The sequence below is a fragment of the Pecten maximus genome, chromosome 2, assembly GCF_902652985.1.
Source record: "Pecten maximus chromosome 2, xPecMax1.1, whole genome shotgun sequence".
In the NCBI taxonomy this organism is placed as follows: Eukaryota; Metazoa; Mollusca; class Bivalvia; order Pectinida; family Pectinidae; genus Pecten; species Pecten maximus.
The window spans coordinates 1,107,450-1,231,985 of NC_047016.1; the positions used below are offsets into that span (position 1 = coordinate 1,107,450).

Sequence of the window (124,536 nt, forward strand, 5' to 3'; positions counted from 1 at the left end):
AGTGGTACAAGTAAGTGGTACAAGTAAGTGGTATAAGTAAGTGGTACAAGTAAGTGGTACAAGTAAGTGGTACAAGTAAGTGGTATAAGTAAGTGGTACACGTAAGTGGTACAAGTTAGTGGTACAAGTAAGTGTTACAAGAAAGTGGTACAAGTAAGTGGTATAAGTAAGTGGTACAAGTAAGTTGTATAAGTTAGTGGTACAGGTAAGTGGTACAAGTAAGTGGTACAGGTAAGTGGTACAAGTAAGTGGTATAAGTAAGTGATACAAGTTAGTGGTACAAGTAAGTGGTACAAGTAAGTGGTACAAGTAAGTGGTATAAGTAAGTGGTACAAATAAATATGTGGTACAGGTAAGTGGTACAAGTAAGTGGTACAAGTTAGTGGTACAAGTTAGTGGTACAAGTAAGTGGTAAAAGTAAGTGGTACAAATAAATATGTGGTACAGGTAAGTGGTACAAGTAAGTGGTACAAGTTAGTGGTACAAGTTAGTGGTACAAGTTAGTGGTACAAGTAAGTGGTACAAATAAGTGATACAAATAAGTGGTACAAGTAAGTGGTACAAGTTAGTGGTACAAGTAAGTGGTACAAATAAGTGGTACAAGTAAGTGGTACAAGTAAGTGGTACAAGTTAGTGGTACAAGTAAGTGGTACAAGTTAGTGGTACAAGTAAGTGGTACAAGTTAGTGGTACAAATAAATATGTGGTACAGGTAAGTGGTACAGGTAAGTGGTACAAATAAGTGGTACAAGTAAGTGGTACAAGTATGTGTTACAAGTAAGTGGTACAAGTTAGTGGTACAGGTAAGTGGTACAAGTAAGTGGTACAAGTTAGAGGTACAAGTAAGTGGTACAAGTTAGTGGTACAAGTAAGTGGTACAAGTAAGTGGTACAAGTAAGTGTTACAGGTAAGTGGTACAAGTTAGTGGTACAAGTAAGTGGTACAAGTTAGTGGTACAAGTAAGTGGTACAAGTAAGTGGTATAAGTTAGTGTTACAAGTGAGTGGTACAAGTAAGTGGTACAAGTTAGTGGTACAAGTAAGTGGTACGAGTAAGTGGTACAAGTTAGTGGTACAAGTAAGTGGTACAAGTAAGTGGTACAAATAAGTGGTACAAGTTAGTGTTACAAGTAAGTACAAATAAGTGGTACAAGTAAGTGGTACAAGTAAGTGGTACAAGTAAGTGGTACAAGTTAGTGGTACAAGTAAGTTGTACAAATAAGTGGTACAAGTAAGTGGTACAAGTTAGTGATACAAGTACTTGTAAGTACAAGTAAGTGGTACAAGTAAGTGGTACAAGTTAGTGGTACAAGTAAGTGGTACAAGTAAGTGGTACAAGTTAGTGGTACAGGTAAGTGGTACAAGTAAGTGGTACAAGTTAGTGGTACAGGTAAGTGGTACAAGTAAGTGGTACAAGTAAGTGGTACAAGTAAGTACAAAAAAGTGGTAAAAGTAAGTGGTACAAGTAAGTGGTACAAATAAATATGTGGTACAGGTAAGTGGTACAAGTAAGTGGTACAAGTTAGTGGTACAAATAAGTGGTACAAATAAGTGGTACAGGTAAGTGGTATAAGTAAGTGGTACAAGTTAGTGATACAAGTAAGTACAAATAAGTGGTACAAGTAAGTGGTACAAATAATAGGTACAAATAAGTGGTACAAGTAAGTGGTACAAGTAAGTGGTATAAGTTAGTGGTACAAATAAGTGGTACAAGTAAGTGGTACAGGTAAGTGGTATAAGTAAGTGGTACAAGTTAGTGATACAAGTAAGTACAAATAAGTGGTACAAGTAAGTGGTACAAATAAGTGGTACAAATAAGTGGTACAAGTTAGTGGTACAGGTAAGTGGTACAGTTAAGTGGTACAGGTAAGTGGTACAAATAAGTGGTACAAGTAAGTGGTACAAGTTAGTGGTACAAGTTAGTGGTACAAGTTAGTGGTACAGGTAAGTGGTACAAGTAAGTGGTACAAGTAAGTACAAATAAGTGGTACAAGTAAGTGGTACAAGTAAGTGGTACAAGTTAGTGGTACAAGTAAGTGGTACGAGTAAGTGGTACAAGTAAGTGGTACAAGTTAGTGGTACAAGTAAGTGGTACAAGTAAGTGGTACAGGTAAGTGGTACAAGTAAGTGGTACAAGTAAGTGGTACAAGTAAGTACAAATAAGTGGTACAAGTAAGTGGTACAAGTAAGTGGTACAAGTTAGTGGTACAAGTAAGTTGTACAAATAAGTGGTACAAGTAAGTGGTACAAGTAAGTGGTACAAGTTAGTGGTACAAGTTAGTGGTACAAGTAAGTGGTACAAGTAAGTGGTACAAGTAAGTGGTACAAGTTAGTGGTACAGGTAAGTGGTACAAGTAAGTGGTACAAGTTAGTGGTCAGGTAAGTGGTACAAGTAAGTGGTACAAGTAAGTGGTACAAGTAAGAACAAAAAAGTGGTAAAAGTAAGTGGTACAAGTAAGTGGTACAAGTAAGTGGTACAAGTTAGTGGTACAGGTAAGTGGTACAAGTAAATGGTACAAGTAAGTGGTACAAGTAAGTGGTACAAGTAAGTGGTACAAATAAGTGGTACAAATAAGTGGTACAAGTAAGTGGTACAAGTTAGTGATACAAGTAAGTACAAATAAGTGGTACAAGTAAGTGGTACAAGTTAGTGGTACAAGTAAGTGGTACAAGTTAGTGGTACAAGTTAGTGGTACGGGTAAGTCGTACAAGTAAGTGGTACAAGTTAGTGGTACAAGTAAGTGGTACAAGAAAGTGGTACAAGTAAGTGGTACAAGTTAGTGGTACAGGTAAGTGGTATAAGTAAGTACTAGTGGTATAAGTAAGTGGTATAAGTAAGTTGTACAAGTAAGTGTTACAAGTGGTACAAGTAAGTGGTAGAGTATTAAATGAACATTATTAATTACTCAACTTATAACAGCTGTCCTTGAGTAATCCTTTCCTATCTGCCATCTTGAAAATCACATTTTAAACTTCTTCTCCAGATCCACTGGTACCATTAATCTAAAGATTGGTACAAAGGTTAAGAAAAAGGAGCCAGTAAAAGCTGTTAATTTTCAGCCTTGTACATGTAAAAGCTTTTACACGACAGTCGTGGTGGCCATTTATGATATGATTATGGAATCATGGGTTTCCTGAACAACACCTATTTTAAACTTCTTATCAATTAAGGTCCGCCAGTGGTCTTCAACTCAGACTTGACTCTGATGATCCTGAGATGGTCCTAACCAAATGTTATTTTTTTAGTCAGTCCGAAATCCAAGATTGCTGCCATGGCCAACAATCCACTATAATTGCTACTGAGTATGTATACCAGAACAGTACAAGGGTTTATAGAGTCATATGACTGTTAAGGCCCATGGGCCACTTGTTTAAACACATTTTGGGTATTGGAAGAATAGTAAACCTAGCATCCCATGAGGAACTAGGTCAACATCAAATTGATAGTTTTACATTAACTAAAACCTGCAATTACATACTGAGAATTACAAATCATAATACATGTAAAAATCATCTTATTGTATAGGTATGCACTTTAAAGAAGGATTCACAAAAAGCGTCCTCTATACTACAGGAGTTACAATTGTAGCGGAACTGGACCGGGTCGATCATCGGCGACCAGGTAGCTCAATCGGTAGAGCATCCGGCTAGTGTTCGGAGGTCCCGGGTTCGAAATGAGGAATAAGCACAACTGATGATTCATAGGATGACAAAGACTATATGTACAACTGTAATTTACTTGATGATGAGTGGCTTTTCTTTTCCCATTGCTCCATTAACCAATTTGTTAGATCCAGGTTCTAGATCAATCTCCAGATTGCATAAAATCTTAGACACACCTGTAATTTAAGTGACCACACAGATTTTACAAACATCATGTCATCCAATATGAAGAGCATATGAACGGTCATTATAATTAGAACCGAGGAAGACAGGAGGCTCGGGCCTGCATTGATTAAGTATTATGTAACATTGTACATTGTCTTATCATTTCCATATTGTTCTTATTTAGTCATCAAATGATACTTGTAATGATAAAACAGCTACTATTTATGGCAAGGTGTTTATATTTAATGAATTAAACTCAAATATCCTTTGTGTTACAGAAATGTTGATTAACATATATATATATACATGTATGTAAGAGAGTTGTCAAAGCTTATCAAGGCTTTGAGCCATGTGCTCAATGTAAACATAACCTTTAACCTCTCGCGGAAGTGAATCGATCCTATCTTCTGATTGGTTGGTATCGAGGTCTATTTACCACGTGGGAAACAATGCGATAACACACAAAGGCAAGGAAGACAGGGAAAGTGAGTGATCGGTGTACGCGGGCCGAAGGATTGCCCTTTACTGGGACAAGTGCATACCGCGAGAATTTTCTGGGAGGTTACAAACAGCGCCCGACCATGGCGGGCTTCAAGCTCGGGATCGTCCGCCTTGGCAGAACAGCAGGGAAAGTGAGTATATCAGGCTCTTGTCTCATCGTCCACATCAACATGGCGAGCCGGGCAAACCGACCGCCATGCCATTTTTTCGGTCAATAATTCTCTATTTGAAAAGCCCCGTTGTGATGATTGGACTTGTTATATTAGTTTCTAATCTTCTGTAGATAGATATGTATATTGTCTTGGTGTGGTGTTTAAATGGACATGTATTTCCCCGTTTGTCATCGGATGTAAGGGGTGTACAAAGTACCGTTATGGAGCTGTCAAACTCGAAACGTCACGCGCATGTCGTGCTGTCAAACGTCCCCGTCCCCGGGTACTGTTGCGATGTAGGACTCCATACACGTGCGACTCTTTATCACATTACGTATTAGTAGGTCTTATTGTTTATCCAGCTGACTGAAGGTTATTGAAATGTTCTATTTATGGATATATGGTAAATCAATATTACCGTATTTGTTCTCGTAGGCGAACCTCGGTCAGCATCACTATGTTTCATTAATGTATTAGGGCCTATTCTTATTATTTTTCAATCTTCACGCAACTAAGAATTCAATTGGGTTTCCGTTTCTTTAATTGAAGAGAAGGAAAATATAATTTCCATTGTCACATTTATATTGGGGTACATAATCTGCCTGACAAAGAAATGTACTGACTGCAACAGCTGGTAAGTAGGTCTTTGTTCCTAGCTACATTGTTGTATACAGCGACAACATGTGGCCTTGTGGGTCTCATTCACACCTGGTGGTTGTCAAATAAAGCTGTGAAAAAAGTCTGGTCATTCATCAGAACTATCATACTTTATAAACCTTGCAACTCTGATAAAAGTAGTGAAAATTCATGGTTCATTTTCCATTGTAACGATATTACATACTTTTATAACGGTATATATATAGACACAAATTGATACTACGTTTATAACAGTATATAGCTATAGACTCAAATTGTACCCAGTATACCTGTGGATCCTACCTGTGTATCTAGTCTGTCATAATTGAAATATCTGTCCTATGGAAATACAACATGTGCTATATATAGTCTGAAAACATATCTGTGTGCAAGTCAGATGTATACTATTAAAAAATATTTTGATAGTATAAAAGATATTTTGTTAATTATGTCAGATACTATAAAAAACATTTTTCACCTTGGTCAAGGAATTAAAGTTGTCAAGTTATTCAATTGTCCAGGGATATCGGCTTTAATCTGCAATAAACAGCCTTTATTCTTCTTGATTTTACAAGTTACCAATGAGGAGATAATCTATCATGGTGACACAATTGCAATCACTAGGAAGGATCTAGATAAGATAATCTATTATAGGTGGTGACACAATCACTAGGAAGCCAAAACAACTAGAAGGTGGGGCCATTTTTACACTAGCTATATAGATAACATGTAAATTTTCCTGTGGACTTTGTTATTTTACTCGCGGGTCCTCAAGTTCTACCTAACCTAACCTTTGTATATAGATATATATGGTTCATAATTATCAACACATGACTATTTGCAGTATGATGTTCCAAAGCTTCATGACCCCACACTGAAATACAATTACATATCATATTTATCTTTATTCATTTTCTTTGCTTTTAAAGGTGAATTATAAACCAAGATATCAAGGTAAAATTGAAGTAACATAATACTCAAACTTTATATAAATTAAACATGTGGACATATTTGTCCTTTTTCAAAAGATGATTTTTGGTGGTGAACATTACATTTCTCCTTCGAGCTGTGACCCAACAATATGATTGAGGATCAAACAATATGTATATTAAATATATGACAATATGTTTATGTAATATTTAAAAAATAATTACAATGATCACGTTACGTTGATGATTGTTTTGTTGAAATAATCAGAACTTCTTTAGATATTTAAATCAGGGTAAAATTTACAGTACTCTGACACAAACATTCAAGTCTAATGAAATGACAGTCTTCTGGATGCCATATTACAACACTAAGAAGAAATCAACACATCATATTTTTCACATTAATGTATTGCCAACAAATAAACACATTGTGTCAGTTTCCATTTATTTAATAAAAAAAACATTGATATTGATTTGGTTACATTGGTTTAATTTGTGTATGCTTTTATGAGTAGAATGTTTTGATTTCAGCTCTTTATAAATCAAATATTTAAAAAGAGTTTGCATTTTGTTCACAAGTATAAGTTATAGATATTTCAATGACTTGAGTTGGACTATTGGCCGTGGGTTATCTAACAAACTATATATATATAGCTATAATTAGACGTCATCAATGACTTGTATTTCAGTTGTGTACGTTAGAAATTTATGAGTGTCGATTTCTGTGAATGTATATGACCACTTAAACAACTGGTGTTGGTTTCCGTGGTGGGGAAGTATTGTAGTTACTCTCCATTAATGACTTGAGTGTCATGACATTTCGTTTGTCACTGCTATAAAAAATCACCAGTCCCCAAACTGTTAATTACCAAGTCAAAAAAATGGTTTCTCGCTCATGATCAGCTATGGTATTTAAGAGTCCTTTGGACATAATTAAGTCTAAGATGTACTGTGTGTGGACATTGTTAATTCTAAGATGTACTGTCTGGACATTGTTAAGTCTAAGATGTACTGTGTGTGGACATTGTTTAGTCTAAGATGTATACGTACTGTCAGGACATTGTTAAGTCTAAGATGTACTGTGTGTGGACATTGTTTAGTCTAAGATGTACTGTCTGGACATTGTTAAGTCTAAGATGTACTGTGTGTGGACATTGTTTAGTCTAAGATGTACTGTCTGGACATTGTTAAGTCTAAGATGTACTGTGTGTGGACATTGTTTAGTCTAAGATGTACTGTCTGGACATTGTTAAGTCTAAGATGTACTGTGTGTGGACATTGTTTAGTCTAAGATATATACTGTGTGGTATTTTTAGCCCACCATCATCAGATGGTGGGCTATTCAAATCGCCCTGCGTCCGTGGTCCGTCGTCCGTCCGTCCGTCCGTCCCTCCGTCCGTCCGTAAACAATTCTTGTTATCGCTAATCCTCAGAAAGTACTGAAGGGATCTTTCTCAAATTTCATATGTGGGTTCCCCTTGGTGCCTAGTTATGCATATTGCATTTTGAGACCAATCGTAAAACAACATGGCCGACAGGCAGCCATCTTGGATTTTGACAATTGAAGTTTGTTATCGCTATTTCTGAGAAAGTACTCAAGGGATCTTTCTCAAATTTCATCTGTAGATTCCCCTTGGTGCCTAGTTATGCATATTGCATTTTGAGACCAATCGGAAAACAACATGGCCGACAGGCAGCCATCTTGGATTTTGACAATTGAAGTTTGTTATCGCTATTTCTGAGAAAGTACTGAAGGGATCTTTCTCAAATTTCATATGTAGGTTTCCCTTGGTGCCTAGTTATGCATATTGCATTTTGAGACCTATCGGAAAACAACATGGCCGACAGGCAGCCATCTTGGATTTTGACAATTGAAGTTTGTTATCGCTATTTCTGAGGAAGTACTGAAGGGATCTTTCTCAAATTTCATATGTAGATTCCCCTTGGTGCCTAGTTATGCATATTGCATTTTGAGATCAATCGGAAAACAACATGGCCGACAGGCAGCCATCTTGGATTTTGACAATTGAAGTTTGTTATCGCTATTTCTGAGAAAGTACTGAAGGGATCTTTCTCAAATTTCATATGTAGGTTTCCCTTGGTGCTTAGTTATGCATATTGCATTTTGAGACCTATCGGAAAACAACATGGCCGACAGGCAACCATCTTGGATTTTGACAATTGAAGTTTGTTATCGCTATTTCTGAGGAAGTACTGAAGGGATCTTTCTCAAATTTCATATGTAGATTCCCCTTGATGCCTAGTTATGCATATTGCATTTTGAGATCAATCGGAAAACAACATGGCCGACAAGCAGCCATCTTGGATTTTGACAATTGAAGTTTGTTATCGCTACTTCTCAGAAAGTACTGAAGGGATCTTTCTCAAATTTCATATGTAGGTTTCCCTTAGTGCTTAGTTATGCATATTGCATTTTGAGACCAATCGGAAAACAACATGGCCGACAGGTAGCCATCTTGGATTTTGACAATTGAAGTTTGTTATCGCTATTTCTGAGAAAGTAATGAAGGGATCTTTCTCAAATTTCATATATAGGTTCCCCTTGGTGCCTAGTTATGCATATTACATTTTAAGACCTATCAGAAAACAACATGGCCGACAGGCAGCCATCTTAGATTTTGACAATTGAAGTTTGTTATCGCTATTTCTCAGAAAGTAATGAAGGGATCTTTCTCAAATTTCATATTTAGGTTCCCCTCGGTGCCTAGTTATGCATATTGCATTTTGAGACTAATCGTAAAACAACATGGCCGACAGGCAGCCATCTTAGATTTTGACAATTGAAACTTATTATCGCTATTTTTCAGAAAGTACTGAAGGGATCTTTCTCAAACATTTTTATAAGTTCCCCTTGGTCTGTAGTTCTGCATATTGCATCTTGGGACCAATAGGAAAACAACATGGCCGACAGGCAGCCATCTTGTATTTTGACAATTGAAGTTTGTTATCGCTATTTTACAGAAGGTACTGAAGGGATCTTTCTCAAATTTCATATGTAGGTTCCCCTTGGTCCCTGGTGTTGCATTTTGGGACCAATCCAAAAACAACAGACAGCCATTATTGCTAAATCTTAAATTTTATATATAGGTTCCCCTTGTTTGAAAAGTACTAGAGGGCTGTTTCTGAATTTACACAGATTAGTAAGACTTAGAGGAAGGGAAAAGTAGAGAAAAGATCAATCTGACATGGAACCTATAAAGATCATTCAATGGTGGGCGCCAAGATCCCTCTGGGATCTCTTGTTCTAATATTACTATGGTGTTTTAAACTTCGTTCTCAATGGAAGGAGTACTGGGTAGGACAGTAATATTTTTGAGAGAGTTATTGAGAATAAACAGAACTTTCACTCTGTGATTGGGGCACTAGTATCAATATTACATGAGACAATAAAATAGTTTCATTGCTCTATAATTGCAAACTTTGTGCTGGACCAAATTTTAAGATTTTTTATGGCTAGATAAACTGATAACTAGTTGTTGCAAAGTGGTGCTTTTTGGTGCTGGATCTGGTTTCAGTCAAGTTCATGCCAGCAAGACTTTTAATTGTGATTAATATAAGGTACTGATCGCCCCTAATGGCTCCAAACCATGATAGTAAGTTACAACGTAGGATCATTATTACATCTCAAACACAGACTGTTTTTTCGTTGCCTTGGGAACACGGCCCATAGTTTTGACTATGACAAAAAAAACTCTTAAAATTAGGAAAAATAACAAAAAGATATTTGCATTTAATCATAATTACTAGGTTATTTCTCTCCAGTGGAGCTCATACATTTCGGTGTTCAAGCAAATATAACAAAACCAAGATTAATACAATTTGTAGATCTAGACTGCAGTCAGCTGTACATGTGGGCTATGGAATGTTAACCAGCCAGAATTTTTTTACAATTTGTCATTTGAAGGAATGATCAGATTTTGATGAAACTTGCTTGGTAGACTTATTACCTACATCCCTTGCTCAAGTTCGATTATCGTCATATTCTGCACATATTTAATTTGGCTGCTGTCACCTGATTGACCGATTGCTTTCTGTATGATATCTTTTGAAGGAATGATCAGATTTTGATGAAACTTGCTAATGGTACATATTTGTTACTAATCATGTTGATTACTTTCATAGGAACTAAATATAATTAATGACTGAACACAAATACATGTAATGATTCTAAATGTTGTGTGTTTCATGTTTAATGCATGTTAATCACTTTGATTTCTTGTAATACAATATTTGCATGGGTGGGATCTTGACATCTCTGTCCTTGTTATTTTTACATTGATCATATTAATACCAAGATGATGTCAGTGCAGTCTCGAGTTAGTCTGATCATATTAATACCAAAATGATGTCAGTGAGGTCTCCAGTTAGTCTGATCATATTAATACCAAAATAATGCCAGTGAGGTCTCCAGTTAGTCTGATCATATTAATACCAAAATGATGTCAGTGAGGTCTCCAGTTAGTCTGATCATATTAATACCAAAATGATGTCAGTGAGGTCTCCAGTTAGTCTGATCATATTAATACCAAAATGATGTCAGTGAGGTCTCCAGTTAGTCTGATCATATTAATACCAAAATGATGTCAGTGTGGTCTCCAGTTAGTCTGGTCATATTAATACCAAAATGATGTCAGTGTGGTCTCCAGTTAGTCTGATCATATTAATACCAAAATGATGTCAGTGTGGTCTCCAGTTAGCCTGATCATATTAATACCAAAATGATGTCAGTGTGGTCTCCAGTTAGCCTGATCATATTAATACCAAAATGATGTCAGTGAGGTCTCCAGTTAGTCTGATCATATTAATACCAAAATAATGCCAGTGAGGTCTCCAGTTAGTCTGATCATATTAATACCAAAATGATGTCAGTGAGGTCTCCAGTTAGTCTGATCATATTAATACCAAAATGATGTCAGTGTGGTCTCCAGTTAGCCTGATCATATTAATACCAAAATGATGTCAGTGTGGTCTCCAGTTAGTCTGATCATATTAATACCAAAATGATGTCAGTGTGGTCTCCAGTTAGCCTGATCATATTGATACCAAAATGATGTCAGTGTGGTCTCCAGTTAGCCATCTATTTACTCTGGGGGATTACCATCAGGTGATGTAATGTGGTTTCTATGTAATCTCTGTGTCCTTGACCGCCTGATATTCCCCTACATATCTACCTGTAATATAACATGGTTTCTATGTAATCGGTGTGGTCACATGTCTACCTACATATATCCCCTACATATCTATCTGTACCTTGATCTACTCACCTGTAGGACTTTGTGTGAGCTATCCCTGTAGGTCCAGCTGTGGTATGTAACAGATTAATTTGACTGGTAATTAGTGATATCAGTATAGGTAAGTAAACACTGGAATTACTGCGGGATTGACAGCCATTATAAGCCCCATACAATGATTTAGGGCAAGAGATAGCATCCCACACTATCTAAAAATGATGAGGATTATGTTATGGCATTGGACGTCTGTGTTGATATAACTTTTGAAAACAACAACAATTTTCACAAAAGTTATTGCCCTTCATGATCAGGGTTCCAGATATTTTTTTGCAATTGGTTCTAATTTATAATAATCCACAGTTTCAAAAAGTGGAGGAGTACAAATAATGTGATAAGCGTAATAGGAAGTACTGGCTGATGGATATTATATGCCCTTCTAAAAGCACCAGTAGGTTAATTTTAAAATATCGGTCAGTAGCATAGTAGTTTAACAGTATAGAGAAAAAAAACAGAAATATACGATGACATAAACGTTAACACACAAAAAGTCATCAAGAACTCACATGTAGCTGATAAAATTTTGTTTACACATTTTTATCTCACATTAAATCATCATTCAATGGAGAGTGCCAGGATACCTCTAGGATCTACATGTACCTGGTAACTTCACACGTGTAGTGTACGTAGTATATGTATAGTAGTACCCAGGGTAATATATAGTACATTGTATGAAGTAGCTATATATATATATAGTGGAACCCAGAATTTATGTGTGAATTTAATCAGACTTTGTCCAGTTTGCTATGGCATGAAAAATGGTACCTTCGTTTTGGTACGGTACAGACATATATATATATTGTTTTACCCTGTAATAATCTTACTTGTTTCGTTTTGGTACGGTACAGACATATATATATATATTGTTTTACCCTGTAATAATCTTACTTGTTTCGTTTTGGTACGGTACAGACATATATATATATATTGTTTTACCCTGTAGTAATCTTACTTGTTTCGTTTTGGTACGTATACAGACATATATATATTGTTTCACCCTGTAATAATCTTACTTGTTTCGTTTTGGTACGGTACAGACATATATATATATATTGTTTCACCCTGTAATAATCTTACTTGTTTGGAGTAAGCCGACTGTAATAATCTTACTTGTTTGGAGTAAGCCGACTGTAATAATCTTACTTGATTGGAGTAAGCCGACATTACGATAATCTGGGAGAGAACAGATGAGATTATTTTATTAGGAGTTCCTTATAACGATAATGTGATTGTACTGCTTCAACCAAACTTGATCAATACTGCTGTCCTTGGTGCCGTTCTATACTGGGGCATTATCATGATTGATGATCTTGGCCTTTTTTGTTTATGAGATGTTGAATGGCACATCCGGCAGATTTATTTTTTGGTGGGGATACATGATACATTGTGGAGATGTGAATTCTACCCGCTGACAAGAATCTTTCTTAAATTGTCTCTGTGTATATATGTTGTTATAGATATTGGAGACTGGACAGTGTCCCTAGGCCTGTGTATGTTGTTATTATACCCCCGCAATGAAGTTAGAGGGTATACTGGAATCAGGTTGTCTGTCCGTCTGTAGACACATTTTGTCCGGACAACTCCTCCTAAACCAATGGGCCGCTTCCAATGAAACTTTACACAAATATTAATGATCATGTGTAGATGTGTATGCCACTTTTTTTCAAAATTATGGTTGTTATATGGCAACTGGTCACTATAAACAGGTTTTCCGATAAGAACCATAACTTTAAGTTTGTCCAGACAACTAGTACTCCTCCTAAACCGAAGGGCCGATTTCAATGAAACTTCACACAAATATAGAGGACCATGTGTAGATGTGCATGCTTCTTTCTTTTTCTTAAAATTATTGTTGCTATGGCAACTGGTCACTATAAACAGGCTTTCCGATAAGATAAGAACCATAACTTTAAGTTTGTCCGGACAACTCCTCCTAAACTGAACGGCCGATTTCAATGAAACTTCACACAAATATAGAGGACCATGTGTAGATGTGCATGCTACTTTCTTTTTCTAAAAATCATGGTTGCTATATGGCAACTGGTCACAATTAACAGGTTTTTCAATAAGAACCATAACTTTAAGTTTGTCCGGACAACTCCTCCTAAACCGAAGGGCCGATTTCAATGAAACTTCACACAAATATAGAGGACCATGTGTAGATGTGGATGCCACTTTCTTTTTCTCAAAATTATGGTTGCTATGGCAAGGGGGGTATACTGGAATATGTTGGGGGGGGGGGGGGGGGGGTATTAGTCAGCCATCCTGGCGACAATTCTAGTTTAGTTTGTTATGTGGCTGTGTGTATATAAGTAATTGGTTCAGTTTTAGTGTGGTTTCTGTTGTTATCATGCTACACTGAAGTTTATTGAACATCGCGATTCTAAAAGGATGACACAAAAGGTTGTGTAAAATTCATTAATGGTTCGAATTCTGTATACTAAATCTGCTGAGGCAGCTGACTAGTACGTATACTTGTTAACATAAACTAAGCTAACAAGACATGTTAACAGATCATACACCATGTCTAACATAAACTAAGCTAACCAGACATGTTAACAGACCATACACCATATCTAACATAAACTAAGATAAACTTAGCTAACCAGACATGTTAACAGATCATACACCATATCTGACATAAACTAAGCTAACCAGACATGTTAACTGGTCATACACCATATCTAACATAAACTAAGCTAACCAGACATGTTAACAGATCATACACCATATCTAACATAAACTAAGCTAACCAGACATTTTAACAGATCATACACCATATCTAACATAAACTAAGCTAACCAGACATGTTAACAGACCATACACCATATCTAACATAAACTAAGCTAACCAGACATGTTAACAGATCATACACCATATCTAACATAAACTAAGCTAACCAGCAGACTATACACCATATCTAACATAAACTAAGCTAACCAGACATGTTAACAGATCATACACCATATCTAACATAAACTAAGCTAACCAGACATGTTAACAGATCATACACCATATCTAACATAAACTAAGCTAACCAGCAGACCATACACCATATCTAACATAAACTAAGCTAACCAGACATGTTAACAGATCATACACCATATCTAACATAAACTAAGCTAACCAGACATGTTTACAGATCATACACCATATCTAACATAAACTAATTAGCTAACCAGACATGTTAACAGATCTAGATCATACACCATATCTAACATAAACTAAGCTAACCAGACATGTTAACAGACCATACACCATGTCTAACATAAACTAAGCTAACCAGACATGTTAACATATCATACACCATATCTAACATAAACTAAGCTAACCAGACATGTTAACAGATCATACACCATATCTAACATAAACTAAGCTAACCAGACATGTTAACAGATCATACACCATATCTAACATAAACTAAGCTAACCAGACATGTTAACAGACCATACACCATATCTAACATAAACTAAGCTAACAAGACATGTTAACAGATCTTACACCATATCTAACATAAACTAATTAGCTAACCAGACATGTTAACAGATCATACACCATATCTAACATAAACTAAGCTAACCAGACATATTAACAGATCATACACCATATCTAACATAAACTAAGCTAACCAGACAGGTTAACAGACCATACACCATATCCTAACATAAACTAAGCTAACCAGACATGTTAACAGATCACACACCATATCACACATAAACTAAGCTAACCAGACATGTTAACAGATCATACACCATATCTAACATAAACTAAGCTAACCAGACAGGTTAACAGACCATATCTAACATAAACTAAGCTAACCAGACATGTTAACTCCATGATTATATACCTATACCAAACTATCTAGAAATAGCTGGCTATCTGGAACACTGATGGTGTTACTTTTCTAACAAATTGTGACAGCCAATGTTAACTTATTCAGGAAAGAGGTTTTTAAATCATGGCATACATTGAGTTTGCGAAAGGACAACTTGGAAAATGATAAGTTACTCTTAAATACACCGCTTTGGTGTAACGAGAGAAAAAAAATGGAGGAAAATTCCACATCAACAAGTCCAATAAAAGAGTGTATCTCAGCATCAAACCTAAGCTAACCATACTTGTAAGACTGGTGTTATACTAGCTGTACAGCAGGGTGTAAATGAAGACATATGACCAGTTACTAGTCCTCCTTCCTTATTACACATATATTATTCATAGGACTGTGTTCATGATTTACGTCTTGAAATGTAAAATTTCTTAGATTGTCCAGGAGATGTAGAGTTTAAAACAGTAGATAGATCATCAGTGATTTGTGACAATGATTAGATACAGATTATCCTGGTCATGTAGAGTTAAAACAGTAGATAGATATATATTTATCTTCATGCATCAGTGATTTGTGACAATGATTATATATATATAGATACATATTATATCTTCAGTGATTTGTGACAATGATAAGATACAGATTCTCCTGGTCATGTGTCATTACAGCTAGTGTTATATAGATGTAGGAATTTACTAACATCCAGGTTGATAACAGTTCCTAGCATTGTCACACCCTCATGGCAGACAATGGGTTAGAGTATAAAATGGTTTGATATCCTATAACAGGTGGGTTGGGGTAAGGGTTTAGTTTTCACTATACAATATTAATATTAGATGTCAATCATATGATCATGACTAGACTACTATAGTAATTAGAACAGTTAAAATGGCCACGACAGGTTAGGACAGGGTAGAAATTTCTAACAAAACAATGCAAACTTAGTCACCAGCATTTGTTAATTATACAAAAGAGAGTGAGTTTGATATTGATTACAGTGTTGATAATGGCCTATAGCTAGTCCCACTGTTCCCAGCTCGGTCAGACTGACTGTACCACCCGGTTTAAACCTTCCACTGCCTGCCTCCCGGGGTCACGCAGCAGTGAACATATAATCATTATAAGTCAACACAGGTTAGTGGAGAGACATGCTTGTAAAGACCTGTTTTATAGTACTGTTGTAAAACATTGTAATAAACCCAAGGTCTTACAAGCCCAGGCTGATTTTCTTTCGGCCTATTAAGGATGTCGGAGGGCACTGGCTGGGTATTTTTCATTACTCCCATCACTGATGTACATGACGTGGTGTTGTTGACCACTCCAGATGTAAGCTATAGGGAAGTTAGAGAGGTTCCTTGTAGCCAAAGAACCTGGCCATGGGTTATGGGTGTCCACCTTATCAAAGGAAGGAGTAGTATATATTGTATAGTATATATATATGGTCACCTTACCAGCTCAGTCTGTCGTGAATTTTGCATATGATTATATGTAGTAGTAAGATATCTACTCATATTGGAGAGCAGGATATTTTCCATTAAGTTCATTCCAATCAAATTACTGATGTGTGTTGACTCTTGAGGATCAGGAATGTACAGATTTTATGTACTGGTTGGGAGAATTTAAACGTGAACAGATGTACACACATTAGCTCACCTGCCTGTGATGTGGTGTTCATCCTACCATCATCAACTTTTAAACAACTTTTCAATAGCCTTGAGGTATAGAGATCTAGACCTAATAATTGGTCCTGTGTAGCAAGTTTGTTCAAATGAATGACCTTGATCTAAATAAGGTCACATGCTATAGCTAGGGGTCAGATATAGGCTAAAATCTTTTAAACAACATCTTCTCATGATCAATAACCAAGAGGCTCATGATCAGGGACTTGATATTGTGGGCCTGAAGTATGCTTGAATGACCTTGACGTATATGCAAGGTCACAGGGGTTAAATCTTAAAAGATTTCTTGATAGCCTAGAGACCTGAGACTTGATATTAGACCAAAAGGCTGGAATGAAGGATTGGAAAATTTATTGACATTGATATTTGAATAAAGTGATAATCAGCTTAGTATCTGCTGAAAAGACCTAGATCAACGTCAAAATTGTATGTCAATCTCTGTACAGGTGTACACACACACTGTAGCTAGGTCAGTCTCTGTACAGGTGTACACACACAATGTAGGTCAGTCTTTGTACAGGTGTACACACACAGTGTTGGTCAGTCTCTGTACAGGTGTACACACACAGTGTTGGTCAGTCTCTGTACAGGTGTACACACACAATGTAGGTCAGTCTCTGTACAGGTGTACACACACAATGTAGGTCAGTCTCTGTACAGTTGTACACACAATGTAGGTCAATCTCTGTACAGGTGTACACACAAAATGTAGGTCTGTCTCTGTACAGGTGTACACACAGTATTGGTCAGTCTCTGTACAGGTGTACACACACAGTGTTGGTCAGTCTCTGTACAGGTCTACACACACAATGTAGGTCAGTCTCTGTACAGGTGTACACACAATGAAGGTCAGTCTCTGTACAGGTGTACACACACAATGTAGGTCAGTCTCTGTACTGGTGTACACACAATGTAGGTCAGTCTCTGTACAGGTGTACACACACAGTGTTGGTCAGTCTCTGTACAGGTGTACACACACAATGTAGGTCAGTCTCTGTACAGGTGTACACACACAATGTAGGTCAGTCTCTACAGGTGTACACACACAATGTAGGTCAGTCTCAGTACAGGTGTACACACACAATGTAGGTCAGTCTCTGAACAGGTGTACACACACAATGTAGCTTGGTCAGTCTCTGTACAGGTGTACACACACAATGTAGGTCAGTCTTTGTACAGGTGTACACACACAGTGTTGGTCAGTCTCTGTACAGGTGTACACACAGTGTTGGTCAGTCTCTGTACAGGTGTACACACACAATGTAGGTCAGTCTCTGTACAGGTGTACACACACAATGTAGGTCAGTCTCAGTACAGGTGTACACACACAATGTAGGTCAGTCTCTGTACAGGTGTACACACACAATGTAGGTCAGTCTCTGTACAGGTGTACACACACAATGTAGGTCAGTCTCAGTACAGGTGTACACACACAATGTAGGTCAGTCTCTGAACAGGTGTACACACACAATGTAGCTAGGTCAGTCTCTGTACAGGTGTACACACACAATGTAGGTCAGTCTCTGTACAGGTGTACACACACAATGTAGGTCAGTCTCTGTACAGGTGTACACACACAGTGTTGGTCAGTCTCTGTACAGGTGTACACACACACTGTTGGTCAGTCTCTGTATAGGTGTACACACACAATGTTGGTCAGTACTGGTGAAGGTATTAATTGTTTTATAAGTGTACAATATTTAATTAGGTTTAATTGGTTAATTAGCTTACTAAAGGTTCTCTCTATTTCCAGGTAAAATATGCTTTGTTAGATGAGCGAGACATTTCCCTGGTGGAAAACCATGCTTTTGAGGTAATTTTTATTTCTGTTTGAAACATTCATGCTTGTATAGATAATGCATAGATAATTAGTTGTGTGCATGTAATGTACAGAAAGTTAATCTCAACTGATCAGATAAGTTTTGTATCAGCAATAAGTGCTTTTGTTAGTGTATTTTTGTGCTATGATTACCATGATTCAATTTTGCTGTTACTTATAGTCAAAATTATTTTACAATTAATAATGAAACATTAGTTTGAATGTATATTACTGAATGCAGTTAAAAGATATTCCCAGATATCATTTTTCTACAGTTCATATCATAATGGTTTTGAAAACTTCCTGTTTCAGGCGCGCATGGAAGTAGATCCTGATGGCAATGGAGCTACCATTTTTGCCTACACACACAACATCCATCGCAGTAAATCTACTGCTCAACCTCTACACAACTTCCTCTGGTAAGCTATCCCACAGTAGTGTCCCAAACAGCTCCATTGTTAAGGGTTCTACACATCGACCATAGGAAAAATAATCTTGCATAATGTGATATAAGGGTCAATTTCCAAAGATCATCCTAATCAATCAATTCAGAGGTTTATCATCTGACCAATGTTTTGGGGAATCTGGTGAAAGGTCAAGGCTAGATTTAGTGTCTTTTGACTGATAATTAATATATATATATACATATATATGAAAATAAAGTTTGGGTGAATTAGAGCACAATCTACTAATTACAAGAAGTCTTATTAATTGAACTCTTTTGATAAATTCTGCCTTTAACTGTATAAGTAACTCTCAAGTCATGCTCAGTATAAGGGCCCGACACCTACATATGTATAGCAGTGCTGGATACATATAGCAGTGTCCTACACCTATAGCAGGGACCGACACCTATAGCAGTGCTGGATACATATAGCAGGGCCCGACACCTATAGCAGCGCTGGATACATATAGCAGTGTCCTACACCTATAGCGGTGTCCTACACCTACAGCAGGGCCTGACACCTATAGCAGGGCCCGACATCTATAGCATGGCCCGACACCTATAGCAGGGCCTGACATCTATAGCAGGGCCTGACACCTATAGCAGGGCCTGACACCTATAGCAGGGCCTGACACCTATAGCAGGGTCTGACACCTATAGCATGGCCTGAAACCTATAGCAGGGTCCGACACCTATAGCATGGCCCGACATCTATAGCAGGGCCGGACACCTACAGCAGGGTCTGACACCTATAGCAGGGTCTGACACCTACAGCAGGGCCCAACACTATAGCCGTACCCGACACCTATAGCAGGGCCTGACACCTATAGCAGGGCCCGACACCTATAGCAGGGCCTGACACCTATAGCAGGGTCTGACACCTACAGCAGGGCCTGACACCTATAGCAGGGTCTGACACCTATAGCAGGGCCTGACACCTATAGCAGGATCTGACACCTATAGCAGGGCCTGACACCTATAGCAGGGCCCGACACCTATAGCAGGGCCTGACACCTATAGCAGGGCCCGACACCTATAGCAGGGTCTGACACCTATAGCAGGGCCTGACACCTATAGCAGGGCCTGACACCTATAGCAGGGCCGACACCTATAGCATGGCCCGACACCTATAGCATGGCCCGACATCTACAGCAGGGCCTGACACCTATAGCAGGGCCTGACACCTATAGCAGGGTCTGACACCTATAGCAGGGCCGACACCTATAGCATGGCCCGACACCTATAGCATGGCCCGACATCTACAGCAGGGTCTGACACCTATAGCATGGCCCGACATCTACAGCAGGGTCTGACACCTATAGCAGGGCCTGACATCTATAGCAGGGCCCGACACCTATAGCAGGGCCCGACACCTATAGCATGGCCCGACACCTGTAGCAGGGCCTGACACCTATAGCAGGGTCTGACACCTATAGCAGGGTCTGACACCTATAGCAGGGCCCGACACCTATAGCAGGGCCCGACACCTATAGCAGGGCCTGACACCTATAGCAGGGTCTGACACCTATAGCAGGGCCTGACACCTATAGCAGGGCCTGACACCTATAGCAGGGCCTGACACCTATAGCAGGGCCTGACACCTATAGCAGGGCCCGACACCTATAGCAGGGCCCGACACCTATAGCAGGGCCCGACACCTATAGCAGGGCCTGACACCTATAGCAGGGCCTGACACCTATAGCAGGGCCTGACACCTATAGCAGGGCCCAGTTTTAATGACCATGCTATAGTGATTAGCATCAATACCCGTTACTAGATAGTGTGTTATATTTACTGGTCACTACTCAATATATGTGTATTCTTCTGTACAGGGAAAGACATTGTGGGGGAATAGCTCCACGGTGGAAGGTTATACATAAAAATGGTGTAACTGTGGACAACAGAATGGAGAATCTGGCTCTCGTCCCTGAAAACAGTACTCCATACTTTGAAGAGCAGCCATCTACAAAGTCAAACAGAGAGCAAAGTCTATACTGGCTTGCAGTACAGCAACTACAGGAGGAACCACTGGAGTGTGTGAGTATCAATCGAGTGTTTATGAACCAAGTACACCAAGTGTGTATCAACTGAGTACACCAAGTGTGTACCAACCAAGTACACCAAGTGTGTATCAACCGAGTACACCAAGTGTGTATCAACTGAGTGCACCAAGTGTGTACCAACCGAGTACACCAACTGTGTATCAACTGAGTGCACCAAGTGAGTATCAATCGAGTGTTTATGAACCAAGTACACCAAGTGTGTATCAACCGAGTACACCAAGTGTGTATCAACCGAGTACACCAAGTGTGTATCAACCGAGTACACCAAGTGTGTATCAACCGAGTACACCAAGTGTGTATCAACCGAGTACACCAAGTGTGTATCAACCAAGAACACCAAGTGTGTATCAACCAAGTACACCAAGTGTGTATCAACCAAGTACACCAAGTGTGTATCAACCAAGTACACCAAGTGTTTATGAACCAAGTACACCAAGTGTGTATGAACCGAGTACGAGTACACCAAGTGTGTATCAACCGAGTACACCAAGTGTGTATCACCCAAGTACAAGTACACCAAGTGTGTATCAACCTAGTACACCAAGTGTGTATCAGTCGAATACAACAAGTGTGTATCAACCGAGTACACCAAGTGTGTTTCAACCGAGTACACCAAGTGTGTGATAGATACTGACACTGTACGATGGGATAATTACACCAGTGATAAATACTGACACTGTACGATGGGTTAATTACACCAGTGATAAATACTGACACTGTACGATGGGTTAATTACTCCAGTGATAAATACTGACACTGTACGATGTATTAATTACACCAGTGATAAATACTGACACTGTACGATGGATTAATTACTCCAGTGATTATTCATGTTTTATTATTTCAGCCGGCTGAACCAATCTACCACAAGGTCTACAACTGTAACGGAGACAGTGTTAGTGAGGGTATGTATTATTCAGCAACACAAAGCAGGCCAGGGTCATAAAACATAGGGTATGTATTCTTCAGCATCACAAAGTAGGCCAGGGTCATAAAACATAGGGTATGTATTCTTCAGCATCACAAAGTAGGCCAGGGTCATAAAACATAGGGTATGTATTCTTCAACATCACAAAGTAGGCCAGGGTCATAAAACATAGGGTATGTATTCTTCAGCATCACAAAGTAGGCCAGGGTCATAAAACATAGGGTATGTGTACGTATTCTTCAGCATCACAAAGTAGGCCAGGGTCATAAAACATAGGGTATGTATTCTTCAACATCACAAAGTAGGCCAGGGTCGTAAAACATAGGGTATGTATTCTTCAACATCACAAAGAAGGCCAGGGTCATAAAACATAGGGTATGTATTCTTCAGTATCACAAAGTAGGCAAGGTTCATAAAACATAGGGTATGTATTCTTCAACATCACAAAGTAGGCCAGGGTCATAAAACATAGGGTATGTATTCTTCAACATCACAAAGTAGGCCAGAGTCATAAAACATAGGGTATGTATTCTTCAACATCACAAAGTAGGCCAGGGTCATAAAACATAGGGTATGTATTAATCTTTATCATCACAAAGTAGGCCAGGGTCGTAAAACATAGAGTATGTATTCTTCAACATCACAAAGTAGGCCAGGGTCATAAAACATAGGGTATGTATTCTTCAACATCACAAAGTAGGCCAGGGTCGTAAAACATAGGGTATGTATTCTTCAACATCACAAAGTAGGCCAGGGTCATAAAACATAGGGTATGTATTCTTCAACATCACAAAGTAGGCCAGGGTCGTAAAACATAGGGTATGTATTCTTCAACATCACAAAGTAGGCCAGGGTCGTAAAACATAGGGTATGTATTCTTCAACATCACAAAGTAGGCCAGGGTCATAAAACATAGGGTATGTATTAATCTTTATCATCACAAAGTAGGCCAGGGTCATAAAACATAGAGTATGTATTCTTCAACATCACAAAGTAGGCCAGGGTCATAAAACATAGGGTATGTATTCTTCAGCATCACAAAGTAGGCCAGGGTCATAAAACATAGGGTATGTATTCTTCAGCATCACAAAGTAGGCCAGGGTCATAAAACATAGGGTATGTATTCTTCAGCATCACAAAGTAGGCCAGGGTCATAAAACATAGGGTATGTATTCTTCAACATCACAAAGTAGGCCAGAGTCATAAAACATTGGGTATGTATTCTTCAACATCACAAAGATGTCCAGGGTCATAAAACATAGGGTATGTATTCTTCAACATCACAAAGTAGGCCAGAGTCATAAAACATTGGGTATGTATTCTTCAACATCACAAAGATGTCCAGGGTCATAAAACATAGGGTAAAGTCATAAACATATCACATACACTATACTTTACATTTTCCCCGTCACTGTTAAGGCCCACAATGCATTGTTGAATTGATAACATTCATTACTGATGTTGCTGTAATGTGTGTGTATTATTTTTCCTAGATGAAAATTCCATGTACTATGAGTGTCACTATCCACCCTGTACCAACATGGAGAAACAGATTCGTGAGTTCAGCATCTGTGGCCGGTGTCAGGAGGTCAGGTACGTGTACAAGTCCTATCATTAAGTGCACTTTCACAAAACGACTTGTAGTTTGTCCATGACGATACGCCATATTGCTGATTGTTTAGGTGCTGTAGAACACAGCCACCTATAGTTATAATCACCTACTTTCCCTAGAACAAATTCATTCGAAACTCTTTGGAGAATCAAAATATTTTCTTATTTTTATGATAAATCCCAATGAGTTCAAGGCCAGAAATTATTCTTTCCAAGGAAACTCTAACATCACTCTGTCTCCTTCTGCAAAATATTTGTTTGTAATTTAGTAATATTTTTCACACTTTTATGTTTGAAGACATCTGTTTAAGATAAATAGATTATAGAAAAAGAGTTAAAATCATACACAATGACCTGCTTTATCATTGAGTATTCTGAACTATTTTCTGCACAAATTATTACCCTGGCTGCCCATTTTGTGCGAGGGGAGGTAACTCGTACAAACTCCAGTTGATGCGACATTGGAAAGTCACCTCTTGGGTTGATGAAAATGGTCCTCACTTGTCGAATACTGTTTTTAGTCTCGGATTTTCCAATTGGCAATCGATAAGTGAAATATTTGATTGTATCTACATCAATTTGTATTTGATACTTAAAAATGGGTGTACAAGTACTAGTACTTCTGATTGGTTCTGGTGTCATTCGAAGAACATTGGATTATTTGAGCAGTTTTGGTAGTGATGAGGGTTTTTATATGTTACTGTTGATATTTACATGTATGTCATTTTTATGGATTAAATTTTCAAAATTAGGTAAATGCCCAGCAAATATGTGAAAATATTTTCTCCCAATTAACTATTAAGTCCCCATTGATATAAATAGTCTGATAATCTCTAAATGAGGTTGACAGTGGATAATCTGTTTCTTTGTAGGTACTGTGGAATCTACTGTCAGCAGAAGGACTGGCCCACCCATAAACGGTACTGTCGAGAACGGTTACGACCTTCACAGTGTGAACGACCTCCAGACAGATAAGGTCAAGGTCACAGATTTTATTGTCAGTATGACTGTATGAATGAGGAAGAGGGCATGATGAATGGAAGCAATCACAACACCACAGATACCAATATAGGTCAAACCTATACAGCAAAAACTCTGTCAGCCAGCTGTCGACTGATCGAGGATCTCATCCACAACACAGACAAAGCAAAAACTCTGTCAGCAGCTGTCGACTGATTGAGGATCTCATCCACAATACAGACACATCAATGACCCCTGTCAGACAGTACAGACACATCAATGACCCCTGTCAGACAGTAGACACATCAATGACCGCTGTCAGACAGTACAGACACATCAATGACCTCTGTCAGTCAGTACAGACACATCAATGACCCCTGTCAGACAGTACAGACACAACATCAATTACCCCTGTCAGACAGTACAGACACAACATCAATGACCCCTGTCAGTCAGTACAGACACATCAATGACCCCTGTCAGACAGTACAGACACATCAATGACCTCTGTCAGACAGTACAGACACATCAATGACCCCTGTCAGACAGTACAGACACAACATCAATTACCCCTGTCAGACAGTACAGACACAACATCAATGACCCCTGTCAGTCAGTACAGACACATCAATGACCCCTGTCAGACAGTACAGACACATCAATGACCCCTGTCAGACAGTACAGACACATCAATGACCTCTGTCGGACAGTACAGACACATCAATGACCTCTGTCAGTCAGTACAGACACATCAATGACCGCTGTCAGACAGTACAGACACATCAATGACCGCTGTCAGACAGTACAGACACATCAATGACCGCTGTCAGACAGTACAGACACATCAATGACCCCTGTCAGACAGTACAGACACATCAATGACCCCTGTCAGTCAGTACAGACACATCAATGACCCCTGTCAGACAGTACAGACACATCAATGACCCCTGTCAGACAGTACAGACACATCAATGACCCCTGTCAGACAGTACAGACACATCAATGACCCCTGTCAGACAGTACAGACACATCAATGACCCCTGTCAGACAGTACAGACACATCAATGACCCCTGTCAGACAGTAGACACATCAATGACCCCTGTCAGTCAGTACAGACACATCAATGACCTCTGTCAGACAGTACAGACACATCAATGACCCCTGTCAGACAGTACAGACACATCAATGACCCCTGTCAGACAGTACAGACACATCAATGACCCCTGTCAGACAGTACAGACACATCAATGACCTCTGTCAGACAGTACAGACACATCAATGACCCCTGTCAGACAGTACAGACACATCAATGACCCCTGTCAGACAGTACAGACACATCAATGACCTCTGTCAGACAGTACAGACACATCAATGACCCCTGTCAGTCAGTACAGACACATCAATGACCCCTGTCAGACAGTACAGACACATCAATGACCTCTGTCAGTCAGTACAGACACATCAATGACCCCTGTCAGACAGTACAGACACATCAATGACCCCTGTCAGACAGTAGACACATCAATGACCCCTGTCAGACAGTAGACACATCAATGACCCCTGTCAGACAGTACAGACACATCAATGACCCCTGTCAGACAGTACAGACACATCAATGACCCCTGTCAGACAGTACAGACACATCAATGACCCCTGTCAGTCAGTACAGACACATCAATGACCCCTGTCAGTCAGTAGACACATCAATGACCCCTGTCAGTCAGTACAGACACATCAATGACCCCTGTCAGACAGTACAGACACATCAATGACCCCTGTCAGTCAGTACAGACACATCAATGACCCCTGTCAGTCAGTAGACACATCAATGACCCCTGTCAGACAGTACAGACACATCAATGACCCCTGTCAGACAGTACAGACACATCAATGACCCCTGTCAGTCAGTACAGACACATCAATGACCCCTGTCAGTCAGTACAGACACATCAATGACCCCTGTCAGACAGTACAGACACATCAATGACCCCTGTCAGACAGTACAGACACATCAATGACCCCTGTCAGTCAGTACAGACACATCAATGACCCCTGTCAGTCAGTAGACACATCAATGACCCCTGTCAGACAGTACAGACACATCAATGACCCCTGTCAGTCAGTACAGACTGATCCAGGATACTGTCTAGTCTCTAGATGGTATATGTTGATTTTTGGAAACAAAATGAAGATTTTATACCCAATGATAATCAGTACCACTCATTTATTTTTTGTCTTTGATCTGAAAGTGTCGATTCATCAAGCATCCATTTAGAGGACATAGAAATCCAACTATGGGACAATAAGGCAGGGAAATGTTCCTTAGCAAACCTTTTGTCTCAATACACTAATCATATATCATCCAATAGTCTATCATGGTACATGCTAAACACAATTTAATACATCAAAAATGTAAATTAGCAGTGTAAGGGGACTATTTTGTTGTGGTTTCATTTTTGCTTTTTCCAATAAAAGTAGAAAATCGCCCGCACACACAAAACAAAACTTTTAAAAACATATTTATATCGCAACTTATGGATCATTTTATAATTTCTAGAAAAAATTTAATTTTCAATTTTTTATTCAAACCTTCGGTAAAATTGCAAATATCATGATTATAAAAAAAACAAAGACAGTCTCTATTGTCCAACATTTTCAATTTTTTTTTTTAGTTAATTTAATGCAATGTTTATTCAGTAAACCCAGAAATATTCACCACCATTTAATTTGCTTTTTAATTTCAGCCCATTAAGAAGAGGGCAAATTTAACCATGTAGTAAAAGTATTTTGGTCTAGGGTGAAAGTTTCTGGGTATAAAGTACTGGTAAGAGAATGATAGATTATTTAAGTAAGAAAGCTGTGCGAGTGTTTCATGCCCATTCCTATCATCATCGTTCCTAAAGATCTACAAGTCAGTTATGGGGCGGTGAGTTATGGAGGCCCCTATGTTTAGGCTATAGATGTCTGGTAAAGAGGTGACTTCTGTGTTTGGAAAATTTACCAAATATCAAGGCTTTATACTGGTATGGAGATAAGAAACAGGTCCAATTTCTGATAGATGGACTTTTTTGATAGATCTGTATGACACATGACGTGCTGGTGTCCGACAGATCTGTATGACACATGACGTGATAGATCTGTATGACACATGACGTGCTGGTGTCCGACATATCTGTATGACACGTGACATGCTGGTGTCAAATAGATCTGTATGACACATAACCTGCTAGTGTCCAATAGATCTGTATGACACGTGACATTCTGGTGTCCAATAGATCTGTATGACACATGACATGCTGGTGTCCAATAGATCTGTATGACACATGACATGATAGATCTGTATGACACATGACATGCTGGTGTCCGATAGATCTGTATGACACATGACGTGCTGGTGTTGTAGCTAGCTCCTTGTTTTGTTTATTGTCTCCCTTTAATAATGACTCTCTTTAGTATTGTTTAGTCCAGTATTTTATAGCAAGATCCCTGACAACATGAAACAGTTATAGAAGAGTTATCCTGCTAGCAGACACCTTGATTAACTGCCGTAGTTACCCCCTTGATTAACTGCCCCCCCTTTGCGTCCATCCAACTTTTTGTATGTTCAGTATTTTATTGTGTACACACTAGTCCTAACAATGAATATGTGTATTTATTTATAGAATTATTTAGTGATATGTAAGTGGTGAGTGTTCACATGTATAAGGTAGGCCACCAGAATTAATTACAGTTAACCTAATACATATATAAGGTAGGCCATCAGAATTAATTACAGTTAACCTAATACATGTATAAGGTAGGCCATCAGAATTAACTACAGTAAACTTGATACATTTATAAAGTAGGCCACCAGAATTAACTACAGTATACTAATACATGTATAAGGTAGGCCACCAGAATTAACTACAGTTAACCTAATACATGTATAAAGTAGGCCACCAGAATTAACTACAGTTAACCTAATACATATATAAGGTAGGCCACCAGAATTAACTACAGTAAACCTAATACATGTATAAGGTAGGCCACCAGAATTAACTACAGTAAACCTAATACATGTATAAGGTAGGCCACCAGAATTAACTACAGTAAACCTAATACATGTATAAGGTAGGCCACCAGAATTAACTACAGTTAACCTAATACATGTATAAAGTAGGCAACCAGAATTAACTACAGTTAACCTAATACATGTATAAAGTAGGCCACCAGAATTAACTACAGTTAACCTAATACATATATAAGGTAGGCCACCAGAATTAACTACAGTTAACCTAATACATGTATAAGGTAGGCCACCAGAATTAACTACAGTAAACCTAATACATGTATAAGGTAGGCCACCAGAATTAACTACAGTTAACCTAATACATGTATAAAGTAGGCCACCAGAATTAACTACAGTTAACCTAATACATGTATAAAGTAGGCCACCAGAATTAACTACAGTTAACCTAATACATATATAAGGTAGGCCACCAGAATTAACTACAGTAAACCTAATACATGTATAAAGTAGGCCACCAGAATTAACTACAGTTAACCTAATACATGTATAAGGTAGGCCACCAGAATTAACTACAGTAAACAGTTTGGTACTACAACAGGGCCTCGCCCGCAAGTGTCACTCAGCCCATGTATATTTGTGTGTCGTTTAATGTTAAGTTTTTCTTGTTACTGATTAAATCAAGACTGCGAACAGCATGCTGTCAATGCTGATGAGCAGTAGGTAATGGGTATTATACTGCAAACCCAGTATAAGTATCATGTACTGATGGTAATCTACAACATGTTGTCTACAAATGCCATGATTATTTAATTTTGTTAAATTATTTACATGTAAAGTTGTTTATTTAATTTGAACATTCCTATATAGTGTTGATATGTGAACCATTCCATGGTTGGTGAGGAGAAACCACCTCAATGATCACTTCTGTAGACCTGTCCCGGATAGGGAAGGGAGATAACTCCATGTTCACATCTCCAGAGGAGATAACTATCTACTATATATTATGAAGCATTCCAACAAAATAGTGTGGTTAATTTTACTGTTTACCATAAATATATAACCTAACATCACTGACTCTTTATATGTTGTGTCGATTAGGCCCAGGACCTGGGAATGAGTTAACAGTTTCGGCAGGAATGTGAAATATGTAGACAACACATTCCTGGAACTTGCTGATAGAAACTGTGTATTTGTGTGCAATTAGTTATATAATTAATTTATTTAATCAAGGTGTGATCTTTGTGTTCTTTAGTAAATTAGCCCATCTCCAACTTGCATGTTTATGATATAGTTTTGTTGTGTTAACCGCAGGGTGTGGTTTTGATGAGAGATTTTGTATTGACTAGTTATTGAAAATTATCAGCTTTATACTTTACACCACGACCAGGGATTACATTGGCTACAACAGATCATGAACTGTCATATTTCATGATGTTATGAATAAACAGTTAACATCAGAGAATTTATAAAATGTGAGATGTGTTGGTCTGGTGGTAGGCCCCAAGGCTATGTAAGGACTAGTGGTAGGCCCCAAGGCTATGTAAGGACTAGTGGTAGGCCCCAAGGCTATGTAAGGACTAGTGGTAGGCCCCAAGGCTATGTAAGGTCTAGTGGTAGGCCCCAAGGCTATGTAAGGTCTATCGGTAGGCCCCAAGGCTTTGTAAGGACTAGTGGTAGGCCCCAAGGCTATGTAAGGACTAGTGGTAGACCCCAAGGCTTTGTAAGGTCTAGTGGTAGGCCCCAAGGCTATTTAAGGTCTAGTGGAAGGCCCCAAGGCTATGTATGGTCTAGTGGTAGGCCCCAAGGCTATGTAAGGTCTAGTGGTAGGCCCCAAGGCTATGTAAGGTCTAGTGGAAGGCCCCCAAGGCTATGTAAGGTCTAGTGATAGGCCCAAAGGCTATGTAAGGTATATCAGTAGGCCCCAAGGCTATGTAAGGTCTAGTGGTAGGCCCCAAGGCTTTGTAAGGTCTAGTGGTAGGCCCCAAGGCTTTGTAAGGTCTAGTGGTAGACCCCAAGGCTTTGTAAGGTCTAGTGGTAGGCCCAAAGGCTATGTAAGGTCTAGTGGTATTCCCCGAGGCTATGTAAGGTCTAGTGGTATTCCCCGAGGCTATGTAAGGTCTAGTGGTAGGCCCCAAGGCTATGTAAGGTCTAGTGATAGGCCCCAAGGCTATGTAAGGTCTACTGGTAGGCCCCAAGGCTATGTAAGGTCTAGTGGTAGGCCCCAAGGCTATGTAAGGTCTAGTGGCAGGCCCCAAGGCTATGTAAGGTCTAGTGGTAGGTCCCAAGGCTATGTAAGGTCTATCGGTAGGCCCCAAGGCTATGTAAGGTCTAGTGGTAGGCCCCAAAGCTTTGTAAGGTCTAGTGGTAGGCCCCAAGGCTCTGTTGTATCCATTACCCAGTAACCACAGATAATGATTTGTGAGCTACTTTGAGACAGTTATGTTGCTGTGGTATAGCGGTATATAAAACTGCAAATTTATGATTGTTATTATATTTTTTTTAAAACAAGGTCTGATATTATCAGTTCTTTTTTAGATGAAATAATGTAGTATTAAGGGTCTACAAAAGATATCTGATGAAAGTTTTTCTGATTCAAGAAATATGGTTGAATACAAAATGAACGGGATTATATATGATAGACTTGACAATTCACTGCCAAATTTTGCCATTAACACTACGCAACCTGATTTCAGTGGCGACTGTTAGATAGAAGTGTTTCAGTCTGCTAGAAAATTGATGTGTGCCATTAACATTAGATGTTTGTGATTTACATTTTAACAATTAACAGTGCAATATAATTGTGTGTTTTAATGATTTTAGTATAACATTCCATATCTCACCTTTATAACTACTGTATGTCCTGTATGATGTAAAGGACAACAAACCAATCTACATTTCAGAAAAATCGATTATTTCTGAATCCTTTATATAATTCACCTGACTTTCCACGACTTCTTGGTAAACATGTTCTTATTAAAATTAAAACTGAATCCTTCTCCTATAAGTGTTGTTTGTTCATCTTATGCATCTCTTGGAAATTCGGGTCTGAACCTGAAAAAATCTGCTAGGGCCGAATTGTTTTAAAGGTGATTAGCTTAATCACTTTGATTAGTTAAAATATCATTTCTCCTTTACTTCAAAACCTGTGTATGTATATCCCTATAGGAAGAGACTGAGGGAGTGCTATAGTTTCGTAAAATTTTGTTAAAGTAAGTTTTACCAGAAATTATTTTATGGGTATTTTAAGATTGTTGTTAAACTGTTAACCTAATCACCCGTTGAACAACTTGGCCCAGGTGTCCGAATGGTCATCTCCCCTCATCTCTCGCAGTTAGCTGCCTTCTGGATACAACGTACGTTAACTTGGCCCAGGTGTCCGAATGGTCATCTCTCGCGATTAGCTGCCTTCTGGATACAACGTACGTTAACTTGGGCCAGGTGTCCGAATGGTCATCTCTCACGATTTGCTGCCTTATGGATACAAAGTACGTTAACTTGGCCCAGGTGTCCGAATGGTCATCTCTCGCAATTAGCTGCCTTCTGGATACAACGTACGTTAACTTGGCCCAGGTGTCCGAATGGTCATCTCTCGCGATTAGCTGCCTTCTGGATACAACGTACGTTACTTGGATTTGTATTGGTAGCTAGGTTTTAGCAACTAGGTGTGAAATAATGTTTCAAGGATTAAAAATATTGTGGTATTTGCTTTTTCAGTCCCAATGACATTCCAATAAAGACAATGAACTGGTATGTGTTTATGAAGTACAAGATTTTATTAGAGATTCACACAAATTATGGAAGTCTGAAGTTCAGACTATCAATACAACAGTTTTAAACGTTACTTATTATATAAAACTTCATTCTTCTCTGAAAGCATTGAATCAACTTTTAAATTAAAAGTTAAAGACATATGTAAATGACCTATACTGCAGTGCATTTGAAAGAAAGATGACTATCCTCAATTATAATTGATAAAAAAGCGTCTACAAAAATTATTTAAATTTGCAAAATTAATTAGGTGAGAAATTGTTTGCAGTATATACAACTTCCTCTAGATTGTTGATTTAAAAACAACCACTTCAGCTAAGTTGTTGATTAAAAGTCGATACTCACTAATATACATGTTATAGATTTCACCACTGTATATAAGCTAGACAAATACTCGAAAATGAGACATTCTGATGTTGGCGGGATTGTCACTGCTATAGTGACTTCACACCTCACCCAGATAAACGATCTCTAATCAACTGTCAGGAATCAGTTTGAAATAAAACTTTGTCATTTCTTCTAAGTCTACGATCACACCTGAAAGAAAGCAAGAGAGAAAAAGAATTATTGAAGTTTTTACATATATATCCTTTTCCACGTGTGGCCAAATATTCAAAGTTAATCACGGATTCAAATTTCAATGTGTAAAATTATAACTACATTCTAAGTAAAACTTGTACCTGTTAATTACATTCTTAGTAAAACCGTATATCAGTTAATTGCATTTTTAGTTTAACAGATACCAGTTATGATTACATTCTTAGTAAAACGTATACCTGTTAATCAAATTCTTAGTCAAGCGTGTACAAGTTATAATTACATTCTTAGAACGTGCACCAGTTATAATTACATTCTTAGTCAAACGTATACGAGTTATAATTACATTCTTAGTAAAACGTATTCCTGTTAATTACATTCTTAGTAAAACTTGTACCTGTTAATTACATTCTTAGTAAAACTTGTACCTGTGAATTACATTCTTAGAACGTGCACTAGTTATAATTACATTCTTAGAACGTGCACTAGTTATAATTACATTTTTAGTAAAACGTATACCAGTTATGATTACATTCTTAGTAAGACATGTACCTGTAAATTACATTCTTAATAAGAAGTGTACCTGTTAATCAAATTCTTAGTCAAATGTGTACAAGTTATAATTTCGTCCCTAGTCAAACGTGTACAAGTTATAATTAGTATAAAGGATTATTACACTGATTTTAACATCTTTTTGGCGGTTCTTCGGTACATTTGTATGAACATATTAGGCCATGTTGCGCTACGTTTATCTATCATTTGTATTTAAAGGTTCTTATATATTGTATATCGAGCGTATCTTTTGTAAAATCCTCGTTATAACTTTAGTAACACACTACGGATGTACAAGAGTTGTTTAATTAAGAGTTGCTTACATTACATTGCACCCTTGAGTGCGTCTAGTTCATCCACCAACAGTTTGCCATCTCTGCTTTCAGCTTCAGTCTCCTGAACGGCATCCTTTACGCCTTGTTGACCTTCGCCCTTTGACCCGATCTCTTGATTGATTCCGGCATCTGTCGATTTAAGCACACTGACCTCGATATTCTGCTGTGGGGGCTGTAGGTCAAGGTTGATTTTGGGGGCTGGCACCACGAGAGGCGCCTGGCCTTCCTCGACGTTTGGTAGATCCGATTTATTGGACTCTTTACTTGGATCCTGTACATTTGTCTCCGACGATATCCTTGAGTTTATCGCAGACACTGCTGGATCGGGAATCATTATATTAGGCAGCTGTTCATTCAACCACAGACCTTCATTTATGTCATTCTCAGATTTAGGTGGAAGATCTACTTGCTTCACTTGTGTCGGAAAAAGATCTGCTACCTCCTTCACTGGTGTTGGAACAAGATCTGCTACCTCCTTCACTGGTGTTGGAACAAGGTCGTCGGGATATATTTCCGAAATTACTTCAGAGTCTTTGATCACATAGTTTGGTACTTGTGCTGACGCCAACTGCCTGGGTTCAGGGTGCTCCACGAATTTAGGCTCCTGTGCTGGGGAGAGTCTGGGAACTGGGTATCTGGGCTCCATCTGGGCTACTTTCAGACTTGGCTCCAAATTATCCAGAGTTTCAAGCAGACTGGACACAGACCCTGTCAACAAACAATGTTATCGTTAGAGGACAATCACGAATAAATCGAACGTTTGTGTTACTTGATGTTAGGGGGGATGTGGTACATACGTCTACGTCTGGATCCGCACATATTACAGAAGGCAGCGCAGTTAGTGGAGGCCCAGTTCTTGTAGTCCTGGTTGTTACAGATGTCTCCCTGGTACTCGTTACAGCTAACTTTGTCTGTACAGTCTGTAAACATACCAATAAAATAGTCAAAGACAAGTACGATGAAAGTCGCCTGGAGCAGAAATAGAACAAAAGTAGCTACGAAATGATAAACAGGAACGGTCGTCAAGGAGAAAGCCACCGGAGGAAAATCACCAGACCCCAGATTCAACAACGTTCTTTATCTTAAGGAAATTCGTTATATTAAAACTTTCCATAGGAAAAGATTACAGAATTTAGAGAGTTTCCGTATCTAAGATTTGTTTTCAACTCCAATAATGCTTAATCATGGAAATGTGTGAAGAAAAAACAGTTCAACAGAGAAATGGGCAACAGAAGATATGTTAAGGAAAGACACTAAACAGAGAAATGGGCAACAGAGAGATATGTGAAGGAAGGTATTAGAGTAACTATGGCGTCAAATGGAAAAGTCATCAGAAAAAGTAGCTTAAGAAAGACCAATAGCCGTTAAAGAGAACGTCAATGAGAGAACATACCATCAGGACTTTTAAGTCACGCCAGAGTAACGGGGAACAGAGAAATAGATATATAGGGGAAATCAAAATATGGCTACTAGAAAAACCGACAGAATAAGTCGCTGGAAAGACCTATAGAGAATGGAGTGGCATGCAAAATCACAAAGAGTTGTGTGTGGTTTATAAAGAAAATATCACGACAACATCACTGGGGAAATAGAGTAAAGGTCAATGAGGAGTCAGAGAGAGAGACAGACCAAAGAAAACGTCACATATTTATTTTGTAGGTCTGTCTCCTGGTCCTGAGACAGACACGGTAGGACGCTGGGTGAATAGTAGAGTCTTTATCGGATAAATAGGTTTAGTCCAGCTTACCTTCACAGAGATCGCAATGTTTGGCACAGTTCTCCTTGGCCCACGTAGTGTAACTGGGATTGGAACAGATGTCCGCCTGGTAGGAGGAACAATCTGCCAGCTTGTCAACACACCCAGACGACGAAGAAGAAGAGGAAGAGCTAGTTTGACTTCCGCCTGGAATTTCCGTTAATAATTCTTGAATATGCACAACCAATTCATGACATACTCGTGATTTCTCTTAATATGGTTGATGAGTTATATATGGATTAGAATATAGTTAAAACATTTCGAACAAAAAAGATTCATGTTATAAATTTACTCTCTCAAAAACAGGTCGTGTTTATGCATGTCAGAATTTTTTTTCAGAATACATACGATTGGAACGAATAGAAATTATGCAATAGGCAAAGCATAAGAAAGCTCTCGTCACATTAAACGGAGTGTACACGTACTATGTTACAGACACAGATATCTAATAAATACATCAGATAATGATACCTTATACGTTGCGTTAAAAATACATTTGCAACTTTGATTCTCCGTTCCAGATTAATAAAAACGACAAATAACATGGTGATTGTTCATTGGTGGACAGCACAGATTCACAATGTTATGTGATGTCGACCTGCTATATTTAACTGCGAACGGTGTTTACCGAAACATGGACAGTTGGCCACAATAACAGTGTTTACCGAAACATGGACAGTTGACCACAATAACAGTGTTTACTGAAACATGGAGAGTCGGTCACAATAACAGTGTTTACCGAAATATGGACAGTCGGCCTCTAAAACAGTGTTTACCGAAACAAGGACAGTCAGCCACAATAACAGTGTTTACCGAAACATGGACAGTTGGCCACAATAACAGTGTTTACCGAAACATGGACAGTTGGCCATAATAACAGTGTTTACCGAAACATGGACAGTCGGCCTCTAAAACAGTGTTTACCGAAACAAGGACAGTCGGCCTCTAAAACAGTGTTTACCGAAACAAGGACAGTCATCCACAATAACAGTGTTTACCGAAATATGAACAGTCGGCCACAACAACAGTGTTTACCGAAACATGGACAGTCAGCCACAATAGCAGTGTTTACCGAAACATGGACAGTCGGCCTCTAAAACAGTGTTTACCGAAACAAGGACAGTCATCCACAATAACAGTGTTTACCGAAATATGAACAGTCGGCCACAACAACAGTGTTTACCGAAACATGGACAGTCAGCCACAATAGCAGTGTTTACCGAAACATGGACAGTCGGCCTCTAAAACAGTGTTTACCTAAACAAGGACAGTCGGTCACTAAAACAGTGTTTACCGAAACAGGGACGGTCAGCCAATAAAACAGCGTTTACCGAAACATGGACAGTTGGCCACATTAACAGTGTTTACCGAAACATGGACAGTCGGCCACAATAACAATGTTTACCGAAACAAGGACAATCGGTCACAATAACAGTGTTTACCGAAACAGGGACGGTCGGCCAATAAAACAGCGTTTACCGAAATATGAACAGTCGGCCACAACAACAGTGTTTACCGAAACATGGACAGTCAGCCACAATAGCAGTGTTTACCGAAACATGGACAGTCGGCCTCTAAAACAGTGTTTACCGAAACAAGGACAGTCATCCACAATAACAGTGTTTACCGAAATATGAACAGTCGGCCACAACAACAGTGTTTACCGAAACATGGACAGTCAGCCACAATAGCAGTGTTTACCGAAACATGGACAGTCGGCCTCTAAAACAGTGTTTACCTAAACAAGGACAGTCGGTCACTAAAACAGTGTTTACCGAAACAGGGACGGTCAGCCAATAAAACAGCGTTTACTGAAACATGGACAGTTGGCCACATTAACAGTGTTTACCGAAACATGGACAGTCGGCCACAATAACAGTGTTTACCGAAACAAGGACAATCGGCCACAATAACAGTGTTTACCGAAACAGGGACAGTCAGCCACAATAACAGTGTTTACCGAAATATGAACAGTCGGCCACAACAACAGTGTTTACCGAAACATGGACAGTCGGCCACAATAACAGTGTTTACCGAAACATGGATAGTCTGCCTCTAAAACAGTGTTTACCGAAACATGGACAGTCGGCCACTAAAACAGTGTTTACCGAAACAAGGACGATCGGCCACTAAAACAGTGTTTACCGAAACAGGGACAGTCGGCCAATAAAACAGTTTTTACCGAAACATGGACAGTCGGCCTCTAAAACAGTGTTTACCGAAACAAGGACGATCGGCCACTAAAACAGTGTTTACCGAAACAAGGACGGTCGGTCACTAAAACAGTGTTTACCGAAACAGGGACTGTCGGACACTAAAACAGTGTTTACCGAAACAGGGACAGTCGGCGTTCACTTACCACTTCCACAGACATTACAGAATTTGGGACAGTTGGTCTTTGCCCAGGACTTGTACGCTGAGTTCGTACATATGTCTCCCTGGTAGGAGCTACAATCTACTTTATTTGAACAGGAAGCAGAATTTCCAGAAGCAGCATTCGGCTTAGCAGTGGTTGTAACAGCATGGGCGTTTGCACCTGTTGCATAAAAATCATTCATAGTATTAAAGCAAAGCAGTTTGAAGATGCATATCGGTTATCTTGGCCAACTTCTCCTCTATGAACCAACTTTTTATGGAAACTGTAAAGCAAAGAAAAATCAAGTACACATCTCTCCATCTTGTAATATTATCAACGACGTCACATAAAAAGTAAATATTATAATATAATAGTTATGTGGCAGATGTACAGTTCATTCATTATTCTCCTGGCTGAAAAAGGATGTTATTAAATTTTTCATAGTCTTCATGAATCGCAATCACCACAACAACAAGCATAACTGTCTTACCCGCACTACACAGCTTGCAGTGTTTTCTACAGTGAGTAGAGGCCCAGCCCCGAAAGTTAGTGCATACATCGCTTTGGTACGCTGCGCAGTCAACTGTGTCCCTACACTGTTCATAGATTGATGTGGAGGAGCTTGGGGTGGTGTGATGGGAAGCATGCTGTCGCGTGGTGTGATGGGGTGTGATGGGTAACATACTGTCGCGTAGTGTGATGGGTAACATACTGTCGCGTGGTTTGATGGGTAACATACTGTCGCGTGGTGTGATGGGTAACAGTCTGTCGCGTGGTGTGATGGGTAACAGTCTGTCGCGTGGTGTGATGGGTAACAGTCTGTCGCGTAGTGTGATGGGTAACAGTCTGTCGCGTGGTGTGATGGGTAACAGTCTGTCGCGTGGTGTGATGGGTAACAGTCTGTCGCGTGGTGTGATGGGTAACATTCTGTCGTGTGGTGTGATGGGGTGTGATGGGTAACATACTGTCGCGTAGTGTGATGGGTAACATACTGTCGCGTGGTTTGATGGGTAACATACTGTCGCGTGGTGTGATGGGTAACAGTCTGTCGCGTGGTGTGATGGGTAACAGTCTGTCGCGTGGTGTGATGGGTAACAGTCTGTCGCGTAGTGTGATGGGTAACAGTCTGTCGCGTGGTGTGATGGGTAACAGTCTGTCGCGTAGTGTGATGGGTAACATGATGTCGCGTGGTGTGATGGGTAACATACTGTCGCGTAGTGTGATGGGTAACATACTGTCGCGTGGTGTGATGGGTAACATGATGTCGCGTGGTGTGATTGGTAACATACTGTCACGTGGTGTGATGGGTTACAGTCTGTCGCGTGGTGTGATGGGTAACAGTCTGTCGCGTGGTGTGATGGGTTACAGTCTGTCGCGTGGTATAATGGGTAACATGATGTCGCGTGGTGTGATGGGTAACATGATGTCGCGTGGTGTGATTGGTAACATACTGTCACGTGGTGTGATGGGTTACAGTCTGTCGCGTGGTGTGATGGGTAACAGTCTGTCGCGTGGTGTGATGGGTTACAGTCTGTCGCGTGGTATAATGGGTAACATGATGTCGCGTGGTATAATGGGTAACATGATGTCGCGTGGTGTGATGGGTAACATGATGTCGCGTGGTGTGATGGGTAACAGTCTGTCGCGTGGTGTGAGGGGTAACAGTCTGTCGCGTGGTGTGATGGGTAACATGATGTCGCGTCGTGTTATGGGTACCATACTGTCGCGTGGTGTGATGGGTAACATGATGTCGCGTCGTGTTATGGGTACCATACTGTCGCGTGGTGTGATGGGTAACAGTCTGTCGTGTGGTGTGATGGATACCATACTGTCGCGTGGTGTGATGGGTAACATGATGTCGCGTCGTGTTATGGGTACCATACTGTCGCGTGGTGTGATGGGTAACATGATGTCGCGTCGTGTTATGGGTACCATACTGTCGCGTGGTGTGATGGGTAACATGATGTCGCGTGGTGTGATGGGTACCATACTGTCGCGTGGTGTGATGGGTAACATGATGTCGCGTCGTGTTATGGGTAACATGCTGTCGTGTGGTGTGATGGGTAACAGTCTGTCGTGTGGTGTGATGGGTAACAGTCTGTCGTGTGGTGTGATGGGTAACATGCTGTCGTGAGGTGTAATGGGTAACATACTGTCGCGTGGTGTGATGGGTAACATGATGTCGCGTGGTTTGATGGGTAACATACTGTCGTGTGGTGTGATGGGTAACATGCTGTCGTGAGGTGAAATGGGTAACATACTGTCGCGTGGTGTGATGGGTAACATGATGTCGCGTGGTGTGATGGGTAACATGATGTCGCGTAGTGTGATGGGTAACATGATGTCGCGTGGTTTGATGGGTAACATACTGTCGCGTGGTGTGATGGGTAACAGTCTGACGCGTGGTGTGATGGGTAACATGATGTCGCGTGGTATGATGGGTAACATACTGTCGTGTGGTAGATATCCCTGGTAAAGTATAGCAAACCTCCAGTCCATGATATTTCATATCCAACCAGCAGCTAAGACCCACACAGAATCGTACACAACAACGATAACCTCCACCAATCGGGGATCCTTAATACCACTTATGATCTAGTCACATGACTTCCCACCACCAATCAGGGATCCTGAACATCACTTATGATCTAGTCACATGACTTCCCTTCCACCAATCGGGGATTCTTAACACCACTTATCTACATCTTTTGTTTTATGGTTTATTTAGACACATGGATTCTATTTAGTGACATGATTCCCTCTACCAATCAAGAATACCCTTATACGCTACATTTTGTACGTTTTTGTTAAGTATGATAAGGAGAGTCACATGATTTCCCTCCACCAATAAGAAACCCTTACCCGCACTAGTACCGCACCATCCGCAGTGGTTGCGACAGTTGATGTGTGCCCATCCTTGATAGGCAGGCGCTGTGCATATGTTACTCTGATACGCTGCGCAATCCACTGTGTCAACACATGCCATAGAGCCCTGCACTGGCTTGTCGGTGGTGGTCACCGCTGTTGTGGTAACCGGTGTCGTTTTAGGCGAAGTGTGTGTGTGGTAGCACCAGCCGCAATGATCGGGGCAGTTTATGTGTGCCCAGTGGGAGTACCTGGAACTGGTACATATGTCTGACAGGTATGAAGTACAGTCCAGTAGGTCTCTACAGCTGGAGCTCACAGAGGCCACAGGATTTGTTGAGGTCATGCTCACTGTGGCCAGTCAATCACATCATTTAAATATTACCATCACCACCTACGTAACTGGGCTTATTATGTTTGTCATATAGACTGGCTCACAGCTTAGGTTTACAATAATCAAATAAGTACACAAAATGGCTGAATCCAGACTTTTTACTTATTTTATCTCTTCAAAAGAATCGTTAAATTCTAGGGTAGCGATTAAATATCACTACTTTATACCTAACTAATTTTTAATATCATTTTTATTTTAGAATGTTATTTCCCTATCTAAATTCTTACCCCCGGCAGTCGAGCACCAACCACAGTGTTTTTGACAGTTATGGTTCGCCCATTTCCTATATCTAGAGTTAGTACAAATATCGGCGCCATAACTGGCACAGTCTACGAGATTGACACAATTTGTGGCCGTCTGTCCGAGCGCCTCCGTGGTGGTGGGCTGGGTGGTAGGAGGGGAGGTAACTGGAAACAGTCAAAACTTACTTAATACTTCATACTTATACTGTGGAATTACATGTTTTTATTAATGCTGAATAGTTATTGAATTTTGAGCTTTCATCCAAAAATATGTATAAGTTTATTGGAAATCATATAGTACATTTATAGTACGTTACACAAGTGTTGATTGGTGTGGACTAATCGGTTGTTAAATATACAACGCAAACGTTATCGGTATGTGTGATTCTATTTGTCATACATAACATTTTTTTCTATCCTAAACTATCTGCGCATTATTAAAAATACATATATTTATTTATCCTGCAACTGCCACCGCATTGTCGGAATACACCCACCATATATATTTTTGCTGTATACGACAGTGACGGAAAACAGCTGTATTTTAGAATCATAGCACGTGCGTCAGTTCGACTGACCTACTTCAAAGTGAAACTACGATTAAGAGGCCAACATAGTTCGGTCATTTTTGACACAGTTTCACTTCAAAATGCTTACTTTTGATGACTGTTGCAGTATAAATAGAATACATGGCTCGCCATGGCTCGCAACTTTTGTCTTTCTTTACCCTCGCCAAAATACAGCTTATATTTTAAGACACTGACCATATATTCTCTATGTAGTTGCTGCATCCGGTAAAATTCTTACCCCCGACAGTCGAGCACCAACCACAGTGTTTTTGACAGTTATGGTTCGCCCATTTCCTATATCTAGAGTTAGTACAGATATCGGCGCCATAACTGCCACAGTCTACGAGATTGACACAAGTTGTGGCCGCCTGTCCGAGCGCCTCCGTGGTGGTGGGCTGGGTGGTAGGAGGGGAGGTAACTGGAAACAGTCAAAATCTACTCAATACTTCATACTTATACTGTGGAATTACATGTTTTTATTAATACATAATAGTTATTGAATTTTTCAGCTTTCATCCAAAAATATGTATACGTTTATTGGAATTCTAGTTCATTTATAATACGTTACACATGTGTTAATTGGTTTGAACTTTAACTAATCGGTTAAACGTTATCGGTATGCGTGATTCTATTCGCCATACATAATATCTTTTTTCTATCCTAAACTATCTGCGCATTATTAAATATACATATATTTATGTAGTTGCTGCATCCGGTAAAAATCTTACCCCCGACAGTCGAGCACCAACCACAGTGTTTTTGACAGTTATGGTTCGCCCATTTCCTATATCTAGAGTTAGTACAGATATCGGCGCCATAACTGCCACAGTCTACGAGATTGACACAGGTTGTGGCCACCTGTCCGAGCGCCTCCGTGGTGGTTGGCTGGGTGGTAGAAGGGGAGGTAACTGGAAACATTAAACTATTTGTTAGCAAACTGCTAGGTAAATAAAACTCTTTGATGTTATCAGAATCAATGATGTACAAGATACCCATCACCATATGTACCTGACACGTGACACCATATGTACAAGATACCCGTTACCATATGTACCTGACACCCGTCACCATATGTACCAGATACCTGTCACTATATGTACCAGATACCTGTCACTATATGTACGAGATACTAGTCACCATATGCACCAGACACCTGTCACCATATGTACCACATACCCATCACCATATATAACAGATACCCGTCACCATTTGTACCAGACACCTGTCACCATATGTACCAAGTACCCGTCACCATATATACCTGACACCCGCCACCATATGTACCAGACACATGTCACCATATGTACCAGATACCCATCACCATATGTACAAGATACCCGTCACCATATGTACCAGACACCTGTCACCATATGTACCAGATACCCATCACAATATGTACAAGATACCCATCACCATATGTACCAGATCCCTGTCACCATATGTACCAGATACCCGTCACCATATGCACCAGATACCTGTCACCATATGCTCCAGATACCCATCACCACATGTACCAGATACCCATCACCATATGTACCAGATACCCGTCACCATATGTACCAGACACATGTCACCATATGTACCAAATACCCGTCACCATATGTACTTGACACCCGTCACCATATGTACCTGACACTTGTCACCATATGTACCAGATACCCATCACCATATGTACCAGATACCCGTCACCATATGTACCAGACACCTTTCACCATATGTACCAAATACCCGTCACCATATGTACCTGACACCCGTCACCATATGTACCAGACACCTGTCACCATATGTACCAGATACCCATCACCATATGTATAAGATACCAATCACCATATGTACCAAATACCCATCACCATATGTACCAAATACCCATCACCATATGTACCTGACACTCGTCACCATATGTACCAGACACCTGTCACCATATGTATAAGATACCCATCACCATATGTACCAGATACCCGTCACCATATGTACCAGATACCCATCACCATATGTACCAGACACCTGTCACCGTATGTACCTGACACCTGTCACCATATGTACCAGATACCCGTCACCATATGTACCAGATATATATCACAATATGTACTAGATACCCATTACCATGTATATACATTTGCTCCGCATTTCCCCATTGACACAATGCTAAGAGGCAGATGCCATCATACACCTATAACACCCAGTGCCTCAGGCTATAACACCCAGTAGGTCATGTGACAATAAAAAGGCGGGCTTTTTTTATTATTATTATAAAAAAAATTCGAAGTTGACGAAAATAGTAAGACAATGTAAATATAAGTATTGAACAGTGGTATTAATGTTGTTATAGTCGATATGACAGTAAGATGTATGGTGGGCAAATGTAGCATGGGTTTCCATGCCATTTGAAAAACATTAAAACCACTGCGCATTGCTTAAATGTACCAGATTCATCACCATTTGTATCAGATACCTGTCACCATATGTACCAGATACCCGTCACCATTTGTACCAGATACCCGTCACCATATGAATCAGATACCTGTCACCATATGTACCAGACAACCGTCACCATATGTACCAGATACCTGATACCATATGTACCAGACACCCGTCACCATATGTACCAGATACCCGTCACCATATGTATCACATACCTGTCGTCACCATATGTACCAGATACCCGTCACCATATGTACCAGATACCCGTCACCATATGTACCAGATACCCGTCACCATATGTACCAGATACCTGTCACCATATGTAATTGACACCTGTCACCATATGTACCAGATACCTGTCACCATATGTAATTGACACCTGTCACCATATGTACCTGACACCTGTCATCTGTTGATTTACCTGTCCCACAGAGCCCACAGAATTTCCTACAATGTTCCTGGGCCCACCCTCTGTATGCTCCGTTGGTGCAAGCGTCTTTCTGATAAGCAGCGCAGTAAACTTTGTCAACGCAAGGCTCGCTAGTGGTTCTTATATCTGTAACGTTTCCTGGGTATATACATAAGCATCAAATTAACATCTCATTGAACATACACATCTGCATATATTCTGCAGCCATAAAGCACATTGATATATTTGGCGCCAAGACACAATTTAATGTAGCAATCCGCTACAGAAATAAATGGCATTCCGCTCTGAAAATGTCGTAAATAAATATATTACACTTTAAAATATGCTATATTGAAACATACATTTAAATTACAATGTTAGTCCGCGAGCAAACTGTTAAAAAGGCCAGCGTTATAAATAGCAAAATTAAATATAAACTCAGTAGGTAACGCAGGTTAATTAATAAATTAGGTCAAGTAATAGTAGTAATAGAAAACAATATGTATTGAGCCGCCAGTACAAAAACACAAAGGAATCATACAGAATTGCCATAATTGTTCATATTTAACCAGATAGGTATCGTTATAGAGTTGAACTCTTTCCCTTAACTAAGGAAAGTCTTTTCTTCTAAATGATTTTCAAAACAATGTCATATAATGCGCACATCTTACTTTTAAAGCGCTTGTGCAATAAGCAGTTTCTAGCAAACAAGCTTGATATCATTTTGGCACTTGTGTTCACTTATAGCATTGAGCTTGTGGTGACGTCATTGTAAATAAAGCTGTATCTTACCGCGGTCAATGACATGAACTGTACCAGAATAAATACAGACAAGTTTCAGTTTTGAATATTAGTTATACAAGCCAGTGTAATCGCTTTTTGCATTATGTCCTTATTAGACCTTACCTCCACAGAACCCACACGTGCGCTGGCAGTTCGATTCGGACCAGGCCTTGTACTTCTGACAGAATCCTACCTCATAGGTATCGCAGTTAGTCAGCTTATCCTTACAGAGGTACACTGAAATACAAACAACGACAGCCTTGCTGACGATGATGGATTGAGTCGCTCTGCAGACAAATCAACCTGCAGACTTGTCTCCACACAATTCCTCGCTTTATGAGATTGACAAAGCTGAATTTTAATCCTTAAATTTCATTAAGCAGGATTTTTTTAGCCATGTTGTGAGTTCCAGGTCATTATTGATGACTACATGACGGGGTTTTTTTCTGTACAGTAATACAGTCTGCCAGTGAATGACCAATCTTAGCAATCTTAATAAAATCAAATAGTTCATAAAACGAAATTTCTTTTATACAAAAATATAATTAAAATTTTTGTCTTTATTTTAGCTACACCGACAAACAAAACGTCAAAATAAATTCTTTGGATGAACTATAATGGTTAGATGCAAAAGAAAACACACAGGTCATGTGTATTGGCAAATGACAACAGTTAGTAGTGTTAATTAATCCAACTTGAGTGGAATGCGAAACATATCAAAGGACATTAATATATACGAGGGATGACTGATATGTTGTGAGCCTCGTATTGAAGGAGGTACTGAAGGATGCTCTTTTTAAGTCCTACTTTTCTCTGACTATACCGTAGGACTGTCTCATTTAGTTAGTTTATATCGAACAGGTAGCAGTCTAAAGTAAACAAGACAAGCGGATTTTGCAAAAAGAACAAAATTGGTGGAAGTGCAGTGATTCAATATTGTGTTCAAAACCTAATATATCCATAATGATATGGTAGCAACACTAGGGAAGGATGCCCCTTCATATGCTACAGTGAAAAGGTGGGTGGCGGATTTAAAGCGCGGTCGAGCTTGAGGATGACCCCCGTCCTGGAAGGCCTGTCAATGTTGCAACACCAGAACGGCCAAACAAATTCATGATATTGTATATTGTTATGACTGACAGACGAGTCACAGAAAGACATATAACCAGTAGAGTTGTTATTTCACAGGAAAGAGTACATTCCATTCTGACCGAGGATCTTGCAATGAGGGAGCTTTCGGCCCGATGGGTACCATGACTTCTGACAATTGATCAGAAGCACTCCAGGTGCACATTATCGCGTGCTATTCTTAATCTTTTTACGGATGATCCTGCCAACTTTCCTCAGAGATTTGTCACTATGGATGAAACATGGTTCCATCATTTTATCCTAGAGGCCAAACAACAATCGAAACAATGGAAGCACACTGGCTCTCCCGCGCCAAAGAAGGCAAATACTGTACCTTCAGATGGGAAGGTTATGGCCTCGGTTTTCTGGAATGCAGCTGGTATAATATGGGGAAATATTAAACTTAGGCGCCGCGGAGAGCTCACTAAGAGTGTGTTATTCCATTAGGACAATGCTCCTGTTCATAAGTCTGTCATCGCCATGGTTGCCATTCACGATTATGGCTTTTAATTGATTGAGCATCCGCCTTATTCACCTGATCTCGCTCCATCAGACTTTCATCGATTTCCAAAACTGAAAACAGCTATATCAGGCACCCACATGCAGTTGATGACTTTCTGAACAGCCAAGAAATGGAGTTCTATAAAAGTGGCATTGAGGCCCTTAAACACTGCTGGCAAAAGTGCATAGATACTGAAAGGGATTACGTTGAAAAATAATACAATATGCCGGCAAAATTCGAATCCTTCAATATGAGGCTCACAATCAATGGGTGGATACTGAGGCAACTACCTATTTATAGCTACATGTGTATAACCAGGGGAGAGAAATGATTATTATAGTTTAAACAGTCGACATGTTCCCACCTGTTGGATCCTTGGCGCAGATCCCACAGAACTCTATACAGTTGATGCGGACCCAGGACCGGTAACCTTGATCCTCACAGATGTTGTCGGCATACCGAGTACAATCTACCTTGTTTCTGCAATCTTCACCAACTAACGTAAAACAAAGAGATCAGGTACAATTTATGTCATCGAGACCATGGAATTTCTTACCTAGATTTGTATTACAAGGTTTAAGTGTTCTAACGTCATGGTGTTAGTTACAATTGCCATGGTTTCCGAGAATTGTGATATATTCCTCAAGCTTATTTGTATCACAAGGTTCAAGTGTTAGTATTAGTTACGGTTGTCATGGATACTGGGATTTGTGATATACCTTACATACGTTTGTATTACCAGGTTTAATGTTATGACGTCATGGTGTTAGTTACAGATGTTATAATTTCTGTGATTTGCGATATCCCTGACCTATGTTTGTAATACAGGGTTTAAGTGTTCCGACATCATGGTGTTTAGTTGAGGTTGTCATGGTTACCGTGAGTTGCGATATCCCTGACCTATGTTTGTGTTACAAGGTTTACATGTTGTGACGTCATTATGATAAGTTAAATTGCCATTGTTACTGTGAGTTGCGATATCCCTGACCTATGTTTATATTACAAGGATTAAATGGTGTGACGTCACGGTGTTTAGTAAGGTTGTCATGGTTACTGTGAGTTTCGATATCCTAACTTATGTTTGTAATACAGGGTTTAAGTGTTCTGACGACATGGTGTTTGTTATTGATGTCATGGTTACCGATAATTGTGATACTTACGTATGTTTGTATTGCAAGGTTTAAGCATGCAGTGTTTTGACGCAATGGGCTTCTCCTGTCCCGGACATCGACTCGCGGCCACCACTGAGTTAGACTGCTCGGAGGCGTAACAGTCCACATCACGGGTCTCCGTGCCACGCCCACATGTCCTGGAACACTACAACAGACAGTATATCTAAGTTTAATCCGTTAAACTTAATTCAACACATCAAAATATATTGGAATAATAGACTTCTATAGTTAGAGGAATAATAATAAGCCTTGTCAAAATTTAAGTTGCAGAAAATAGTGTACATCCATATATTTTTTTTTCTCCTACGTGCAATGTGATTTTAAAACTAGGTATGACCCTATCGTTAAATTGTCGTTAAAAGATCCCATTTTTATTTTAAGAATATGAGATTGAAATCAAAAGGAAACAAAATAGACAAAAGGTGTTTTTTTTTTCAATTTAATGTTCAGAAAAGGAGAACCGGGTCTGTGTCTACATAACTACCTTGGAGCTATGATATAAACTTTAATACCCTTATATATAATAGTGTAGGTAATACTAACTGTTGACCATGCTCCGGATTTCCAGAAACCCGGACAGGGCTGCGTGCTACACTGCTGGGTGGCAGAGGGTTTGTGAGCGACGTTACAGTGGTTGTCCCCGGCTACTCTGTAGGAGTCACCTTGAATTATAACACAATGGACAACACGGGACTGGGCCCCGCCCCCACACGTCTTAGAGCAGGACGACCAATCTTCCGACTGCCACCTACAACACAACAGCTAGCACATTACTGCCATCTACAACACAACAGCTAGTACATTACTGCCATCTACAACACAACAGCTAGTACATTACTGCCATCTACAACACAACAGCTAGTACATTACTGCCATCTACAACACAACAGCTAGTACATTACTGCCATCTACAACACAACAGCTAGTACATTACTACCATCTACAACACAACAGCTAGTACATTACTGCCATCTACAACACAACAGCTAGTACATTATTGCCATCTACAACACAACAGCTAGTACATTACTGCCATCTACAACACAACAGCTAGTACATTACTTACTTATTTTAAAGAATTTTGTGTAGCGTGGACGATACTACCGATTAGGAAGCTTAAACTGACGGATCTGAATGATGTATTGATGATCTAATAATAAATGATTATCTGGGCTCAACATTGTGGTCGAAGATGGTTCGGCAAAACATAGTGTGTCTGATATGATTGATGATTTAGCTAATCTGATCAAAGGAAATCATGACTGATACGTACTGAGGAGGACAGTCTTTTGTGTTACAGTTTAACAACGTCTCCTGTGGCCTTTTGTAGATATCACAGTGGAAGTCCTCTACACGGGTGTTGCTGGACACCCTCATACACTGCACACTGACCAACGAATGTCCTACAACAAAACCAGTCAGACATTAGGACAGGCGTTACTGGACACTGACCAACGAATGTCCTACAACAAAAACAGTTAGACATTAGGACAGGCGTTCCAGAACATTGACCAACGAATGTCCTACAACAAAACCAGTCAGACATTAGGACAGGCGTTACTGGACACTGACCAACGAATGTCCTACAACAAAAACAGTTAGACATTAGGACAGGCGTTCCAGAACATTGACCAACGAATGTCCTACAACACAAACAGGTAGACATTAGGACATGCGTTACTGGAAACCCACATACACTGAACACTGACCAACGAATGTCCTATAACAGTTTACCATTGGAACTATTTCAGCTTACCTGTACCACACGTCCTATAACAGTTAACCATTTGGACTATTTCAGCTGACCTGTACCACACGTCCTATAACAGGTTATCATTGGGACTATTTCAGCTGACCTGTACCACACGTCCTATAACAGGTTATCATTGGGACTATTTCAGCCTACCTGTACCACACGTCATATAAAAGTTTACTATTGGGACAATTTCAGCCTACCTGTACCACACGTCCTATAACAGTTAACCATTGGGACTATTTCAGCTTACCTGTACCACACGTCCTATAACAGTTAACCATTGGGACTATTTCAGCTTACCTGTATCACACGTCATATAAAAGTTTAACATTGGGACTTATCAGCTTACCTGTACCACACGTCCTATAACAGTTAACCATTGGGACTATTTCAGCTTACCTGTACCACACGTCCTAGCTTACCTGTACCACACGTCCTATAACAGGTTATCATTGGGACTATTTCAGTTTACCTGTACCACACGTCCTACTACATGGGCCCTGGGTTGCTTTCCAGATGTATCCTGAGTATGGTGTCATTGTAGGGGTCGAGTATGTGTAGGAGATATCAGGCTTCGAACCTACGTATCCATCACCATACTCTCTCCATACCTGTTAAAACAGTAAAGGGATACTTCTAGTAAATGGAGATAGCAGGTACAAGATTGAGCTCGGTATCTAAAAGTACTAACGGTAAATAGAGGGGAAATGGCATATACTAGTCTTATTACAAAACCAAGTACAATATACATACAAGGCACAAATATACTACCAAATCAGCCTCACTCACATCGCACAAAGGAGGGGGATATTACTATATTGCTTACATTGACTACTTCTTTTGTAAGCAGTCAACATCCCGATGTACAAGGACGTTTCCAAGTCCGTCAATATTACAACGACTTGTAAATACCTTAAGTGGGGAAGTATGGATACTACTATCAAGAAAAGGAATGTCCACGATCACAAACAAACGTATTGCTTATCATGCAGTGTGCATGTCTAAAAGGGAAACCCTGTCATGTTTAAACATTGGATCTAATCTTGCAAGTATTGGTGACATCTGTAAACATCTGTTGGTCTCCAGGGATACCTGTATCTCCAGTGCTACAGGTGTGGGTCCGCTGATGGTGATTTTCTCTGGTCCAGACCTCCGGTACTCTACGATTACACCACGGGACGTGTATTTTCCTGACAACGAGATGGACGTGCCTTGACTAAACAGGAGGGACCCTTGGATCTTCACACCTACACAAAAATGAAGGCAAAAACAACATGTTTGTAGGAGTCCTGTCATAGCAATACAATATGGTAAATTTGTTAGTGCAATACAAATAATTCAAACATTTAGTAAATGGATTTATATGTCAAATGATGTATTGTATGTATCAGATGTATGTCAAATGATTAGTTATATTATTAACTCAGCAATCCGTGCAAGAAAGCATTAAGTAATGTCTCTCATTTTAAATCTATGTTTCACAGAACGATGACACATATCAGTATTCAAACGAGGAACACTACATTGAAGCCACATGTTTGTTTTTTTTAAACATACAAACTTATACATAAAAAAGGGAAATTAGACACTGTGTGGTAAGCACAGTTTTCTTCATAGATAACAGGTATCCATTATGCACGTTATAGTTATACGTCATACTTACTCATGTGACAGTAACTGTTGCCATTGGTTACCACAACTCTCGTGGCGCCGCGAGGTATCGATACTACAGTCACATATGCTGAAAAAACAATTAACATGTCATTTAATTATGTGGTGGTAGCACCATTTTGTTGTCTTAAGCGTCTTTTAATGTTTTAAAACTATTCACATGATAGAAACTGTAATAATGAAGGAACTGTTTAAAATCCTCTACGTCTCCACAAAAAAAAACCCACACCTAGCTAGAATATGAACGGCGTTAAAGACCTCTACGTCTCCACAAAAAAAAACCACAACTAGCTAGAATATGAACGGCGTAAAAAAATCTCTACGTCTACACAAAATCTCCACACTTAACTAGAATATGAACGGCGTTAAAGACCTCTACGTCTCCATGGAAAACTCCACACTTAACTAGAATATGAAGGGCGTAAATAAATCTCTACCTCTCCACAAAAACTCCACACTTAACTAGAATATGAACGGCGTTTAAGATATCTACGTCCCCACAAAAACTCCACTCTAAACTAGAATATGAACGGCGTTAAAGATATCTACCTCTCCACAAAAACTCCACACTTAACTAGAATATGAACGGCGTTAAAGACCTCTACGTCTCCACAAAAAAAACCCACACCTACCTAGAATATGAACGGCGTAAAAAAAAACTCTACGTCTCCACAAAATCTCCACACTTAACTAGAATATGAACGGCGTTAAAGACCTCTACTTCTCCATGGAGAACTCCACACTTAACTAGAATATGAACGGCGTAAACAAATCTCTACGTCTCCACAAAATCTCCACACTTAACTAGAATATGAACGGCGTTAAAGATATCTACGTCCCCACAAAAACTCCACACTTAACTAGAATATGAACGGCGTAAACAAATCTCTACGTCTCCACAAAATCTCCACACTTAACTAGAATATGAACGGCGTTTAAGATCTCTACGTCTCCACAAAAACTCAACTCTAAACTAGAATATGAACGGCGTTAAAGATATCTACGTCTCCACAAAATCTCCACACTTAACTAGAATATGAACGGCGTTAAAGATATCTACGTCCCCACAAAAACTCCACACTAAACTAGAATATGACGGCGTTAAAGATATCTACGTCCCCACAAAAACTCCACACTTAACTAGAATATTAACGGCGTTAAAGATCTCTACGTCTCCATGGGGAACTCCACACGTAACTAGAATATGAACGGCGTAAACAAATATCTACGTCTCCACAAAAACTCCACTCTAAACTAGAATATGAACGGCGTTAAAGATATCTACCTCTCCACAAAAACTCCATACTTAACTAGAATATGAACGGCGTTAAAGATATCTACGTCCCCACAAAAACTCCACACTTAACTAGAATATTAACGGCGTAAACAAATCTCTACGTCTCCACAACATCTCCACACTTAACTAGAATATGAACGGCATTAAAGATATCTACGTCCCCACAAAAACTCCACACTTAACTAGAATATTAACGGCGTAAACAAATCTCTACGTCTCCACAAAATCTCCACACTTAACTAGAATATGAACGGCGTTAAAGATATCTACGTCCCCACAAAAACTCCACTCTAAACTAGAATATGAACGGCGTAAAAAATCTCTACCTCTCCACAAAAACTCCACACTTAACTAGAATATGAACGGCGTTAAAGACCTCTACGTCCCCACAAAAACTCCACACTAAACTAGAATATGAACGGCGTAAAAAATCTCTACCTCTCCACAAAATCTCCACACTTAACTAGAATATGAACGGCGTAAACAAATCTCTACGTCTCCACAAAAATCTCCACACTAAACTAGAATATGAACGGCGTTAAAAATCTCTACCTTTCCACAAAAACTCCACACTTAACTAGAATATGAACGGCGTTAAAGACCTCTACGTCCCCACAAAAACTCCACACTAAACTAGAATATGAACGGCGTAAAAAATCTCTACCTCTCCACAAAATCTCCACACTTAACTAGAATATGAACGGCGTAAACAAATCTCTACGTCTCCACAAAATCTCCACACTTAACTAGATTATGAACGGCGTTAAAGACCTCTACGTATCCACAAGAATCCACATCTAACTAGAATATGAACGGCGTTAAAGATCTCCACGTCTCGACAAGGTACATGTAATATGAACATACCAAGTGAAAACAACAAACATTTCACCATAAAGCACTAGGATTGCAGTATGAAAACATCATTTTAAGCCTGAGAAATAGTCCCCGTTTCATTTCCATAAAATGTATATTTTCTTTTCCATCTATTCACATAAATTAATGCTAATTAAATAATCAATGATTGTATTTGACGTATTTTCCTTTTGAATAAAAAGCGAAACAAAGAAACAAAAATCGACTGGAGTTTGCGGAGCGGAAGGACACAGTTTACGATCTTTTCGTATATTATTATCGAAAGTTAAAAAATCAAATGATTCTGTTCTTCATGTTCTTTATTTTTCAAATAACCCTAATGTAAATACATGACACGGACCACGCGATATGTAGAGAGCTACTGCTATTCATTGCCGCCATGAAAATGGAAAGGAAAAATCCATTTAATCCCTATACAGTGTTTATATATTTACATTCTGAGCGTTGATTTTTATATGAACATACCAAAGTAAAAACAGCAAACAGTTGACCGTGAAAACATTATTGATACAGTATGAAAACGTCGATTCACGTGCTAATTTTTCACTCATTGCACCAGTTAATTATTAATACTTCTGAAAAATAGTCCCCGTTTCATTTCCGTTAATTCTGTGCAAACAATCCACATCAAATATTCTAATTTAATACGAATCATTGTACATGTGTATTTGATATTAATTGATGTATTTTTTTCTCAATAAATAGCAAAACAAAAAACAAACAAAATTCGACTGGAATTTGTGGAGCGGATGGACACCAGACCCTGACCCTGATCCTGACCCTGATCCTGACCCTGACCCTGACCCTACCTAACCCCTAACGATGCTGTATTAGCGGGATCACCGGCTGTTCCATTAACTCAGCATCTGTTTCAATCAGTTGTACATGTGTTACACAATACTCCATCAGGATACTCACCTTTAACGTGTCCCTGGTTGTAGGTACCTCGATGGGTGGCACAAGTGTTACCCTGCCCCCCACATACTCCACATTTGTCAAAAAGCCTTCCTGAGTTCAAATGTCCGTCACAACCAAATTTCTATCGATAATCAAAAACAAAAATAGAGAGTTTTCCACATTGAATATACTAAATGGAAAACGACTGACAGAAATAAACATAAGAAGTTATTTACCCTCAAACAAGTCGGAACTTAACTATCAAAAATGTACATCCACTTTCGACAATGGCCTGCGCTGCCTGGTGACACAACGGCAGAAAGGGTGGACACCTTAACTCTTTATCACTGAGGCAAAGAGGGAAATATGTGTGCGTTCACCCATAGCTAGGGAGGGAAATGATTTTACCCTTTTTAACTACGAAAAAGGGGGAAAGGTTTTACTATTCACTACCAATCAGCAAAGAGAGAGAGAGGGATGGATTTACTATTCACTACCCGTCAAGACAGGGGCGGATAATTATCCTTAGACTACACACCTACAAATCAGGAGACAGGGGCGGATAATTATCCTTAGACTACCCACCTACAAATCAGGAGACAGGGGTGGATAATTATCATTAGACTACCCACCTACAAATCAGGAGACAGGGGTGGATAATTATCATTAGACTACCCACCTACAAATCAGGAGACAGGGGCGGATAATTATCATTAGACTACCCACCTACAAATCAGGAGACAGGGGTGGATACTTATCATTAGACTACCCACCTACAAATCAGGAGACAGGGGTGGATAATTATCCTTAGACTACCCACCTACAAATCAGGAGACAGGGGCGGATAATTATCATTAGACTACCCACCTACAAATCAGGAGACAGGGGTGGATACTTATCATTATACTACCCACCTACAAATCAGGAGACAGGGGCGGATACTTATCATTAGACTACCCACCTACAAATCAGGAGACAGGGGTGGATAATTATCCTTAGACTACCCACCTACAAATCAGGAGACAGGGGCGGATAATTATCAGTAGACTACCCACCTACAAATCAGGAGACAGGGGTGGATAATTATCATTAGACTACCCACCTACAAAACAAGAGGATGTTGACTTACCTTGCAGTGTCCGCTGATACAGCGGGAGAAAGTACCCGCGATCTTACACTCCGTTCCGTCCTTGTAACTGTCAGCTCGATAATCAACGATATTGGCATAACTGTCATAACACCTCATCGTACATAGGTTATCTGTAAACATCACAGTTAATACTATCTTTATACAAATAATGATTTACTGTAGGATTGGATTGTCGAGTAGATACATTTAGTGTTACTACCTACGAGGGATAACGTAATATATAATGTAACCCTTGGGAAATAAATTGTTAAGTGACTAACCATTGTAGGGTAACCAGTTGTTACTGTGACTCACCATTGTAAGTTAACTAATGGTTACAGTGACTTACCATTGTAAGGTAACCAATGGTTACAGTGACTTACCATTGTAAGGTAACCAATGGTTACAGTGACTTACCATTGTAAGGTAACTAATGGTTACAGTGACTTACCATTGTAAGGTAACCAATGGTTGCAGTGACTTACCATTGTAAGGTAACCAATAGTTACTGTGACTCACCATTGTAAGGTAACCAATGGTTACAGTGATTTACCATTGTAAGATAACCAATGGTTACAGTGACATACCATTGTAAGGTAACCAACGGTTACAGTGACTTACCATTGTAAGGTAACCAATGGTTACAGTGACTTACCATTGTAAGGTAACCAATGGTTACAGTGACTTACCATTGTAAGGTAACTAATGGTTACAGTGACTTACCATTGTAAAGGTAACCTCGGTTACTGTACTTACCATTGTAAGGTAACTTATGGCTACTGTGACTCACCATTGTAAAGTAACCAATGGTTACTGTGACTTACCATTGTAAGGTAACTAATGGTTACAGTGACTTACCATTTTAAAGGTAACCTCGGTTACTGTACTTACCATTGTAAAGTAACTTATGGTTACAGTAATTTACCCTTGTAAGGTAACTAATGGTTACAGTGACTTACCATTGTAAAGGTAACCTCGGTTACAGTACTTACCATTGTAAGGTAACCAGTTGTTACTGTGACTCACCATTGTAAGGTAACCAATGTTCACTGTGACTTACCATTGTAAGGTAACCAATGGTTACTGTGACTCACCATTGTAAGGTAACCTCGGTTACTGTACTTACCATTATAAGGTAACCAATGGTTACTGTGACTCACCATTGTTAGGTAACCAATAGTTACAGTGACTTACCATTGTAAAGGCAACCTCGGTTACAGTACTTACCATTGTAAGGTAACCTCGGTTACAGTACTTACCATTGTAAGGTAACCAGTTGTTACTGTGACTAACCATTGTAAGGTAACCAATGGTTACTATGACTCACCATTGTAAGGTAACCAGTTGTAGGTTTTGCCATCCAACGGGTATCGGTTTGTTGCAGCACACTGCTCTGCTCGGAAGTCCGTGTTTGTAGGGCAACTCTGTAAACGCAATAGATATATCTCAACCATAAAATGAATTGTTTATTTTACACTTAAAAACAACATCAGAAACAACCTTGAAAAATACTGACGTATTAGGAGAACAGTCAAACAGTAAAACCTTTCTAAAATAGCATAAAAAACATAAACAACACAAATTACCACAGATGTTGTGAACCACTGTTGTGTTACCTGTCCTTCCGGACAGTCCGTCTTCCACTTTGTTTATTAGTCTCGACGTCAAGTAGACGTTTGTAAGTAATATAAACCTAGAAGTTTTCTAAAGATCCTGAATTGATGATAGGCGGCGCTAGTTTCAACTTTCGCGGGAGTATAAAAGGCGACGGTCGAAGGGAAGTGATTGCTCAATCGGGCAATGAGTGTTGAAAATCTGTTAACCTTATAGCAATTAAGTAGTTTTATAATGTGATATATTACCCTGAATAAACCCCAGATAGGTAAGGTTGTTGTTGTTTGTTTGTTTTTGTTTTTTTTTTGTAGGTATATTTGTAGTTATACTGTAGGATTACTCGGAGAAACTGAGCAATCATTGTGTTATATTTCAACTGTATAGCTAGTTGGTACTTGATGTATATTACCTAAACACAGCCAGGTCAGCTGTATATTTTTGCACTGAGGACTCTAGTAAAACTAATTATTTGTTAGACAATATGGATCATCCGTAGTGACTGATACAGACCCTGTAAACGTCACACAGAGCTCTGTAGTGAACTAGGAAATAGACAATTTGTATATGTGATGTGTTCAAAGTTACCTAGAGTAAAAAGCCTATGTTTGAATTGCTTCCCTTAGATTAGTAGTCAATTAAGCCGTTTAAGGTTAACGGCCTTCATTCGTTGTCTATGTCAAATAACCAAACGGTAGCACCTGAAAGTCGTTATTAGGTAGCACACGGTCCGTGGGACCAGTGGTCAGTGTCTAGGGCTGTAATTAGAAATGACGTTATGGGGTGTAGATACGCCCATATTTCGGGTAAAAGGTCAGGATTGGTCAATTGACCACATCTTCAATTTATAAATATAAATTAACTCTCAGGGGATATCAAAAGACTTGGGCGTTTTGCATACGCAGTTTTCCAGTAGTTTTTAGACCAAACGGACCCGAGTGCCGTTTGGATGTAAATATGTAGCTTTAGATTTGTTTAAATGTGCGTGAACTGTTAAGTGTGGATGCGCCGGCGATAGTGTGGAAGATGGATGAAACTTCATTGGATTATATTGTACCTTCGGGATTTTCATGTGGATTAATAAATATAAGTTAACTTTATATCCTGTGTTAAATTATGTTGATCGCACCACAACCATCCCAAAAGAACTTCCACGTCCCGTGTTATTGTAGAGCGGACCTTACAACTCTTAGTAAACATAATCAACACAAATCACCATAGAACCCTTAGTAAACAGAATCATGACGAATCATCTTAGAATTCTTAGTAAACATAATCAATACACATCACCATATAACTCTTAGTAAACAAGTGTGTATTAAACTATTAATAACTCACCGACTAAAATTAAACCTTACAAGAATTACTCTCCTTATATATCTTGACTTTTTTAGTTCCACGTTGACTCAGAATTAAATCTTACAAGAATTACTCCCCTTATATATCTTGACTATTTTAAGCTCCACGTTGACTCAGAACTAAATCTTACAAGAATTACTCCCCTTATTTATCTTGACTCAGGTTGACTCAGAATTAAATCTTACAAGAATTACTCTCCTTATATATCTTGACTATTTTTAGTTCCAGGTTGACTCAGAATTAAATCTTACAAGAATTACGCCCCTTATATATCTTGACTATTTTAAGTTCCACGTTGACTCAGAATTAAATCTTACAAGAATTACGCCCCTTATATATCTTGACTATTTTAAGTTCCACGTTGACTCAGAATTAAATCTTACAAGAATTACTCCCCTTATATATCTCCCATCGTTATACTTACCTTCATATTACACATTTTGGCCAGGCTGCTCTCTCCGGCACAGTCTCTACCTCCAAATCGTGGCCTACAACAGGGGAGAGATTTTATAGTTGCTGTTTCATTTTACAAGTCGAGCAAGCAAAGTCATTATAGTGTGTTTGTTTGAACAAGAAGATATATCGTCCACGCACGCTACATGTTTTCTAGCATTACTCAAGGTATCAAAACACAATGAAGCAACGTAGATGTGTTACAACCTCTATAAAGAGGTGAAATAACACTGATATAGTTTGAATGACTTACATTGATTCGACTAATATTCAATAGGCTGCGTCCTTCGCTTGAGAGTGCAATTATCGAAAGGTTATTGGAACAGTCAGACCAAGTCCTCAAATCTCATCTTCACCGGTCCATTCACTTACACTTAAAGCATGATATTGTGAAACGGAATTTCCTAGTTTATTCGGCCACGCTTTGTAATAATTCTTCACTGGTTTCTTACTCTGATATTCGCCCGCGACAATGACACTCGTTTCTGACTCTAACGCTAGGTCGCTACACTGACACTGGCCATTACATTGACACTGGACATTGCACTGACACTTGTTTATTACACTGACACTATCTACACTGACACTGGACATTACACTGACACTCTCCACACTGACACTTGCTTATTACAATGACGCTGTACACTGGCCATTACACTAACACTCTCCACACTGACACTTGCTTATTACAGTGACACTCTCTACAATGATACTGACCATTACACTGACACTGGTCATTACACTGACACTATCTACATTGACACTGGTTTATTACACTGATACTCTCAACACTGACACTGGTCATTACACTGACACTATCTACATTGACACTGGTTTATTACACTGACACTCTCTACACTGATACTGACCATTACACTGACACTGGTCATTACACTGACACTGGTTTATTACACTGACACTCTCTACACTGATACTGACCATTACACTGACACTGGTTTATTACACTGACACTCTCTACACTGATACTGACCATTACACTGACACTGGTCATTACACTGACACTCTCAACACTGACACTGATCATTACAATGATACTGACCATTACACTGACACTGGTTATTACACTCACACTCTCTACACTGACACTTGCTTATTACACTCACACTCTCTACACTGACACTGGTCATTACACTGACACTATCTACACTGACACTCTCTACACTGACACTGGTCATTACACTGACACTCTCTACACTGACACTGGTTTATTACACTGACACTATCTACAATGACACTGGTTTATTACACTGACACTCTCTACACTGACACTGGTCATTACACTGACACTGGTCATTACACTGACACTCTCTACACTGACACTGGTCATTACACTGACACTCTCTACACTGACACTGGTCATTACACTGACACTTTCTACACTGACACTGGTTTATTACAATGACACTTTTGTATTATGCTCACTCTGGTTCGTTACATTTCCTTGTCTTGACTCTGACACCTCCCCCACAGGTCCGGGAACATGGCGTCCAGTCTACACTCCAGGATGACCAGCCGCCATGGACGGGAGTAGGGGCACCGGCTCCCATGTTAACACAACGACCTCCTATACACCACTGTAATGGAGACCGATGTCACTTATACGTATATATTACAACTGTAAAGGATTCGAATTGGTATTGCTCGTCAGCTGAGACAGTGTGACCCAAAGTATTTATAGTAACATATTAATCTTAGGTTATTATAGTAACAGAATAACCCTAGGTCATTAAAGTAACAGAGTAATCCAAGGTCATTATTGTTACATAGTATTCTTAGATCATTATAGTAACATAGCAATCCAAGGTCATTATAGAAACAAAGTAAACCTGAGTCGTTATAGTAACAGAGTAATATTAAGTCATTATAGTAACAACATAGTTATCTTAGGTCGTTATAGTAACAGAGTAATCTTAGATCTTTATAGTAAAAAAGCAAACCTATGCCCTTATAGTAACATAGTAATCCTAGGTCATTATAGTAACAAAGTAATCCTAGGTCATTATAGTAACAAAGTAATCCTATATCATTATAGTAACAGAGTAAGATTAAGTCATTTTGTAACAAAATAATCCTAGGTCATAATAGTAACAGAGAAATCCTAAGTCATTATACTTAAAACGTAAGGTTATGCCCTAATAGTAACAAAGTAATCCTAGGTCATTATAGTAACAAAGTAATCCTATATCATTATAGTAACAGAGTAATATTATGTCATTATAGTAACAGAGCAACCCTAGGTCATTATAGTAACAGAGTAATTCTGGGTCATTGTAGTTAACATATTCAGGTCATTATAGTAACACAGTAATATTAGGTCATTATAGTAACAGAGTAAGATTAGGTCATTATAGTAACCTATTAACCTAGGTTATTATAGTAACAGAGTAATATTAGGTCATTATAGTAACATATTAATCCTAGGTCATGATAGTAACAGAGTAATCTCATGTTATTATAGTAGACATTTTTTCAATAGCAAAAGTATTTATTCTGTGATAAACTTGTAAATATAATCTTGCATTCCCAATTAGCTTTCAAAAAACAAAGAGTACACTGCTCGAAAGTATATTGAAATAAATCACAAGTATTAAATAGTCGCGACTGATCTGTTATTGTTGTGATTGGTCAGCTTTAATCACTCACCACATGGTTTAATGGTTGTGATTGGTCAGTTATTATCACTCAACAACTGTATAATGGTTGTGATTGGTCTGATATAATCACTCTCAAACTGTTTAATGTCTGTGATTGGTCAGTTATAATCACACAACTGTTTAATGGCTGTGATTGGTCAGCTATAATCACTCAACAAGTGCTTGATTGCTCCGAATAGATAGTTATATGTATTCAACAACTATTTAATTGCCATGATTGGTCTGTTATAAGTAAACATCAAGTGTTTGATTGCTGTGATTGGTCTGTTATAAGTAAACATCAAGTGCTTAATTGCTGTGATTGGTCTGTTTTAAGTAATCATCAAGTGTTTGATTGCTGTGATTGGCCAGTTTAACTTAAAAAACAAAATGACTTTTTACTGGTATGATTGTGTGTTTAAAGGATTATAATTTGATCGGTAAGTTTGATATATATAGCTGTACGTATCGGTCGTAAATGTTACGTTAATGTGTCGCTTGGTTTGATTGGTCCATTTTATATTAGATGTAACACGTGATCTATATGGATCTTTGTACGGTTATCGTAAACACATCTTGTGTTTTGATTGGCCAGTTATACATTAGATAGCCTACCTTTCGGTTTCCACACTCTGTACCATCCAGTCTAGTAGGTCCTCCCCGGTAACATGACCGCTGGCGGTTTGGGATGATAGGACCGTAGCATACAAGCATCTTACACTCGTTCTAAATATAAAATGACAACTATACATCATCTCCAAACAAAATAAATTTTATACAATCCTCAACTTTCATCTTCGAATAAAATAACAACTCTACATAATCTAACTCTAAAATCTAAATCATCCCCAATGAAACACCATGATATTAAACACTATTCACTATGCACCACAGTACTTATGGCAGTATTCAGATAGAGAAGATTCATTATCCTGGTCTCTAGGGTTTGGGTTAGGGTTAGGGCTAGGGTTATCCTGGTATGTAGAGGACTCACTGGTTGAGACGAGGTTTACCTAAGAATTCTCCTGGAAAACAGCCAATTAGGAGCAAAGCCAGATCTTTTAACTTACCTTTGTGATCAGAGAGGTCCCCACACAGAGTTTACTATTTGGGTCGTCCTTGACCCCTGAGCTTACCCCTGTGGCCAGAGAAGTTCCACCAGAGTTTACAGTTAGAAATGCCCTTGACCACTCAACCTACCCCTGTGGCCAGAGAAGACCCACCAGAGTTTACAGTTAGAAATGTTCTTGGCCCCTCAACTTACCCCTGTGGTCAGAGTAGTTCCCTAATAAACTTTATTATTGGGATCGTCCACGACCTCTCAACTTACCCCTGTGGTCAAAGAAGTCCCCTCACAGAGTTTACTATTGGTATCCTCCATGGCTAGTCGACACTGTTCATCACCAGAGTATACTAGTCCGGGTTTCTGGGCGACATTTAGCTGAGAGAACGCCCAGGCTGGAGGCTGGTCACTGAGACAGCTGCTTTCAGGAGAGCTGTAAGTCAGAGTTAGTATTATATATTATCAGTGTTAGTGATTACAGGGCTGTTATGGATATCTGTATACGGTTATATCTACATTGAATGGTTATAAATGGGTTTCTGTATTGTAAGGTTGTATCTGTAAAATATGGTTATTTATCACATTTTTACCAGTGAAATATCGACAATTATTCATTCTATAAAAGTGAGAGGGTCAGATTGAGCTATATCGGTATATTTTGCTATGATTAAGCATTGATGTCAATTTATTTTAGCTTCATTGGGGTATGAAACAAATTTTGTTTGCAAGCTGTATGAATCCGCCTACGATTCTTTCAAAATTTTGCAAGCCAAATTTGTTTCATATCCCTATGAAATCAAAAACATAATTGAAATCAAAGCTTATAACTAATTTGACAACTTGACTGATCTGATGAGGGATTCTTTCTAACAAATGAACGTCAATGGCCGTAATGTGACGTCACATTTTTCGCGCCATTTTCGGAATTGTTTACATAGAGGTAAGAAAAAATCTGAACCAATCAGAAAACCGCATTCTGTGTACAAACAAAGGAAAATTGATTATTATGTAATAAACATAATATCTAACAGTACCTTCAGTAGTACCAGATATATTTCACTCGTGTTATAATATTTAATATTATTTAATATTTTGATAAAGTATATGACTATATTTGTGTTGTAGGGTTATTATAGGGTAACAATTTCAATATAGGGTTACATCTTTATTATAGAGTTATATCTATATTGTAGGACTATGTCTGGACGAGTGGGTGCAGTGTTATCACTGAGGAACATATTGATACATGCCTGAGGAATTTGGTGAGGGTGTCCCTGCTACATGTTGACCACTTGGTGCTGAAATGACCGCTGGCTCCCTTACCGGACATGATGTTGACTCCAGGGGTACACGCATCATTGTCACCGTCGTGTCCCATATTCAGCCTGCCAAGGAAACACTGTCGTTAGTTTGTACCGGACACAGTCAAACAATAGAAAATTTGTCCATCAAAAATTTTACTTTTCTAATCGACCTTTCAGAGGAAGAGTTGAGGGGAAAACAGAGCCGTAAAAATAAGTCTATAGTCAAGGAAATGACAGCTGTAGTGCTAGATATAAGTGGTATCATGCAATCCTGTATCACATTTAAGTAAAAGAGTGATGTTATATTACGTTTTTACTGCTCGGCGTTATAACTATGTTTTAGGGTATTTCCGGTAACACTCTGAATATAATAGTTTTATTACTTGTGATACATCTAATTTACCAAGGTTTTCAAACCTTATATGTCTCAACCCATGGAGGCAAACTTTATTCCTCTCTAAATAAACGTTTGTTTACGTGCCAGAGTCTTTGTTTCCCCTCATCTCTGGTACCCACTGCGGCGTATCCAAACGGCTTCTTTTATCTGTAGCTTCAAAATATTGCTCTCCCTGTCCAATACATTGGAGTTTCCCTACTTCTGCTTGGAGATCCCTGGTAACGGGGGTTTTGAATTCAACAAAATTACCATCGAGCAACAAAACGAAAGAAGAACGAAATGCACTTCAAAAGTTAAGCAATGACAAATGTATTATGATACTACCAGCTAAGGGTAAGGCAGTCGTCATGAACACGAAGACTATGAGGCCAATGTCATGACAATGCTACAGAATACCAAGACGTACGAAAAATTACAGACCAACCAAACACAAAAGTTTAAAAGACATCTAGTAGCCATTCTGATAAAAATGAATCAAGACAGCAAGATTTCTGAAGGCTAATACAATAACATGATCCCACAGCAGAGAACGTCCCTAGAAAGGACTGTACACCCAACATCCACAAACAGGGAAACCCCTTGAGACCTATTGTGAACTACACTGGCTCCATCCAATGTTTCCAGGTCATTAGCAGACATTCTTGGACCGCCTGTAGGTAAACCATAACACCATGTGAAAAGTTCAAAGCTTCTTACAGATGCTATGTCTTCTATTATAATCCAGGAAGATGAGGTATTCCTTTCACACGATGATGTCTCTCTTTTCACCAACACATCCTTTCACGATTCAATTAGAGTCCAGAGTCAGGACATCATGGAATTTCTGAAGGCTGTGCTAACAACAACATAGTTTAGTTTCCGAGGCAATATTTACTAGCAAAGTTTCAGCACTGCTATGAGAAGCCCTGTGTAACCTATTGTGGTAGATTTGTTCATGGAACATCTGAAGCAAGAAGCGACAGCCTCAGCACGCATAGACTGCAAGCCGATGCTTATGGAAATGGTACGTTGATAAAATACTTGAAATGATCAAGAAGGGATCACAGAAGGAGCTGATCGCCAACATCAACACCATTAATATCATTAATAACATTAAATTCACTCGTGGAGAAGAAACTAATGGTACTTTGTCTTTCTGAACATTCTACTAGTATACGAAGAAGACGGCACCGTAAAAGTATTTTATATCAAGAAAACTAACCACACAAACCAATACCTAAACTTCAATTCTCATCATCCTTTATATCAGAAACAAGGCGTAGTGCGCACTTTGCTCAATAGATTGAGACTTTAGTCACAGAAGAGCAGGACCACATAGCTAAGCAGTGTAGAGACCACATAGCTAAGCAGTGTAGAGATACGAATATCCGGAATGGGCCCTAAAACGGATACAAACAGTGCCAAAATAAAGAAAAAAACAAAAAAGGGCCAACTGGTCATTCCGAATATCAAAGGTATATCCGAAGCCCTCCGGGGAATATACTGCGGCCATGTCATAACTACAGCTAAGAAGCAACACAAGACAATGATCGTAGTACTTCAAAGGAAAAAGATACCCAAGGAAAACGTTGCAGAATATGCCTAAAAAAATCAGATGCAAAGACCGCTACTCATCGTATATTGGTGAGACGGGACGACGTTGACCCGCCTTCATGAATACCGGAAAGATGCGTAATCCCAGCCAGGAAAGAAATTTACTCGACTAGCAAGAAAGCAATTAATCCGCTGATATAGACCGCGCCACACAGAAAACCATGTGATCGGTGGGAAAACTTCAAAGTATTGGACAGGGAGAGCAATATGTTGAAGTGGTAGACAAAATAAGCCATCTGGATACACCGCAGTGGACCAGTACTAAATCGAGACGAGGGGCCCACATAAACTCTCTCGCATACATCACCAGGTATCAACCAAAGAGCGAAATTACGTTTTACACCTTGCATGTGTTACCCTGGCCATTTGTCTGATGAAGGTGACAGTCATCGAAACGTCATGCATTAACATTCATTGGCTGTATGTCGAAAATCCTTCGACAAACTTACCGATGATCTTATCAAGATTTGAAGGAGGGGATTTTACACTCTTGCAGTGTTAAGATGACATCACTGTTAGATAAGGACACCTCAGAGATCTCTACACCTGTAGTGTTTAGACGACATCTCGGTGAGATAAGGACATCACAGAGATCTCTACACCTGAAGTGTTTAGACGACTTCACTGTTAGATAAGGACACTACAGAGATCTCTACACCTGTAGTGTTTAGACGACTTTACTGTTAGAGAAGGACACTACAGAGATCTCTACACCTGTAGTGTTTAGACGACTTTACTGTTAGAGAAGGACACTACAGAGATCTCTACACCTGCAGTGTTTAGACGACATCACTGTTAGATAAGGACATCACAGAGATCTCTACACCTGTAGTGTTTAGACGACTTCACTGTTAGAGAAGGATATAACAGATCTATACACCTGCAGTGTTTAGACGACATCACTGTTAGATAAGGACATCACGGAGATCTCTACACCTGCAGTGTATTTGATAATAATATACCTGTTTGTTTTTTTTTTTGTTTTTTTGTTGTCACAATCCTGTTTCTTTACTTGGATCTAGAATTTCCATGAAGGGTGACATGAAGAAGGGTCGTCTATTTGACCCATTGATTCTAGTTTTAACTCTTGTTTTAGGATCGGGTTGACTGTCCTTACAAACAATGACTTACATGTGACCTGTTTCATGAGCAATGGTCAGTCCAAGGTCAAGTCCATTGTCTTCGTTAACAGAGCATCTGTAGTTAGCTTTACAGATGCCTCCGATGTGTCCCAGTCCCAGGTTAGACGTATCGCCCTGATACTTAAGGTCCAACCTGAAAATATATTATATACATAACACAAACAAGATTTGGATACAAAACAAATTTACATAGTCAGATACATTACAGTAAAATTGAATTAAATTTCACTATACAGCTGTTTAGTACTACCAGGACTCGGTAGTGATACTAAGGGCTTAAAATGTTGAAACCTAGAGCTGTTTCGTCCTAGTGATGCCAAGAGATGACGGAGAAAGCTCATAACAGGTAAATCCGAAAGAAAATTTGGATGGATACCGTCATTCAGTAAACTTAACAATTTTATTGTTAATGTTGGATTTCAAAAGATTACCCAGCACATTCGTAAATTCTAAACCGTGCCAACATAAAAATGAACGAAAGCGTTGCATATACAGGTCTTAATACACCTTTCAATACAGGAGAGAGCGTTACCCCAGTAAACGCATTAAATTAAACATGCTTACATCGGCACTTTAAGTGATGATAATGACCAAACATGTTCTAGTAAATTAAATTGAAAAGATCTCACTATCAGCGAGCGGATTCGTCTGTACATACTTGGTAATCAGAAGGGCACCGTCAGCATATCTATCGTCAGACTCGGAGGATGGCTGGCGCTTTTCATGCCAGAAGCAGAAATTGTTTAACAGTTGTTCAGAGTTGTCAACCATGGAGAGTCCAGGCTGATCATCCTGTAGCAGTAAAATCTGGACGACTGCTGTTCGTATCTCGTGGCCCAGTGTCGGATCCATGAACGTCTGAGCTGCCTGGAAATATGATCACACATCTTTATATTCTCATTTTAACTGTAGTATACTATATAGAGTTACATTGTGTTGAGGTGTGTGATTGCAGATTATGGCAAATTGTAGCGTGAAGTAGTTACTAAATTATACTTAATATAGTTACAATGTACTGTGTGAATCGTGACATGGTAACGGAATTGAATGATTGTAGGTCACATCCGTTGTTTCTAGTTCATGTTCTCAATAATGATCTGAGTGTAACAAACATATTCTCAGTAATGATCTGTGTGTAACAAACATGTTCTCAATAATAATCTATATGTAACAATGATGTTGTCAGCAATGATCTGTATGTAGCAAACATTTTACAGCTGACTTGCAATGTTGAGTTAAGTGAGAGCGTATTGTTGACTTACAATGTTGAGTTAAGTGAGAGCGTATCGTTGACTTACAATGTTAAGTGAAGTGAGAGCGTATCGCCGAGCGTCAGTTCCATGGTACTTGGTGGCGTCTGGGGCCATGACTACACGTATTTCCATGTAGTGAGCACCTCCAGCTGTTCGCTTTGTCCTTCTGGCAGTGACTGGTTGAAATGGTGTCTCTGTGTTTGGAATCAAAATAATTTTAAATCTATATTCAGTTAATGTAATTATTTGCTTATTTGCGAATACGGATTTACCTTACCTGACGATCCACAGGTGCTGGAGGATGTTCGCCGTCTCCTATAAACCAGATGAGGGATTCCCGCGTGTCCACTCCGCCTTACACGATGAGCATGTTCTTGTTTGATTGGCTGAATGACAAGGTCGTGATCTAGCATCTTTATCATTCCGTGCTGAAATATCAACATAAACCGAAAATAAAGACATCGAAACGTTAGCAATCATCACTAGACTAAATCGTGTTGTACAAACAACTTACCACTCCTGTACATGTGCTGACAGCCACTGCTGAGTTGGTTTGATTGACCACGTGACCATGGTAATAACAATAGCGCTCCCCTTGGTGACATGGGGAAATGTCACTAGTGCCATTTGCCTGCCTTGCCAGTACAAGACAGCCTAAAAACAAGTCGAGAGAGAATATAACATAAAAAAAATAATCGGGAAAAAATAATACATAAAAAACAAGCAATGAGAGAATAAATAATAAAATACGGGAGAAAATATAACATAAAAATCAAACCCCGAGAGATTATAACATAAAATCAAACCGGGAGAGATTATAACATAAAATCAAACCGGGAGAGATTATAACATAAAATCAAACCGGGAGAGATTATAACATAAAATCAAACCGGGAGAGAAAATAACATTAAAATCAAACCGGGAGAGATTATAACATAAATTATCAAACCGGGAGAGAATATAACATAAAAATCAAACCGGGAGAGAAATAAATAAAATCAAACCGGGAGAGAATATAATATAAAAATCAAACCGGGAGAGATTATAACATAAAAATCAAACCGGGAGAGAAATAAATAAAATCAAACCGATAGAGAATATCACATAAAAATCAAACCGGGAGAGAAAATAATATAAAAATCAAACCGGGAGAGAAAATAATATAAAAATCACACCGGGAGAGAAAATAATATAAAAATCAAACCGGGAGAGAAAATAACATAAAAATCAAACCGGGAGAGAAAATAACATAAAAATCAAACCGGGAGAGAATAAAGCATTAAAAACAAATTGGCAGAGAACATCGGATCCTAATCTTACCCGGAGCTATCAGGTGCTCATTTCTCTGGAGAACTATGTGGTAGCTGTTATTGAAGGCTTTTATTGTATACTGAGGTCCGGACGAAGAAGTGGATTGTGACGTCACGTCAGTTGGACTGGTAATCTCATAGTCTGGTACTGAAACACGGGGAACAATGCTATACTAGTATGTCATCATCACTAGTATGTCATCATCACTAGTATGTCATCATCACTAGTACGCCATCACCACTAGTACGTCATCATCACTAGTATGTCATCATTACTAGTATGTCATCATTACGAGTACGTCATCATCATTAGTACGTCATCAACACTAGTATGTCATCATTACTAATATGTCGTCATTACTAGAACGTCATCACCACTAGTACGTCATCATCACTAGTATGTCATCATTACTAGTACGTCATCATCATTAGTACGTCATCAACACTAGTATGTCATCATTACTAATATGTCGTCATTACTAGAACGTCATCACCACTTGTACGTCATCATCACTAGTATGTCATCATTACTAGTACGTCATCATTACTAGTACGTCATCATCACTAGTATGTCATCATTACTAGCACGTCATCATCACTAGTACGTCATCATCATTAGTACGTCATCAACACTAGTATGTCATCATTACTAATATGTCATCATTACTAGTACGTCATCATCACTAGTACGTCATCATTACTTGCACGTCATCATCACTAGCACGTCATCATCACTAGTATGTCATCATAATTAGTATATCATCATCACTAGTACGTCATCATCACTAGAACGTCATCCTTACTAGTATATCATCATTACTAGTTTGTCATCATTACTAGTCATCATCACTAGTATGTCATCATTACTTGCACGTCATCATCACTAGTATGTCATCATTACTAGTATATCACCGTTACTAGTATGTCATCTCTGTAATGGAAGGAGAAATAATCAATATATTTTTTCCGAAACTGGGCTAACGTATAACTTATTGATTAATCTTCTGTATCAATCACCAGTTATTTATTTTAACAATAGTTATATAAATCTCGCTTATATCTACACACAATAACCATCATTACCTTCATGTTTAGTCTTTGCGCCGAAGTAATGTGTTAAATGATCTTCTGAAAGGCCTTCGTGAAACTGAAAGCAAATATCTGATTGTTAGTACACAAAACCCTCAATATCTGTACAAGTTTCTTCTGATCTGATCTGAGGGTCCTCAAAAACAAAAGAGAAAACCAGAATTGAACAAAATACAATAAACAGCTGCACCAGGCTTGTTATCCTAAAACAAATATAGAAAACCGTGATAAAAAAGATCCGTAATTCTAACAAAACGAGACACAAAAAGAATTATAAGGAGACCAGGCATTGTAGAAGACAGGTGTCCTCCTCTTGATCTGGTCAAATTCCTGTTATACCAAATGATAACAATGATGATAACATTGGTGATAACAATGTTGATAACAATGGTGATAACATTGGTGATAACAATGTTGATAACAATGGTGATAACAATGGATATAACAATTGTGATAACAATGATGGTAACAATGATGATAACAATGATGATAACAATGGTGATAACAATGGAGATAACAATGGTGATAACAATGGTTATAACAATGATGATGACAATGGTGATAACCATGGCGATAACAATGGTGATAACAATGGTAATAACAATGGTTATGACAATGGTGATGACAATAGTGATAACAATGGTGATAACAATTGTGATAACAATGGTGATGACCATGGCGATAACAATGGAGATAACAATGGGGATTACAATGGTGATGACAATGGCAATAACAATGGAGATAACAATGGGGATTACAATGGTGATGACAATGGTGATGACAATGGTGATGGTAATGGTGATGACAATGGTGATAACAATGGTGATATCAACGATGATAACAATGATGATAACAATGATGATAACAATGGAGATAACAATGGTGATAACAATGGTGATGACAATAGTGATAACTATGGTGATGACAATGGTGATAACAATGTAAATAACAATGGTGATAACAATGGAGATAATAATTGTGATAACAGTGGTGATAACAATGGAGATAATAATTGTGATAACTATGGTGATAACAATGGTGATGACTATGGTGATGACAATGGTGATGACAATGGTGATGACAATGGTGATGACAATGGTGATGACAATAGTGATAACAATGTTGATAACAATGGTGATAACAATGGAGATAATAATGGTGATGACAATAGTGATAACAATAGGGATAACAATGAAGATAACAATGGTGATAACAATGGAGATAACAATGGTGATAACAATGGAGATAACAATGGTGATAACAATGGTGATAACGATGGTAATAACAATGGAGATAACAATGGTGATAACAATGATGATGACAATGGTGATGACAATGGTGATGACAATAGTGATAACAATGGTGATAACAATGGAGATAATAATGGCGATGACAATAATGATAACAATAGGGATGACAATAAAGATAACAATGGTGATGACAATGGAGATAACAATGGTGATAACAATGGAGATAACAATGGTGATAACAATGGAGATAATAATGGTGATACCAATGGAATCAATAGGCAAATCATTAAGCACCAAACATGTCTGACGTCATATCTAACAAGAACATTATCCCAACGACATGGTAGCCATAACAATTTTTCTTAGTTCACATCAACTTCCCTCCCCGTCAGTAACGTCAGTAAGCACCTCGGATGTCGTCTTCTCTGAGTGTCGAATCAAATGGGACATATTTATATGGTAGGTACGGGAAGCAGAGATGTTACTATTAAGGAATGGAGAATAAACAATAAAGGATTTAAATGATTATTATAATGACTCCTGTTTATAGCTGTCCATGTGAGTAAAGATAAGTGTAGGTAACCGGCTGGTGTCGACAAGCCTGGGGCGTTATCTATATTATATTCGGTAAATCTGATCAATATGGAAACTCGACATAGAAATAAAAGTCCTCTCCATCCTGTCTGATAAACCCTTAAAAATGATCAGGCGTGTTAAAATGAAAAAGGGAGAGGGGCATTGCTATGTACATACTCATGTTAATAGTCAGTTGGAAGGTTGTTACCAACCAGAAATTCAATCATTTTCACGATATCATCCTCGTTATATCTAATTCTGTGTGTTAAGTCGAGTGTTGAACGAAAACTAAACGCTACAGTAAAGGAGGATTGTCAAAGTGAGGTAAATAGAAAAGAGAACGAAGACTAGTTGTTGTCGCGCTTCAAATTAACGTTAAGATATATCGGTGTGTTGTCTCTAGACATCACGTTATTTATCAGACAATTTAATAAGATATACATTTTCTTACATTGAACCAAGACCACTACTACTTCTGCCGTTTACCACGATGTTTACTTACCTGTATTGTCCACACTGAAGGGTTGTTTTTATTGTTTAACGCCATATTAACAGTCATGACCATTTCAAGATAAAAAGAGGAATATCACCTTTATTTGTGATTAATCCAGAGTACGCCATATGATGATTTTAGAAGTGTATTATCTATTTCTAACATTTTTTATTAGTAATCTACCATATACCATTCCCAACTGAAGGATTGTTTTGTGTTTTTTTGTGTTTTTTTGTTTGTTTTTTTTTTTTTATTTCTAGAAAAAGAATTTTTCAATGAAAGTTACAATCCGCGTCCTCTGACAGGCGGACTTACACTATCGATCTTCACGTTTTCAATCTTTCGCAAATTCATTCAAATGCACGTTTTATCAATAATCCATCAGTTTAATCATACATTACTTAGGACACCCCACTAGTTCCCATTAATTTACAATACACTAACCGCAAAAATAAAAACAATGATCAGAAAAAAATAGTCGATGAGATTGGTGTTATTTAGATAACCTTAACCTTACAATAAGTTGTTTAGTTGGTGGTTATGGTAAGTTGTGTAGCTGGTGGTTGTGGTAAGTTGTTTAGTTGGTGGAGGTACATCTGCATGTGCTACAGCTGTTCGGAGAAGCAGATAGAGTGTATTCATTCTCCTGGAAGGTGCGTTTTATTTTTCAAGAAAAGCGAACGGTGTTACTGGTTGCTTAAATGAGGACAAGATATAAACAAACAAAAATGGATTTAGCAGCAAGTGTTTTGGAAGAGTGAAAGTCTTCTGCTGCATCTGACATTGTCATTATCCCACATAGGATGTTTATTCATTAAGGGTCATCTATATAGCAGAATAATGTTGAATTTCAGACACGAATAAATATCTTAAAATTTGCACAAACATAGTCATGTAATACACCAAAATGGTTGTTTGGACATGTAGTGTCTTAAAATCACAAATAATTTGATATAGATGCTAACAATTTCTTTTATAGAGTTACTTTGTGCTAAGTTGTAGCATGGAATAATTCTAAGTCACAAAAATAACCAAACCTGAAAAATAGCCCAGCTGTCATGCTTACAAGTGTCTATAGCACAGGGTAGGAGCATTTGTTTGACCGGATTTGGCTTTATGTAGGTATAAACACATATTTTGTTTTGACCTTGAAATGCAAATGGTGGCTGTGGATGATATTACACAAATATGGCATAAAGGCAGGCATTTCAGCCATTAAAAATGCTCCTATATCATACTTTTAAGACACCTGATTATAGTAAGAATGACCGTTTTAAGACAAATTGTCAAAGTGGTGAGTTTTGGGCCTTTTTCAGAAATATATCTCTTTTACCCCAAACTCAACGGATGAACATTTTTTCCTAAAAACAGTCTTCCTGCCATGCCTAGAGTTCTCTATAGACTATAGTATCTAATATGAGCATTTTTGACGTTTGAAATACCTTTTTATATGCCATAATTGTGTGATATTATTCACAACCGCCATTTGCATTTCAAGGTCTAGATAAAATCAGTGTTAATACATATCATAAAGTCCAATCTAGTCAAACTAATGCTCCTATTTTGTGCTTTAGACCCTTGTTAGCAAAACGACATGACTGTTTTGCACAATAAATGCGATACAAATGAGTTAATTATGTCCCCCTGAAACATGCATTTTTCTCATGTTTTGTTGAAATTTACGAACTACCGAACAAATTAAATGTCAACAGCAAGGCCCACAGTTTGACATGACACATATCAAAATTTTATCAAGTTACTTTTATTAAATTGCACCCTAGTAGGGTTGTATAGCCTTGCAAAATATCAACTGTTTTGGCTGGATTTGCTGTTTATATGCCCCTTAATGACCATGTTTACATCTTGGAGAGTTATAATGAGTGTCGGAACACACAGCACTGTCGATCATTATAAGTACCTTATATACGAGACTAAAAAGTAGGATTTCAAAATGAATCTTCTGTAAATTTGGGTGATTTACTTGTCGTAAAAATGTCGCCTTTGACAGATAAATAGGAACGAGTTGTATAGTGTGTAGTCCGTCTGGTTGCCCACTCCAAAGTCACCCGGGACGGGCTAGGGAACCTGGCAGGGATATACTCATTAGGCCAATATCCACATACTAGTCGTCCCCTTGTCACCACTGTCGACTCAGTGTTGACTTAGCTAGTATAAGTAAACCCGGCTTTCTCTTATTGACTGACTCTGGCTTTTGATGTGTTCTGATTTAATCAGTACGTCTTCGGAGTACTGTGATATATGAACTTAGACGTACGACCGCAGCAATCCTTCCGGGAACGTCTAGGGATGGTCTGGTGACAACACCTCTACAAACCACTCGGGTTTAACACTGTAATTCAGTTGTAGGTTTGTTTTTGTTGTTTTGGGTTTTTTTATACCAATAATCGATTTACAATTAACAATTAAACGCTTTGATTTGATGTTGTTTATTGTCAATGTAAATGCAATCTATAAATAGAATATTTTTCTGTTATCTAAATAGCATTTATATTGACAATTAATACAATCTATACCAATCTTTAATAAACACGTGCTTTATACATGTATTTCCCAGTACGTTCATATGAGAGAATAGCGTCTTTAAAGCAAATTCATTTACATAAGCAGTTTGACAAACAGTGCAAAACCCTGCCGTGACGATGATCAATATCCCGTCATAATGACGTCATAGTAACACAATTATTCTATTCAATCAGAATCCTCGCTGCGTTTGCTTCATCGGTAGAGCATTGCGTAACAATCACGTCATGTGATCTGGGCTGCATTGATTTGAACATATTTTATTTAACAATTAAACACTTGTTAGGATGTATTTATTGTCTGGGTGACAGATAAACAAAATGGCGCCCATTCCGCTTTTAGATCAGTACAAACCCTTGCCGTGACGATGATCAACATAGCGCCAAAATGACGTCATGGTAACGCAATTGTTCGCAATCATTATCCTCGCTGCGCTTGATTCATTCGTAGCGCAAAGCGAAGCATTTACATGACGTTGAACAAAATATATGCTTATCAATGGAAGACTGTGGTACCAAATGTAAATATTGTTTAAACACAATTGGATTGGACATAAGTCTCTTCACAAATGTATATTATAAAAATTGTGATAGCGACACTGTATACTTATAATTCATGAATTTGGTTTGTTTGGTTTGTTTTTGTTTAACGTCCTATTAACAGCCAGGGTCATTTAAGGACGTGCTAGGTTTAGAGGTGGAGGAAAGCCGGAGTACCCGGAGAAAAACCACCGGCCTACAGTCAGTACCTGGCAACTGCCCCACGTAGGTTTCGAACTCGCAACTCAGAGGTGGAGGGCTAGTGATAAAGTGTCGGGACACCTTAACCACTCGGCCACCGCGGCCCCTTATAATTCATGAAGAAAGACGAGCAAGAAGAATGGGAGGAAGAAGAAGAGATCTACGAGTAAGATGAATATTGCTACATTAGGATATACTACAAATCAAGGTCCATAAACAACAATGTATTTTTATCTGGACTTAACCTATCGATTTGAACATATTGTATTGCTTAAACACAAACTAAAGGTTAATTAACGATACACACAGTATATATATTTAGATACGCTTAATTAATTAAAATTAATGTATGGCACATTCTAGCTACACATCCAATACACATCGCTTATGCATTGTCCACAAAACACATTCCTTAAATCCTTCATCGGTTCACTCCTGAATATTATAATGTTATAATTATGATGATGTATATTATTATAATGTTATAATTATGATGATGTATATTATAAAAATATAAGTATGATGATGTACATGTATAAACGAAGAGACAAACCAAAGTCGTATTACAGTACACTACATATCTCCTGATTTATCGTATTTAAACACTAAAACAAATGAATAAAAGACAAATAATGAAAGATATTTACATTCTGTGTGACACTCAATTCTCGCAAATATTTGTTTTGCTGTGAAAATTTAATAAGAAAATACTTTCCAACTGATATTTGTTGAAACATTTAAGCATTGATGTCATTTATTTTAGTTTAATTGGGGTATGAAACAAATTTTGTTTGCAAACTACTGTAAGAATCCGCAGATTCTTACAGAAGTTTGCAAGCAAAATTTGTTTCATACCCCGATGAAACTAAAAAAAATTGACATCAACGCTTATAATTAATTTTTGAAAATGATTTTCTTATATAAAACATGTTTTATGTACAATTTTACTGGTTTTAAAAGGGATTCTTTTTCTCAAATCAATACGCAATGTCAATTGTCGTATTGTGACATCACATTTTTCGCGCCAATCTCGGAATTTCTTTCATAGAAGAATGAAAAGAATTTTTCGACCAATCACATTTGAGTATTTACCATGAAAACAAAGAAAAATTAATTATTCTGTATTAATAAAAAGAAATAGAATAAAATGTACTTAAGTTGTTAGTTGCCTTTGCTATATTCAGTGCACTACATCTTACAACCTCGAGCTTGGCTGTTCCATCTAATGTGGGCGATGAAGTCAAATGCGGGAAATTTTAAATTCGGTTACTTTTTCAAATGATGTAAAAGTGCTTATCCATTTAAAATGTAAATATAACAATTAAAAGCTTGTTGATTGTATTTATTGTCAATATCAATGCAATCTGAGTGACAGATAAATAGAATGACGCCCCAATAAATACAATCTACCAAGCGTTTAATTGTTAAATAAATGCTTAATTAATTTTCAATCATTTATCTAACACAAAAATTGAAGTTGATAATTATAATAATTTATATTAAGGCTATAGTTTCATTAAGAAATCTTCACAATATCATACTAAACTGAATATCTATTCAGACAAATACTCAACATAGTCAAACAAGTAAAAGTACGTACAAGGTGTCAAGCTGACGTGGAGTAACGTCACAAAGATATGACGTCATTACTGATTCCCGCACCTTTTGACACTATCAAAATCGATGCTTTTAATTTTGTTTTTAAGTATATGAAATGCAATAAAAAGATAATTGAATGGTTTCCCGTTAAATATAACATATATTTCACTCGTATGCAGAATGTCATAGTCGTAAAATATATGTTATATTAAATGGGAAACCATTCAATATCCTCTATTGAGTGCATTTTCGGCAGTGAAATATAGAAATTTATCAAACTAATAAAACTTATATTGACCAATCAGAGCGAACTGTTGTATTCACCTCATTGAAACTTGCTAATTTTTCCAATCGAAACGAAGATAGAGAAATTGGTTGTTTTGATGTATTTCTGAAATATTCAGATTAATTTTTGATAAAAAACTCACTTGACGTTAGCATTTCATGCACAGATTCTCCGATAACAGCAGATTACTCTTAATTATGCATTGATCAGTCCTTTCAAAATGGCGCCGTCAAGTTGACGTGAAGTAACGTCACAAAGAGTTGACATCATGAATTATGTTACTGATTCCCGAACTTCTTGACTTGATTCATTTTTAGATGTCTTTAATTTTGTTTTTAAGTATATAAAATGCAATAAAAAGAAAATTGAATGGTTTCCCTTTTAATAGAACATATTTCACTCGTGTGACAGAATATCTTGATATTTTTCACTCGTGCTTCGCACTCGTGAAAATATCGATATTCTGTCATACGAATGAAATATATGTTATAATAAACGGGAACCCATTCAAAATCCTCTATATATACCATACAAACAATATGTAGCATGTATGCCACATATACTATTTATATACAATATATATAATGCATGCCATAGATACCATATACATCGTATATACCATATATACCATATATACCATAGATACCATATACATCGTACAATGTATATACCATATATACCATATATATCATATACACTTTATATACAATATATATAATGTATGCCATAGATACCATATACATCGGACAATGTATATACCATATACATGTATATCATATATACCATATAAACCATATATACCATATATATCATATATACCATATATACCATATATACAATATATACCATATATACTATATATACCATATATACTATATACACTATATATTTCATATATACCATATATATCATATACACTTTATATACAATACTGCACAAAGCGGCCTCCTCTTTCTGACCCTCTAGACCATACGAGGAAGGCAGTAACCGAATGTCTAATACAATTTGGATAATTTTGGATATTTGATGATTTTAGAAGTTTGTGATTTCCTCAAAAAACAATCAAAAGCTGCCGAAAGGCACGCAAAACCTTAATTCTAATTAAACATCGGTAAAACGAGGACAAATGTTACTATGAATTTAAAAGTCACAAAAGGTGAGCACCACCTATAAAACTTGATAGATACAGGCCAGCATAACATAAAACAGAACATACGCCCTTCGAGGTGTTACCATAGTCCAAAGAAAATCCTTTAGATGATTTAGACCAAACCAAATCGCCATCTATAAATTTTGAAGTATATTTCAAATATTAAGTAATTTAAGATGAATAGATATTGGATGAGTGTTTTAAACTCTTGTCCCTAACCGTAACAATTAAACATGGCAAATTTCGACGACTAAAATGTCTATTAGTACATCTTCCAATCCGGCAATCTAGTAGACACCGCCTCGAACAGAAAGGCGATACAGAATTTAATGTCCGGATAACTATACCTTTCATCATTTAAAATGATTTGCATCATGTAAACACATCTAATTAATTCGGTTGTCATGACGATTATCACATGACATCACATGACATACTCTTTTTGAAACAAATAATAACAATACCAAATCACAAATATTTTATGTGAGAGTAAAGTCTCTTTCAATTTATATTCATCTGTTTTCTCATTGTGAATAAGTCCAAGTATTTTCACATGTGAATTTTTGTTATCAAAAGTAACTTTAAACAAATGATATGAAAATTCTCAAAAAGATATTCATGACAGTGGCAACAATTTCCCTATGAATTCTGATGTCATCCCCTAAAATTCCTACCGCATCAGAAATAAATACGCAACGATAAAATGTATGGTGACCACAAAACTTGTCAAAACCATCAACACCATCAACAAGAGGACCATGTACTAAGCTTTTTTGGGAAATAAAACGATATTAGATCAATGAATTGTTAACATACTATAAAATCATCATGATTTATCAGATATAGCTAGATTTCTATATACATCACTAGCGAGACAACTGTGATTTTTCATGGATTCGTGCTGACAAATTTCAAAAATCGCAACTCCCATGGGAAAACAGCGGCAATGATATGCCATTCATGTAAAAATAATAAGGCATTACTTCAACGTTTGTAGTATTACATGAATGATTCAATAGTCCAAACCAAAATGAAAGCCAGACGTATATAGAGACACTTGGCAGAGTGCAAGCAGTTCTGGAAGGGTAGGCATTCTAACAGTGATAAACGGTGTTGGTGATGACAACGAAATCATCGTGTATCCTACCAAACTTTATAACTTAAAGAAATGAAATGTTTCCCAATGAGACTCAATTCGTTCCTAAAACTTTACCATAATCTTATCCACACGGCAGAGTTAAGGGTGTGAATTACCAGACACTAACAAGTTACTATGCGGCTATTGTTTTCTACAAAACAATGACTATTCTTATGTTGATACTCCTTACCTGCTCAGCACCATCCACTAAAAACAGCATCATCACCCCTAACAAATATTGCAAACCCTTCATGTTGGTCCCGAAAACGAAAATCTATAACGGTACTATCCAATGTGCATTCGAACCACTGTAGAACGTTCTTACTCTCTCCTGGTCAGAGAGATGTATCTGGTGATTCTGTGTGGATTAGGCCAATACTCTGCAGTAGAGAGGGGTCTGATGGTCTTATATATATGTAAGACGTTAATTAAAGGCTATAAATTCCTCAACAATGCTCATTGATATCAGTTTGTAAATAATGGGGCAAGATAACGGCCCCTGCGTACCACTGTCACACAGAAGGCTGTCCCTTATATCAAACATACCACTCCTGGCTCTCCATTGGTGCTTCTAGCATGGAAACGCCCACCACATCCTCGTCCATATCACACAACACGTGTTTTGTAATCACGTGATTTTCCCTTCAAAATGTTGTAAAAGGACCTCCTTCACGAACAATAGAATTTTGCAGTAAATCATACCCCTTAGAAAATAAAATCATTAGATCACACAAGATAATCTTTTGATACAGTTTTGGATGTAAAACCTACCCCTGCTGAACACCTCTAGCGGATAACATTATTTTGGCCATAGGTACAGTGTACAGAAAAAATGCCCAATACTGAAAAATATGACACATGTTTTAGATATGTAAACATTGCCAGTTAACCCTACATATTACCTCTAATAAAGTATATATATTTGCAATCTATACAACATTTGGAATTTTAATACAGCTCTGAAGGATAAGTAAACTTAATTTTTCTATGTTTTTTTGAGCTGAGGATACCATGTTAACAACTTGAAAACAGCTTGAAAATTGAAAATAGTATGATATTTGACCCAAAATGACACAATTCTCTACACAATTTTTTTTTCTGAAACCTATTTGAAATTAAATATCTATATCCCAAAGTCAGAATTAATCTTGTTTTGACATATGCTGTACATTGAGTTTTCCCGCTATCTTACCTTGAGTATAAGCCTCCATTTTCCGCTGTAGGCAAAACTAAATTCCCTGTGTAAATAAAAATCCGGAACCAATTTATTCATTTTAGGCTTAACAAATGTGAAGCCTGTATGTACTACTTCATAATGAATATACCAATTATAGTGTACATTTATTTTTTTCATTTTTTATGCAAATCATAATACATGAGTTATTTGCTTAACAAAAAAAACGCCATGGCCAGGCTATCCTACTGTAGTGTTCTACCATAGCACATGCACCTGGGACCTTTTGAATTTTTCAAACCTATTTCAAGTGTTCACTCTAAGGGTGCTACAGATAACATCTGGTTTTGGTCAAACTGGTTCGTGGGTAAAATTACATTGTTCGTGAAAAAGGTCCTTTCATTTAAGGAAAGGTTTACTCTCTTCATTGATATTGGTACCAGTCTGGCACAACTTACCTGACGATAGCAATAGTTTATCCTTGTTGGATAATACAACAAAAATGTGTGACGATGTTTTAAATTATCCTCGCCTGATACTGAAATATCTGTTTATGTGACGATGTTATTATACTGAAACATGTGTTTGATATCATATTTGTTGATGGATGCTGTGATATTGTACCCTATATATTATATTTGTTGATGGATGCTGTGATGCCGTACCCCCATATATCATATTTGTTGATGGATGCTGTGATGCCGTACCCCGATATATTATATTAGTTGATGCGGTGCTGTGATGCTGTACCCCCATATATTATATTTGTTGATGCGATGCTGTGATGTCGTACCCCCATATATTATATTTGATGATGAGATGCTGTGATGCCGTACCCCCATATATTATATTTGTTGATGCGGTGCTGTGATGCTGTATCCGAATATATTATATATTTGTTGATGCGATGCTGTGATGCCGTACCCCCATATATTATATTTGTTGATGAGATGCTGTGATGCCGTACCCCGATATATTATATTTGTTGATGCGACGCTGTGTTGTTGTACCCCCATATATCATATTTGTTGATGGATGCTGTGATGCCGTACCCCGATATATTATATTAGTTGATGCGGTGTTGTGATGCTGAACCCCCATATATTATATTTGTTGATGCGGTGCTGTGATGCCGTACCCCCATATATTATATTTGTTGATGCGGTGCTGTGATATTGTACCCCCATATATGATATATATTGATGCGGTGCTGTGATATTGTACCCCCATATATGATATATATTGATGCGATGCTGTGATGCCGTAACCCCATATATTATATTTGTTGATGCGGTGCTGTAACCCCATATATTATATTTGTTGATGCGATGCTGTACCCCCATATATTATATTTGTTGATGCGATGCTGTGATGCTGTACCCCCATATATTATTTTTGTTGATGAGATGCTGTGATGCCGTACCCCCATATATTATATTTGTTGATGCGATGCTGTACCCCCATATATTATATTTGTTGATGTGATGCTGTGATGCCGTACCCCCATATATTATATTTGTTGATGCGGTGCTGTGATGCCGTACCCCCATATATTATATTTGTTGATGCGGTGCTGTGATGCCGTTCCCCCATATATTATATTTGTTGATGAGATGCTGTGATATTGTACCCCCATATATCATATTTGTTGATGGATGCTGTGATGCCGTACCCCGATATATTATATTAGTTGATGCGGTGCTGTGATGCTGTACCCCCATATATTATATTTGTTGATGCGATGCTGTGATGCCGTACCCCCATATATTATATTTGTTGATGAGATGCTGTGATGCCGTACCCCCATATATTATATTTGTTGATGCGGTGCTGTGGTGCTGTACCCCCATATATTATATATTTGTTGATGCGATGCTGTGATGCCGTACCCCCATATATTATATTTGTTGATGAGATGCTGTGATGCCGTACCCCCATATATTATATTTGTTGATGCGACGCTGTGTTGTTGTACCCCCATATATCATATTTGTTGATGAGATGCTGTGATGCCGTACCCCCATATATTATATTTGTTGATGCGGTGCTGTGGTGCTGTACCCCCATATATTATATATTTGTTGATGCGATGCTGTGATGCCGTACCCCCATATATTATATTTGTTGATGAGATGCTGTGATGCCGTACCCCCATATATTATATTTGTTGATGCGACGCTGTGTTGTTGTACCCCCATATATCATATTTGTTGATGGATGCTGTGATGCCGTACCCCGATATATTATATTAGTTGATGCGGTGTTGTGATGCTGAACCCCCATATATTATATTTGTTGATGCGGTGCTGTGATGCCGTACCCCCATATATTATATTTGTTGATGCGGTGCTGTGATATTGTACCCCCATATATGATATATATTGATGCGGTGCTGTGATATTGTACCCCCATATATGATATATATTGATGCGATGCTGTGATGCCGTAACCCCATATATTATATTTGTTGATGCGGTGCTGTAACCCCATATATTATATTTGTTGATGCGATGCTGTACCCCCATATATTATATTTGTTGATGCGATGCTGTGATGCTGTACCCCCATATATTATTTTTGTTGATGAGATGCTGTGATGCCGTATCCCCATATATTATATTCTGTTACTTCAATGTCTTGCTTATTTGACTTAATGAATTGAACTTGACGTTGCCTGACGTTAAGACATAATATGTATTGATGCGAAACAATGGCGCATTTGGGAACAATTGATTCGCCTCAATATTAAGTAGGAACGACATACCATTGCAAGTCACATGACCTATTTTACTTATATTAGTTATACCTACACTGGACTGTAAATATGGTTGATTCCATGTCGACTTAGACCACTACTCGTTAATGACAACGTGATTCGTTAATTATTTATAAAGAATGCTGGTCTAGAGAGAAATGGCATTAACTGTCTCGTCAATACTACTCCCGTGTGTTCCTTTTGTTATCTATCTTTCTCGTTTGTTTATTAAAACTCTTTTAAGACGCTGCGTTGGATGTTAAGTGACATTTTTGTCTAAAAAGAACCCCGATATTTTACTCTCTAAATCTTTGTGATAGATTAAGTGTAGGTGTGTGGTGTATTTTTTCGTTTGGGTGACGCCGCTGTTTATACCTTGTTTAAGACAATAGGTGTGTGGTGTATTTTTTCGTTTGGGTGACGCCGCTGTTTATACCTTGTTTAAGACAATAGGTGTGTGGTGTATTTTTCGTTTGGGTGACGCCGCTGTTTATACCTTGTTTAAGACAAGCAGGCATTTCTCCTTACTTTATTGGCAGAACGATTACGAAATGTGTTTTTTGAGTCATTGAGGTTAAAGCATATTTTACAGGAAAACAAACAAACAAACGCAGTTTACGAGTATTTGAATGATGCAGGTAGTGCACACACATTTGGGGGATAAACTCGAGGGGGTTGACGATTCTAGATGTCCAGAGTTCTAATCGAGATTTTGGTTTATATGTTTGATCAGGTGCCCAATCTTTAATGTGAAAATAAAAAGATTATGATTGAATAAAGAATTTCAATATATATTCCTATAAAACAATTATCACTCAACGTAAGTGGGATTTTTCAAGTACGAAACAATAAAGGAAGGATCGTGGTGACATTAGTCAAAAGTTTGATATAATAATTATAATCCGATACTACAACTTAATGATATACAGTTACAACAGTATGTATGGTGATATGGTATCAAGTCTTTGGAAGAAAAACAACAGAATTTCAAGATTTGAATGCAGCCATGAACTCAAAATCGATGAGCCAAATTTCCAGAAATATAATAGAAGCCATTCCACGTCCTCAAAATTTGAACCGAAGTAGTAATGAAAAAACACTTAATGAGCATTAAGTGTCAATCAAACACACGAGGATGAATTGTCTTTCAGCGTCTTAAAGTTTAATAATAGTACATTTATCCACCACCTTCTGACATCTATCACCACATAGTCGACAAAACGGAGGCAAAAGCAATAGAGAACACTGACATAATAACTAAACTGTTATTCTAACTCAAAATCGACAAAACGATTAAAAATTATAACGCATAGTGGAAGCAGGGATGATACTTTCAAGAAATGGGAAATTAACTGTTGGAAAATGGATGAATGTAAAGGACATTGCATGGTCTCTTATTCCTTTTATAATAATCTCTTTGATATAATCCGCCAACAAGCATTGAGATGGTCTACTGAGATGTAATGTTGAATTTCATTTTAACTTCAAGAGGTATTAGATCTATTTACTCAATTGATTTCTTGATATTTGAAGATGTAGCCGATATGTCAGAAAGTTATTTGGAGGTTTAGCTAGGTTTTTGTCACTAGGTTGAAGATGTTGTTTCATGTGTGAACGCGTAGAAATTCAATACGATTTCAAAAGTTTCAATTTTATTGAAGGACTACTATATTAATGTGCTGTTATATGTACCTGATGTGTACAACATTTAAAAACAGATTAAGGAACTCTCCATATATCATTGTAACTATCCATATATCATTGTAACTATCCATATATCATTGTAACTATCCATATATCATTGTAACTATCCATATATCATTGTAACTATCCATATATCATTGTAACTATCCATATATCATTGTAACTATCCATATATCATTGTAACTATCCACATATCATTGTAGCTATCCATATATCATTGTAATATCATTGATGCCTATTGTGCAGGGTGGTTATATACGTTAGCGATTCCTGATCAACATGTCCAAAAAGCTAATGTTGTTATGACCTCATGGATGTTGAACAAATAGATTTCCTTCCTTATATTTACATTATGATTAACTTTGCTTGTATCTACTAAAGCACACAATAATGAAAATAAAAGCATTTTTCATGTTTTTACCTGGAAGTGACGTCGGAGAGAGAACAGCCGTTTTCGCGGGAAAGTGTCAGACAGTTCTTGGCACGGTTTATGCATCCGTCTTAACAACACAAACCAAATATAGTTATATCTACAATATGTATTCTGTGAGGATTTTGGACTGATTTCCATGTTTTGAATATTTAGGAGACAGTAACAGCATTGGATTTATGTACATATAGCTGTACATATATGGATTGTGTTCATTTTAAAAGAACACGAGAAAAAGAAAAAAATCCGACGGCTTGATGGCAGAGATTACTACCCGTGGTAACGCGGTCCCCGATATTACTACACACTGTGATGAGGCTAATGTTGTTATCAAAAACAAGCAAACTGAATGTATAACAATAACATTATTAACTTTTATTAGGTATGGTAGTAAGATGATGGAATCATGAGTGAAACGAACAGTGCCAACCATATAACTAGTATAAAGACTCCCCAGCCTTGGTAGAATGTCACGTGGCTCCTGGTTGTACTTCCTACTATTGTCCCTATCTCATAAAGTAATCAAAACTTTTGTTTCACCGGATTCCGGCTATAGATATATCTACAAACATCCACAACAAGGATAAAATGGATACTTATGGTCAGCTAACGGCGTTAACAAAATGATCTTTTTTCGTCTTACATATTGATATCATTAGTATGTTATTGAATTCCGTTTTAGGACGAATATCCATACAATGTTAGTGTATTATATTAAATCAACAACACATCACCTGTAATCACATTGCAATCTATATTAAAATACTCCCTCGACTATCTGTATCATTACTATATTAAAATACTCCCTCGACTATCTGTATCATTACTATATTAAAATACTCCCTCGAGTATCTGTATCATTACTATATTAAAATATTCCCTCGACTATCTATATCATTACTATAATAAAATGCTCCCTCGACTGTCTGTATCATTGCGATGTTAACGATGATTCTGTAACTAACAAACACGAGCTATCCTACGTAGTCCCGTATAACCCCTTAATCCGATAAAAGGTCCCCTGCGCATACGTTACACCTTTAACATAAATACAAAGCGCACCTGGCAATCATTAATGCATTAAATTGTATGTAGTTCTGTCCTTTATAAGCTGGCTAAATCTTTCTGTAAACAAAACCGTCAATTATCACCGCTACACACAAGTATGTATGTATAAAGTGCAACGCCAAGTACATTTTTATTTGTACAATTACCGTCATTCGGCATGACAACAAGACGTTAAAAACTAGCTGGTTACTCAAGTGTTACACCCTTCTTGTGTTAACAAACAACAACTCCGATTTCACTCTTTACTGTATACACCCTCCTGAGGTTAACAAACAACAACTCAGATTTCACTCTTAACTGTATACACCCTCCTGAGGTTAACAAACAACAACTCCGATTTCACTCGTTAATGTATACACCCTCCTGAGGTTAACAAACAACAACTCCGATTTCACTCTTTACTGTATACACCCTCCTGAGGTTAACAAACAGCAACTCCGATGTCACTCTTTACTGTATACACCCTCCTGAGGTTAACAAACAGCAACTCCGATGTCACTCTTTACTGTGTACACTCTCCTGAGGTTAACAAACAGCAACTCCGATTTCACTCTTTACTGAATACACCCTCCTGAGGTTAACAAACAACAACTCCGATTTCACTCTTTACTGTTTACACCCTCCTGAGGTTAACAAACAACAACTCCGATGTCACTCTTTACTGTGTACACTCTCCTGAGGTTAACAAACAGCAACTCCGATTTCACTCTTTACTGAATACACCCTCCTGAGGTTAACAAACAACAACTCCGATTTCACTCTTTACTGTATACACCCTCCTGAGGTTAACAAACAACAACTCCGATTTCACTCTTTACTGTATACACCCTCCTCAGGTTAACACACAACAACTCCGATTTCACTCTTTACTGTATACACCCTCCTGAGGTTAACAAACAACAACTCCGATTTCACTCTTAACTGCATACACCCTCCTGAGGTTAACAAACAACAACTCCGATTTCACTCGTTACTGTATAAACACCCTCCTGAGGTTAACAAACAACAACTCCGATTTCACTCTTTACTGTATACACACCCTCCTGAGGTTAACAAACAACAACTCCGATTTCACTCTTTACTGTATACACCCTCCTGAGGTTAACAAACAACAACTCCGATTTCACTCTTTACTGTATACACTCTCCTGAGGTTAACAAACAACAACTCCGATTTCACTCTTTACTGTACACACCCTCCTGAGGTTAACAAACACCAACTCCGATTTCACTCTTTACTGTATACACCCTCCTGAGGTTAACAAACAACAACTCCGATTTCACTCTTTACTGTATACACACCCTCCTGAGGTTAACAAACAACAACTCCGATTTCACTCTTTACTGTTTACACACCCTCCTGAGGTTAACAAACAACAACTCCGATTTCACTCTTTACTGTATACACACCCTCCTGAGGTTAACAAACACCAACTCCCATTTCACTCTTTACTGTATATACACCCTCCTGAGGTTAACAAACAACAACTCCGATTTCACTCTTTACTGTATACACACCCTCCTGAGGTTAACAAACACCAACTCCCATTTCACTCTTTACTGTATACACACCCTCCTGAGGTTAACAAACACCAACTCCCATTTCACTCTTTACTGTATATACACTCTCCTGAGGTTAACAAACAACAACTCCGATTTCACTCTTTACTGTATACACCCTCCTGAGGTTAACAAACAACAACTCCGATTTCACTCTTTACTGTTTACACACCCTCCTGAGGTTAACAAACAACAACTCCGATTTCACTCTTTACTGTATACACCCTCATGAGGTTAACAAACAGCAACTCCGATTTCACTCTTTACTGTATACACCCTCCTGAGGTTAACTTTAGCAAACAACTAACCTGTATAGTATGCGTGGTGAATCCCTCTTTGTGAACTTCCCATTTCTTAATAGTAACAACCTGTTACTTCATCTTTCAGGTTTACTTGTCGTATTGGATTTGATATTCACTTTCGATATTTCACAAACACTTTCTATGAATATTATGAATTTCTTGATAGAAGTCGAAAGCGTTCAGAAATACGTATCACAAAAGGTTTTGAGAGACGGATTTATGAAAATCGGGGAAAACATAAATGTTGCCGTCATAATATCATTCAGAAGTGTGATCTTTTGATTTATACGATGTGGGTGTCATTGTTTTCATTTAATTCATTACTGTAGCTTGTTGTCGTTGCTACCGCTGTTCTCACTTAGAAGGCGATGGCGATTTTACCTAGAATAAGATGACGTTAGTCGTCTATGAAAAAAGAAGACATTTCAGAATCATCAGTATCTAAAAAGTAAACGTTTTGAAAAAGAGATGGTGGAAACTGTCAACTATATTCTCAACAGTATCTCACAAATCATTACTAACCTTACGACTCGCATACATGTTGTTAATACGTTCGATTGCTCGACATACGGAAATATTTCTGACTAGGTGTTCCCTGGACATACGGAAATATTTCTGACTAAATTTTCCCTGGACATACGGAAATATTTCTGACTAGGTGTTCCCTGGACATACGGAAATATTTCTGACTAAATTTTCCCTGGACATACGGAAATATTTCTGACTAAATTTTCCCTGGACATACGGAAATATTTCTGACTAAATTTTCCCTGGACATACGGAAATATTTCTGACTAGGTGTTCCCTGGACATACGGAAATATTTCTGACTAAATTTTCCCTGGACATACGGAAATATTTCTGACTAGGTGTTCCCTGGACATACGGAAATATTTCTGACTAAATTTTCCCTGGACATACGGAAATATTTCTGACATACGGAAATATTTCTGACTAGGTGTTCCCTGGACATACGGAAATATTTCTGACTAAATTTTCCCTGGACATACGGAAATATTTCTGACTAGGTGTTCCCTGGACATACGGAAATATTTCTGACTAAATTTTCCCTGGACATACGGAAATATTTCTGACTAAATGTTCCCTGGACATACGGAAATATTTCTGACTATATGTCCTTACTCTCGCTAGGTCCTGGGGCAACAAGGTCAACATTCGGACCATGGGTCGTTATCGGAGAGAAAGTTAATAATACCGTTAATCTCGACCAATGGACTAAATTGGCCGTCAGTATGGTGATAGCGAGGTCATTTCATTTCATTTAACATTGTACCAGGTTCAGATCCACAAACAAAACGATGATAAACCGACCAAGGAATGTCTGGTGTTCTCTCGGCGAAGGTGTTGTTTGATAGACATTTTTCTGACTCGTACGAATGTAGGTCGAAATCTGTGTTTAAACTGTCGAAAGTATACGTCAGGAATGGTGGACGACAAGTACACGTGTATATACCAATAGAGAGAGGTTACACCAGTACTGTCCGACAGTTGATCCCTAGAGAGTGTCGAGTTAGACTAGTAAAGGTGTAGATACTAATAGTGAGAGGTTACACCAGTACTGTCGGACAGTTGATCCCTAGAGAGTGTCGAGTTAGACTAGTAAATGTGTAGTTACCAATAGTGAGAGGTTACACCAGTACTGTCGGACAGTTGATCCCTAGAGAGTGTCGAGTTAGACTAGTAAAGGTGTAGATACCAATAGAGAGAGTTTAAACCAGTACTGTCCGACAGTTGATCCCTTGAGAGTGTCGAGGGGGATTGTCTCCTTTCATCATTAGGGAACACCATATCTTTCCTGAGTTTTTCTCCGTTATTCGCCGTTATTAAGCAAAATGTTAATTACCAGCCTAATGATATGATGTAATGAAATACGTGCGTTAAGCCTATTGGGGTATTCATGTCCAAACTCATAAATACATTCATTACGGTTTTTTATAGAGGGTATACAGATCGTAATATATCTAGGAGAGTAACGGGCCTGGGTATGGAGTTGAACATCAAAGGGGGTTTAATCCATTGACGCCACGCCTAGAGTCCGGTGATGACCAGTTCCGGAGTTTGGATAATAGTTTAAAATGAGAAGTAACACTGAGGTGATGGTTGTCACTATCATAACTTGCATGTGATGACGTAAATGCCCGACCGGCTCGTCGCCCCTCAGTGGCGGGGTAGATAAGGTATCGCGGTCCTATTGATTAACTCCCCATAACTCACATCATCTCCAGGCCAAGGTATGTCTGTCTGTGTGTCCACACCTACCATAGTCATTTCCTTCTTAATAAATCATGACTGATATACGCTAGAAGGCCTAGACTGTAATACGTACAGGATGTAGTACGGGTTTATTGTTTAAGGCCTGGACTATAATACGTACAGGATGTAGTACGGGTTTATTGTTTAAGGTCTGGACTATAATACGTACAGGATGTAGTACGGGTTTATTGTTTAAGGTCTGGACTATAATACGTACAGGATGTAGTACGGGTTTATTGTTTAAGGTCTGGACTATAATACGTACAGGATGTAGTACGGGTTTATTGTTTAAGGTCTGGACTATAATACGTACAGGATGTAGTACGGGTTTATTGTTTAAGGTCTGGACTATAATACGTACAGGATGTAGTACGGGTTTATTGTTTAAGGTCTGGACTATAATACGTACAGGGTGTAGTACGGGTTTATTGTTTAAGGTCTGGACTATAATACGTACAGGATGTAGTACGGGTTTATTGTTTAAGGTCTGGACTATAATTCGTACAGGATGTAGTACGGGTTTATTGTTTAAGGTCTAGACTATGATACGTACAGGATGTAGTACGGGTTTAAGGTCTGGACTATAATACGTACAGGGTGTAGTACGGGTTTATTGTTTAAGGCCTGGACTATAATACGTACAGGATGTAGTACGGGTTTATTGTTTAAGGCCTGGACTATAATACGTACAGAATGTAGTACGGGTTTATTGTTTAAGGTCTGGACTATAATACGTACAGGATGTAGTACGGGTTTATTGTTTAAGGTCTGGACTATAATACGTACAGGATGTAGTACGGGTTTATTGTTTAAGGTCTGGACTATGATACGTACAGGATGTAGTATGGGTTTATTGTTTAAGGTCTAGACTATGATACGTACAGGATGTAGTACGGGTTTATTGTTTAAGGTCTGGACTATGATACGTACAGGATGTAGTACGGGTTTATTGTTTAAGGTCTGGACTATGATACGTACAGGATGTAGTATGGGTTTATTGTTTAAGGTCTGGACTATAATACGTACAGGATGTAGTACGGGTTTAAGGTCTGGACTATAATACGTACCGGATGTAGTACGGGTTTATTGTTTAAGGTCTGGACTATAATACGTACAGGATGTAGTACGGGTTTATTGTTTAAGGCCTGGACTATAATACGTACAGGATGTAGTACGGGTTTATTGTTTAAGGTCTGGACTATAATACGTACAGGATGTAGTACGGGTTCATTGTTTAAGGTCTGGACTATAATACGTACAGGATGTAGTACGGGTTTATTGTTTAAGGTCTGGACTATAATACGTACAGGATGTAGTACGGGTTTAAGGTCTGGACTATAATACGTACAGGATGTAGTACGGGTTTATTGTTTAAGGTCTGGACTATAATACGTACAGGATGTAGTACGGGTTTATTGTTTAAGGTCTGGACTATAATACGTACAGGGTGTAGTACGGGTTTATTGTTTAAGGTCTGGACTATAATACGTACAGGATGTAGTACGGGTTTATTGTTTAAGGTCTGGACTATAATACGTACAGGATGTAGTACGGGTTTATTGTTTAAGGTCTGGACTATAATACGTACAGGGTGTAGTACGGGTTTATTGTTTAAGGTCTGGACTATAATACGTACAGGATGTAGTACGGGTTTATTGTTTAAGGTCTGGACTATTATACGTTTAAAGTTCAATGATATTAAATAATTTTTTCGCTGTCATTGACTGTTATGATGAGCTTAAATTTAGAAATGGCATTCAAAGTCCGAACAAGGAACAATACATATTTTAATCTAAATATCAAAATCATATAAACACAATCTCCGGGACTAGGTGCTGTATGTCCTCAGGTCAGTCTAACCGACGGTTTCGTGAAGGTGGGAGGTGGCAACCATAACCTGTACCAAAAAAAAAATATTGTTGAATATTGTATTTTTGAGATGAGTTTAACAATCTAAGTATAGGACTGGTTACTTCATACAAGCATATTCCTGATGAAGGTCAATTTTGTTAAGTATCTGTGATGTTTATTTAGCTTACCTTGACCCAGTATGAAACAAACTCGTCCTTGGACACACGGCCATCTCCTACAAAGTTCAACGGACTTGTAAACAACTGTTATTTTGCATCAAAATTACTTAACGAAATGTCTGATCGAATATAATTTTGAAAGATACCGACAAATGTCTGATCGAATATGACTTGACAAAAAATTTGTCATTGATGAACTAGTTTCGTATCCGAAGAAAGTGATTTTGTAACATATACCCATCCTTTTGCCGATCATTTTTATTATCATTTTAATGTATTAATCAACATGTGTCCTCTAAATGATGTACAGAAACTGTCGCCTGCATATAGTAGGTGGTTTCGGTAACAAGCTACGCCCACCTCTCGTCTGATTGGCTCGGCGGAAACTCTCGAGTGTCGAGGGATAAAATCGATTAAACCAAATAGTAGAAGTATATTGATAACTGTGTTCTGCACTTCTAACATATTGTACTAAATTATTCATTAGCTAACTAGTTACTAATCACTGATGGTAACAAACATATTAATTAGCTAACTAGTTACAAACCACTGATCATTACTAACCTATTAATTAGATAACTAGTTAGTAACCACCGATGGTAACTAACCTATTCATGAGCTAACTTGTTACTAAACATCGACATTTACTAACCTTTTTATTAGGTTACAAGTTACTAACCACTGATTGTTACTAACCTATCCATTAGCTAGCTAGTTACTAACCACCGATTGTTACTAACCTATCCATTAGCTAACTAGTTACTAACCACCGATTGTTACTAACCTATCCATTAGCTAACTAGTTACTAACCACCGATTTTTACTAACCTATCCATTAGCTAACTAGTTTCTGTTTGCTCCATTTCAAATAACGTCAGCAATGTACGCGGAATGTCGATTTTTGTTTTATTTCCCATTTCGACAGTCAAAGAATGCCGACATAATGACCAAACCATAATTCAATTTCAAAATCGGTTCTATGAGGGCAAAAGATATACACGATTATAGACTAACCTGAAGACTCTTGAAAAAGTACAAGGAAAATAAGCCCAGGTGCTCCAGCAAAGTAGACTTTTTCCGATTCATCAACGACACCCACCATACACTTCTAAGTGAAATCTCAATGCTACTGAGGGTGGTGACAACGACACCTACCATACACTTCTAAGTCAAATCTCAATGTGACTGAGGGTGGTGACAACGACACCCACCATACACTTCTAAGTGAAATCTCAATGTGACTGAGGGTGGTGACAACGACACCCACCATACACTTCTAAGTGAAATCTCAATGCTACTGAGGGTGGTGACAACGGACCCACCATACACTTCTAAGTGAAATCTCAATGTGACTGAGGGTGGTGACAACGACACCCACCATACACTTCTAAGTGAAATCTCAATGCTACTGAGGGTGATGACAACGACACCCACCATACACTTCTAAGTGAAATCTCAATGTGACTGAGGGTGGTGACAACGGACCCACCATACACTTCTAAGTGAAATCTCAATGTGACTGAGGGTGGTGACAACGGACCCACCATACACTTCTAAGTGAAATCTCAATGTGACTGAGGGTGGTGACAACGACACCCACCATACACTTCTAAGTGAAATCTCAATGTGACTGAGGGTGGTGACAACGACACCTACCATACACTTCTAAGTGAAATCTCAATGTGACTGAGGGTGGTGACAACGGACCCACCATACACTTCTAAGTGAAATCCCAATGTGACTGAGGGTGGTGACAACGGACCCACCATACACTTCTAAGTGAAATCTGAATGTGACTGAGGGTGGTGACAACGACACTCACCATACACTTCTAAGTGAAATATCAATGTGACTGAGGGTGGTGACAACGACACCCACCATACACTTCTAAGTGAAATCTCAATGCTACTGAGGGTGGTGACAACCGTCCCACCAGGCATATTAACAAACATCAAACACTTCCGACTTAATATCGACTAAGGAAATAGAACATTTCAAAAATAAGGTGATGACCATCATGATTTTAAAAGCATTTTAGAATCTTAAACTAATCAGAGCTTTCATAATTTAAAAAAATATCAATCCAGCAGTTGTCTCCCTTCCTATGCTAGTTTATAATAGATACGAAACACTCACTTGAGTAGTCCATACCGCCATAGGCTGGCTAATGGTGTTAAACAATAAAACGGCTGGCTAATGGTGCTTAACCATACAAGGCTGGCTAATGGTGTTTAACCATACAAGGCTGGCTAATGGTGCTTAACCATACAAAGGCTGGCTAATGGTGTTTAACCATACAAAGGCTGGCTAATGGTGTTTAGCAATAAAACGGCTGGCTAATGGTGTTTAACCATACAAAGGCTGGCAAATGGTGTTTAACCATAAAAGGCTGGCTAATGGTGTTTAACCATAAAAGGCTGGCTAATGGTGTTTAAATATATTAAGGCTAGCTAATGGTGTTCAACTATATAAAGACTGGCTAATGGTGTTTAACAATAAAAAGGTTGGCTAATGGTGTTTAACAATAAAAAGGTTGGCTAATGGTGCTTAACCATACAAAGGCTGGCTAATGGTGTTTAACCATACAAAGACTGGCTAATGGTGTTTAACCATACAAAGGCTGGCTAATGGTGCTTAACCATACAAGGCTGGCTAATGGTGTTTAACCATACAAGGCTGGCTAATGGTGTTTAACCATACAAAGGCTGGCTAATGGTGTTTAACAATAAATAGGCGAGGTAATGGTGTTTAACTATAAACAAGTTGGCTAATGGTGTTTAACCATACAAAGGCTGGCTAATGGTGTTTAACCATACAAAGGCTGGCGTATGGTTTTTAACTATACAAAGGATGGCTTATATTGTTTAACCATACACAGTATAAAAATAATGGGTAGAGATGAAAAATGCTTTGCAAAAAAAAAAGTTCTTTGTTCCTGGTTGTGTTTGTAGCTACATATCATATCCTTTGTTATGTATTACCTTGTACACTGGGTTACGAGAAATGAAGGTTGGTGAAGAACACGGGGCACTTTTATGGTGGACATCATGATTTGATTTCGAAATGTTCTATTGACCGACATGACGTCATACCTGTTGATAGGCCTAGAAGTTCCGCTGTCACCACCCTGTTTCTCATTTTGAGATAGTGACCAGATTATTTGTAGGACGGTTGTCGCCGATGAAACAAAAGACGCTACCTGTTTCGGATCACCTGGTCTTGTTGTATACCATAATATATGTATATGTATGATGAAGGGAGTCAACTTAATGAATCGTGCCCTGACCAGGCCTCGAACTCACGATCTGCGGCAGCTAATCACCTATAACCAGAAATACCCGCAGGTCTTAAAAAGAGCGTTTCAATGACGGCTTTATGGTCGGCCCGATACCCGGACATGATCATATTATATTAGAAGATATACAAAACGTGTAAATCTATTAACCGAAAAATGATTATTATAGATAAAGTATGTTTACCACTGGTGTCGAGTTTAGTGAAGTAAGCCTCGAAGTCGTTCAGATCGATGTGGTGGTCTTTATTGATGTCGTAGTCATTGTACAGTTCCTGTCCGAGCGCGTGAAGGTGAGGAGTGTATCGGTCAACAAAGTCCATGTACTCCACTCGGCTTACTCTCCCGTCACCTAAAACATCCAAACAAATGATATTCTAAATAGCTTACTCTCCCGTCACCTAAAACAGTCACACAAATGATATTCTAAATAGCTTACTCTCCCGTCACCTAAAACAGTCACACAAATGATATTCTAAATAGCTTACTCTCCCGTCACCTAAAACAGTCACACAAATGATATTCTACATAGCTTACTCTCCCGTCACCTAAAACATCCAAACAAATGATATTCTAAATAGCTTACTCTCCCGTCACCTAAAACAGTCACACAAATGATATTCTAAATAGCTTACTCTCTCGTCACCTAAAACAGTCACACAAATGATACTCTAAATAGCTTTCCCTTCCGTCACGTAAAACATCCAAACAAATGATACTCTAAATAGCTTACTCTCCCGTCACCTAAAACATTCAAACAAATGATATTCTAAATAGCTTTCCCTTCCGTCACGTAAAACATCCAAACAAATGATATTCCAAATAATTTCCCCTCTCGACGTCTTAAACATCCGAACAAATGAAATTCTAAATAGCTTTCCCTCCTGCCACTTTAAACATTCAAACAAATAATATTTCAACTGACTTACTCTCCTTTCCCTAAAATAATTCCCTAACTCCTCCAGTAAGGAACGATTAAACACCCTAACTCCTCCAGTAAGGAACGATTAAACACCCTAACTCCTCCAGTAAGGAACTATTAAAAACCCTAACTCCTTCAGTAAGAAATGATTAAAACCCTAACTCCTCCAGTAAGAAATGATCAAAATTAAAACCCAAACTCCTCCCGTAAGAAATGATTAAAACCCTAACTCCTCAAGTAAGAAATGATCAAAATTAAAACCCAAACTCCTCCCGTAAGGAATGATTAAAAACAAAACTCCTCCAGTAAGAAATGATTAAAAACAAAGAGCACCCTTGATAACTTAATAACTTGATCCCTGCCCGCTATTACATTTCCCCATCTGCCAAAGGAACAAGGCTAGCTTGTTCGGCACATTTCCCGTCTACCAAATGAGCTAGGCTAGCTTATTTGTCACATTTCCCGTCTGCCAAAGGAACAAAGCTAGCTTGTTTGGCACATTTCCCATCTGCCAAAGGAGCTAGGCTAGGTTGTTTGCCACATTTCCCGTGTGTCAAAGGAGCTACGCTAGCTTGTTCTCCACATTTCCCGTCTACCAAAGGAACAAGGCTAGCTTATTTGTCACATTTCCCGTCTGCCAAAGGAACAAGGCTAGCTTGTTCGTCACATTTCCCATCTGCCAAAGGAGCTAGGCTAGCTTGTTCGTCACATTTCCCCGTCTGCCAAAGGAACAAGGCTAGCTTATTTGTCACATTTCCCGTCTGCCAAAGGAACAAGGCTAGCTTGTTCGTCACATTTCCCATCTGCCAAAGGAGCAAGGCTAGCTTGTTCGTCACATTTCCCGTCTGCCAAAGGAACAAGGCTAGCTTGTTTGTCACATTCCCCGTCTGCCAAAGGAGCTAGGCTAGCTTGTTCGTCACATTTCCCGTCTGCCAAAGGAGCAAGGCTAGCTTGTTTGTCACATTCCCCGTCTGCCAAAGGAGCAAGGCTAGCTTGTTCGTCACATTTCCCGTCTGCCAAAGGAGCTAGGCTAGCTTGTTCGTCACATTTCCCCGTCTGCCAAAGGAACAAGGCTAGCTTATTTGTCACATTTCCCGTCTGCCAAAGGAACAAGGCTAGCTTGTTCGTCACATTTCCCATCTGCCAAAGGAGCTAGGTTAGCTTGTTCGTCACATTTCCCCGTCTGCCAAAGGAACAAGGCTAGCTTATTTGTCACATTTCCCGTCTGCCAAAGGAACAAGGCTAGCTTGTTCGTCACATTTCCCATCTGCCAAAGGAGCAAGGCTAGCTTGTTCGTCACATTTCCCGTCTGCCAAAGGAACAAGGCTAGCTTGTTTGTCACATTCCCCGTCTGCCAAAGGAGCTAGGCTAGCTTGTTCGTCACATTTCCCGTCTGCCAAAGGAGCTACGCTAGCTTGTTCGCCACATTTCCCGTCTGCCAAAGGAACAAGGCTAGCTTGTTCGCCACATTTCCCGTCTGCCAAAGGAACAAGGCTAGCTTGTTTGCCACATTTCCCGTCTGCCAAAGGAACAAGGCTAGCTTGTTTGCCACATTTCCTGTCTGCCAAAGGAGCTACGTTAGCTTGTTCTCCACATTTTCCCATATGCCAAAGGAGATAGGCTAGCTTGTTCTCCACATTTCCTGTCTGCCAAAGGAGCTAGGCTAGCTTGTTCGCCACAGTTCCCGTCTGTCAAAGGAACAAGGCTAGATTGTTCGCCACATTTCCCGTCTGCCAAAGGAACAAGGCTAGCTTGTTTGCCACATTTCCCGTCTGCCAAAGGAACAAGGCTAGCTTGTTTGCCACATTTCCCGTCTGCCAAAGGAACAAGGCTAGCTTGTTTGCCACATTTCCCGTCTGCCAAAGGAACAAGGCTAGCTTGTTTGCCACATTTCCCGTCTGCCAAAGGAACAAGGCTAGCTTGTTTGCCACATTTCCCGTCTGCCAAAGGAACAAGGCTAGCTTGTTTGTCACATTCCCCGTCTGCCAAAGGAGCTAGGCTAGCTTGTTCGCCACATTCCCCGTCTGTCAAAGGAACAAGGCTAGCTTGTTCGTCACATTCCCCGTCTGCCAAAGGAGCTAGGCTAGCTTGTTCGCCACAGTTCCCGTCTGCCAAAGGAGCTAGACTAGCTTGTTCTCCACATTCCCCGTCTGCCAAAGGAGCTAGGCTAGCTTGTTCGCCACAGTTCCCGTCTGCCAAAGGAGCTAGACTAGCTTGTTCGCCACATTCCCCGTCTGCCAAAGGAGCTAGGCTAGCTTGTTCGTCACATTCCCCGTCTGCCAAAGGAGCTAGGCTAGCTTGTTCGCCACATTTCCTGTCTGCCAAAGGAGCTAGGCTAGCTTGTTCGCCACATTTCCTGTCTGCCAAAGGAGCTAGGCTAGCTTGTTCGTCACATTCCCCGTCTGCCAAAGGAGCTAGGCTAGCTTGTTCGTCACATTCCCCGTCTGCCAAAGGAGCTAGGCTAGCTTGTTCGTCACATTTCCCGTCTGCCAAAGGAGCTAGGCTAGCTTGTTCGTCACATTTCCCGTCTGCCAAAGGAACAAGGCTAGCTTGTTTGCCACATTTCCCGTCTGCCAAAGGAACAAGGCTAGCTTGTTTGCCACATTTCCCGTCTGCCAAAGGAACAAGGCTAGCTTGTTTGCCACATTTCCCGTCTGCCAAAGGAACAAGGCTAGCTTGTTTGTCACATTCCCCGTCTGCCAAAGGAGCTACGCTAGCTTGTTCGCCACATTCCCCGTCTGTCAAAGGAACAAGGCTAGCTTGTTCGCCACATTCCCCGTCTGTCAAAGGAGCTAGGCTAGCTTGTTCGCCACAGTTCCCGTCTGCCAAAGGAGCTAGACTAGCTTGTTCTCCACATTCCCCGTCTGCCAAAGGAGCTAGGCTAGCTTGTTCGCCACAGTTCCCGTCTGCCAAAGGAGCTAGGCTAGCTTGTTCGCCACATTCCCCGTCTGCCAAAGGAGCTAGGCTAGCTTGTTCGTCACATTCCCCGTCTGCCAAAGGAGCTAGGCTAGCTTGTTCGCCACATTTCCTGTCTGCCAAAGGAGCTAGGCTAGCTTGTTCGCCACATTTCCTGTCTGCCAAAGGAGCTAGGCTAGCTTGTTCGTCACATTCCCCGTCTGCCAAAGGAGCTAGGCTAGCTTGTTCGTCACATTCCCCGTCTGCCAAAGGAGCTAGGCTAGCTTGTTCGTCACATTTCCTGTCTGCCAAAAGAACAAGGCTAGCTTGTTCGTCACATTCCCCGTCTGCCAAAGGAGCTAGGCTAGCTTGTTCTCCACATTTCCCGTCTGCCAAAGGATCTAGGCTAGCTTGTTCGTCACATTTCCCGTCTGCCAAAGGGACAGGGCTAGCTTGTTCTCCACATTTCCCGTCTGCCAAAGGATCTAGGCTAGCTTGTTCTCCACATTCCCCGTCTGCCAAAGGAGCTACGCTAGCTTGTTTGCCACATTTCCCGTGTGTCAAAGGAGCTACGCTAGCTTGTTTGCCACATTTCCCGTGTGTCAAAGGATCTAGGCTAGCTTGTTTGCCACATTTCCCGTCTGCCAAAGGAACAAGGCTAGCTTGTTTGTCACATTTCCCGTCTGCCAAAGGAACAAGGCTAGCTTGTTTGTCACATTTCCCGTCTGCCAAAGGAACAAGGCTAGCTTGTTTGTCACATTTCCCGTCTGCCAAAGGAACAAGGCTAGCTTGTTTGTCACATTTCCCGTCTGCCAAAGGAACAAGGCTAGCTTGTTTGTCACATTTCCCGTCTGTCAAAGGATCTAGGCTAGCTTGTTTGCCACATTCCCCGTCTGCCAAAGGAACAAGGCTGGCTTGTTCGCCACATTTCCCGTCTGCCAAAGGAACAAGGCTAGCTTGTTTGTCACATTTCCCGTCTGCCAAAGGAGCTAGGCTAGCTTGTTCGTCACATTCCCCGTCTGCCAAAGGAACAAGGCTAGCTTGTTCGTCACATTTCCCCGTCTGCCAAAGGAACAAGGCTAGCTTATTTGTCACATTTCCCGTCTGCCAAAGGAACAAGGCTAGCTTGTTCGTCACATTTCCCATCTGCCAAAGGAGCAAGGCTAGCTTGTTCGTCACATTTCCCGTCTGCCAAAGGAACAAGGCTAGCTTGTTTGTCACATTCCCCGTCTGCCAAAGGAGCTAGGCTAGCTTGTTCGTCACATTTCCCGTCTGCCAAAGGAGCAAGGCTAGCTTGTTTGTCACATTCCCCGTCTGCCAAAGGAGCAAGGCTAGCTTGTTCGTCACATTTCCCGTCTGCCAAAGGAGCTAGGCTAGCTTGTTCGTCACATTTCCCCGTCTGCCAAAGGAACAAGGCTAGCTTATTTGTCACATTTCCCGTCTGCCAAAGGAACAAGGCTAGCTTGTTCGTCACATTTCCCATCTGCCAAAGGAGCTAGGTTAGCTTGTTCGTCACATTTCCCCGTCTGCCAAAGGAACAAGGCTAGCTTATTTGTCACATTTCCCGTCTGCCAAAGGAACAAGGCTAGCTTGTTCGTCACATTTCCCATCTGCCAAAGGAGCAAGGCTAGCTTGTTCGTCACATTTCCCGTCTGCCAAAGGAACAAGGCTAGCTTGTTTGTCACATTCCCCGTCTGCCAAAGGAGCTAGGCTAGCTTGTTCGTCACATTTCCCGTCTGCCAAAGGAGCTACGCTAGCTTGTTCGCCACATTTCCCGTCTGCCAAAGGAACAAGGCTAGCTTGTTCGCCACATTTCCCGTCTGCCAAAGGAACAAGGCTAGCTTGTTTGCCACATTTCCCGTCTGCCAAAGGAACAAGGCTAGCTTGTTTGCCACATTTCCTGTCTGCCAAAGGAGCTACGTTAGCTTGTTCTCCACATTTTCCCATATGCCAAAGGAGATAGGCTAGCTTGTTCTCCACATTTCCTGTCTGCCAAAGGAGCTAGGCTAGCTTGTTCGCCACAGTTCCCGTCTGTCAAAGGAACAAGGCTAGATTGTTCGCCACATTTCCCGTCTGCCAAAGGAACAAGGCTAGCTTGTTTGCCACATTTCCCGTCTGCCAAAGGAACAAGGCTAGCTTGTTTGCCACATTTCCCGTCTGCCAAAGGAACAAGGCTAGCTTGTTTGCCACATTTCCCGTCTGCCAAAGGAACAAGGCTAGCTTGTTTGCCACATTTCCCGTCTGCCAAAGGAACAAGGCTAGCTTGTTTGCCACATTTCCCGTCTGCCAAAGGAACAAGGCTAGCTTGTTTGTCACATTCCCCGTCTGCCAAAGGAGCTACGCTAGCTTGTTCGCCACATTCCCCGTCTGTCAAAGGAACAAGGCTAGCTTGTTCGTCACATTCCCCGTCTGTCAAAGGAGCTAGGCTAGCTTGTTCGCCACAGTTCCCGTCTGCCAAAGGAGCTAGACTAGCTTGTTCTCCACATTCCCCGTCTGCCAAAGGAGCTAGGCTAGCTTGTTCGCCACATTCCCCGTCTGCCAAAGGAGCTAGGCTAGCTTGTTCGTCACATTCCCCGTCTGCCAAAGGAGCTAGGCTAGCTTGTTCGCCACATTTCCTGTCTGCCAAAGGAGCTAGGCTAGCTTGTTCGCCACATTTCCTGTCTGCCAAAGGAGCTAGGCTAGCTTGTTCGTCACATTCCCCGTCTGCCAAAGGAGCTAGGCTAGCTTGTTCGTCACATTCCCCGTCTGCCAAAGGAGCTAGGCTAGCTTGTTCGTCACATTTCCCGTCTGCCAAAGGAGCTAGGCTAGCTTGTTCGTCACATTTCCCGTCTGCCAAAGGAACAAGGCTAGCTTGTTTGCCACATTTCCCGTCTGCCAAAGGAACAAGGCTAGCTTGTTTGCCACATTTCCCGTCTGCCAAAGGAACAAGGCTAGCTTGTTTGCCACATTTCCCGTCTGCCAAAGGAACAAGGCTAGCTTGTTTGTCACATTCCCCGTCTGCCAAAGGAGCTACGCTAGCTTGTTCGCCACATTCCCCGTCTGTCAAAGGAACAAGGCTAGCTTGTTCGTCACATTCCCCGTCTGTCAAAGGAGCTAGGCTAGCTTGTTCGCCACAGTTCCCGTCTGCCAAAGGAGCTAGACTAGCTTGTTCTCCACATTCCCCGTCTGCCAAAGGAGCTAGGCTAGCTTGTTCGCCACAGTTCCCGTCTGCCAAAGGAGCTAGACTAGCTTGTTCGCCACATTCCCCGTCTGCCAAAGGAGCTAGGCTAGCTTGTTCGTCACATTCCCCGTCTGCCAAAGGAGCTAGGCTAGCTTGTTCGCCACATTTCCTGTCTGCCAAAGGAGCTAGGCTAGCTTGTTCACCACATTTCCTGTCTGCCAAAGGAGCTAGGCTAGCTTGTTCGTCACATTCCCCGTCTGCCAAAGGAGCTAGGCTAGCTTGTTCGTCACATTCCCCGTCTGCCAAAGGAGCTAGGCTAGCTTGTTCGTCACATTTCCTGTCTGCCAAAGGAACAAGGCTAGCTTGTTCGTCACATTCCCCGTCTGCCAAAGGAGCTAGGCTAGCTTGTTCTCCACATTTCCCGTCTGCCAAAGGATCTAGGCTAGCTTGTTCGTCACATTTCCCGTCTGCCAAAGGGACAGGGCTAGCTTGTTCTCCACATTTCCCGTCTGCCAAAGGATCTAGGCTAGCTTGTTCTCCACATTCCCCGTCTGCCAAAGGAGCTACGCTAGCTTGTTTGCCACATTTCCCGTGTGTCAAAGGAGCTACGCTAGCTTGTTTGCCACATTTCCCGTGTGTCAAAGGATCTAGGCTAGCTTGTTTGCCACATTTCCCGTCTGCCAAAGGAACAAGGCTAGCTTGTTTGTCACATTTCCCGTCTGCCAAAGGAACAAGGCTAGCTTGTTTGTCACATTTCCCGTCTGCCAAAGGAACAAGGCTAGCTTGTTTGTCACATTTCCCGTCTGCCAAAGGAACAAGGCTAGCTTGTTTGTCACATTTCCCGTCTGCCAAAGGAACAAGGCTAGCTTGTTTGTCACATTTCCCGTCTGTCAAAGGATCTAGGCTAGCTTGTTTGCCACATTCCCCGTCTGCCAAAGGAACAAGGCTGGCTTGTTCGCCACATTTCCCGTCTGCCAAAGGAACAAGGCTAGCTTGTTTGTCACATTTCCCGTCTGCCAAAGGAGCTAGGCTAGCTTGTTCGTCACATTCCCCGTCTGCCAAAGGAACAAGGCTAGCTTGTTCGTCACATTTCCTGTCTGCCAAAGGAACAAGGCTAGCTTGTTCGTCACATTTCCTGTCTGCCAAAGGAGCTAGGCTAGCTTGTTCTCCACATTTCCCGTCTGCCAAAGGAGCTAGGCTAGCTTGTTCGTCACATTTCCTGTCTGCCAAAGGAACAAGGCTAGCTTGTTCGTCACATTTCCTGTCTGCCAAAGGAGCTAGGCTAGCTTGTTCGCCACATTTCCCGTCTGCCAAAGGAGCTACGCTAGCTTGTTCGCCACATTTCCTGTCTGCCAAAGGAGCTAGGCTAGCTTGTTCGTCACATTTCCTGTCTGCCAAAGGAGCTAGGCTAGCTTGTTCGTCACATTTCCCGTCTGCCAAAGGAGCTAGGCTAGCTTGTTCGTCACATTTCCCCGTCTGCCAAAGGAACAAGGCTAGCTTATTTGTCACATTTCCCGTCTGCCAAAGGAACAAGGCTAGCTTGTTCGTCACATTTCCCATCTGCCAAAGGAGCTAGGCTAGCTTGTTCGTCACATTTCCCCGTCTGCCAAAGGAACAAGGCTAGCTTATTTGTCACATTTCCCGTCTGCCAAAGGAACAAGGCTAGCTTGTTCGTCACATTTCCCATCTGCCAAAGGAGCAAGGCTAGCTTGTTCGTCACATTTCCCGTCTGCCAAAGGAACAAGGCTAGCTTGTTTGTCACATTCCCCGTCTGCCAAAGGAGCTAGGCTAGCTTGTTCGTCACATTTCCCGTCTGCCAAAGGAGCTACGCTAGCTTGTTCGCCACATTTCCCGTCTGCCAAAGGAACAAGGCTAGCTTGTTCGCCACATTTCCCGTCTGCCAAAGGAACAAGGCTAGCTTGTTTGCCACATTTCCCGTCTGCCAAAGGAACAAGGCTAGCTTGTTTGCCACATTTCCTGTCTGCCAAAGGAGCTACGTTAGCTTGTTCTCCACATTTTCCCATCTGCCAAAGGAGATAGGCTAGCTTGTTCTCCACATTTCCTGTCTGCCAAAGGAGCTAGGCTAGCTTGTTCGCCACAGTTCCCGTCTGTCAAAGGAACAAGGCTAGATTGTTCGCCACATTTCCCGTCTGCCAAAGGAACAAGGCTAGCTTGTTTGCCACATTTCCCGTCTGCCAAAGGAACAAGGCTAGCTTGTTTGCCACATTTCCCGTCTGCCAAAGGAACAAGGCTAGCTTGTTTGCCACATTTCCCGTCTGCCAAAGGAACAAGGCTAGCTTGTTTGCCACATTTCCCGTCTGCCAAAGGAACAAGGCTAGCTTGTTTGCCACATTTCCCGTCTGCCAAAGGAACAAGGCTAGCTTGTTTGTCACATTCCCCGTCTGCCAAAGGAGCTACGCTAGCTTGTTCGCCACATTCCCCGTCTGTCAAAGGAACAAGGCTAGCTTGTTCGTCACATTCCCCGTCTGTCAAAGGAGCTAGGCTAGCTTGTTCGCCACAGTTCCCGTCTGCCAAAGGAGCTAGACTAGCTTGTTCTCCACATTCCCCGTCTGCCAAAGGAGCTAGGCTAGCTTGTTCGCCACAGTTCCCGTCTGCCAAAGGAGCTAGACTAGCTTGTTCGCCACATTCCCCGTCTGCCAAAGGAGCTAGGCTAGCTTGTTCGTCACATTCCCCGTCTGCCAAAGGAGCTAGGCTAGCTTGTTCGCCACATTTCCTGTCTGCCAAAGGAGCTAGGCTAGCTTGTTCGCCACATTTCCTGTCTGCCAAAGGAGCTAGGCTAGCTTGTTCGTCACATTCCCCGTCTGCCAAAGGAGCTAGGCTAGCTTGTTCGCCACATTTCCTGTCTGCCAAAGGAGCTAGACTAGCTTGTTCTCCACATTCCCCGTCTGCCAAAGGAGCTAGGCTAGCTTGTTCGTCACATTCCCCGTCTGCCAAAGGAGCTAGGCTAGCTTGTTCGTCACATTTCCTGTCTGCCAAAGGAACAAGGCTAGCTTGTTCGTCACATTCCCCGTCTGCCAAAGGAGCTAGGCTAGCTTGTTCTCCACATTTCCCGTCTGCCAAAGGATCTAGGCTAGCTTGTTCGTCACATTTCCCGTCTGCCAAAGGGACAGGGCTAGCTTGTTCTCCACATTTCCCGTCTGCCAAAGGATCTAGGCTAGCTTGTTCTCCACATTCCACGTCTGCCAAAGGAGCTACGCTAGCTTGTTTGCCACATTTCCCGTGTGTCAAAGGAGCTACGCTAGCTTGTTTGCCACATTTCCCGTGTGTCAAAGGATCTAGGCTAGCTTGTTTGCCACATTTCCCGTCTGCCAAAGGAACAAGGCTAGCTTGTTTGTCACATTTCCCGTCTGCCAAAGGAACAAGGCTAGCTTGTTTGTCACATTTCCCGTCTGCCAAAGGAACAAGGCTAGCTTGTTTGTCACATTTCCCGTCTGCCAAAGGAACAAGGCTAGCTTGTTTGTCACATTTCCCGTCTGCCAAAGGAACAAGGCTAGCTTGTTTGTCACATTTCCCGTCTGTCAAAGGATCTAGGCTAGCTTGTTTGCCACATTCCCCGTCTGCCAAAGGAACAAGGCTGGCTTGTTCGCCACATTTCCCGTCTGCCAAAGGAACAAGGCTAGCTTGTTTGTCACATTTCCCGTCTGCCAAAGGAGCTAGGCTAGCTTGTTCGTCACATTCCCCGTCTGCCAAAGGAACAAGGCTAGCTTGTTCGTCACATTTCCTGTCTGCCAAAGGAACAAGGCTAGCTTGTTCGTCACATTTCCTGTCTGCCAAAGGAGCTAGGCTAGCTTGTTCTCCACATTTCCCGTCTGCCAAAGGAGCTAGGCTAGCTTGTTCGTCACATTTCCTGTCTGCCAAAGGAACAAGGCTAGCTTGTTCGTCACATTTCCTGTCTGCCAAAGGAGCTAGGCTAGCTTGTTCGCCACATTTCCCGTCTGCCAAAGGAGCTACGCTAGCTTGTTCGCCACATTTCCTGTCTGCCAAAGGAGCTAGGCTAGCTTGTTCGTCACATTTCCTGTCTGCCAAAGGAGCTAGGCTAGCTTGTTCGTCACATTTCCTGTCTGCCAAAGGAACAAGGCTAGCTTGTTCGTCACATTCCCCGTCTGCCAAAGGAGCTAGGCTAGCTTGTTCGCCACATTTCCCGTCTGCCAAAGGATCTAGGCTAGCTTGTTCTCCACATTTCCCCATCTGCCAAAGGAACAAGGCTGGCTTGTTCGCCCTTGTTCGCCATATTTCCCATCTGCCAAAGGAACAAGGCTAGCTTGTTCGCCATATTTCCCATCTGCCAAAGGAACAAGGCTAGCTTGTTCGCCACATTTTCCGTCTGCCAAAGGAGCTACGCTAGCTTGTTCGCCACATTTTCCGACTGCCAAAAGAGCTAGGCTTGCTTGTTCGCCAGACAGGGGATTTGATTTTTTTCGAAAGAAAGAAGTGGGCAGATTCTAACCCTTGACTAGCAAAGATAATAACGATGCGGATCTACTTCGTTTATATTGGATTCCTAAACTTCATACTAATCCTTATTAACAAGGAGTAATTATTAACATGGTTCCCTGTCACGGGAGTTTTAATATGGCCTAGAGGGAATACACTGTTACGTATAATTAGGTATCATATTTATTCCTTTTGATAAGTATCGGCCGAGGGGGGTCGTTTTTACAACATTACGATATTTATTGTTGTTTATACCTAACATATTTGTGTAACTGATCCATGTTCTATGTCTATATGTGATTCTATGTAATTTACCTGTGTCGTGATAATTTACTTGTCTGTACTGTCGTTATTACTACTTGACATATATCTATTTCTAGTAATACGCATCCAACATTTGTTTGTTAGGATCCAGTACCTATATTGGTTTATACCGTCGTTATTACTTACTAGACCCTACCTGTTAATTAAATATGATATATATACCTGTTATCTAGGTATAATATATATACCTGTTAATTAAGTATGATATATATACCTGTTAACTAAGTATAATCTCTATACCTTAAACACTATTTAATACTTTTTGTCGAAAGCAGTGTAAGCTGTGGGCGTTGAAGCATCTTTCAACAATGTCCATATTAACATGGTCTGAATATAAATGAGGGTCCATAATTTCCATTACAGAAACTACAACATGTACCAATGTTTGTACGTACCCTGCTCCTACCGTTTTATATAACAGTACTGGGTAGAAGATTATTGGAGATTGTATCAGTCTCCAAACTGCAATACGTATTTAATCTACACGACGCCATGACATCCTAACACATTCAAATAAGGTATTCTGAACACTAACTTCTTATTTCCTATCACATTCCTCAAAAGATCTAATAACGATTCTGAAATCAGTTTGCTATTAACACTCCAACACATTATATCTGTCCTGGAGTGTTTAAATAAGTATCAACTTTATCCAGCAGTTGGCCATGATTCACGTAAAGTGCTGAGCCTCATATTGAAGGATTTGAATTTTGCCAGACATATTGTATTATTTTTCAACATAATCACCTTCAGTATCTATACACTTTTGCAAGCGGTATTTAGGGCTTCAATGCCACTTTTATAGAACTGCCTTTCTTGACTATTAAAAAAGTCACCCACTGCATGTTCGCGTTAGGATAAGGATTAGGGTGCCCGAAATAGCTGTTTTCAGTTTTGGAAACAGATGAAAGTCTGATGGAGCGAGACCAAGTGAAGAAGGCGGATGCTCAATCAATTTAAAGCCACAATCGTGAATGGCAGCCATGGCAATAACAGACTCTTTCATCCTAACCCTAACCCTAAGCGATTTTGTCCATTTTGCCAAAGCCGCTTGTCATGATTACTTTAGAGTGATACCTCGTCGATATAAACTAACCAAATGAGACCAGTCCTTGGGTACACGGCCTTATATAGTCAGAGAATAGTTGGACTTAAAAAGAACATCCTTGAGTACCTCCTTCAATACGATGCTCGCAACTTTTCAACCAGCCCTCGTAATTTGGAATGTTTTAAAGTATTTTAACGTCGTCGTACGGTGTGATTACCTACCATTCTCATCATACTTGGTAAAGCTGCTTTCGATCTCGGTCCGGGTAATCTCCATGTCTCCGTTGAGGTCCGTGCCGGTGAATAACTCCGTGGCCACTGGAGTAAATGTTCTGTTCAGAAATCAGAAATTTTTTCGAAGTAATTAATGGAATCGTTACAAGTAAACATATTATTTAACATTATAACAACTTAATGGAATCGTTACAAGTAAACATAATATTTAACATCATAACAACTTAATGGAATCGTTACAAGTAAACACAGTATTTAACATTATAACAACTTAATGAAATCGTTACAAGTAAACATATTATTTAACATTATAACAACTTAATGGAATCGTTACACATAAACATAATATTTAACATTATAACAACTTAATGAAATCGTTACAAGTAAACATAATATTTAACATTATAACAACTTAATGAAATCGTTACAAGTAAACATAATATTTAACATTATAACAACTTAATGAAATCGTTACAAGTAAACATAATATTTAACATTATAACAACTTAATGGAATCGTTACACATAAACATAATATTTAACATTATAACAACTTAATGAAATCGTTACAAGTAAACATGATATTTAACATTATAACAGTTTAATGGAATCGTTACAAGTAAACATTATAACAACTTAATGGAATCGTTACAAGTAAACATAATATTTAACGTTATAACAACTTAATGGAATCGTTACAAGTAAACATATTATTTAACGTTATAACAACTTAATGGAATCGTTACAAGTAAACATATCATTTAACAGTATAACAACTTAATGGAATCGTTACAAGTAAACATAATATTTAACGTTATAACAACTTAATTGAATCGTTACAAGTAAACATATTATTTAACGTTATAACAACTTAATGGAATCGTTACAAGTAAACATATTATTTAACGTTATAACAACTTAATGGAATCGTTACAAGTAAACATATTATTTAACGTTATAACAACTTAATGGAATCGTTACAAGTAAACATATTATTTAACGTTATAACAACTTAATGGAATCGTTACAAGTAAACATATTATTTAACGTTATAACAATAACTGGGGGAATATCCCACAGTTAAACAGTAAATAGTGTATAAAAAATAATGCAACCTTATAAATAACACTTTTTTTTTTAAATGTCGTACATTCACATAATATGACCAGGAATCTATGCATATTTACAGTTAATACAGTTAAACCCTCAAAATCTTGTCTTACTACAAGATTGCTGGAATATTGTAAATTCCAGGGTTATTCATTACTTAGTAGTGACCTAGTCATGTCATCCCCAAACTATAAAACAGAGGTTAATTAAAATGATTCATCAAATGATTTGAGAACCAATTGCGACGTGGTCCAGACTCCGTATCTATCCGGAGGATTTCGTGTTCTACTGGAACGTCGGATCTCAGTGTCATGGGATGATGGAGTATTTGGGCAAATCTCAACTGGGTTTTCAGGCAGAATGTTACCCTCTTCGGGTTTCGGGTCAGGGGCAGATAACACCTCAGTGTCGTCAACAGGGGGAGACAACTCTTGTATTGATGGACTCTCATCGGATTTTGGGTCAATGGCAGATAACTCACCAGGGTCATCATCAGGGGAAGATAACTCATGTAACGATGGACTTAATGGTGGTGACAGTGTAGAACTCCTGACCGGTCCAGGGGCCCCAAGGGTAACTACCCTCTTGGATGTCCTCCTTTGAGGAATGACATACCGTCCACTGTCCGTGCTCGACCCGTCGGTCTCCTCCGAGCTGGAACTTGACTCAACCCGAGTCTTAACCCTACTGACCTTATTCGGACAAACCCTGCGGTTGTCCCCAGCATCACTTTGCTGTAGGTCCGTTGGAATTGCTGTAAATAGCAGCAACATGTTCCGGTGGAGCGTTCGCACGACACCAACACCATCTTCCCTCTGCACTTTATAGACCGGAAGCCCATCTACTTCCGCTGCCACTATTTTGTAAGGAGCTTGCTCCCACTTATCGGCAAGTTTTTGTCTACCTTTCAGTCCAACTTTCCTGACTAAAACCCTATCTCCCACACAGAGTTTCGACTCGCGTATCCGAGCGTCGTAAGCGGCTTTATTTTGCTCAGCCTGCTTCCCAGAAACTCGTGCCGCTGATTTGTAGGCATACTCCAGCCTCTGTCTCAGCCGTTGGGCATAAGAGTCCCGGTTACTATTCTGATCACACCCAGGCTCACCAATTCCCAGGAATGCGTCAACGGATAACCGTGGATGCCACCCAAACATTAAATAGTGGGGAGAGTACCCAGTTGCGTCACTTTTTGTAGCATTGTATGCCTGTACTAAGGGAGAGACATAACTCTTCCAGTCAGACTTTTGTTCAGACTCTAAAGTGGCTAGCATTTTAAGGAGTGTTTGGTTAAATCGCTCAGCTGAGCCATTGCCCATGGGGTGATAGGGTGTGGTGCGAACCTTTTTCACTCCAGCGATTTTACAAAGTTCCCTGATGACCTTGCTACAGAAGTTCCTGCCCTGGTCAGACAGCAACTTCTCAGGGAAACTGTAATGCACTATAAAATGTTCATACAGTGCTTTTGCTGTCGTTGTGGCTAATTGATTACGACAGGGTATTGCATGTGCGAAACGAGTAAAGTGGTCAGTGATTACTAAAATATTTTCATAACCACCCTTTGACCTCTCCAAACTCAGGAAATCTACGCACAGCAACTCCAATGGCCTAGTGGATTCAATGGGAACCAACCCAGCCACTGGTTTCACAGGGGTTTTCCTCCTTATGCATCTGCCACAGTGTTCAACTTTGGCACTAATATCACCTTCGAGGCCTGGCCAATAAAACCTTCGCCTGGCTAGCCATAGGGTCTTTTCTTTACCCTGGTGACCTATCTCATCGTGGACACCTCTCAGTGCTTGGGCTCTGTAAGCATCGGGCAACAGCAACTGATTCACTTGCTCACCATCTACAGTAGCGGTTCTGTACAAAACACCCTTCAGGAAGGAGATACGCCCTTTCTCCCTAAGGTACCTTCGCACCTCAGGAGGCTCATTCTTCAGCTCCACTCCCCCAGTGAAACGCTTCCTACTGTAGAGGTGAACAAGTCTACCAATTACTGGATCCCTACTCTGTTCTAATGCCCAATCCACATTGCCAAACTCGGTCGGACGGTCCCCAGCCTCATCTCCGGCCGAAAGAAGGTGGGACCCGGCGTCACCGAGTCAACAAGTGGCACTGATGCGGTGGCAGCCTGGCAAATTGCCTTGACCGTGTCGGCAAAAACCTGTGGGCAACGGGACAACCCATCAGCATCACAGTTGCTTTTCCCAGGCCTATATGATATAGTAAAATCATAGCTAGCCAAGGCGGCTATCCAGCGCTGACCTGTAGCGTCTAACTTAGCCTTGGTGAGGACATAAGTTAATGGGTTATTATCAGTTATCACCTGAAATTTGGTACCATAGAGGTAGTCATGGAATTTATCGGTGACTGCCCATTTTAACGCTAGAAACTCCAACTTGTGAGCTGGATAGTTTCTTTCACTGGACCGAAGCCCCCTACTAGCATACGCTATGACTCTTGGTCGACCTTCCTGTTCTTGATAGAGAATACTACCCAGACCGTCGCCACTGGCATCGGTGTGAACTACAAATGGTTTGGAATAATCTGCATATCCCAGAATCGGAGGACTAACAAGCATCTCTTTGACAGTGTCAAAGGCACTCTGTTGCCTATCACCCCATTTCCACTTTGCAGGTGCCACCTTCCGTTTACTACCAACCTTGGTTTTGTTAGGAGGACCATGTCCCCGCAACAACGCGTTGAGTGGTTCAACCATCTTTGAGTAGTCTTTAATGAACCGTCGGTAGTAACCGGTGAACCCGAGGAACTGTCGAAGCTCCTTCAAACTCTTGGGTTCAGGCCAGTCTCTGACTGCTTTAGTCTTTTCTGGGTCAGTACCGATACCCTGCTCTGAAACGACGTGACCAAGATATGTGACTGAGGGTTTAAACAGTTCACACTTGGAAGGCTTCAGTTTAAGATTATGCTCCTCAAGCTTACCAAACACAGCCTGCAACCTTTTCATGTGCTCCTCAAATGTTCTAGCAAAAATGAGGACATCATCAATGAAAACTAAACACTCCCGGAGATGTAAATCCCCCATACACTTCTCCATCAACCGTTGGAATGTGGCTGGAGCATTTGTTAATCCGAAACCCATACGGTTACATTCGTAAAGCCCTAAATTACCTACGGTAAAGGCTGTGTACGGCTTTGACTCTTCCTCCATTTCCACCTGCCAATAACCTGAGCGAAGGTCAAGCTTGGAAAAGAACTTTGAGCCATTGAGGGTATCTATTATGTCATCAAATCTCGGGAGACTGTAAGCATCCTTCCGAGTTCTATTGTTGAGAAGATGCTTGTGGAGCAAGGTTGAGTATTTTTCCCGGGTCCCTACATGGGCGCCAATGTAACAGAGCGCATGATAAATTAAATTTAAATCACTGCCTCCGCTAGGGATCGAACCCGGGACCTCTGGCTTACTAGTATTACGCTCAACCGATCGAGCTAAAGAGAAGATCTCTCTAGCCGAGCGGTATATTGCGGCTAGTATTTACCAGGGTTACATACTCCCCCTCTAGGGAAGAACTCGTCCTCGAGTTCCCAGGGGTAACAGCGATGCTTGTGGAGTAAGGTTGAGTATTTTTCCCGGGTCCCTACATGGGCGCCAATGTAACAGAGCGCAGGATTAATTAAATTTTAAATCACTGCCTCCGCTAGGGATCGAACCCGGTACCTCTGGCTTACTAGTCTTACGCTCAACCGATCGAGCTAAAGAGAAGATCTCTCTAGCCGAGCGGTATATTGCGGCTAGTATTTACCGGGGTTACATAACGTTATAACAACTTAATGGAATCGTTACAAGTAAACATATTATTTAACATTATAACAACTTAATGGAATCGTTACAAGTAAACATAGTATTAAACGTTATAACAACTTAATGGAATCGTTACAAGTAAACATAATATTTAACGTTATAACAACTTAATGGAATCGTTACAAGTAAACACAATATTTAACATTATAACAACTTAATGGAATCGTTACAAGTAAACATATTATTTAACATCATAACAACTTAATGGAATCGTTACTAGTAAACTTGATATTTAACATCATAACAACTTAATGGAATCGTTACAAGTAAACATATTATTTAACGTTATAACAACTTAATGGAATCGTTACAAGTAAACATATTATTTAACGTTATAACAACTTAATGGAATCGTTATAAGTAAACATATTATTTAACATTATAACAACTTAATGGAATCGTTACAAGTAAACATATTATTTAACATCATAACAACTTAATGGAATCGTTACTAGTAAACTTGATATTTAACATCATAACAACTTAATGGAATCGTTACAAGTAAACATATTATTTAACGTTATAACAACTTAATGGAATCGTTACAAGTAAACATATTATTTAACGTTATAACAACTTAATGGAATCGTTACTAGTAAACATAGTATTTAACATTATAACAACTTAATGGAATCGTTACAAGTAAACATAGTATTTAACGTTATAACAACTTAATGGAATCGTTACAAGTAAACATATTATTTAACGTTATAACAACTTAATGGAATCGTTACAAGTAAACATATTATTTAACGTTATAACAACTTAATGGAATCGTTATAAGTAAACATATTATTTAACATTATAACAACTTAATGGAATCGTTACAAGTAAACATATTATTTAACATCATAACAACTTAATGGAATCGTTACTAGTAAACTTGATATTTAACATCATAACAACTTAATGGAATCGTTACAAGTAAACATATTATTTAACGTTATAACAACTTAATGGAATCGTTACAAGTAAACATATTATTTAACGTTATAACAACTTAATGGAATCGTTACTAGTAAACATAGTATTTAACATTATAACAACTTAATGGAATCGTTACAAGTAAACATAATATTTAACATTATAACAACTTAATGGAATCGTTACAAGTAAACATAGTATTTAACATTATAACAACTTAATGGAATCGTTACAAGTAAACATAATATTTAACATTATAACAACTTAATGGAATCGTTACTAGTAAACATAATATTTAACATTATAACAACTTAACGTTGTATTGATACACAAACACTTTAGAATATCATAATTGCCTGTTGTACCAGGACTCGCCTAATTTTAAAATAGTTCAGTAAATCAATTCAATACGAATCGGGTAACAGACAGTATATATCAACCCACTCCATAGATACAGTAGGTGTAGTCTGTAAATCACTTATAATGATACTGAACACTTAAATTATACTTACAGATGATGATTATACAGAACAGACAAAGGCGGACATTATATTGGACGGGAAGCACGTGGTGGGTGGACGGAATTTGCGAAAGGCAAGGAGGGAGCGAATTAAAAGATAAGCGACAAAATCGTTTGTCCATGCCAAGTGAAAGACGATGTATCGACGACCAACAGACACCACATATAATGTTCATAGTAGGGAGTACTTTCTAAGGATACTATGGTGTCAACCATAAAATGTGTTCATAGCCACCACAAACCTGCATTGTCAGTTTGTCCGATTATTAGTCAATATCTTTAGTATATAGTCATAGCATATTCAATAAATTTCATTATGTGGAAGCATGGGAAGCTACTATCGAGTAATGGAATATTCACAAGACAACGCACATTTGACATAGATACAATGATTGAGACAGTGTGTAGATACTAACGACTGACAGTAGGTCTCTGTCATCCATAACGCGATAATAACCAGAAGTTTCGTCATCCTTCAGTACGGTCGGATAGGAACTGTCCTTCGTCAGTAGTACCGTCAAGTCCTGATACTGGGTAGAAATCTTATCATAAATTGTCAGTCGTCAAAGTCGTGACTTTCACTGTGAAATTTGTCAACCCTTACACAATATCTGACCCCTAGATATAAAATGTGGTCAAAGCACGCGAGCCCTACTGTATTCCACTTTGCCAAGGTCACGTGAGGCGGCGATCCTTATCAGTTTTGTAATAAGCTATAATTCAATTAATATTAATATATACGTGATAGATGTAAAGATCTGTCATTGGCTGCTCTCGCAGGTGTTAATACATGTTTAATTGAATGTAGAATGTTTATAGATAGATCCACCGATGTGAGTCGTTGAGCTATATCTAATATACTTATGTCTTTGTAACAAAACGCTACAAAGTTGGTAAATATATTTACTATATATGCTAGCGTTTGTTTCGTGCCCGTAACGATACTGCCCCTCTTTATCTATGATCTACATGGCCCTTATCAATATTCATAAATACCAGGTACGACATATTGGTCTTTTTAATGCATAGACTTAGCTTAATTTGATAATTTATGATAACTAAATCAATAATTTGGCACGTTAAAATTTCAATGTATATGTATGCAGGCGTTTGTTCATTGCTCGACTCACAGACGGGATCAAATTAAAGGGTTAGGTCTGAAGCCGTTGTGAAATATAACTTACTTATGCATGTATCAATAATAATTAGATACTGACATTTTACCAGTATCCCTGACATGTTGTTTGACATTTTGAAGAGATACCCCAATGTCCACCGGTATATACGTGATAAAGTTTGATAAGATACTTGACGCCGGAATTAAGTTTTTAATGAGATGTGTTCCTTTAACCCAGATTTTAGCGTCAATGATAAGTCGATAAGAAGTGTGTATTGCAGCCCCATGGGACGTAAACCTGTTGTTAATCTGTGTGCCAAAGCTATTGAAGGATTAACTCATTGTACAACCACCCAGACATAACCTCTGTCACTTTACGCAGTCGCGCCTCCAATCAGTGAATGAGCAGTCACGTGATACACTGGGTATGGAAAACGGTGACCCGGTATGACCCCGTAATATTATCTGATAGATAATACACCTGCATACCATTTAAATGTACTTTACAATAGTAACCATTTCCAGTAGCTACGTTGCTCTTTTTGTATCACCTACGGTTACCAGTGCTGCGCGCGCATTCACAACGTCCACTTCCGCTCGAAGCAGATTAAGCAGACAAATCTTAATAGGATTAAAAAGTAAGCAAATCATTAATTTGTTTAAATATTTGGAGTAGCGGATTTGATATATTGGAATCCATTTGATAATTAACATTACGAGAGAGTACCTGGGAGGTGATGATGGTGTGATTCCTGTGACTGACCAGGTAGGAACAGTGTGTATATCCTTTAAAGTATTAACAAGTGGAGATGAGGCTTCATTAACAGTTCCAACACTAACTATATCATAAGTTTGAGTTTTATGCCAAAATAGATCGAATTTCGTTTCCTCTAGAGAGTTACAATTATGCCATATACGACTACTTTTAACAAGTTTCTAAAGGGTCCTGCTACTATGACCTCAGACACTGAAGGTATAGACATACGGCTAATCAAATACAATTATATTTATTATATAATATTCATATTTTTTATATAATATTCATATTTTTTATATAATATTCATATTTTTTATATAATATTTATATCTATTATATCATATTTATATCATATAATATAACTGTTTTCCTTACTAAATGACAACATATGATGACAACCGAATACCATCTTTTCAAAAGCTTTTATTTATTTCCATTTGTATAGTTTGCATGTTCGTCGGTGTGGCAACAATATCGAGTCCATAACTTTGCCGTCCATGTGACAAATATCAATAACACGTGACAGAGTATCAGGAGTTTACATGTCACAGTATACTCGCTATACCAGAGTCTGTTCTAAGTACTCGCTATACCAGAGTCTGTTCTAAGTACTCGCTATACCAGAGTCTGTTCTATATACTCGCTATACCAGAGTCTGTTCTATATACTCGCTATACCAGAGTCTGTTCTAAGTACTCGCTATACCAGAGTCTGTTCTAAGTACTCGCTATACCAGAGTCTGTTCTATATACTCGCTATACCAGAGTCTGTTCTAAGTACTCGCTATACCAGAGTCTGTTCTAAGTACTCGCTATACCAGAGTCTGTTCTAAGTACTCGCTATACCAGAGTCTGTTCTATATACTCGCTATACCAGAGTCTGTTCTAAGTACTCGCTATACCAGAGTCTGTTCTAAGTACTCGCTATACCAGAGTCTGTTCTATATACTCGCTATACCAGAGTCTGTTCTATATACTCGCTATACCAGAGTCTGTTCTATATACTCGCTATACCAGAGTCTGTTCTATATACTCGCTATACCAGAGTCTGTTCTAAGTACTCGCTATACCAGAGTCTGTTCTATATACTCGCTATACCAGAATCTGTTCTATATACTCGCTATACCAGAGTCTGTTCTATATACTCGCTATACCAGAGTCTGTTCTAAGTACTCGCTATACCAGAGTCTGTTCTATATACTCGCTATACCAGAGTCTGTTATATATACTCGCTATACCAGAGTCTGTTCTATATACTCGCTATACCAGAGTCTGTTATATATACTCGCTATACCAGAGCCTGTTCTAAGTACTCGCTATACCAGAGTCTGTTCTATATACTCGCTATACCAGAGTCTGTTCTATATACTCGCTATACCAGAGTCTGTTATATATACTCGCTATACCAGAGCCTGTTCTAAGTACTCGCTATACCAGAGTTTGTTCTATATACTCGCTATACCAGAGTCTGTTCTATATACTCGCTATACCAGAGTCTGTTCTATATACTCGCTATACCAGAGTCTGTTCTATATACTCGCTATACCAGAGTCTGTTCTATATACTCGCTATACCAGAGTCTGTTCTATATACTCGCTATACCAGAGTCTGTTCTATATACTCGCTATACCAGAGTCTGTTCTAAGTACTCGCTATACCAGAGTATGTTCTATATACTCGCTATACCAGAGTCTGTTCTATATACTCGCTATACCAGAGTCTGTTCTAAGTACTCGCTATACCAGAGTCTGTTCTAAGTACTCGCTATACCAGAGTCTGTTCTATATACTCGCTATACCAGAGTCTGTTCTATATACTCGCTATACCAGAGTCTGTTCTAAGTACTCGCTATACCAGAGTCTGTTCTAAGTACTCGCTATACCAGAGTCTGTTCTATATACTCGCTATACCAGAGTCTGTTCTATATACTCGCTATACCAGAGTCTGTTCTATATACTCGCTATACCAGAGTCTGTTCTAAGTACTCGCTATACCAGAGTCTGTTCTAAGTACTCGCTATACCAGAGTCTGTTCTATATACTCACTATACCAGAGTCTGTTCTAAGTACTCGCTATACCAGAGTATGTTCTATATACTCGCTATACCAGAGTCTGTTCTAAGTACTCGCTATACCAGAGTCTGTTCTATATACTCGCTATACCAGAGTCTGTTCTAAGTACTCGCTATACCAGAGTCTGTTCTATATACTCGCTATACCAGAGTCTGTTCTAAGTACTCGCTATACCAGAGTCTGTTCTAAGTACTCGCTATACCAGAGTCTGTTCTAAGTACTCGCTATACCAGAGTATGTTCTATATACTCGCTATACCAGAGTCTGTTCTATATACTCGCTATACCAGAGTCTGTTCTATATACTCGCTATACCAGAGTCTGTTCTATATACTCGCTATACCAGAGTCTGTTCTATATACTCGCTATACCAGAGTCTGTTCTATATACTCGCTATACCAGAGTCTGTTCTAAGTACTCGCTATACCAGAGCCTGTTCTAAGTACTCGCTATACCAGAGTCTGTTCTATATACTCGCTATACCAGAGTCTGTTCTAAGTACTCGCTATACCAGAGTCTGTTCTATATACTCGCTATACCAGAGTCTGTTCTAAGTACTCGCTATACCAGAGTCTATTCTATATACTCGCTATACCAGAGTCTGTTCTATATACTCGCTATACCAGAGTCTGTTCTAAGTACTCGCTATACCAGATTCTGTTCTATATACTCGCTATACCAGAGTCTGTTCTAAGTACTCGCTATACCAGAGTCTGTTCTATATACTCGCTATACCAGAGTCTGTTCTAAGTACTCGCTATACCAGAGTCTGTTCTATATACTCGCTATACCAGAGTCTGTTCTATATACTCGCTATACCAGAGTCTGTTCTAAGTACTCGCTATACCAGAGTCTGTTCTATATACTCGCTATACCAGAGTCTGTTCTATATACTCGCTATACCAGAGTCTGTTCTATATACTCGCTATACCAGAGTCTATTCTAAGTACTCGCTATACCAGAGTCTGTTCTAAGTACTCGCTATACCAGAGTCTGTTCTAAGTACTCGCTATACCAGAGTCTGTTCTATATCCTCGCTATACCAGAGTCTGTTCTATATACTCGCTATACCAGAGTCTGTTCTATATACTCGCTATACCAGAGTCTGTTCTATATCCTCGCTATACCAGAGTCTGTTCTATATACTCGCTATATCAGAGTCTGTTCTAAGTATCAGGAGTTTACATATCACGGTATACTCGTTATACCAGAGTCTGTTCTAAGTACTCGCTATACCAGAGTCTGTTCTAAGTACTCGCTATACCAGAGTCTGTTCTAAGTACTCGCTATACCAGAGTCTGTTCTATATACTCGCTATACCAGAGTCTGTTCTAAGTACTCGCTATACCAGATTCTGTTCTATATACTCGCTATACCAGAGTCTGTTCTAAGTACTCGCTATACCAGAGTCTGTTCTAAGTACTCGCTATACCAGAGTCTGTTCTATATACTCGCTATGCCAGAGTCTGTTCTAAGTACTCGCTATACCAGAGTCTGTTCTAAGTACTCGCTATACCAGAGTCTGTTTTAAGTACTCGCTATACCAGATTCTGTTCTATATACTCGCTATACCAGAGTCTGTTCTAAGTACTCGCTATACCAGAGTCTGTTCTATATACTCGCTATACCAGAGTCTGTTCTAAGTACTCGCTATACCAGAGTCTGTTCTATATACTCGCTATACCAGAGTCTGTTCTAAGTACTCGCTATACCAGAGTCTGTTCTAAGTACTCGCTATACCAGAGTCTGTTCTAAGTACTCGCTATACCAGAGTCTGTTCTATATACTCGCTATACCATAGTCTGTTATATATACTCGCTATACCAGAGTCTGTTCTAAGTACTCGCTATACCAGAGTCTGTTCTATATACTCGCTATACCAGAGTCTGTTCTAAGTACTCGCTATACCAGAGCCTGTTCTATATACTCGCTATACCAGAGTCTGTTCTAAGTACTCGCTATACCAGAGTCTGTTCTATATACTCGCTATACCAGAGTCTGTTCTAAGTACTCGCTATACCAGATTCTGTTCTATATACTCGCTATACCAGAGTCTGTTCTAAGTACTCGCTATACCAGAGTCTGTTCTATATACTCGCTATACCAGAGTCTGTTCTATATACTCGCTATACCAGAGTCTGTTCTATATACTCGCTATACCAGAGTCTGTTCTATATACTCGCTATACCAGAGTCTGTTCTATATACTCGCTATACCAGAGTCTGTTCTAAGTACTCGCTATACCAGAGTCTGTTCTATATACTCGCTATACCAGAGTCTGTTCTATATACTCGCTATACCAGAGTCTGTTCTATATACTCGCTATACCAGAGTCTGTTCTAAGTACTCGCTATACCAGAGTCTGTTCTATATACTCGCTATACCAGAGTCTGTTCTAAGTACTCGCTATACCAGAGTCTGTTCTAAGTACTCGCTATACCAGAGTCTGTTCTAAGTACTCGCTATACCAGAGTCTGTTCTAAGTACTCGCTATACCAGAGTCTGTTCTATATACTCGCTATACCAGAGTCTGTTCTAAGTACTCGCTATACCAGAGTCTGTTCTAAGTACTCGCTATACCAGAGTCTGTTCTATATACTCGCTATACCAGAGTCTGTTCTAAGTACTCGCTATACCAGAGTCTGTTCTATATACTCTGCTATACCAGAGTCTGTTCTATATACTCGCTATACCAGAGTCTGTTCTATATACTCGCTATACCAGAGTCTGTTCTATATACTCGCTATACCAGAGTCTGTTCTATATACTCGCTATACCAGAGTCTGTTCTAAGTACTCGCTATACCAGAGTCTGTTCTAAGTACTCGCTATACCAGAGTCTGTTCTATATACTCGCTATACCAGAGTCTGTTCTATATACTCGCTATACCAGAGTCTGTTCTATATACTTGCTATACCAGAGTCTGTTCTATATACTCGCTATACCAGAGTCTGTTCTATATACTCGCTATACCAGAGTCTGTTCTATAGTACTCGCTATACCAGAGTCTGTTCTAAGTACTCGCTATACCAGAGTCTGTTCTATATACTCGTTATACCAGAGTCTGTTCTATATACTCGCTATACCAGAGTCTGTTCTATATACTCGTTATACCAGAGTCTGTTCTATATACTCGCTATACCAGAGTCTGTTCTAAGTACTCGCTATACCAGAGTCTGTTCTAAGTACTCGCTATACCAGAGTCTGTTCTATATACTCGCTATACCAGAGTATGTTCTATATACTCGCTATACCAGAGTCTGTTCTATATACTCGCTATACCAGAGTCTGTTCTATATACTCGCTATACCAGAGTCTGTTCTAAGTACTCGCTTATACCAGAGTCTGTTCTAAATACTCGCTATACCAGAGTCTGTTCTATATACTCGCTATACCAGAGTCTGTTCTATATACTCGCTATACCAGAGTCTGTTCTAAGTACTCGCTATACCAGAGTCTGTTCTAAGTACTCGCTATACCAGGGTC

At 39.4% G+C, this 124,536-nt stretch overlaps 3 protein-coding genes and 1 long non-coding RNA gene across 9 annotated transcripts; 2 read left to right on the forward strand and 2 right to left on the reverse strand.

The window, feature by feature from the left end:
• The first annotated feature begins 4,291 nt into the window (after positions 1–4,291).
• Positions 4,292–25,079, forward strand: LOC117344254 (zinc finger MYND domain-containing protein 19-like). Its single transcript, XM_033906947.1, has 7 exons — positions 4,292–4,457; positions 18,611–18,670; positions 18,989–19,095; positions 20,954–21,158; positions 22,032–22,089; positions 23,606–23,705; positions 24,596–25,079. Exons 1-7 carry the CDS (start codon positions 4,407–4,409, stop codon positions 24,696–24,698), a joined length of 684 nt encoding a protein of 227 aa, XP_033762838.1. The 5' UTR covers positions 4,292–4,406; the 3' UTR covers positions 24,699–25,079.
• An 869-nt stretch (positions 25,080–25,948) lies between these two features.
• Positions 25,949–31,694, forward strand: LOC117344264. Its single transcript, XR_004536139.1, has 2 exons — positions 25,949–30,689; positions 31,050–31,694. It is a non-coding gene; the product is annotated as an uncharacterized LOC117344264 (long non-coding RNA).
• Positions 31,695–32,443: 749 nt separating this feature from the next.
• Positions 32,444–81,474, reverse strand: LOC117344228 (A disintegrin and metalloproteinase with thrombospondin motifs 7-like). 5 transcript variants are annotated; one of them, XM_033906905.1, is made up of 34 exons: positions 81,297–81,474; positions 71,328–71,391; positions 70,255–70,392; positions 69,449–69,588; positions 69,212–69,362; positions 68,980–69,128; positions 68,340–68,548; positions 67,671–67,814; positions 64,496–64,630; positions 63,513–63,678; positions 62,798–62,908; positions 60,972–61,123; positions 59,500–59,563; positions 57,433–57,529; positions 56,106–56,236; positions 54,998–55,118; positions 51,902–51,979; positions 51,331–51,485; positions 50,711–50,849; positions 49,756–49,885; positions 49,026–49,230; positions 48,471–48,627; positions 47,675–47,806; positions 45,804–45,917; positions 44,910–45,056; positions 42,796–42,975; positions 42,306–42,485; positions 41,484–41,663; positions 40,860–41,213; positions 38,001–38,177; positions 35,633–35,788; positions 34,683–34,805; positions 33,874–34,593; positions 32,444–32,998 (listed from the first exon to the last, which is right to left on the reverse strand). In XM_033906905.1, the coding sequence occupies exons 1-33, from the start codon at positions 81,357–81,359 to the stop codon at positions 33,875–33,877; spliced, it is 5,361 nt and encodes a 1,786-aa protein (XP_033762796.1). In that variant the 5' UTR covers positions 81,360–81,474; the 3' UTR covers positions 32,444–32,998; position 33,874. The 5 variants fall into 5 exon arrangements, with proteins under 5 accessions (XP_033762796.1, XP_033762803.1, XP_033762809.1 ...); XM_033906912.1 differs by lacking the exon at positions 42,796–42,975; XM_033906918.1 differs by lacking the exons at positions 40,860–41,213; positions 41,484–41,663; positions 42,306–42,485; positions 42,796–42,975.
• Positions 81,475–94,140: 12,666 nt separating this feature from the next.
• On the reverse strand, positions 94,141–117,652 carry LOC117344271 (polcalcin Cup a 4-like). Of its 2 annotated transcripts, none has more exons than XM_033906961.1 (5): positions 117,523–117,652; positions 110,719–110,828; positions 97,881–98,045; positions 94,411–94,457; positions 94,141–94,268 (listed from the first exon to the last, which is right to left on the reverse strand). In XM_033906961.1, exons 1-5 carry the CDS (start codon positions 117,576–117,578, stop codon positions 94,227–94,229), a joined length of 420 nt encoding a protein of 139 aa, XP_033762852.1. In that variant the 5' UTR covers positions 117,579–117,652; the 3' UTR covers positions 94,141–94,226. The 2 variants fall into 2 exon arrangements, with proteins under 2 accessions (XP_033762852.1, XP_033762861.1); XM_033906970.1 differs by lacking the exon at positions 117,523–117,652 and adding an exon at positions 117,099–117,191.
• Positions 117,653–124,536: the final 6,884 nt, after the last annotated feature.

Excerpts from the sequence above, each read along its gene's own strand:
- LOC117344254 (XM_033906947.1), top strand. The coding sequence starts at position 4,407 with ATGGCGGGCTTCAAGCTCGGGATCGTCCGCCTTGGCAGAACAGCAGGG. Across the intron at positions 18,671-18,988 it reads TGGAAAACCATGCTTTTGAG|GCGCGCATGGAAGTAGATCC; the intron begins GTAATTTTTATT and ends TTCCTGTTTCAG. Across the intron at positions 21,159-22,031 it reads AGGAGGAACCACTGGAGTGT|CCGGCTGAACCAATCTACCA; the intron begins GTGAGTATCAAT and ends TTATTATTTCAG.
- LOC117344271 (XM_033906961.1), bottom strand. The coding sequence starts at position 117,578 with ATGACGAAACTTCTGGTTATTATCGCGTTATGGATGACAGAGACCTAC. Across the intron at positions 110,829-117,522 it reads ACAGAGACCTACTGTCAGTC|AACATTTACTCCAGTGGCCA; the intron begins GTTAGTATCTAC and ends ATTTCTGAACAG. Across the intron at positions 94,458-97,880 it reads CACTAAACTCGACACCAGTG|GAGATGGCCGTGTGTCCAAG; the intron begins GTAAACATACTT and ends TGAACTTTGTAG.
- LOC117344228 (XM_033906905.1), bottom strand. The coding sequence starts at position 81,359 with ATGAAGGGTTTGCAATATTTGTTAGGGGTGATGATGCTGTTTTTAGTG. Across the intron at positions 69,363-69,448 it reads TCAGCACATGTACAGGAGTG|CACGGAATGATAAAGATGCT; the intron begins GTAAGTTGTTTG and ends TTGATATTTCAG. Across the intron at positions 49,886-50,710 it reads TAGTAGGACGTGTGGTACAG|GACATTCGTTGGTCAGTGTG; the intron begins GTAAACTGAAAT and ends GTTTTGTTGTAG.